The sequence below is a fragment of the Sminthopsis crassicaudata genome, chromosome 1 (assembly GCF_048593235.1).
Source record: "Sminthopsis crassicaudata isolate SCR6 chromosome 1, ASM4859323v1, whole genome shotgun sequence".
Lineage (NCBI taxonomy): Eukaryota > Metazoa > Chordata > Mammalia > Dasyuromorphia > Dasyuridae > Sminthopsis > Sminthopsis crassicaudata.
In genome coordinates this window covers 82,361,453-82,505,631 of record NC_133617.1, presented here as the reverse complement: position 1 = coordinate 82,505,631, position 144,179 = coordinate 82,361,453, and the positions used below count along the sequence as shown (strand labels likewise).

Genomic DNA, 144,179 nt, shown 5'->3' with positions numbered 1-144,179 from the left:
CCAAGAAGCAGGTGTAAGTGTCTGAGAATTTCTCTAGCATCGTCATGCAGGAGACAATCATGGGGAGCAAAAAGCATGCTGAGGCAATCCTTCAGAGCAGGGATCTCTCCTTCCCTGTTCTCTGACAGGCCAAACTTCTGCCAGAGATTCTCTTCAAACTCCTGGTCGGTCCAGTAGAACAGGACCTTGGCTCGCTTGGTGGCCACTAACATGCACTTCATCTTGAAGGGGGAAAGTTCCAAAAACTGTTTATACAGGCTGAGCACTCATCTCACTCGGGTGGTGAAGGCCAGATGTAGATGCTACAGGAACTCCCGTGGCCCAGCCAGGCCATCTTCCCATGTGTCTCTTTTCAAGCCAATTCCAAAAAACTTGTGATGGAGAGAGCCATCCAGAAAGAGGACTGGGGGACTGAATGTGGATCACAACATAGTATTTTCACCTTTTTTGTTATTGATTGGTTGCTTTTGTTTCATTTCTCATTTTTCTTTTTTAATCTTATTTTTCTTGTGCAGCATGATAAATGCAGAAATATGTATAGAAGAATTTCACATGTTTAAAATATATATTGGACTACTTGCTGTCCAGGGAGGTGAGGAGTGAAGGAAGGGAGAAAAATTTAGAACACAATAGTTTGCAAAAGTAAATGTCAAAAGTTATCTTTGCATATATTTTGAAAATAAAAAAACTATTATTTTATTAATTGAATGAAAAATAAATAAAATTACTGCACTACCTGAAAGCCATAATCAAAATGAGTCTAAATATCATTTTTCAAAAAAATTATCAAGGAAAGCTTCTCTAATATTCTAGAACTAGAGGGTAAAATATAATTTGAATGAATCTACTGATGACCTCTTGAAAGATACCCCAAAATGAAAACTTCTAGGAATATTATAGCCAAATTCTTGGAGCTCCCAGTTGAAGGAAACAATATTGAGTAGCCAGAAATAAATAATTCAAATATTGTGGAGCTACACTTAGGACAAAAAAAGGCAGCTTTTACCTTAAAGTATTGAAGATCTTGGGTCCTAACACAGCAGAGGGTAGAGAAACTTGAATTCCAAATGAGAATCACCCACCCAGCAAAAATTGATATAATCCTTCAGAAGAAAAGTGGTCATTCAATGAAATAGAGGACTTTCAAGCATGGAACTGTGTGTGTGTGTGTGTGTGTGTGTGTGTATTAATCTCATTATTAATGTGGACACAGACATTGCCAGAGTTAGATCAGTGTTTGGGAGGCTTTGAAGGAAAGTGTGGGAGAGGAGAGGTGTTAAACTGACTACTATACAGAAAGTCTACAGAGCAATTGTGCTGACTTCACTGTATTATGCCTGTGAAACCTGGACATTATACCAGTGTCAAGCCAGGAAACTGAATGTCTTTCATTTGAATTGTCTTGGGAAGATTCTGAAGATCACCTACCAGGATAAGAGACCAGACATTGAGTCCTTTCTCAAACTCAACTGCCTAGCATTCCAACTCTACTGCAGAGAGCTTAGCTCCATTGGGCTGGCCACATTGTTTGAATACCAAGATATACACTTGCCAACAAAAAGAAAAAAAATATTGTATGGAGAACTCACACAGGGCAAGTTTCTCACAAGTGGGTCAGAAAAAAAATTATACAAGGATATTCTCAAGATATCTCTTAAGAACTTATTATAGCATGGGATACACAGGCATAGGACTGACCAGTATGTCATGCTCTCATCAGAGGTGCTGTACTCTATGAGTAAAGCAGAATTGAATTAGCCCAAAAGAAACATGAGAAGAAGTTACCCCAAAAAGTTCATATGGATTATTTGTATACAACAGAGCACACTGAGCTCATATTGCAATAATCAGCCATAGCTAGACACACTGTAACTCTACTCTTTCACTGTGATGTTACTTTGGTCCTCCTTGAGTATGAAGGAAAATAACTCACAGGATTCTCAAGTAGTCTTGATGAAAGGACCATATATAAATAAAAATTTTTACTTTAAATGTAATATTTAAGTGAGGTATAGAAAAGTTAACAGGAACTAGAAATCACAAGGGACTTAATAAGATTAAACTGTTTACATTCCTATATGGGAAAATGATACTGTAACTCATAAAAAATTGTCATTATTAGGGCAGTTAAAAGGAGTATAGAAAGACGAAGGGAACACAGCTAGTTGAAATGAAGGGATGGTATCTAAATAAATAAAATTAAGAGTTTAGAGAGGAATATACTGGGAGAAAGAGAAAGAAAGAGGTAGAATGGAGAAAATTAGATCACATAAAAGAGACAACAAAAAGCTTTTACAATGGATGAGTAGAGCAAATTGAAACTATGCCTAAAGGACTATATAACCATGCATACTCTCTGATCTAGCAATAGTATTACTAGGCCTTTATTCCAAAAGGGATGGAAAAAAAAGGAATACTGTCCATATATACAAAAATATTTGTAGCATTTCTTTTCTGGTGATAAAGAATTGGAAATTAAGAAGATGCCCATTGTAGCGAGCTGTCGTCTCTAGAAGCTGCCGGATCGCTCTCTGGGAAGAGATCTGCTGTGTCTACTCAAATCTTTAAGACAGATTCTTCTTCCTGTAGTGAACCGTTGTCTCCAGGCAGTTGCTGTTAACTCTTGTCCTTAGAAGTGACTTCCCTTCCTGCAGAGAGCCCCATCAAGCCAGATGTAATGCAAAGTCTTCTCCTTGAATCTCCTCCAGCTCTTATCCTTCTCCATGTAGACTCACTTTCCAGGCCCACTGTTGCTTTTTATCCTCCCAGAGAATGGGCGTGGGATAATGCAAGGGCTTCTGGGAAGAACCACTTCAGCCAATGAGCTTGCTCCTTCTATCAAGTCAACCTGAGTTCTCACCTTGTAATTGTCCAGAAAACCTGAATTCTCACCTTGTCACTGTCCAGACAACCTGAGTTCTCACTTAGTAATCCTAACATCTCCCCCTTTCTTTTGATTTAGAACATAGGACAGTCATGACCTTGAAACATAAATCCATCAATATGGAAAGTATTACACATAATTACATAAATTACAAAAGCACATAGTAACATAGTAACATAATACATGCTAGAAGTATATGACAAATAACATAATCAAATAATCATAAATTGAAAATTTATAAATGTCCATAAGTCCATTGTCCATTAGTCTCATCTTGTGTGAGGAAGTCCAATGATTCCTGCTGGTTTTTAAAGTTCTTTAATAGTCTTCTTATTATCCATGCTCTTTCAGTGTCAGATGTTTCTTAGATCTTCTCCTTTATTTTGAGGTCTTTCTCAAGTTTTTCTGTCTCTCTCTGATGGACAAGGCGAATATGACTTGTTGGCACCCATCTGATTCCTTCTCCTGCTGAAGAAATACAAGCAAACTCTCTCTCCCAGGCAGTTAACCTATCTAATTTCCTTCTATTTACCACTTTCTAAATCTCTACTCATCATCTGACAATTACATTGGAGTTGTTTGCACTGGGCACAGCCCTGTTGGTTTAAAAGGCCTGTATTCTCCCCAAGTGTAATCCATTTTTGCAATCTGATTGCCTTTTGACTGACTTATCAGGTAATCCCTTTCTGCCATGTGATTGCTTCTCTGCTGATTGATTAAATCAGAGTCCTGGCCTTCTAAAGGCTCTTTAGGTGTAACATCAGCTGCCATCATGACCCAAGTATTTTTTGCCTGGGGCCCTGGACCTGGGCCCCTCATCCCATTTCCCTGAATTATTCTACACTCTGATGCCCAATGGAGTCCTCTGTTGCATTTTGGACATGGGGTTTTAGGTCTTCTCTCACCCTGTCTTCTCACTGTATCTCCATACCTACACTGAGCTCTTAGATGTCCAATTTTTCCACATTGAAAACATCGCCGAGTTTCTCTAGAAGGCCCTTGCCAGGAGGGACCCTGTCTTTCCACATTCATCATTGTCTGGGTGTAAAAAGCATTTGTTCCCACTGTAGCACAGCGTCTTATGATCTCCTCTAAAGGAGCATCTTTGTCTAATCCCCATATAATTCTTTTGCAAATCTCATTGGCATTTTCCTTAGCCAGATGTCTGGTCATTATTTCTGTAGCTGAATTTTCTCCAATAGTTCTTTTGACAGCAGTTTGCAAACGTCCCACAAAATCTGCAAAAGGTTCATTGGGACCTTGCTGTATTTTAGTGAAAGCCTCTCCACGATCTTTCTGTCCAGGAAGGACACCCCAAGCTTTTATTGCAGCCTTAGCAATTTGTTCATATATTGTTATGGTATAATCAGTCTGTTCTGAATTCTCTCCATACCGACCTTCACCAGCCAAGTGCTCAAAAGTGAATTGTGTGTTAACTCCTATTTCCAAATTGCATCTGACTTGAATTTTACATAATTCATGAAATTCCGCAAGCCATAATAAATTTTCTCCAGGTTCCAGGCATATCCTTGCTATGGATTTCCAATCATTCGGGGTTAGGACTTCATAAGACAAACCATCTAGTAACATTTTGAAATAAGCTGATGTAGCCCCATAAAGGGTACAACCTTTTTTCAAATCCTTAATTTTATTCAAATCTAAAGGTGAATATCTTCTCCTTTTTTTACCTACAGAGTCAATATTTTCAATCACAGGATATGCATGTATAAAATCACTTATATCCTGTCCTTCTCTCTTAGCTTTAACCAATGCTTTTTCTAATCTTGTCATAGGCTTAGGCTGCTTCACAGGCAATTCTGTTTGTGTTTCTGCCTCTTCCTCTCCTCCCTTCTTGCTCCACCCATGAAGGGTTATTGAGGGAGGAGATGGGAGGTGCTCCTGTTGGTGTTGCTCAGAATTTGTACTTAACTTCATTGTTATCTGATTCATCCTTTTCACCTAGTTTAGTTGACACTTCCCCATTTTGCTCCTTCATCTCTTCCTTTAGAATAACATTTTTTAAAGCCATTTGGATTAAATTGTAGGTATGAATTGTATCTTTGGAACTGAGTTTGGTCTGGAACCAAAGGGTAAAATGTCACAAAGGTAATTGTACTGTTCTACCTAATTGCTCACTCCTACTAATTTCCACTCATCTGGATCCAATTCTTCTTCCAGAGAAAAAGAAGGACATATGACCTTCACAGTTCTTAAAAGTCAGTAATCTCCTCTAAAATTATAATCAAGCCTTGGCTTTTCATAACCTTGATGATGCTCTCTAAACATTTTCCTTGAACAGAAGGTGTTTGCCCCATTTCACTATAAGAGATTGCTGGTTTAGCCCTTAACAAGTTAAGTTCCTTATTTATCTATTAGCACGCTCACTTAATCTTTAACAAAGTTTCCTTGTTGCTCACGGTTCTGGGTCAGAGAGACTGAGATCTGGATGGGAGGCTTTTCCACTGGAATCAGGTCCCTGTTCGGGCGCCAAATTGCGAAGGTCTGGTCTAGCTCCTCTTGTCAGGATAAGTAAAAGTCCTTGCCCCACGTGTGGACGCCAATTGTAGCGAGCTGTCGTCTCTAGAAGCTGCCGGATCGCTCTCTGGGAAGAGATCTGCTGTGTCTACTCAAATCTTTAAGACAGATTCTTCTTCCTGTAGTGAACCGTTGTCTCCAGGCAGTTGCTGTTAACTCTTGTCCTTAGAAGTGACTTCCCTTCCTGCAGAGAGCCCCGTCAAGCCAGATGTAATGCAAAGTCTTCTCCTTGAATCTCCTCCAGCTCTTATCCTTCTCCATGTAGACTCACTTTCCAGGCCCACTGTTGCTTTTTATCCTCCCAGAGAATGGGCGTGGGATAATGCAAGGGCTTCTGGGAAGAACCACTTCAGCCAATGAGCTTGCTCCTTCTATCAAGTCAACCTGAGTTCTCACCTTGTAATTGTCCAGAAAACCTGAATTCTCACCTTGTCACTGTCCAGACAACCTGAGTTCTCACTTAGTAATCCTAACAGCCCATCAACTGGGGAATGGCTGAACAATTTGTGCTATGAGAAATACCAAGCATTATGTGCTCAGAAAAACCTGTAAAAACTTATATGAGCCAATGGGAAGAGAAATGTACTATGTAGAAAGTAACAGTAATATTGTTAAAAATGATAATCTATGAATGACTTAACTATTCCCATTAATATAATGATCCAAGACATCTCCAAAGGGTTTCTAATTGAAAAAAAAATACGAGAGAAAGAACTGTTGATGTCTGAAAACATATTGAAGCCCCTCTCTCTCTCTAGATATCTCTCTAGATATCTCTCTATATCTATATCTATATCTATATCTATATCTATATCTATATCTAGAGAGAGAGTTTAGTTTATTATTTTAATTTATATTATAAAATATAGTTTATTTATTTATTTATTTATTTTTCTTTTTTTTTGAGGGTTTTTTTGGGGGGCTATGTTTTCTTTTACAATGTGGCTATTATGGAAATGATTTAAATGATTACAGATGTATAATGTATTGAATTGCTTGCTTTCTCAACAAGGAAGGGGGGAAGAGAAGAATAGACAACATTTGGAATTCAGTGTTTTAAAAGCGAAGGTTGAAAGTATTTTTTTACAGTTAGCTAAGGAAAACTTGAAAAAAATTACTAAAAAAGAAAGATGAAAAAGAGAAGGGGAAGGAAATTGGGTTCATGTGTTTGGTGAGAGTTCTCCATTTTAAGAACATGTGGGGCAATGCTGGCTCTAAACTTTGTTCTGACTCTGTGTAGGCATCTCAGTTGTTCCAATTGGAGAAACTATGTGAAAAAGCTGATTGTTGTTCTTGTGTGAATTGTGGAAAGGTGATGAAACTGAAGATGATTTTGATGCATCTCCCAGTCTCACTAATCACTTTATAAGTCCCACCATAATACTCATTTACTTAACAACAGGAAAGATAAACCACCATAGAATCAGGTCTGACATATTCACAAAAACATTTTGACTAAGTAGGAGATTGGGCTCACTACCATTTTTCCACCAGGTGGGTCATACAAGTGTCTCACTGGAATGCTGACAGGAAAGAGACTATATAATTTCCTCAAATTTTTTCTAAGTTCACTCAGCAGATAATTGAAAAAAGTCATTACTGCATAGTAGGACAACAAAAAGTATTCAGAAGATATATATATATATACACACATATATATATATATATATTTGTGTGTGTGCATTTATATATATATATACATATATATATGTATATATATATATATATACATATATATATATATATACATATATATATATATATATATATATATATATATATATATATATATATATATATATATATATATATATATGTTTTGTAATTAGGAACAAGTCTCTTCCATTATGCAAGCTTGGAAGCATATTCACCAAGTCTTCACATGTTGGATTGAACCTGGACATAAGGGAAAATTAAAAGGTGACTGGGCCTTCACACATTGCACATTTTTATTAATCAAAGCCTGAATAGTGACTTTTTTTTACAAAAAACCCAAGAAGTTGTTATAAAATATTCTTGAACTCACCCAAGAAAAGGCAGCTTTCTGGGTCCTGAAGTAATTGTTAACTTAATTTGTAAAGAAGCAGTTTGCATAATTTTAAGTTTGCCACATTGCAACTTCTAACCATCATTTTTAATTCTTCCCTTCATGCTCACATAAAACAACAGAAGAAGTCTAAGTTTAATCTTTTGTAACAATTTTCTAAATGCTTCAAAAATGCAAAATTCTTTCTCTAAGTCTTCTCTTCCATGTGAAAAATCTTGACAAACTTCAACCAAATTTCATATGACAAGAATCCACAAGAATCCATGGTCCTTCACCATACTCTTCCCTCTCCTTTAAACATTGCTCATCTTAACAAACACTTTCATTTTTGATTAATTTTATTTCTTTTCATTTTAATTCCTAATCCTTTTTTTCCATTCATCCCCTCTCATAGACACTGAGAAGGTAAGAAATATTACAACGATTATACATATGAAGTAAGGCAAAACATAATTCCACATTAGCCATGTTGCTAAAAAAAAAAAAATAAAGCAAGAAAAGCAAAAAATAAATAAATAAATATGCTTGAATCTGTACTCAGAGTTCATCAGTTCTCTCTATGGTGGTAGAAAGCTTTTTTCATCATGAGTCTTTTCCTTAATTTGATAATGGTAGCTAAACCTTTCAAGTTGTTTTGTTATGATATTGCTATTTTTGTTTACAGTGTTCTTCTGGTTCTGCACACTTCTTTTTTCATCAACTCATATATCTCTTCCCAGGTTTTTCCTGAAACTTTCTTTGTCATTTTTTATAGCGCTATAGTACTCCAACACACTGGACTGTGATTTACCATAATGTAACTATACTACATTTTTCAACTGTTTTTCCCAATTTCTAGTTCTTTACCACTACAAAAAACAACAATAACAAAAAAAAAAGCTGATGTAAATTTTTTATATATCCTAATCCTTTTCCTTTTCTTTTGGTCTCTTTGGGAAACAGACCTAGTAGTGGTATTGGCAGTTCAAAGGGTGTGCACAATTTTATAGTCTTTATACATAGTTTTGAATTGTTCTTCAGAATGAATGGACTAGTTAATATCTGCAACAACAGTTCATCTGTCCCCATTTTTCTTTTTGTCACATTTATTTAAATTTTAATTTGTGGAATAAACCAGTGATTTCTGTGACACAGTAAAATAAAAAAAAAAAGATGATTGCATATTGAAAATGCAATTTACTCCATATGACTTAGCATTACTTTTAAATATATAATAAAAATTATCATGTTGATTTTTTCCTGTTTTTCTTCCCTCCTTTCTTCTGTGGTCCTAGAGGCAGCTATTATTACACACAGATACACACACACACATGTCTATTATACATATATATCTTTCTCAGGATATAGATAACATCTTCATATGTCACTTATAGTTATTTTCCCCCCACCATCTATCTCTAGCATTTGCTATTTTTTTGTCATCTTTATTTTGTGTCATCTTATATTTTTGTCATCTTAGCCAAAATGATTTTCATTTTCAAAGAAAGAAAGAAGGAAAATAGAAAGAAAGAAGGAAAGAGTAAAGGAACAAAGGAAGGAAGGAAAAGTGGTGACTAATAACCAGCCTTTATAAAGTGCCCACTATGCTATATTATCTTCATTTTTTACAGTTGAGGAAACTTAGCCAAACATAGGCTAAATGATGACTTGTCTAGCATCAGACTATTTCAACTAAGAATTCCTAATGTCAGGCCCAGCATTCTATCCACTGTGCCATCTAGTTGTCTCTCTAGTATTGTTTTATTACATGCAAGAAAAAGGAAATATATAACAAGACTGGGGAACATATCAGAAGACTGACATTGAAGCAGAATATAGTAGTGAGAGGAACTTCAATTATCCAAACATCTATACATATTCAAGAATTTTCCCTCTGCCAAAAGTAGAGCAACTAATAATTTCTGTTTTGAATTAAGGATAATTTTATCCTTCAAAATATGGAGAAAACGATTAGGGGAATTGATATTTTGCATTTGGTTCCAACCAACTTGGAGGAAGAGGCTGCTGATGTAGAAATTACATGAAATATGGGGATAAAATATGGGGATGAAAGAATAGGAGACAAACAAGGCAGGCTTTGTACACATACTAGATTTGGGGAAAAACACTTCAGAACATTCAGTGACTGAATAAGTAATGTCAATCATTTAAAATTCTATGGAGAAAGTGATGCAAGAAAAAGGTCTCAAAGTGATATTCTGAAAATGCAAAAAACAAACAAACAAACACACAATTCTGATGAGATGAAAAAGAGGTAACTACGTAGATGCATAAGAAACTAATCAAATAACTTAGATTCTTAAAATGCACATTAAAATATGGAAACCAGATCATTGAGTAGAAGACAAATTAAAGTATGGACAGGTCCTGTAAAAAAAAAATTAGTTTCCCAAGTGATGAAATTTAGAATAAACTGGGACTGGAAAGGAATTTTAAGGACAATGAAAAAAAACTTTAAACATCTACTTAGATGAAAAAAAAAAAAAAAAGAGGATCAAAGAATTGTTGAGGCCACAGACAGAAGTGATTAAGACAATTATAAAGAGGGCAAACCTATTCAATTCATTCTGCATGTACTTTCTCTACCAAGGAGAATAATATTTTAACTGACAAGTACAGAGTAAAAATGTGTAATAGCTAGTTGAAAACCAAGGTAAAAAAAAGATAGAAATAGATTAACTTGCTTTCCTCAAATAATTCAATTATCAGATCTACATCAACTACATGCAGGATTAGAAAAAAGCCTGCAGATGAGATTGCTAAGACACTTATCAGCAAAATTTGAAATATTGTGGACAACTGGAGAATTACTGAAGGACTGGAAAAGTGAGAAGCAAATATATATTTTAAGATAAGTCATTATAGGCCATAGGCCTTGACTTGGATTCCTAGAAAAATTAAAGAGTGTATGACTAATGGGATAGTACGTGAACATCTAAAAATAGAAACTGAAATCACAGGGACAGCATGGCTTTATGAAGAACAAGTCATTCAAGATAAGCTTCTCTCTCTCTCTCCCTCCCTCTCTCTCTTTCTCTTTTTCTATCTTCCTCTCTCTCTATCTGTCCCTCTCCCTCTCTATCTCCTTCTCTCTCTCTCTCTCTCTCTCTCTCTCTCTCTCTCTCTCTCTCTCTCGCTCTCGCTCTCGCTCTCGCTCTCGCTCTCGCTCTCGCTCTTGCTCTCTTTCTCTTTCCCCATCAAGAGATATACACATATATATATATATTCTAATAAACAAAGTATTTGGTAAAATCCTCAAAATATCCTTGTAAATATGAAAGAGAAATATGTGATAGATGATAATATCCATATGTGAATCTATAACTTGTTGAACAACCAAATCCAAAGTATCATTAATACCTTGATGTGAACCAGAAAAATCAATCCATTCTAAATTTAATTTAGATAAGGGAATAAATGACACATCTATGATATGTGAAGATAACACAACACTGAGAGTGATAGCTATTATTGGAAGGCAGAGTCAAGATCCAGAATATCATAACTAGGTAGGAATAATTGTCTAGTGACAGACTAGGAAAATTACAACTTAATGGAAATGAATTTGATCTTATTCTTAGGTTTAAAATATCATTTTCAGAACTTCAAGATGGAAGATACATAGTAATTTATGTGAAAAATATTTTGGGATTTTTCTGGACCACAAATGCAATATGACTTTTAAAGTGACATAATAACACATAAAATTTCACATTAACACATTATTTCCCAGTAATATCAGGAGTGAAATAAGATTGCCCATTATTACCATTACTATTCAATATTGTATTAGAAATGCTAGCTTTGGCAATAAGAGTGGAGAAAGAGATTAAAGGAATTAGAGTAGGTGATGAGGAAACCAAATTATCACTTTGCTGATGATATGATGGTATACTTAGAGAACCCCAGAAATTCTACTAAAAAGTTATTAGAAATAATCCACAAAATTGCAGCATACAAAATAAATCCACATAAGTTATTAGCATTCTTATATCTCACTAACAAAGTCCAACAGTTAAAGTTACAAAGAGAAATTCCATTTAAAGTAACTACGGATATTATAAAATATTTAGGAATCTGTCTGCAAAGGGAAAATACAGAACTATATGATCAAAACTACAAAACACTTTCCACACAAATAAAGTCAGATCTAACCAATTGGAAAAACTATTAAATGCTCTTAGATAGGAAGAGTAAATATAATAAAGATGACATACTACCTAAACTAATCTATTTATTTAGCACTATACCAATCAGACTCCCCCAAAAACTATTTTAATAACCTAGAAAAAATAACAACAAAGTTTATATGGAAAAACAAATGGTCAAGAATTTCAAGAGAACTAATGAAAAAAAATGAAGGTGGCTTAGCTGTACCAGATCTAAAATTATATTATAAAGCAGTGGTTACCAGAACTATTTGGTATTGACTAAGAAATAGACCAGTTGATCATTGGAATAGGTTAGGTTCAAAGGACAAAATAATCAATAACTTTAATAATTTAGTGTTTGACAAACCCAAAGACCCCAGCTTTTGAGATAAGAATTCACTGTTTGACAAAAACTGCTGGGAAAATTGGGAATTAGTATGGCAGAAACTAGGCATTGATCCATATTTAACACCATACACCAAGATAAGGTCAAAATAGGTTTATGACCTAGGAATAAAGAATGAGATTATAAATAAATTAGAAGAACTTAAGATAGTTTACCTCTCAGACCTGTGGAAGAGGAAGGAATTTATGACCAAAGAAGAACTAGAGATCGTTATTGATCACAAAATAGAAAAATTTGATTATATCAAATTAAAAAGCTATTGTACAAATAAAATGAATGCAGACAAGTTTAGAAGGGAAGCAATAAACTTGGAAAATATTTTTACAGTCAAAGGTTCTGATAAAGGCCTCATTTCCAAAATATATAGAGAATTGATTCTAATTTATAAGAAATCAAGCCATTCTCCAACTGATAAATGGTCAAAGTTTATGAACAGATAATTTTCGGATGAAGAAATGGCTATTTCTAGCCATATGAAAAGATGCTCCAAGTCATTGTTAATCAGAGAAATGCAAATTAAGACAACTCTGAGATACCACTACACACCTGTAAGATTGGCTATTATGACAGGGAAAGATAATGAGGAATGTTTGAGGGGATGTGGGAAAACTGGAACACTGATACATTGTTGGTGGAATTGTGAATACATACAGCCATTCTGGAGAGCAATTTAGAGCTATGCTAAAAATGTTATCAAACTGTGCATACCCTTGATCCAGCAGTGTTACTACTGGGCTTATATCCCAAAGAGATTTTAAAGAAGGGAAAGGGACCTGTATGTGCAAGAATGTTTGTGGCAGCCCTCTTTGTAGTGGCCAGAAACTGGAAAATGAGTGGATGCCCATCAATTGGAGAATGGCTGAATAAATTGTGGTATGTGAATATTATGGAATATTATTGTTTTGTAGGAAATGATCAGCAGGAAGATTTCAGAAAGGTCTGGAGAGACTTACATGAACTGATGCTGAGTGAAATGAGCAGGACCAGGAGATCATTATATACTTCAACAACAATACTATATGATGATCAATTCTGATGGGTGTGGCTCTCTTCAACAATAAGATGAACCAAATCAGTTCCAATAGAGCAGTAATGAATTGAACTAGCTACACCTAGCAATAGAACTCTGGGAGATGAGTATGAACCACTACATAGAATTCCCAATCAGTCTATTTTTGTCCACCTGCATTTTTGATTTCCTTCCCAGGCTAATTGTACACTATTTCAAAGTCTGATTCTTTTTTGTACAGCAAAATAACTGTATGGACATGTATACATATATTATATTTAACTTATACTTTAACATATTTAACATGTATTGATCAACCTGCCATCTAGGGGAGGGGTTGGGGGGAAGGAGGGGAAAATTGGAACAAAAAGGTTTTGTAATTGTCAAAGCTGAAAAATTACCCATGCATATATCTTGTAAATAAAAAGTTATTATAAAAGAAAAGAAAAAAGAAAAAAAAAAAAAAGAAAAAGACCAGGATCATAGCAAGACTAGAGTGCATTTAATCCAAAGATTAGTTAAAGTAACTATGTATCATAAACCCACAGAAGAGAAGACTTAGTAGGCACACAATAGCTATTTTTCATATTATGAATACTCTAATATAGAAAAGATACTAGACATGTTCTGCTTAGCTTCTGAGGAAAGAATTAAGCTATCTCCTATTGTTATTGTTGTTCTTCCTCTAAGTTTGACCATCAGAGGGCATTCATAGAAGGAGGTAAACCACCAAGCTTTACACATCTTAGAACTACATGTGCTAATTTTCACACTAACCTCTTGTTCTATCCCCACTTTCCCACTCTTTTTGCCTTCTTTGAGAAATACAATCAAATCACTACTTCTGCTTCTTCTGGAAAGGGAATAATAATGTATCATTTGTTTTTTCCACTAACTTTGTGAATCCCCAGAATGTAACTCCTTTTCTTGGCCACCAACCCTTTATGTGTTGTCTCTTGCATTTTAATGTAAGTTCTTTGATGTCAAGCATTATTTTGCTTTCATATTTATACTTAAGAACAACACAGTCCTGGCCAGTGCTTAGAAAATTTTTTTCCATACTTTTAGATTGCATCAAAAATGTCTTAACTTCAACATTAGACAGAACTGTGTTAGCTACATTGTTTATCCTTGTGATGGCAAGGAAAATCAAGGAAGGTCACTAGGTTATAAATTAGCTATATTATGTCATTATTTGGGGGGATATGGACAAGAATTCACAGAATGGATAAATAAGGATGGGCTCTTACCTGCTTTCTCATGCATTCCTTCATTTCTCACTCATTTGCAATTATTTTATACTTCTTTGATCTTTCCAACTACAGACATTTTAGATTTCTTTGAGTTTTCCATGGTGTCCCTCCACTAGGTATCATTCTCCCCACTTCATTTTTCAGCTTTCTTTTGTGTATTGTGTTCCCCTATTGGATTGTCTGCTTCTGGAGGGCAAAGACTGCTTCCTGTTTATTATTTGCATTTTATACTTTTGTCCCCATCACTAAGAATAGTGCCTGGCACATAGTAAGCAATTAATAAATTAATTAATGTTATTGCCTATTTAACCTGTTGGAGGTATATCTACATAAATGAGATTCTTGATCCATTGAATTAATAGGATGATGCAAATGAGATGACTTGAGAGTTCTCTTTCAAAATGACATATAAGAAGGGGCCCTCTGATTGCTTGTCAGTAATCAGATATGATGAAGATTGTATGTGAATATACTTCTAGTTCTGAAATCATACGATTCTGTGATGTAGTCATTCCCTCTCTGGCTTCCCATTATTTCTGATTTATTTATCTCATAATTGGAAAAGTATTGCTACTCCACCTTTGCAAAAATTAGGAAGAATATCATGAGTTTCTCAGATGTTCTATTTTTGGAAGAATGGAGAATTTTTGGAGAAAAAAGAGTGAGGGAGAGAGAGAGAGAGAGAGAGAGAGAGAGAGAGAGAGAGAGAGAGAGAGAGAGAGAGAGAGAGAGAGAGAGGGAGAAAGAGGATTCATGATATGTCTGAATTATTTAGGGTTCCTATCATTGTTATATTATACCTTCATGTTAGATATATGATCTGTAGGAAGGATTTCTCAATTCATCTCCCCAAAGTTGCTTTGTTGGCCTCTATGGTGTAATTCAACTACACTATGGCTTGTTTTTGAACTATACTATGGCTTGTTTTTCCTCTCATTGAAAGAATTCTGGACTTGGAGTCAAGAAGGCTTGAGTTTAAAAGTTCCTCTGCCGCTTACTATATCTGTGTACAATGGGCAATTAATGTGATTTATGTAAATGTTAATTTTTTCATCTATGAGTTGAAAGGGTTGAATTATATCACTAAGGTCTCTTCCAACTCTAAATCTCTGATCTATGTCTTTATGCTTCCATTATTCTTCCTCTAACTAGTATGTGGATGTTTACAGAGGATGAATATCATTTCACTACACACTGTGACTTGGATTACCTGTCATCTAATTTGCTGAGCAGGATATATCTTTTATTTTCTGCATTATAATCATGATTTTGCCACTCAAAGCTTTAGCATTGAACCCTGTGAGGTAAGACCTGTTTATGTGAAAAGGTCAAGTTCCTTGAGTGGTCCACAAGTTTTGATTGTTAGTCTAGTTCCAATGCTTTTATACCAGACAGTTGTAGACCTTAGCTATGGTAGCACTGAAGTGTTTACACTACACTAGAATTATAGTAAGAAGGAAAAAATATTGTGAGAGACCTTCAAAAATGATACATGGAAGCAGAGGCTGCATTCATCAGGAAGACAGACTATAGCAGAGATATATGAGGTCCCTTCTTATTACTGATGTGGAACAACTGAAAAGAACCAAATCATACTTACCACTCTCCACAGGAAAAAATGGCTAAAATAATAATGAATTATATTCCTATAGTTCTTTGAGGCAGTTAAGTGGTACAGTTCACAGAGCTCCAAGCCTGGAGTCAGGAAGAACTGAGTTCAAATCTGGTCTAAGGTAAATAATCACTTGGTCCTGTTAGTCTCAGTTTTCTCAGCTGCAAAATAAGCTGGAAAAGGAAAGGGCAAATCACTCTATTAACTTTGCCAAGAAAACCTCAAATGGGGTCATAAAAGTTAGACATGGCTGAAATTACTTGACAATAAAAAATTAGTTTTTGAGAGTATCCAGTGAGCTTTCTTCATGACAAGACAATGAAGAAGGTATGCAAATGTGATTATCCCCATTTGCAGAAATTAATCATCAGGGAGGGAGCATGACTAAATTTTCTCTATCATGTTACAGCATTCTGCTTACTCAGTCACTCAAAAAGAAAGCATCCAACTACCTGTGACATAAAAAGAAGCAAAAACTAGCTTTTGCTCTCATAACACTCACAATCTAAGGGGAGATAGAGTAGACAAACAAATAGGTACAAACACTGTAAATAGGATAAATAAGAAATAATTAAGAGCTGGAAAGTACTAGAATGAAGAAGTATTGGGAAAGACTTCCTGTAAAACATAGAATTTTAGTTGAGAATTGAAACAATCTAGAGGAGGCCAGAAGAGCATCCCTGTTATGGGTTGGACAGCAGAAAAAAATGTCTGGAGTCAAAAGATGGAATGTCTTATTCTAGTAAATGAAAGGAGATCTGTATAGTTCTTTATTCTTATTTTTCAATTGCTCCTAGAACCTAAATTTTAAGAAAAACACCCAGGCTAGATATGTCTTTATTCCTTTCTAGGTTCCACTCCACTTCTTTTTTTTTTTTTTACTCTTTACTCTTTTTTTTTCCCCTTTCCCCTCTTCCTTTTTAGTCTTTTATGCATTGTCTTACACCATTAAAATTCATGCTTCTTGATAGCAGTGTCTTTCTGTCAATTTTTGTGTTACATGCACTTTATAGAGTGTATAATTTTTAAGAAAAGCATGTTGATTTAGTAGATGAAGAAACTGACAATCAAGGAGGTGAAATGATTTACCTATAATTGCACACCTAGAAAACATGGACATTAAAAAACGGACTTTCTGAACCCAGTGATTTATTCTTTATCTTCTCTCAAAGCCTCTCTAAATAATTACAGGTCACCTATTAATTGGAGGAAGGGAGTAGAATCCTTTGAAAGGAGAAATGTATATGCTAAAGGGAAATGATTTATTTAAAAATTATTATTGGGGCAGCTAGATGACTCAGTGGATAGAGCACTGGCCCTGGAGTCAGGTGAATATGAGTTCATATTCAGCCTCAGACACTTAACACTTTCTAATTATATGACCTTGGGAAAGAAACTTAATCCCATTGACTCTTAAAAATAAAAATTATATATATTTAACATAGTCTTCATATACAATTCAATTCAACAAATTTTAATACCTGTCATTCATACAGTGTCTTGAGGTTTATAAAGCTTTAATTTAGCTTCATGATAACCCTATTAAAGAGTTGCAATAGATCTGTATCATCTGTGTTCTGCAGATGAGCAGAGGTACATAGAAATCAAGTAACTTATCCGTAGTCACTCGGCAAGTAAGTATGATAATGGCATGGTACTGTGGAAGGCACATTGACTCTAGAGTCAGTGGAAATACATTCAAATCCTCCTTGTGAAATCATGTGTGGGACTTTAGTTAAAACAATCCCCTTAGACTTAAATACTTTTATCTGTAAAATTAGATATATCTTCTCCCAGTTCCAGAATATGTGTTTCTATAATTCTGTATTACTCATTTCAAATCCAACAATGTAATAGTGGAAGGAGTGAACCTGGAGTCCAAGAATATGAATGTTAATCTTTAACATTTGCTATTTATATGACTCTGGAGAAGTCAATGGACATCGTTTTTCTTCTTTGTAAAATGAAGTGGAATGCCCACCCTTAAGTGCTGAGGATCAAAGGTAAATGTAGACAGGCTGACTTTGGACAGGAGAGTAATATTCTCATTGAGCTGAATGGGAGAGGTGGACTGATGTTCTTAAAGAAGGATGAGATTTGAAACCAGGAATTTTGAATCATAAATAGAGAAGTAATGGATCCATGAGGCAGAATGGACATGGTCAATGTGGGAATGTTTGATCTGAACATGACTATTTGCTACAAAGCTCTTCCTAACTACTGCCAATGGTGATAAGGGAAGAAGTGAAAGGAAGAGAAAATGTAATCTAATTAATTGAAAAGTAACTAGACATTAAAAAAATATTATATTACTCACAATGTTTGTAACCTCAAGCATTTTATTCTATTTTCCAAGCCTCATCTTTCATCTCTGTGAAAAAAGGAGATTGAATTATATGGGAAGGCAGTATTTCACAATGGAAAAGACTAGTGGACTTGAATGCAAACACCACCTCTTATGCTTATTATATGTGTGACCTTAAACCAATCTCTTCCCTTGTCTGGGTCTCAGTTTCCTCATCTATAAAATAAGAAAATTGAACTAGATGATTTATGATATCATGTACAGCTCTACATTTGTAATATTATGATTTCAGCATTAAAATCTAAGAACTATGGATGTAGAAGACAAAGGAGAAAGGGGAGGTGAAGGATGATAATGGGAAAAGTTGAGATATATATGAATCTGAAAGTCAATGGAGTAAAAAGATAAAAACAAAACTTTTGTTTCATACGACCAATACTGGTACGTTTTTGATAAACAGAGGATCTGAAGAAGTACAGTCAGAGATTCCAGTCATTCTCTTTGTAATCATGTCTGTCACTACCTGTTCATTTCTCACATCTACTTTCCTCTGCCAAAATCATCATCATCATTAACTAACAAAAATGTTAAGAATCACAGGGTACTATAGATATGATTTTGTTTAACCCCTTTATGTCATTGAAAAGAAAATTGAAAACCAGAGAAATGAAGTGGTTTCATCAGGGCCATATAGTTAAAAAGAGGTAGAGCTCAAATTTGAACTCAGGCCTTTTACTGTGCCATTTCTTGATGAATTCATAAAAACGCCACTGGCACTGCTAAGTTCCTTAAATTTCTGGAACTTAAGTATTTGCAAATGCTCTCCAGATTTCATCTGACCATATCCTTCTTTCCTATGCGTCAGTATAAGTGGGTAGCATTGGTGGGTGGGTTTGATGGATCTTGGCAGCCTCAGCATTATAGCTTGGATACTATCTGTGCCCGGAAGACAGCTCACCTAACTCACAATTAGCCACACTTGATCTTTAGAGAAAGATTTTGAATCAAAGCTTTTAATTAGTAACTTGTGTAATTCAAGCCTTATTAAATTATAGGATCTCAGAGGTGGAAGTAACTTCAGAGGAAATATTAATGTCTGACCAACATAAAAACAAAACAACAACAACAAAAAACCAAAAACTTTTACATTATCTCAAATAGAGTGATCATCTTTTCTTGATATAAATGAGCATGGTCAACTGGTACCAATTTGTTATCAATCATTTATTTCTGCCTTAACAATATGCAGTGGAAGGAGTACAACCAAGATGGCAGAGAGCACATATGACTTTCCATGACCTTCTCTGACCTTTCTCTCAAAGCAACAGTAGATTAAGCCTTTAAACAGGTTTTGAAGTGATAAAACGCACAAATATTTGGAAAACAAAACATTTCTAGAAAAAGAAACCTTAGAAAAACTTCAGAACAACTCAATTTCAATCAGCAAAGAGACAGTGTGTTGAGCACAAAGCACAGCACAGAGAACCCCAGGGCAAGGAGCAGGGGTGAAGAGGCAGGGTATTGCTGAGTCCACAGACCAGGGAACCTTCTGTGAGTCTTAGGCTATGCTACCCTGGTTGCAGGTGGGTGGCTTATTAGATTTGCTGCAAGACACCCCAAAGCCAATATAAAAGACAAATTGTAAGCTATTTAGCCCCAGAAGAACTCAGTACCTGGCCGTGATTACCCAACACCAAAAGTCAGTCAGAAACACTGGGCGCCAGGGCAAACTAAAGAATCTGATTTTCTCTGCCATAAAAACAGATTTCAAACCTTTAAAATAACCAAAAAAAAAGGAAAAAAAGAAAAAGAAAAAGAACTCTGACCATAGACAGCTTTTATGAAAAGAGAGAGGGAACGGACCTCAAACCCTGAGGTTCTGAAAGGCAAATCAACTCCGGAGGAAGCCCCAAAAGGAGATATGAACTGCTCCCCATTTCACAAGGCCTTCTTGGAAGATCTCAGAAAGGATATTAAAAGAGAGTTAGAAAAAAAGTGGGGAAAGGAAATAAGGTCTTTGAAAGATGATATGGAAAAGGAAAAACAGAAATAATCTGAAGAAAACTCTTTAAAAATTGATTTGATGAAATGGGAAAAACATATAACTCCTCACAAAATAGATATTAAAAAGATACCAATTCATTGAAAAACAATTCATGAAATGGAAAAAAATGCAATGACTAAAAGAATTCAATTGGCCAAATGCAAAAGGAGCTAAAAAAAAAAAAAAAAAAAGGTAACTGAAGAAAATAATACTAAAAATTAGAATTGAACAAATGGAATCAAAGACTCAATAAGACTTCAAGAATCAATCAAACAGAATCAAAAAAATTAAGAAAGAAAAAGAAAATATGAAATGCCTCCTAGGAACAACTTACTTGGAAAATAGGTCTAGAAGAGGCAATCTAAGAACTACTAGATTTCCTGAAAGACATGATGAAAAAAAGAGCCTAGACATTATCCTTCAGCAAATCATCAAAAAAACTGCCCTGATAAAATCAGAAGACAAACTAGGCAATGAAAGGATTCATTATCACCTTTGGAAAGATACCCCAAATTAAAAAGCGCAAGGAATATCGTGAGTAAATTTCAGAACTATCAGACCAAGATAAAAATTTTGTAAGCATACAAAAAGAAGCAATTCAAATACTGAGTGGCCACAGTCAGAATTACCTAGGAGCTTGCAACTTCTACCTTAAAGTATTGAAAGACCTGGAATCATATATTCTGAAAGGCAAAGGAACTTAGACTATAGCCAAGAATAACCTGTCCAGTGAAAATGAGCATTATCTTTCAGGGAAGAAGATGGACATTCAATGATACAAATTAATTTCATCTATTTCTGATGAAAAGACCTGAGTAAAACAAAAAATTTGATCTCCAAATACAGAAATCAAGAAAAGCATAAAAAGGTAAAAAGGAAAGAACTTTTGGGAACTATATTTCTATTATGGGTATACTTAGAGTGCAAGTATAATTAGATGTTATTATGATAATATGAAAAAGTAACAAGAAGTAAAAGGGAGAATGTACTGGAAAAAGAAGAAAATGGAGGTAAAATGAGGGAATCTCATGAAGAGCAAAGAAGGTGTATAATTAAGGGAAAGAAGGGGGGGTGAGCATTGTGTGAATCTTATTCTCATCAGATTTGGCTCAAAGACAGACTATCAGACATACTTGGTTTTACAGAGAAACTTGTGTCACCTTATAGAAAGTGGGAGAGGAAAGGAGAAAGGAAAGGAGAGTCTAATAGAAGGGAAAACAGAAGCAGTAGGGGAAATGTGGAGGTGCTTTAAAAGGCGAGGGCTGTCTGAGGGGGGTGATTTTGGTCAGAAGCAAAATACTAGGGAGAATAGAAGGGATAAGGGAAAGAGTAAATAAGATGGCAGGTGTAAAGTTCTCTTATTCGGTTTCCTTGGGGTCTCTGGGAGCAGCCTTGGTTTTCAGTAATCATCACATGAGTAGCCAGGGGTTAGAGTCCAAACCCTTTATTATCTCTTTCAAAGTCCTGTCTTCTTTCCTGGATCCCAGTTAGCTTTCTTAGAGGTTTATCTCTCTCTTTGGTTCTGAGAGCTTGAGCTCCCACCTGTGTTCTCTACTCTCTAAATTTCTCCAAATGGATCCTGGCTAAGTCTCCTAGCTTATATGCTCTAAGCTGAATATAAACCAATCATTATATCACTAGGGAACCATTATTTGTAGTAAGATCAATCATACTGAATTATGCTAAACTAGATAACTAGATAACTATTGTCTCTATCAATTCCTCTACCAATTCCAACAAAGAATTCTTTGTTTCAAGTTCAGAGTTCTGGCCCATAACAGGCAGGAAATATAGAATTAGTTGTCATTTAAACTGTGAATGTGAATTAGATGAAATCTCCCATAAAATGGAAGCAGATAGCAGACTGGATTAAAAGCCAGAATCCCACAATATGTCATTTATAAGAAACACATTCAAAGCAGAGTGATACATATAGACTAAAGGTAAAAGACTGGAGTAGGATTTACTATGCTTCAGATGAATTAAAAACGCAGGGATAAAAATCCTGATCTCAGATCAAGCAAAAGTAAAAATAGATTAATTAAAATAAATAAGGAAGGAAACTATATCTTGTTAAAGGTATAATGAAGCAATATCAATACTAAACATATGCACCAAGTGGTATAACATCCAAATTCCTAGAAGAAAAGTTAAAGGAACTGCAAATAGAAATAGCAAAACTGTACTAGTGGGGGATCTCAATCTTGCTCTTTCAGAGCTAGATAAATCAAATCACAAAATAAATAAGAAAGATGCTAAGGGGATAAACAGAATTTTAGAAAAGTTAGGTATGATAGATCTTTGGAGAAAATTGAATAAAGATAGAAAGGAGTATACTATTTTCTTGGTGGTATGTGGAACCTATACAAAAACTGACCATGAATTAGAACATAAAAACCTCAAAATCAAATGCAGAAAGGCAGAAATAGTAAATGCATCTTTTTCAGATCACAATGCAACAAAATTACAGATCCTTTACTTATGTAGAAAGTGTTTTGTAATTATGTTCATATAATTCCTGACTTTCCCTTGGCAAGTAAACTCTCAAATATTTTGTATTATCTACAGTTATTTTTAATGGAATTTCTCTTTGTATTTCTTGCTGCTGGACTTTGTAGATAATATAAAATATAAACACAATATATGGAATTCTGTGGGTTTATTTTGCAGCCTGCAACTTTAATAAAATTGTGGATTGTTTCTAGTAGTTTTTAGTTGATTCTCTAGGGTTCTATAAGTATACCATCATATCATCAGCAAAGAGTGATAATTTGATTTCCTCATTACCAATTCTAATTCCTTTAATCTCTTTTTTCTTCTCTTATTTCCAAAGCCAACATTTCTAATACAATATTGAATAGTAATGGTGATAATGGGCAGTTTTTTCTTCCCTTTTTATTTTTTATGCTTTATGTGAGTTTTGTATTTGGAAAATCAAAATTTCTATTCACCTCTGGTCTTTTCACCAAAAATAAATGAAAATTCCCTATTTCATGGAATGTCCAACTTTTTTCCTGAAAGATAATGCTTAATTTTGCTGAACAGTTGATTCTTGATCAGTCCAAATTAATTTGCCCTCTGGAATATCATATTCCAGGACCTTTGATCCTTTAAAGTAGAAGTTGCTAGATCCGGGGCAATCCTGATTGTGGCTCATTGATATTTGAATTGTTTCTTTCTGGCTGCTTGCCTTATTTTCTCCTTCAACTGACAATGATGGAATTTAGCTATAATATTCCTGGTAGTTTTCATTTTTGGGTGTCTTTCAGGAGATGATCAGTAAATTCTTTCAATGCCTATTTTACCCTCTTGTTCTAAGACATCAAAGCAGTTTTCCTTAATGATTTTTGAAAAATGTTTCCTAGGCACTTTTTATATCTTTGTTTTCAGGTATTCCAGTAATTCTTAGATTGTCTCTCCAGAATCTATTTTCCAGATCAGTTTTTTTTTCAGTGAGGTGTTTTACATTTTCTTCTATTTTTTCTTTTCTTTTCTTTTCTTTTTTTGTTTTGTTTTGTTTTGTTTGACTGATTTTTGATGTCTTATTGAATTATCTGCTTCCATTTGTTCAGTTCAAATTTTTAGTGAATTATTTCCTTTAGTTAGCTTTTTATCTCCTTTTGCATTTAGCCAATTGAGCTATTAAATGCATTGTTTTGCTTATTGGATTTGTTTATCCATTTCAGAAATTCTGTTTTTCAAAAAAAATTCTTTTTCCAATTCAAAACTATTTTAAGGAGTGATTTTCTTCATACAATTTCTGTGTTTCCTTTTCAAGAACTTTCATTTCTTTTCCTCATTTTTCCAATTTTTTTAAGCTTTTTTTTTTGGGGATTCTTCTAAGAGAGCCTTGTGAGATGGAGATCAACTCATATCACCTCTTGAGTCTTCATCTGCTGATATTTTCCATTGAGTACCCTTAGGTTTTGAGGTGTGTTCTCCCTTGCCTCCATAAAATCTATCTATGATCAGTGTAATCCTAAAAATACAGTTCTCAAGAGTTTTTTTGCTTTTTTGTTCATCTTTTTAAAGGTTGAGGTCTCCTCTTAAGACAAAAGGGAGATTATCCCAAAGCTTCCTCTACAGGCAAGAGTGGGTTCAGTCTGCCCTAAGGCTGCTGCTTACACCTTCCTTCTCCCCAAATCCTGTGTCATGCTGGGGTTCAGTATTTGCCTGCTGCAGTTGTGTTGAATACTTCACAGTTAATCTGCTAATTCACTGGCTTCTGAATCAGATAGCAAACACTGCTATATTTTTGACTACAAGCCTCCTACTAAATACACACAATGAATGAAAACCTCTCCACCCTGGGGTCTCCCTGCACTGCACTGTACAGAACTGTACCTGTGCTTGTCTGCAACCCCTCCACTGTCTAATTGAGACAGACCTTTTCTGAAGTCATAAAATATCTTCTACTAGATATTAAAGAAGGGAAAGGAACTTGTATGTGCAAGAATGTTTGTGGCAGCCCTCTTTGTAGTGGCCAGAAACTGGAAACTGAGTTGGATGCCCATCAATTGGAGAATGGCTAAATAAATTGCTGTATATGAATATTATGGAATATTATTGTTCTGTAAGAAATGACCAGCAGGATGATTTCAGAAAGACCTGGAGTGATTTACATGAACTGATGCTGAGTGAAATGAGCAGGACCAGGAGATTATTATATACTTCAACAACAATACTATATGATGATCAATTCTGATGGATGAGGCCCTCTTCAACAATGAGATGAACCAAATCAGTTCCAATAAAGCAGTAATGAACTGAAGCAGCTGCATCCAGTGAAAGAATTCTGGGAGTTGACTATAAAACACTACATAGAATTCCCAATTTTGTTCACTTACATTTTTGATTTCCTTCACAGGCTAATTGTAAAATATTTCAAAGTCCCATTCTTTTTGTACAGCAAAATAACAGTTTGGACATGTATACATATATTGTATTTAACTTATAACTTGAACATATTTAACATGTATTGGTCAACTTGCCATCTGGGGGAGGGGGTGGGGGGAAGCAGGGGAAAAGTTGGAGCAAAAGGTTTTGCAATTGTCAATGCTGAAAAATTACCTATGCATAACATTTTTGTAAAAAAAAAATAATAATAATTAATTAATTTTTAAAAAGAAAGAAAGAAATGACAAGCAAGATGATTTCAGAAAGGTATGAACTTACATGAACTGATGCTGAGTGAAATGAACAGGATCAGGAGATCATCATATACTCCAACAACAGTACTATAGGATGATCAATTCTGATGGACGTGGCCCTCTTCAACAATGAGATGAAACAAATCAGTTCCAATTGAACAGTAATGAATTGAACCAGCTACACCCAGTGAAAGAACTCAGGGAAATGAGTGTGAACCAATACATAGAATTCCCAATCCCTCTATTTTTGTCCACCTGCATTTTTGATTTCCTTCACAGATTAATGGGACATTATTTCAAAGTCCAATTCTTCTTGTGCAGCAAAATTACTGTATGGACATGTATACATATATTGTATTTAACTTATACTTTAACATATTTAACATGTATTGATCTACCTGCCATCTGGGGGAGCGGTGGGGAGAAGGAAGGGAAAAATTGGAACAAAAGGTTTTGCAACTGTCAATGCTGAAAAATTACCCATGCATATATCTTGTAAATAAAAAGCTATAATAAAAAACACAATATGCGAAAAAATTTTAAAAAAAAGTATCTTCTACTGGAAATTTGTCACAATCCAAATATTCTGAAGTTCTGAAACTCCAAAACCTGTTCAGAGACCTGAAGGAATCCAGGAAGAACTCAGACAAAAACCTCTCTACTCTCTGCCAACTTAGTTCCTTCCCTTTTAATCTTATTTGTGTTGGTTTTCTTTTGAAAAACCTTAATTTAATGTTATCAAATTAACCTATTTTGTATTTTATAATGTTCTCTCTTTCTTGTCATAAATTCTTCCCTTCTCCAAAGATCTGATAGATAAGTTATCCTTTGCTCTCTGAATTTGCTTATGATATTATTGTGCCCAAATCATGAACCCATTTTTACCTTATTTTCTTTTGGGATGTAAGATGTAGGTCTATGCTAAGTTTCTTATATATTATTTTTCAGTTTTCTCCAAAATTTTTGTGAAATAATGAGTTTTTCTCCCAGAAGCTAGAATTTGTTTTTTTTTGGGGGGGATTATCAAATACTAGCTTACTATAGTCATTGATTCTTGTGTCATTTGTATCTAATCTATGCCACTGATCCACCACTCCATTTCTTATCCAGTGCCAAATGGTTTTGATAACTAATGCTTTATAATATATTTTCAGTTCTGTTACCTTCCTTTGTATTGTTTTCATTAATTCGCTTATTATCCTTGCCCTTTTATTCTTCCAATTAAATTATGTTTGTTTGGTTTTTTCCTAGTGCTATAAAATAATTTTTTTGCAGTTTGGTTTGTATGGCAATGAACAAGTGGATCATTTAAGCAGAATTGTCATTTTTATTATATTATATATTTTATATTAAATTATTATTTATTATATTAGCTTGCATTTCCCATGAACAACTGAGTTTTTCCAGTTGTTTAGATCTGACTTTATTTGTGAGAAGTGGTTTGTAATTGTATTCTTTTAGTTCCTGATTTTGTCTTGTCAAGTAGACACATTTTTTATTTTGTCTACAGTTATTTTTGGATTTCTCCATCTCTTGATGATGGGCTTTATCAGTAATATATAGAAATGCTCATGATTTGTATGAGTTTGTTTTCATTCATTCCAATTTTGAAAACCTTTATAAAAATGAGACCAAAAAACCTTTTACATATTATTGGAGGTGTACTTCTCCTTGTTTCCCTAGATACATTGTCTGCAAAGTACACTCAGGAAACATAAGGGGCAAAAGGCATAAAGTGACTGGCACTAGATGGAGATTCATTCTCTTCAGTATGGGGACCTCTGAGAGTCAAGAAGAGTTGTTCCCTATAAGTTCCTCAGAGAAACTCTTCCTTGTCAAGTAATTATCTATATGAAGAGTAGGTCATTTTCTATCTAGGGAAAAGTGCTTTATCATTCTTACTACGTGGGTCAGGCTTAAAGAAGTTTTTCTTCTTAAAATCATTAATATTTTATTTTCCCTAATAAGTAAAAATAATTCTATTTTTTTCAGATTTTGAATTCCAAATTTTTTCTCATTCTTTTTACCACTTATCATTTTAGAAAGCAAACAATTTGATATATGTTGTATATGTGTAGTCGTGCAAAACACATTTCCATGAAAATAATCCTATAAAACAAAACACAACCAAGGAAAAAAAGCTATAAAAGTGAAGTAAATAAAGTGAAGTGCTACCTTTCATCATACATTCTACAGAATTGTCTTAGATCACTGTATTGCTGAGAATAGTTAAATTACTCACAGATGATACTCATACAATATTGCTGTTACTGTATACAGTGTTTCCCTGGTTTTACTCATTTCACTTTGCATCTGTTCCTATCCTATAAGTCTTTCCAAGTTTTTCTGACAGTATTCTGTTTTTTTATTTCTTATAATACCATAGTATTCCATCAAAATCAAATACAACAACTTCTTCAACCGTTCCCCAATTGAGGGACATAGCCTTGATTTCAATTTTTTTAAGAATAGAAAGAGAACTGTTATAAATATTTTTATACATATGAGTTCTTTTTCATTTTTTATTATCTCTTTATGATACAGATCATAGTGGTTTTCAGATGAAAAAAAGTATTTATTGTTTTATAGCCCTTTGGGCATATTTCCATGTTGCTCTCCATAATGATTGAATCAGTATATAAGTTCATAAATAAGATATTAAGGTTTTAATTTTCCCACCTTCTCTCCAATATTTGTCTTTTTCTTTTTCTGTCATATTAATCATCTTTATGTGTGTGAGGTAGTAACTCAGAGATGTTTTAATTTGTATTTATCTCATAAAAATGATTTAGAACATTTTATATGACTATAGATAGCTTTGATTACTTTACCTAAAAACTGTGTGTTCATATTCTTTGATCATTTATCAATTGAGAAATGACTCTTATTTCTCTAAATTTGATTCAGTGTTCTGTGTTTGAGAAATGGAATATTTATCAGAGAAACTTATTGTATTTTTTCACAATAACAATTGTCCACTATATATTTCTTTCCATCCTATTTTTCCTTTGTTTATCCTACTCTTTCTCAAAAATGTTTTGCTTCTGCTTTTTAAGTCTCCTTAAGGCAGGGATCTGCCCTCCCCTCTTATCACCTTCTTCCCCTTCTCTTATACCCTTAGCTTCCTAGATGATAAGATAGATTTTTTACAGTCAACTGAGTATATATAACCTTCCCTCTTTGAGAGAATTGTCATGAGAGTAAGGTTCATGTGCTTCTTTCCTGATTCCCTTATTTCACCTTCTACTGTAAATTCTCTTTCAGACAAGTTTAAGTCAGACAAGTTTAACCCATTCTACCTCTTCCTTTCTACTTCTTCCAGTGCATTTTTCTTTCTCATCCTTTAATTTTTTCTTAGATAATTATGCAATCAAATTCAACTTATTTCTCTGCTTTCCATCTATACATATTTCTAACTGCCATAATGAAGAGAAAGTTTTTAGGAATTATAAATGTCATTTTACTATTTGTAGCAGCCCTTTTGTAGCCCCATTTACTATTTGTGGCAAAAAAAAAAAATGGAAACTGAGTGGATGCCCATCAGTTGATGAATGGCTGAATAACTTCTAGTATAGGAATGTAACAGAATATTGTTGCTCTAGAAGAATGAAATCAGGTGGGCGGAGCCAAGATGGCAAACAAGATACACACAAATTTGTAAGCTCCCTTCTTCCCTCAATACCAACTAGTTAAACCAGCCTCGAAAATAATGTTGGACTGATAAAACCACAAGGGTTAGAAGCACAACTTACCAGCCGAAGAGATTCTGGAATTTGGACAGAAAAGGTTGGTTCTGAGGGGAGGAAAAAAAAATCAGCACAGACAGTGTTGGATTGGGGCTAGCACACTGTGCCAAATGGGCTGGGGAGAACTTTGGGATCAGAGAAGCCACTGAGATAGAAGAATCTGGCATAGGCTGATAGCTCTACTCTCTTTTTAAAAATAGCAGATCAGAAGAGAAATCAAAGCCATGTTAAAGCAATAGCCAGATAATATAATCACCCCAAACTAGAAGCAACCTAACAGATCTCAGCAAGGCTGTGCAGCTGCCTTCTGCTGTCTGGGGCTTTTCCTTGGGGCAGTTAAGAACCTGAACAGAGCGGGGACACAGCTCAAGGCAGCCTCTAATCCATATAGTACAGGGCTCAGCCTGAGGCAGTGGAATTCTTCCTGCAGTGAAACTCCAGCAGCAGCAGAAGTCCCATAATAGCGGAACCTTCACATCAGGGACCATACATTCTGGGCAGATGCTTCTGGTTTGAGCACAGGGGCTTTTCACAACAGCTGCTAATATCCACATCCCCACGGGAGGCTTTGGCTGGGATTTGTGACACTTTTACTGTTCAGCCTCTAGTCTCAGGGAAGTCGCTAGGCCACACAGCAAGGGTCCTTCATTGGGCACTCCATGCAACACAGCCATGCTATCTCTAAGTCACTTCCAAGGGGGAGGGGTACTCTCTCCCAGAGCTCTCTCTTAGTCCAGATACAGGATAAGAGCAACCTATCCACATCTAGGAGGAAGCTGATAATTAAATTTCCTACCCAAAGGGCAGACCCCACAGATTTTTAACAATGAGTAAGAAGCTAAAGAGAACAAGTGACACCTTCTATACAGAGAAAGAGCAGGCATCCAACCCCGAGGAGGCTAACAGCAGACAATGTCCAGATAACACCCTAAAGGGGAATTATACCTGCCCCCCATCACATAACTCTCTCCTAGAAGAGACTATTAAAAAGTTAAGAGAATTTAAAGAAAAATGGGGAAAGGAAAGAGAAGCTATGATAGAGAATAACAACATCCTGAAATTTGAGTTGGAAAAAATAAAGAATTCACAGGAGGTGCAGGGAAACAAAATTTGTGAATTAGAAAATGTTAAAAAATCACAGGAAAGTAGGATTTCTGAATTGGAAAATTTAAAAAAATTCCCAAGAAAGTAGGAATTATGAATTGGAAAAAGAAAATAACTCACTAAAAAAAAATTAGTGAAATGGAAAAAAATTCAACAGTGCAAAATAATTTATTTAAAAACTCAATTGAGTATATACAAAAAGAACTAAAAAATGTGAAGGAAGAAAATAACTCATTAAAAATCAGGACTGAACAAATAGAAATGAATGATTCATTGAGAAACCAAGAATCAGTCAAACAAAACAAAACAAAACAAAAAACAAAAAAACAAAAAAAAGCTGGAGAATAATGTCAAATACTTACTGGGAAAATCTATAGACCTGGAAAATAGATCTAGGAGATATAATCTGGGGATCATTGGATTTCCTGAAAACTATGCTGAGAAAAAGTGCCTAGATTCTATTTTACAGGAAATAATCAAAGACAACTGTCCAGAGATAATAGAAACAGAAGGGAAAATAGGCGTTGAAAGAATTCATCAAACACCTTCTGAAAAAGACCCTAAAAAAAGAACTCCACGGAACACTGTGGCTAAGCTGCAGAATTACCAAACTAAGGAAAAAATACTGCAAGCAGCTAGGAAAAAACAATTCAAATACTAAGGTGCCACAATAAGGGTCACATTAGATCTGGCTGCCTCCACATTAAAGGATCAAAGGGCTTGGAACCTGATATTCTGAAAGGCAAAAGATCAAGGATTGCAACCAAGAATAAACTCAGCTAAGTTTAGCATCTTCTAGAAGATAGTCATTTAATGAAACAGAGGAATTCCATTTGTTTCTAAGAAAAAAAAAAAAACAGACTTAAAAATTTTGATCTACATACACAAGACTGAAGAGAAGGAGAAAAAGGTAAAAAGAACTCTTGAGAACTGTATCTCTGCTGTGGATATACAAAAAGTCCACATGGATAATTTGATATAATATAAAAAAGGGAAGTAGTAAAGGGAAGGGGATAGTATCAGAAAAAGGGAAAGGAGAGATTAAAAGAGGGTAACTACACTCCAGGAAGAGGCATAGAAAATCTACCACATCTGAGGGAATTTAGAGAGGGGGAGAAACATTGTGTGAATCTTACTCTCATCAGAGTAGGCTCAAAGAGTAAATAATTGACATATTTGTTTTTCAGAGAATTATCTCTCACCTCATTAAAAGGGGGGAGAGGAAAAGGGAAAAGGAAAAGGGGAATAAGGGAAGGGTACAAGGAAGGGGAAGGGACTTAAAAGGAGGGGGCAGTGATACTAAAAAGGGAGGGCTGTGCGTCACAAGTGAGGTCTATAAATTAAATACTAGGGAAGGGGTTCAGGGGGGATAAGGGGGAAAAAGCATAATCAGGGATGGTAGGAAATACAGAATTAGTCATTTTAACTATAAGTGGGAATGGGATGAACTCTCCCGTTAAATGGAGGTAGATAGTAAACTGGATCAAAAGTCAGAACCCTACAATATGTTGTTTACAGAAACACACTTAAAACAGGGAGATACATAAAGAGTAAAGGTAAAAGGTTGGAGCAGAATCTATTATGCTTCAGGTAAGGCAAAAAAAAAAACAAAAACAGGGGTTGCCATCATTATCTCAGATCAAGCAAAAGCAGAAATTGATCTAATTAAAAGAGATAAGGAAGGAAACTATATCCTGCTAAAAGGTAGCATAGACAATGAAGCCATATCAATACTAAAGCTATATGCACTAAGTGGTATAGCATCTAACTTCCTAAAGGAAAAGTAAAGAGAGTTGCAAGAAGAAATAGAAAGCAAAACTATAATAGTGGGAGATCTCAACCTTGCACTCTCAGAATTACATAAATGAAACCACAAAACAAATAAGAAAGAAATTAAAGAGGTAAATAGAACATTAGAAAAACTAGGTATGACAGATCTTTGGAGAAAAGTGAAAGGTGATAGAAAGGAGTATACTTTCTTCTCAGCAGTTCATGGAACCTATACAAAAATTGACCATATATTGGGACATAAAGATCTCAAAATTAAATGCAGGAAGGCAGAAATAGTAAATGCCTTCTTCTCAGATCACAATGCAATAAAAACTACATTCAATAAGAAGTTAGGGGTAAATAGACCAAAAAGTAAGTGGAAACTGAATAATATCATCTTAAAGAATTACAGGGTTTAACAGCAAATTATAGAAACAATTAATAATTTCACCCAAGATAAAGACAATGATGAGACATCATACCAAAATCTGTGGGATGCAGCTAAAGCGGTAATAAGGGGAATTTTTTTTATCTTTAGAGGCTTATTTGAACAAAATAGAGAAAGAGAAGATTAATGAATTGGGCCTGCAACTTAAAAAGCTAGAAAAAGACCAAATTAAAAACCCCCAACCAAAAACAAAACTTGAAATTCTAAAATTAAAAGGACAAATCAATAATATTCAAAGTAAAAAAAGAAAACTATTGAATTAATAAATAAAACCAAGAGTTGGTTTTATGAAAAAGCCAATAAAATAGATAAACCTTTGGTAAATTTGATCAGAAAAAGGAAAGAGGAAAATCAAATTGTTAGTCTTAAAAATAAAAAAGGGGATCTTTCCACCAATGAAGAGGAAATTAGAGAAATGATAAGGAGTTACTTTGCCCAACTTTATGACAATAAATTTGATAACTTAAGTGAAATGAATGACTCCTCCAAAAATATAGGCTTCCTAGATTAACAGAGGAGGAGGTAAACTGCTTAAATAGTCCCATTTAAGAAAAAGAAATAGAACAACCCATTAATCAACTCCCCAGGAAAAAATCCCTAGGACCAGATGGATTTACATGTGAATTCTACCAAACATTTAAAGAACAATTAGCCCTAATATTATATAAACTATTTGAAAAAATAGAGGATGAAGGAGTCCTACCAAACTCCTTTTATGACACAGACATGGTACTGATACATAAACCAGATAGATTGAAAATTGAGAAAAAAACTATATATCCTTAATAAATATTGATGCTAAGATCTTGAATAAGATATTAGCAAAAAGACTTCAGAAAATCATCTCCAGGATAATACACTATGATCTAGTAGGATTTATACCAGGAATGTAGGGCTGGTTTAATATTAGGAAAACTATTAGTATAATTGACCATATTAATAATCAAATTAATAAAAAACCATATGATTGTCTCAATAGATGCATAAAAACAATTTGATAAAATACAACATCCATTCCTACTAAAAATGCTTGAGAATATAGGAATAAATGGACTATTCCTTAAAATAGTCAGGAGCATATATTTAAGACCATCAGTAAGCATAATATGTAATGGAGATAAACTGGAACCTTTCCCAGTAATATCAGGAGTGAAACAAGGTTTCCCATTATCACCATTACTATTCAATATTGTATTAGAAATGCTAGCCTCAGCAATAAGAGTCAAGAAAGAGATTAAGGGAATAAGAGTAGGTAGTGAGGAAATCAAACTGTCACTCTTTGCAGATGATATGATGGTATACTTAGAGAACCCTAGAGATTTTAATAAAAAGTTATTAAAAATAATTCACAACTTTAACAAAGTTGCTGGATACAAAATAAATCCACATAAATCCCCAGCATTTTTATACATCACCAACAAAATGCAACTGCAAGAGGTACAAAGAGAAATTCCATTCAAAACAAATGTCGAGAGTATAAAATATTTGGGAATCCATCTACCAAAGAAAATTCAGGAATTATATGAGCAAACCATTTGGTATTGGCTAAGAAATAGATTAGTTGATCAGTGGAACAGATTAGGTACACAGGACAAAATAAGGCACAACTATAGCAATCTAGTGTTTGACAAACCCAAACATTTGGGATAATAATTCATTATTTGAAAAAAACTGTTGGGAAACCTGGAAATTAGTATGGCAGAAATTAGATATGGACCCACACTTAACACCATATACCAAGATAAGATCAAAATGGGTCCATGATTTAGGCATAAAGAATGAGATCATAAATAGACTAGAGGAACAGAGGATAGTCTACTTCTCAGACCTGTGGAGGAGGAAGTAATTTATGACCAGAGGAGAACTAGAGATCATTATTGATCACAAAATAGAAGATTTTGATTACATCAAATTTAAAATCTTCTGTAAAAACAAAACTAATGCAAACAAGATTAGAAGGGAAGTAACATATTGGGAAAATATTTTTACAGTTAAAGGTTCTGATAAAGGCCTCATTTCCAAAATATATAGAGAACCGAACCTAATTTATAAGAAAGCAAACCATTCTCCAATTGCTAAATGGTCAAAGGATAAGAACAGACAATTCTCAGATGATGAAATTGAAACTATATCCACTCATATGAAAGAGTGTTCCAAATCACTACTGATCAGAGAAATGCAAATTGAGACAACTCTGAGATACCACTACACACCTGTTAGATTGGCTAAGATGACAGGAAAAGACAATGATGAATGTTGGAGGGGATGTGGGAAAACTGGGACACTGATGCATTGTTGGTAGAGTTGCAAAAAAATCAAGCCTTTCTGGAGGACAATTTGTAACCATGCCCAAAAAGTTATCAAACTGTGCATACACTTTGATCCAGCAGTGCTACCACTAGGCCTATATCCCAAAGAAATACTAAAGAAGGGAAAGTGACCTGTATGTGCTAAAATGTTTGTGGCAGCTCTTTTTATAGTGGCTAGAAACTGGAAAATGAATGGATGTCCATTAATTAGAGAATGGTTGGGTAAATTATGGCATATAAATGTTAAGGAATATTATTGCTCTATAAGAAATGACCAGCAGGATGAATACAGAGAGGTTTGGAGAGACTTACATGAACTGATGCTGAGTGAAATGAGCAGAACCAGAAGATCACTATACACTTCAACAACAATAATGTATGAAAATATATTCTGATGGAAGTGGATATCTTCAACATAAAGAATATTTAATTCACTTCTAGTTGATCAAGGATGGACAGAAACAACTACACCCAGAGAAGGAACACTGGGAATTGAATGTAAAATGTTAGCACTACTGTCTTTCTACCCAGGTTACTTATGCCTTCGGAATCCAATTTTTAATGTGCAACAAGAAAATTGGATTTATACACATATATTGTATCTAGGTTATACTGTAACACATTTAATATGTATGGCATTGCCTGTCATCTAGGGAAGGGAGTAGAGGGAGGGAGGGGAAAATTTGGAAAAATGAATACAAGGGATAATGTTATAAAAAAATTTACTCATGTATATGTATTGTCAAAAAAAATTATAATTATAAAATTAAAAAAATAAAGAATGAAATCAGGCATTTCAGAGAAGCCTGAGAAGACTTACATGAACTGATGCTAAGTAAAATGATGAGAACCCAGAGATCATCATACACAGCAACAGCAAGATTATACAATGACCAATTCTGATGGATGTGGCTCTTTTCAACAAGGAAATGATTCAGCCCAGTCCTAATGATCTTGTGATGAAGAGAGCCATCTATTCGAGAGAGGACTGTGGGAACTAATTTATGGGTCACAACATAGTATTTTCTCTCTTTTTCTTGTTCTTTGCATTTTGTTTTCTTTCTTGTTTTTGTCCTTTTTGATCTGATTTTTCTTGTGCATCATGATAATTATGAAAATATGTATGAAAGAATTGCACATGTTTAACATATGTTGATATTACTTGTCACCTAGGAGATGGGGTGAAGAGAAGGAAAGGAAAAAAAATGTAGAACACATGATTTTGTAAAGGTGAATGCTGAAAATTATCCATGAATATTTTTTGAGAATTAAAACTTTAACTTTAAAAAAATGTCATTTTAATATATTGGAATATAAACAGTTTTATCTTATCAAGTTTCTTTTTTGTTCTCTTTCCTGCTTACTTTTTAATACTTCTTTTGTATTTGAATTTCAAATTTTCTGATTAGGTCTGGTGTTTTCTTTTGGAAGATTTGAAAGTCTATTTTGTCGAATACCCACTTTTTTGCTTGAAAGATTACATTCAATTTTGCTGAATAGGTGATTCTTGGTTGTAATTCTAGCTCTTTTGCCTTCCTGAATATCATATACTCAGCCATTTCTTCCTTAATGTAGAAGCAGCTAAATGTTGTGTTATCCTAATTATAGCTACATGATATTTTAATTGTTTCTTTTTGGCTATCTGCAGGATTTTCTCATTGATCTGGGAGGTTGGGAATTTGGCTATAATATTTCTAGGGATTTTAATTGTGTGATGTTTTTCAGGAGGTGATATATTTTTTTTAATTTTTATTTTACATCAGGTCAATTCTTGACAATTTCTTGAAAGATTATATTCATACTCTTTTTGGTCATGACTTTCAAGTAGTTCAATAATTCTTAAATTACCTCTCCTGGATTATCTTCCAGGCTACTTGTTTTTCCAATGATATATTTCATATTTTATTTGTTCATTCTTTTTATTTTATTGTCTTTTGAGGTCTCATAAAATCATTAGCTTTCATTTGCCCAATTGTAGTTTGTAAGGAATTATTTTCTTTAGTGAGCTTTGTATCTCCTTTATTTTTTTTAACATTTCACCAATTTTACTTTTTAAGTTCTTTTCTTCATTGAATTTTTGTATATATTTTTCCAATTTGGCCAATCCTGTTACTGTATGACCTAATTTATTTTTAATGAGTCTTTTTCTTCAATATTTCCATGTATCCTTACCCAGTTATTGACTTTGTTCATGTTTTGTTTTTAATCATTCATTTCTACCAATTTTTCATATATCACTTACTTGATTTTAAAAATAATTTTAGGCTCTTTCATTGCTTTTGATGAACTGATATTTTACTTTGACAGTTTGGGAGCAGGAATTTTGCCTTTGTCATCTTCTTCTGAGTATGTATTTTGATCTTCCTTGTGAACATAATAAGTTTCCATGGTCAGAATTTTTTTCTGTGTATGGTCATTTTTCAGCTTGTGACTATGGAGCTCTGCTTTCCAAGTGGAGGGGAAATTTTCTCAAGCTTAAGGTTTTTGTGTTTTCTAAAGTAATTTAGGAGATTTGTAAGCTTTTGTCTATTCCAAGATTTAAAATGATTTGTATTTACTACTCTCCTGTACTCTTTACTGGTTTTTGGGCAATCAAAAGTACTCTTTTCAACCTTCAAACTATGACCAGAATTCCTGCTTTCCTGTGACTGCAACCTCTTCTGTGCCAGTGCTCCTCTTAACATTGGGAATAAAAACCAGGACTGTGACCTAGGAAAAATATAGGCAATGCAACAGGGTCCTGTCCCTGGTACCATGGTCCCAAAAAAGAACCCCTATAAATTTCCTTCTGACATACTATCCAATTCCCTTACCATCTATGGGCTAAAATATCTAGAAACCAGTATTGCTGCCCTTTATTCAGTTATCCTAAAGCCTTCTTCTTTTGCAAGACTTTGCCTGCTCAGAACTGGGCTCCTCTCTCACTCTAGTGTAACAGATTTTTCCTGCTGATCTTATAAGTTGTCTTGGGCTGGAAAATTGTTCCACTCTATCTTTTCCAGGTTTCTATTGCTCTAGAATTTGTTTAGGATCATTAATTTAAAGGATTTGGTGGGATTTGTGAGAGGACTCAGGTGAGTCCCTGCCTTTGTTCTTCCATTTTTAATCCATCTCTCTCTTAAGGACATTAATTAAGTCAACTCCTTATTTCCCACAGAAGGCAAGGACTGGTGGCAGTAAGATCTCTTAGACTCAGATATTTTTGTATTAAATAAAACGCAACATTCTATTTAACAGTGTCTGCTAGTATTAATATCTTTTTCTTGATCCTACTGTTATATCTGCCTGCCTTTGCAAGGGAAAGAAGTATCTTACCAGTTTTAAAAATGAGTCCTAAGGTTCAAAAAGGTTAAGTCATATGTCCATAGACATACAAAGCATGTTATTAGGAGCCTGGGCCTCCTGTCCCCAAGTCAAAATTAATATCCTAAAATGTGAGCCATAGAGGAGAAAGTGTTACCTAAAGTGAGCTAAGTCAAACATCTCTCCTCCAAAGTAATTTCCTTGAAGATGCTTACTAGCCACTAGAGATGGAGAAAAAAGAAAAAAGTCCCCACTTAAAGACAATCCTCATTTATTGCTTTCTAGCTTTATAGCATCTGTGTGACTGAGGCCTCAGATTCATAAAGTTTCCGTCTCTGCCTTTCCCGTGAAGTGACAGTCTTCTTAATCCAGCATTGTCATAGCCTCCCCCAGAAATGGTACTGACAAGTTCATTAATTTCTACTCCCTTATTAAAAGGACAGAAGACAATACCCATTGGAGTCAAGTGATTCAGAAAAGAAAATATGTTCAATGATATACAGTTGAGCGAAGTTCAGCATGAGAGTAAGAAGCCTAGATGATACGGAATGTTATGCTAAATAGTGTCCTTGACACATTGCAAGGCCACTAAAGTCAGGGATGATATCTGAAAAGGTGTTTATACCTGGCATTCTAAAATTGCTTTCCATTTCTGCTCACCTTCCCCAGAATCAGGACAGGCTAAAGACTATTAGAACACAGAGATGCCTTGGTGTATAAATCACTGAAAGCCAGAACTAGAATGGATGCTATGGATGCCAAAGAAGAGGCAGATTGATATGTGCTACACATGTTAAATGCAAAGTCACCAAGCTTTGTTACTAACACAGCTCTGATATTACCTGTATGTCTCTGAGAAACAATTTCCTCATTTGTAGAAAAAATGATATAGGATTGGACTAAATAGCCTTTAAGATCCTTACAACTCTAGAGCTATGGTGTATTAATTATTAGTAATTTAATATCTCATATTTTTATAATGCCATAAGTCTTACCAAGCATTTTCCTCATAATTACTTTGTGGGGGGATGAGAATGAGGGGTTTTGTATAAGTATTATATTGCTTGTCATATACATGGAAAAATTAACACTATGTGAGACTGAATGAGCTAACCATTATTACATAAGGGCAGATAAATGGAGCCACAGTGCACAGAGTGCTGGTTCTGGAGTTGGGAAGATTCATCTTCCAGAGTTCAAATCTGGCCTCAAACACATAAGAGCCCTACAATCCTGGGAAAATCACTTAACACAGTTTGCCTCAGTTTCCTCACCTATAAAATGAGCTGGAAAAGAAAATGACAAACTAATCCAGTATGTTTGTCAAGAAAACATTCAAATTGATCCAAAAGTGTTAGACACAACAGTGTGAGATTAGAATCCTTAGAATTTTAAACATAGAGCATGAGAGAATAAACCTTCTCAGTCAGACAGTTAATGAAGAACTATTTATTATAAAGTTCTTGCTATGTGTCTGACACAATATCAAGCCCTAGAGATACAAAGAAAAGCAAAAATGGTCCCTGTCATCAAAGATCTTCCATTATAATGGATGGGGGAGACAACATGTAAATAAGTGTTTATTGTGAGCAGAACACTGTTTATACAAAGTTTATACAAAATATGGAGGAAATACGTTTGGTATAGCAGAAAAAAATGGATCTATAATCACAGAACGAGGTTTCTCTAGTCCTACTCTCTGAAGTTCAGATTAGTTGTATTTTATATCCTCTCAAGATTTTCTAATATTCTGAAAGGTTTCAAGGAATAGTCTCTATTTCTCAGTTAATGACTTTAAGTCCCACCAATTTTGTTCCTCCTATTTTAGAAGCCCAGATAATAGAAACCCAGTGTATAATATTAAGTAGCTACTTAATATTATATGATTTACACCAGAATATTTGCTTCCAAGCAAAAAACAAAAATGCAAACATTTTCCTCAACCACTGAAAGCGTAATTCAAACCATATCACATAGTTTCTGGGTAGCAAAAGGAGACTAAATTTACAGCTTAACTCATTTTCAATATAGCAAGTTCAAGTCCAAGCACTCACTTGGATAGCATTCCAGATCCTTACTCCTCAAGGTTCCCTACTGTACTGGCTACAATATTGAGTCTGGATTCCTGGCTCCTGAAACCTTCTGGCTTGAATTCCTATACTTGGAATTGAAAAGTACAAATGCAACAGGAAAAAAAGCCTGTGGCTCTTTCTCAGGGCCAAATGGAGAGTATATAAGGATATCAGGCCTTCCTTCTTTACCTTATACTGTTACTTGCGGTAACTGAAGGAGTCCTTCTAAGTCTTAAAAATAAATGTGTTTAAAAAAGTATACCATACTCATTCACTTAGTTTAATTTTTAGTTTGTTATTTAATCATTTTAATATTCCTTTAATGATTTTTTTTTTATTTTTGAACTCTCATCCTATGACTCCTCTACTCATTGAGAAGGGATTATATATTTTATCAATTTTACCTGTGAAATCATGCAAAATATTTTCATGTTATGCATGTTAACAAAAAAACAAGAACATTAAAGACACTGAAAAAATTATTCTTCAATCTTCACTCAGACATCATCAGTTCTTTTTTTTGAGGGTGTATAATATTTTTTATAAATCTTTCAGGAATATCTTAGAGCATTTCATTGATGAGAATAATTAAGTCATTCCCAGTTTATCATCCAATAATATTGCTGTTACTGTATACAATTTTATCTTTATTGTGATCACTTTAGTTTGCTTTAGTTAATATGTCTTCCCAGCTTTTTCTGAAACCTTGTTTATCACTTTTTATAACACAATTGTATTCCATCATAACCACATGCCATAGCCATTCCCTACATCAGCATCCCCTCAATTTCCAATTCTTTGACTACACAAAAAGAGCTATTATATTTTTGTACATATTTTTATTTTGTTTTCTTTGATCTCTTTGAAATACAGACACTATTGCTAAGTTAAAGGATATGAATAATTTTGTAGTTATTTGTGTATACTTTCGAATTGCTCTCTGGAAAGGTGAAATCAGTTTATAACTCCACAAAAAATCCCATCTTCTCCACATCTCAACCACCAATAGTTATTTTCCTTTTCTGTCACTTTAATTAATCTGTCAGGTATGAACTAGTACCTCAGACTTGTTTTAATTTATACTCTCTAAACAATAGTGATCTAGAATGTTTTTCATATGACTATAGATAGCTTTTATTTATCTTTCTGAAAACTGCCTGTTCATGTCTTTTGACCATTTATTATTTAGGGAATGAGTTGTATTTGTAGAAGTTTGACTGAATGCTCCATTTAATTTTAATAAAATGAGGCCTCTATTAGAGGATTTTGCTGTAATTGTCTTTCCCCTCATCCTCAGTTTTCTATTTTCCTTATAATCTTGGCTGTATTGATTTTGTACAAAGGTTTTTTTTTTTTAATTTCATATAATCAACATTCATTTTTCCTCATTGTCCTCTTAAAATTCTCTCTTTCTCTCTCTCTCTCTCTTTCTCTCTCTCTCTCCCTCCCTCCCTCCTTCTCTCCTTCCCTTCCTCCTCCCTCTTTCTTGTTTAGTTTCAATACTTTCCTTATCAATAAACTTAATAGGTAAAATTTTCCATGTTCCATCTTTATGTCTAAATAATATACCCATTTTGGCCTTGTCCCAAAGAAAGGGAGAGGTGTGATATGTTGGTCTATGCCTACTTTCTTACAAATTGCTTACTAGTCTTCTCAGAAATTTTTACCTCATAGTGAGTTCTTGTCCCAAAAGTTTGGATTTTTCACTTTATTAAATAGTAGACTATCATGGCTGTTTACTACTGGGCACTGTGTACTTCATCTATTCCATTGGTTCATCACTCTATTTCTTAACAAGTCCTAGATTGTTTTCATTACTGAAAATTTAAGATGGTTTCAAATATAGCTGTGCTAAGATACTTTCCTTTAGAATTGTTTTCATTGATTCCCTTGATATTCTTGACCTTTTTGTCCTTCAATACAAATTCTGTTATTAAAAAAATTAGCCCTCTAATTTTTTGATAGTTTAATTGGCATGGCACTAAAAAAGTAAATCAATTTAAGTAGAATTAGCATTTTTGTTATATTGATTCAAGCTATCCCTGAACAATTAATATTTCTCCAGTTATTTAGATGTCTTTATTTATGTGAAAAATAGCTTGTTCATAAAGTTTCTGGGTTTGTCTTGAGATATGTCTTAAGAAATCAGTCTGAGAGGGGAAGCCCTTCAAAGTTTTAGCCAAAACAGAAATAATTGTTATTTACATTAACTCTAAGTCAGTCTCCTCCTAAACTATGCCCAAGTGGTACTTGACCAGGGACCTATTGTTGGCCAATCAACTAGAGATTGAAAGTTTGGGGTTTTAGCATTTCTAGTACAATATCGAATACAATAGTATTGATAATTAGCATCATCATTTCATATCTTATCTTATTTAAAAAGCTTATAGATGCTTGCTGATATTTTTAGATAGATACTTCTTATCATTTTAAGGAAAACTCCATTTATTGCTATGCTTTCTGGTGTTTTTAATAGGAATCAATGCTGTATTTTGTCAAAACCTTTTTTACTGCCACTATTGCGATAATATATTTTTATTATTAAGATCAATTATGATGTTATAGATAAAAAATATTGTCAATTATGTTTATCATTTTCCTAATATTTAGCCAGATCTGCATACATAGCATAAATCTCAACTGGCCACAGTATAGAATCTTTATGAAATATTGCTATAATCAACTTGATAATATTTTATTCACAATTTTTGCATAAATATTCATTAGGAAAATTGGTTTATAGTTTTCATTTTTTTTTGCTCTTCCTGTTTTATGTATCAGCATCAAAATTCCAATGGAATCAATTGATCTTTAAATGTTTGGTAGAATTCACTTGTGAATCATTCTGGTCCTGGGAATTTTTTCTAGGGATTACAATTACAGCTTGTTAAATTACTTTTCCTAATAAAGGTTTATTTATGTATTCTATTTTTATCTACTATTAATCTGTTATAATTTATCAGGTTTATTGGAATATAATTGGGCAAAATAGCTTCTAATAATTGCTTTAATTTCATCTTCATTGGTGGTGCAGTCACTCTTCATTTTCTATACTAATTTGGTTGCTTTCTTACTTTTTTAAATAATCAAATTAACCAATGGCTTGTCTATTTGTTTTTTCTCATAAAAGTAGTCTTACATACCATTTATTATTTCATTTTTAACTTTCAATTTTATTAATCTCTTTTTTATTTGGGGTATTTTGAATTTAGTGTTTAATTGGGGATTTTTAATCTCTTCTTGTTCTCAATTTTTTAATTGCATGCCCAATTCATTAATCTGTTTCTTTTCTATTTGATTGTTGTAAGCATTTAGATATGTTGTTCCCAAGTACTGCTTTGGCTTCATCCCACAAATTTTGTTATGCTACTTCTTTATTTTCATTATCTTTAATGAGATTATTGATGGGTTTTATGATTTGTTCTTTGACCCATTCATTCTTTGGGATCAGATTATTTAGTTTCCAATGAGCTTTTAATTTACATTTCTATGACCCTTTATTGAATGTAATTTTTATTACATTATATCAGGATCAGATTATTTAGTTTTCAGTGAGCTTTTAATTTATATTTCTATGATCCTTTAATGAATATAATTTTTATTACATTATATTCTGGAAAAATTGAATTTAATATTTCTGCTTTTCTACATTTGTTTGTAAGATTTTTATGTCCTAATATACATTCAGTTTTTATGAAGGTGCCAGGTATAGTTGAGAAAAGGTGTAGTTATCTCTATTTTTATTAATTTCCCCCATAGATCTATCATAATCAACTTTTATAAAATTATATTCTTCTGTTAGCTTATTTATTATTTATTTTATGGTTCAATTTTACTTAGTATTAAGGGGAAATCTGAGGTCCCTTGCTAGTATATTTTGCTGTATATTTCCTTCTATAACTCACTTAACTTTTCTTTTAAGAATTTAGATGTTATGTGATTTGATATATTTGTATTTAGCAATGATATTACTTAATTGTCGATATCATTTAGCAAAATGTAGTTTCTCCACGTATCTCTTTTAATTGGGTTTATTTTTGTCTTTTGCTTTGTCTGGAATCATTGTTACTCTTATCCTTAAAAAAATCAAACAAACAAAAACAAACAAACAAACAAAAAATCTCACCTGAAAAATATTAGATTCTGTTCCAGCCCTTATTTTTTAACTCTCTGTGTATTTCTGTTTCAAGTGTGTTTCTGTTTCAAATATGTTTCTTGTAAACAATATATTGTTAAATTCTGGTTTCTAATCTATTCTGTAGTCTGCTTCTATTTTATGGGAGAGTTCCTCCCATTTCCATTCATAGTTATGATTTTTAATTGTACATTCCCTTCAGTATTATTTTTCTTATTTCTTCTCTCTATATTTTTATTCTGTCACTACTTTAAATGCTATTTTGTCCCTCACCACTGCTTCTCTTAATCTGCCCTAATGTCTTTCATTTCCCTTTCCTTATTTCCTTCTGCTACTATTTCCCAATTAAGATAGATTTTTAAATAATAATACTAATATTTTTTTTTTATTTTTGAAATGTATGCAAAGGCAGTTTTCAACAAACCTTGTGTTCCAAATTTTTCTCTCTCCTTTCTCTCACTCCTCCCCTAGACAGCAGGTAATTCCATATATGTTAAATGGGTGCAGTTTTTTATCAGTTGCATATAAAAAATTACATCAAAAAGGTAAAAAAAAAATGAGAAAGAAAACAAAACAAACAAACAAAAAAAACCCAAGTAAACAACAAAAAAGGGAAAATACTATGTTGTAATCCACATTCAATCTCCACAATCCTCTTCCTGGATACAAATGGCTTTCTCCATCACAAGTCTATTGGGATTGTCTTGAATCACCTCATTGTTGAAAAGAGCCAAGTCCATCAGAGTTCATCATCACATAATCTTGTTGTTGCTATGTATATTGTTCTTTTGGTTCTACTCACTTCACTTAGTATTAGTTCATGTAAGTTTCTCCAGGACTTTCTAAAATCATTATGCTGATCATTTCTAATATAACAATAATATTTCATAATATTCATATACCATAACTTATTCAGCCATCCCCCAATTAATGGGCATCCACTGAATTTCCAGTTCCTTCACACTACAAAAAGAGTTGCCACAAATATGTTTGCAATGTGGGTACTTTTCCTTTTTTATGATCTTTTTGTGATAAAAAAACCAGTAGGGACACTGTTGGATCAAACGATATGTGAAGTTTAATAGCCATTTGGGCATAGTTCCATATTGCTTTCCAGAATGGTTGAGTCAGTTCACAACTCCACCTACAATGTCTCAGTTTTCCCATATACCCTCCAACATTCATCATTATCTTTTTCTGTCAGCCAACCAATCTGAGAGATTGTAATAGTACTTACAGATTGTCTTAATGAGCATTTCTCTGATTTTTATATAAGTAGACATGGTTTTAATTTCTTCATCTGAAAATTGTCTGTTCATATTCTTTGACCATTTATCAATTGGAGAGTGGCTTGTATTCTTATAAATGTGAGTCATTTCTCCATATATTTTAGAAATGAGGCCTTTTTCAGAATTGTTTGATGTAAAATTTTCCCCCAGTTTTCTGCTTCCCTTTTAATCTTGTCCACATTGATTTTGTTTGTGCAAACTTCTTAAACTTAATCAAAATTATCCATTTTTCATTTCATAATGTCTTCTAGTTCTTCTTTGGCCATAAATTCCTCCCTTCTCCACAGATCTGAGAAGTAGATAATTCCTTGTTCTCCTAATTTGTTTATAGTATTACCCTTTATGTCTAAATCATTATCCCATTCCAACCCTAAGAAATACTTTTTAAAATCCAAATAAGAATGTATGTTATTCTCACTTTGAACCAATATAATAATGAAGTTCAAGAATTTCTTGCTACTTACATTGTAAAAGCTCTTGTTATATGTGTCTCTTTTGTATAAAATAATTTTTCTATCCTTCCTCTCCTTTCCATTTTTACCAGGATATCCCTCTTTCTCACCTCTTCATTTTTTGGGGACTATTCCATTATATTCAACTAATATTATTATTAATTTGCCTATGTATAGTCCTGCTAACCACTCTAATAATCATAAAATTATTAGTAGCTACAAGCATCATCTAATCACATCATTTTATGTAAAATGTTTAAGTTTAAAGAGTGACTTATAATTTATTTTTCATGTTTATTTTGAATTTCGTATTTTAAGGCTAAATTTTCAATTCAACTCTGGTCTTTTCAAATTTTCTATTCCATTAAATATCTCTCTCCTTTCTACCTTCAAAATATCATACTCAGTTTTCCCCTCCAAGTAAGTTATTTTTGGTTGCAAATGTAATTTTTTAATATCATATTCTAAGCTCTACCCTTCTTTAAGGTGAAAGCTGGCAAATCTTCTGTGATCCTTACTGTGGCTCCATGGTATTTTCCTCCTTCTTAGGAGCTCCGGATTTAACTACAGCTTTACCAAGGCTTTTAATTTTGGGATCATTTCAGGAATTGATCATTAGAGGCTTTCAATTTTTTCTTCACCCTCTGATACTACAACATCTAGGTGGTTGTCCTTGAGTGATTAACACCCATTACTCTATATTTGTCAATTGCTTCAGCTAGCAATCAACGGGTCTTTGTTAAATATTTATTAATTAGTAGCACTATATAAAGTGCTAGAGATAAAAAGTAAAAACAAACAAATAAAAAGCAGTCCTAAAGGAGCTTACATTTCAATGTAACAGACTATATATAACTACGTAGATGCATACAATATTTACAGAATATATGGAAGATACTTTCAGTGTGGGTGGAGGAGAGAAGACTAAGAAAAATATCATGCAGAAGGTGCATTAAGTGCTAAGTCCTAGCAGAAACCAAGGAAACTAAGAGGAAAAGGTAGCAGAGATAATTAAAAACAAGACCTGAAAGGGACCTCAAAAAATTCAGTACTATCATAATGATGCCCATTTTGATAACCCTTTCTAAAGCAAAATACTGTGGTATAGGGAGTACAATTTTTTTTCTTTTGATATTCATTTGATAGGTAAAGAAACTGAGGTTTGTGGAAGTTAAATTACCTGCCCATGGTTACACACAGTTAGCAAATGTCAGAACCAAGTTGTTAGAGGCAGAAGGGACCTTTAAAATATAACATAGAATGTCAGTAATAGAATAGAACTCATATAGGGAAAAGTGAGTTTGGAGATGATTAAGTGACTTCCTCAAAATCATACAATAAATAGTAGAAGAGATACAACTAGGATTTTTTTTTTTCTTCCTTTACCTGAAGGTGTAGGAAGACATACATTTAGAAGTATTGAGGTTAGTTGAGGATTGAGTGATCATGATAAGCAGATCACTGTTAATCAGTTGACAGTTTCTAATTTTTAATTAAATGGTGTTGCTAAGTAGGTGTTAGTTAGGTCACATAGGACTGATTAAGGTTATCAGGAGAATAAGCAGGGGTTGGGGGATAAGGTTGACACATCTCCATCTACTTTTATCTTTCTTTCTTTAACATTTTGTTGTTATTTAGTTGTTTTAATTGTAACCAACTCTTTGTTACTCTATGTTGAGGTTTTCTCCGTTAAGAAACAAAAGTGACTTGACATTACCTTCTCTAGCTCATTTTATAGATGAGAAAAGTGAGACAAACAGTTAAATGGTTTATCCAGGGTCATACTGCTGGTAAGTGAGACTGGATTTGAACTCAGACTTTCTTGTCGCCAGTATCTATGCTCTATTCACTGTGCCACTTAAACTGTCCAGAAGGTGAATGTGATCCCCAGACAATTATCTCTCCCCTTTTCAAACTAATGAGAGGATCAAGTTTTGCCCCAGGATAGCAAAGGATATATACCCTCTTGAGTCAGGAATTGATGAGAACTTAGAACATTTATGTACTTGAAGTCATTTTAGATGCCTTGTCCACTTCATCTTGTGGTGGTTAGGCATTTGAGTATTCCATTGACAGAATTTTTTATTTTTTATTTATTATATTTTTATTATAGCTTTTTATTTACAAGACATATGCATGGGTAAGTTTTCAGCTTTGATCCTTACAAAAACTTCTGTTCCAACTTTTCCTTCCTCCCATCCCCTCCCCTAGATGACAGGTTAGAACAATACATGTTAAATATGTTAAAGTATATTTTAAATACAACATATGTATACATAACCATACAGTTATTTTGCTGCAGAAGAAGAATCGGACTTAGAAATAAGGTAAAAATAACCTGAGAAGGAAATCAAAAATGCAAGCAGACAAAAACAGACGGAGCGGAAATGCTATGTTGTGATTCATATTCATTTCCCATCATTTCTTTTACTGGGTGTAACTGGTTCTCTTCATTATTAAACAAATGGAAGTGATTTGGTTCATCTCATTATTGAAGAAAGTCATGTTCATCAGAACTGACCATCATATAGCATTGTTGTTGAAGTATATAATGATCTCCTGGTCCTGCTCATTTCACACAGCATCCATTCATGTAAGTCTCTTCAGGCCTTTCTGAAATCATCCTGTTGGTCATTTCTTGCACAACAATGATATTCCATAATTAGTATGGCAGAAATTAGATATGGATCCACACTTAACACCATATACCAAGATAAGATCAAAATGGGTCCATGATTTAGGCATAAAGAATGAGATAATAAATAGATTAGAGAAACAGAAAATAGTCTACCTCTCAGACCTGTGGAGGAGGAAGGAATTTATGACCAGAGGAGAACTAGAAATCATTATTGATCACAAAATAGAAGGTTTTGATTACATCAAACTAAAAAGTTTCTGTACAAACAATATTAATGCAAACAAGATTAGAAGGGAAGTAACAAATTTGGAAAATATTTTTAAAGTTAAAGGTTCTGACAAAGGTCTCATTTCCAAAATATATAGAGAACTGACCCTAATTTATAAGAAATCAAACCATTCTCCAATTGATAAATGGTCAAAGGATATGAAGAGACAATTCTCAGATGATGAAATTGAAACTATATCCACTCATATGAAAGTGTTCCAAATCACTACTGATCAGAGAAATGCAAATTAAGACAACTCTGAGATACCTCTACACACCTGTCAGATTGGCTAAGATGACAGGAAAAGACAATGATGAATGTTGGAGGGGATGTGGGAAAACTGGGACACTGATACATTGTTGGTGGAGTTGTGAAAGAATCCAGCCATTCTGGAGAGCAATTTGGAACTATGCCCAAAAAGTTATCAAACTGTGCAAACCCTTTGACCCAGCATTGCTGCTATTGGGCTTATATCCCAAAGAAATACTAAAGAGCGGAAAAGGACCTGTATGTGCCAAAATGTTTGTGGCAGCTCTTTTTGTTGTAGCTAGAAACTGGAAGACGAATGGATGTCCATCAATTGGAGAATGGTTGGGTAAATTATGGTATATGAAGGTTATGGAATATTATTGCTCTGTAAGAAATGACCAGCAGGAGGAATACAGAGAGGCTTGGAGAGACTTACATCAACTGATGCTGAGTGAAATGAATAGAACCAGAAGATCGTTGTATACTTCAATGCTGTATGAAGATGTGTTCTGATAGAAGTGGATATCTTCAACATAAAGAAGATCCAACTCACTTCCAGTTGATCGATGATGGACAGAAATAACTACACCCAGAGAAGGAACACTGGGAAGTGAATGTAAATTGTTAGCACTATTGTCTATCTACCCATGTTACTTATACCTTCGGAATCTAATACTTAATGTGCAACAAGAAAATGTTATTTACACACATATATTATATCTAGGTTATATTGTAACACATGTAAAATGTATGGGATTGTGTGTCATCAAGGGGAGGGAGTGGAGGAAGGGGGAGATAATTTGGAAAAATTAATACAAGGGATAATATTATAAAAAATTACTCATGCATATATACTGTGGGAAAAATTCTAAATAAATAAAAAAAGAAAACTATCTTTGCATATAGTTTGAAAATAAAAAGCTATTATTATAAAAGAGAAAAAAAACACAATGATATTCCATAACATTCATATACTATAACTTATTCAGCCATTCTTCAATTGATGGGCATCCTCTAAATTTCCAGTTTCTAGCCACACAAAGAGGGCTACCACAAACATTCTTGCACATACAGGTCTCTTTCCCTTCTTTAATATCACTTTGGCATATAAGCCCAGTAGTAACACTGCTGGATCAAAGCGTATGCACAGTTTGATAACTTTTTGAGCATAGTTCCAAATTGCTTTCCAGAATGGTTGAATGCATTCACAATTCCACCAACAATGCAGCAGTGTCCCAGTTTTCCTACACCCCCTCCAACATTCAGCATTATCTTTTCCTGTCATTCTAGACAATCTGACAGGTGGGTAGTGATATCTCAAAGTTGTCTTAATTTGCATTTATCTGATCAATAGTGATTTGGAACACTCTTTCATATTAGTGGAAATAGTTTCAATTTCATCATCTGAAAATTGTCTATTCAAATCCTTTGACCATTTATCAATTGTAGAATGGCTTGATTTCTTATAAATTAGAGTCCGTTCTCTCCATATTTTGAAAATGAGGCCTTTATCAGAACCTTTGACTGTAAAAACATTTTCCCAGTTTATTGCTTCCTTTCTAAATGTGTCTGCATTAATTTTATTTGTACAATAGCTTTTTAATTTGATATAATCAAAATTTTCTATTTTGTGATCAATAATGATCTCTAGTTCTTCTTTGGTCACAAATTCCTTCCTCCTCCACAGGTCTGAGAGGTAAACTATCCTATGTTCTTCTAACTTATTTATAATTTTATTTGTGTAACTTCTCTGCTGATCTATTGCATTTCAACTAAAGTAGAGCAGCCAACCTGTGGTAGAATCCTCCCTGCAAATTCTCTGCACTCCACTCCTGGTCTGCTCAGCATGTGCTAGCCTCTGCATTCTGCCTCCTTGCCTGTACTGGCCTCTATTATGGGCCAGGACTTGAAACAAGGTACTAAGTGGAACTGAGGAGACAATGGTTAAATCTAGTTTAGCATTGATTTAATCCAACAGCAAATAATGGTTTCCTCGTGATATAATGATTGGTTTGTGCTCAGTGTGGATCATATAAGCTAGAAGCTCTCAGGGCCAGAAAAGACAAACACACTTGAAGCTCTCAGAAACTGAGACAGATTCATTCCATAGTCCACGTCTGTGGTGGCTGGAGGCTAAAGCACAAACCTTTGGATTTGGAGAGATTCAGAGGGCAGAGAAGGAGGCAGGAGCTCAAGTCTCAGAGATATAGGCCTCTAAGAAAGCTAACTGGGCTCCAGGAAAGGAGACAAGACTTTGAAAGAGATAATGAAGGATTTGGACTTTAACACCTGGCTGTACATGTGGTGATTACTGAACTGAAATGAAGGCTGTCTCCAGAGACCCTAAGAAAACCTCAACAGAGAACATTACATTTTGGAGAAAACATTAAATACCTCCTCTCACCCAATCAAGACAGACCTTTTCTGGTGATCTTTCAAGTTATCTTTGGCTGGCAATTTGTTGTACTCCCAATATTTGTGGATTCTACAGGTCAAGTACTATTTCTAGACTGAATTAGGTAATTAGTAAGTGAGGGTAGAAGTGAGCTCAGAATGAAGTGTGTGTCCTTTCTTCCATCTTGGCTCTGCTCATCCCTCCCACCTTCCAGAATCTTTCATTTTGGGTTCTCACTTCCATTTGTATTCTTCCACTAAACTTGGGAAGGTCCTCAGAGAGGATAGGACCAGAATGATGGATGTCCTGGTGTAGAAGTTTATAGATGACAGGCTAAGTTCCTTTAAGGTTTGGGATTGACTTCCATGCCTCCTTCCTGGCCTTAACATGGGTAAAAATGTCTTCAGAATATTAGAGCTATGGCAGATCAAAGGCAACTAGATTAGCATAGTGAATGGAATACAGGACTTCAAATCAGGAAGAACTTAATTCTTATCATGCCCCATATACTTAATAGTTATGTGATCCTAGGCAAGTTAACTTTCTATGCCTTAGTCTCCTCATCTATAAAATGGAAGTCATAATACTATCTATTTTCTAGATTTGTTGTGAGGATAAAATGAGATAATATTTGTAAGCACTCTGTGAATCTTAAAACACCATATAAATGCTAGTTACCATAATATAATATAACTAGTATTGAGCTTCCCAGTCCACGTTGGAGGAGAGACATTGTCCCTTAACAAAAAATGCTGACACAGAATTTAGAAGATGTATTAGTGACGTGTGTATATGCAGAATCAACAATGGAAGTTTTAATTTCTCTTGTCTCTTCCCAAATTATATAATTATAGGAGTTCCCTACCTTACATTCCCCTCAGGGGATTAGGTTTTTGGTATGAACTCTCTAAATGAGCCAAAATCCCTATTATTCTACCCCAATTACTTTTCTAGGTGATTGAATCAGGGCAAGTAATAAAATATTCTGAATCATAACCCAGGGTTTTTCAATGGTACTTACAATTTTTATGTTTCTGTCTTCTTCCCTTCTTCAAAGGCCTAAAAGTTACAACAAAATGATTTAATAACACAAATAGTGCATATTATCATAAGTTACTTATATTTCATTGTGCATCTTGATCTTAAAGCAATAGAGAGGAGAATTGGGAGGAGGCACCTTTGCAGGGAGAGTTTGGCAGAATATACAAAATAATGTACTTTTCAGAGTTACCCTTCAATGAATGAGCTTCTCTCAGTAAGTAGCAGGCTTCTCACCCCAAAAGATTTTTTAAAAGAGCATCTTCAAAACCCTTTGTCTACAAGATACTTTTTCTTAAAACAAAAACAAAACAAACAAGTATTAAGCACTTACTAAGTTCCAGGTATTTTACATAGGGTTGACTATAAAAAGAAAGAAAAAAGAACCAGGATTCCTGCCTTCAAGTAGTTCACATAATAATGGGGTAGAAAACATCATAAATAAAGGAATATTTTACATATATATATATATATAATGTATATATATATATATAATGTATGCATGTATGAATATGCATTGTTTTATATATGTATATAAATATTCATAGATTGTATATATATACAATGGAAATATAAAATGAAGATATATACATGGAAAATGAAATATATTCTTATTGGTAAGCAATCATAGGAGGAGGAACTAAAAAAAACCTTCAACAGAAGACGTCTGATCAGAAGTTATTGATTGGATTAGGAATAATATGGTTAGATGTGGATTTTTGAAAGATTACTTGAGCAGATGAATCAAAGATGGGATTGGAAACAATGAGACCTGGTAATAGATTAAATATATGAGGTGAGTATTAGGAATCCAAGATGATGTGGTTGTGAGTCTAGTTGACTGGTTATATGTTTGACAATAATAGAGAAATTTAGAAGATAAGAGGGAACTAGTGATGGTGGTGGTAGTGGTGTTCGTGTTTCAGGAACATGTAAGTAAATGTTTGCTAACTGATTTCTGAGAAAAAAATATGACACTTTTATGTTTAATCTGCATTATTAATATTTTATATATATCTCTTATCTTTTTAATTAAATTACTTTTATTTTCAAAACATATACAGAGGTAATTTCAATATTCACCCTTGCAAAACTTTGTGTTCCAAAATTTTTTCCTTCCCTTCTCCCTTCCCTAGACAACAATTAATCCAATATATGTTAAATATGTGTAATTCTTCCATACAAATGTCCATAATTATCATGCTGCTCAAGAAAAATAAAATCAAAAAGGAAAAAGTTGAGAAAGAAAATAAAATGCAAGCAAAAAACAACAAAAAGAGTGAAAATATTATGTTGTGATCCACACTCAGGCCCCACAGTCCACTCTCTGGGTGCAGATAGCTGTCTTCATCATAAGACCATTGAAACTGGCCTCAATCATCTCATTGTTGAAAAGAGACATGTGCATCAGAATTGATTATTGTATAATCTTACTGTTGCCATATATAATATTCTCTTCACTTAGCATCAGTTCATGCAAGTCTCTCCAGGCCTTTCTAAAATCATCCTGCTGGTCATTTCTTATAGAGCAATAATATTCTATAACATTTAACAAAACTTATTCAGCCATTCTCCAACTGATGGGCATCCACTCAGTTTCTGATTTCTTGCCACTTCAAAAAGGGCTGCCACAAACATTTTTGCACATGTGGGTCCCTTTCCCTCTTTTATGATCTCTTTGGGATACAGGCCCGGTAGAGACATTGTTGGATCAAAGGGTATGCATAGTTTGATAGCCCTCTGAGCATAGCTCCAAATTGCTCTCCAGAGTGGTTGAATCAATTTACAACTTCACCAACAATGTACTAGTGTCCCAGTTTAAGGACATTCCTCATTATCTTTTACTGTCATCTTAGCCAATCTAAGAGGTGTGTAGTGATACTTCTGAGTTGCCTTAATTTGCATTTCTTTGATCAATAGTGATTTAGAGCACCTTTTCATATGACTAGAAATGGTTTCAATTTCTTCATCTGAAAATTGTCTGTTCATATCCTTTGCCCATTTATGTAGATCACTTTCTTAAGTGTAGCCAATCAACAAAAAGAGATATCAATTCTTGTGATTAGATAAAAAAGTGTTTTTTGTTCATGAACATGGAAGTTGAGTACTTAAGGATAGTAGCAAGAATGCAAGTAATGGTAAGAAGGTATGACCATTTTTCTGCTGTGTAGATGAAATGGAGTGGAGGAGTAGGTCTTGGAAAATAAGGAAGTTGAAAAATTGGGAAAATAGGATGTTTAAGGGACTAACAATATGTATTTGTGAGGTCACGATTTAGGATGCCAAAAGAAATATCTGCATGAAATAACAAGCTGGACTAAAAACTATTGCGAATTTCCTCCTAATTTAGAGATTCTGAGATTTATTGTATTACACAAAGGCAAAAGAATAATCTTTAGAAAGGTCCTGTGAAAATATAACTCTGTTCTGGGGAAGGCTAAGAGTTATCCAGAAAGATGCTTCCAAATGCTTTCCATTGACACATTGATAGGTTTTATGACTTGAAACCATATTCATCAGTAGTAGTAGCAGCAGCTGCTTTTAAGATTTACAAACCAATCTATATATACTCTTTCATTTGAGTCTCACAACTACTTTGTGACATAGATATTATTCTTCTCATTTTATAATCAAGGAAATAGATGCTATTAGATGAAATGATTTGCCTAGAGTCACACAAGTAGTAAGTATCTGTTACAGGATTCAAACTCAATTCTAACTGTTTACACTGTCTACACTGTCACCTAATTTATTTCTGTCAAAATTATGTGGTTTAGAAGTAGAAGGGGACAGGAAAAACCAGCAAGTTCAACTTTCTTATTTTATGGGAAAATAAACTGAGGCACAATAGAGTAGGAGAAAGGGGCTTAATCAAGTTTATGTAATGAGTCAATGCTTAAATTTAAAAACAGGTCTCCTGACTATGTGACACATAGCTGCCTCTTTATAGGATAGGATCTCTGTATAATTTCTCCCTCCCTGTATGTCTTGTAGGAGACATTGTAGAAGAAGGTAGTTTCACCTGTGTGGGATGAGGGCATAGCCACCAACCAGCTATAAATGGAACATGCTGTGTAGGTGGTTCATTCTCAGGAGTAGTATATGGCCAGCAGTTCAGTCTAAAACTCATCCAAGGACCCTTATGTTCCTATACCTGGGATGGAGATGGAGACTTCTCAAGATACCAATCCCCAGATAATAACTTGTCAGAAAGCAAGAAGGAGGTTATTTTGCTGAAGGGGTATTAACAAGATTGATGAGAAATTCTTCATCCTTGGATGAGAGCTTTTGGAGAGAACCACTTAGGGCTGGCCTGGAAAGGCCACCCAATTACTTGACAAGAGTCAGTCTTCCTGATAAGTGGTCATCCAGATATTGAAGATTTCCAATGTAAGAAAGCACACTTCTTTCAGAGGAAGATCATTACATTTCAAATAAAAAAATGTTGAATGAAAATGCACTGTTTTATCATTTTTATGTGCCAAACTATCCAAATAATTCAAATAGGTGTGAGATATTTCCTTCTCTTAATGAGTTTATACTCTAATTGTAAGAGATAACAGATATCAGATAGATAATTTTCAGAATGGATGAAAAAGGCTTAGAAGCCGTAAGGTTGCTTACTATAAGATATTTGGCAATATCTGGAGATCCTTAGATTGCACTGACTTGACAGGTAACAAAAACAGTTGAAGGGCTTTGTGGTAGAACAGAGGTATTAGCATTGGTTTTTAGGGATTAGTTATAAGGTAGAGATCTATATCTATGTCTATATCTATAATTATAGTTATATCTATATTGAGAGAGATACATAGAGATAATAGAGGTACACAAGGAGAGAGAGAAAAAGGGAGGAAAGGAGAGAGAGAGAGAGAGAGAGAGAGAGAGAGAGAGAGAGAGAGAGAGAGAGAGAGAGAGAGAGAGAGAGAGGAAAGAGGGAGGGAGAAAACAACTCCCTATTGAAATGGGCATGCCTTCAGCATTTATGACATAAAGATTCTGGACAGAAATCCATAAGCAATTTTTTTACCCCAGGAACAAAGTTCTTGAGAGTAGATTTTGTTAGATCAGCACATGGTAGCAAATGCAATACTGATAGATTTCCAAAGAAGCACATTGCAGAGGCAAATCCCTAAGTTCCACCTTGACAAGAAATGTTAGGATAGGTAATATGCATGATCCCTAACTTCTAAGGAGAAGAAACAAGTATATTCTTTTTTTTTTTTTTTTTGAAACAAGTATATTCTTAATTCCCTGAGATTTATAATGTTAGAACTTCACCTTCTAGCCAAAGAAAGAAGATTTCTTTGGAATCATAAGCTTTGGGAGGTTTTCATGCATAACCTCAAGTTCAAATCTGGGAATTAGACATTCTCAATTTATAGCCTTGGAGGATTTCCTCAAGTATAGAATTCAGGGTCCTAGAAATAACTTATATGACAAAGGAAGAACCTGAAATAAAACGGCCAGATTTCTAAACATTTGCCAATTTACAAGGGGAATATATAATAATAACAACAAAAGAATAAATATATAAATAAAGTTGAATGAAAGAAGTAGATAGATCAGACGGAAGATAAATAACAAAATAAATTTGAGGTATTTTGGGAAGAATTTCAGAAATAGCTAGAGAAATAAGGAAAGATATTATGTAAAAAGTGGTGCTTGAAGTGACACTTGAAGGAAGACAGATTTTTCTGAAGCCAGGCTGGGCAAAAATTGAGATGTAAAATATAGCCAGTGCAAAGGCATAGATATAGATGATGTAGTGTTTTATATAAGGAATATATGTGTGCACGTATATATATATATATATATATATATATATATATAAAATCACTTAGCTTTCAGAGTATGGGAGGAAGAGTAATGGGCGATGAAGTAGGAGAGGAAGGATAATCTGAGAAGTGTTTTAAATGTGTTGTGTGTATATATATAAAATATTGTATATATTTTATATATTTATATATGTATTTTGTGTATATGCTTAAAATATATGTGCATACACATACATTTCCCTCTCCAGAGGCATAGGGCACCATTGTATTTCAGTAAATTTCCAGACTTACAAAATCTTTTCTGCACTGAAGGAAAATCACTTTGATTTCAAAGTGTAGGGAGAAGTGGAATGTGAAGGCACTTAAAATGGAAAGACCATTTGGGTGGCTGTTGAAATACTACAGGTAGGGAGTGAGGAGATTTCGAATAGTTGTGGTTGTTATGTGAATATGAGAAAAGATCAAATTTAGAAGTGTAAGTTAGGTCAACAGGACAATATTTGGCAAGTGATTGACTGGTAGAAAAGAGATGGAGGAATTGAGGATAAGACCAATATTTTGCACATGGGAAAATGGAAGAACAGCAGTGTCTTTTATGAAATTAGAAGTTTGGGAAGTGAGTAAGTTTGGAGGGGGAAAAAGTTCAGTTTTAGAAATGATGAATTGTGATGTTTTTGAGATATCTAGTTAGGTACACATTTATTTGGTAACTGGAGATGCAGAATTGACATATAGAACTGAAGTCATCTGCATAGTGATAATAATTAAATCAATTAGAGATGAGGTTACCAAAAAAAGACATAGAGTTGTAGAAAATAATGAAGAGAGAAATGAGAAGAATCAACATTGTATATAGTGATAGCAATTTTGTTTCAAGAGCAACTTTGAGTGAATTAGTCATTTTGACTATTATAAATGCCCAAATTAGCTAAAAAGGACATATGAAGGAAAATGTTATCTGCATTCAGAGAAAGAACTGATAAATAGAAATATGTATAGAATGGTTTTGCATGTGTGTGTTTGTGTGAATGGTTCTACATCTATATATGTAGAGGAATATAAATGTATGTATATATATATACATATATCTATATGTGTGTATACATATATTTATATATATATATATATATACATAAACATAAAGTTAGAAAGTTATATGATAACTTTATTATATATTGAAGAGGAATAGCAAGCTGTATAAAATAGATTTCAGTTTTATGTGCAATCATCTTTTTATTATATTATGTTATGGAAATGCTTGTTCTATTCCATAAATAAGAGAGAGAGAGAAAGAGAGAAAGAAAGAGAGAGAGAGAGAGAGAGAGAGAGAGAGAGAGAGAGAGAGAGACAGAGAGACAGAGAGAGAGAGAGAGAGACAGAGAGACAGAGACAGAGACAGAGAGAGAAAGAGAAAGAGAGAGAGAGAAGACAGACAGAGAGAGAGAGAAGATAGACAGAGAGAGAGAAGACAGACAGAGAGAGAGAGAGAGAAAGAGAGAGAGAGAAGACAGACAGAGAGAGAGAGAGAAGACAGAGAGAGAGAGAGAGAGAGAGAGAGAGAGAGAGAGAGAGAGAGAGAGAGAGAGAGAGAAGAGAGCCCTAGGATAGAGCTCTAGAAAACAACATAAGACCAAATATAATGAATCATTGGAAGAACTGAGGATGTTTAGTCAAGATAATAGACGAAGATGAAGTATCTGAAGTCCTATCATGCAGAAAAATAATTAGACTTATTACACAGATCTCATAAGACAGAACCAAGATCAATGGGTAAAAGATAAGAGACAGGCAGATTGAGCCTTCATGTCAGGAAATAAACTTTGCAATTTTAGAGTTATCTACAATTTTAATGATTTCCCTCAGAAGACAAAGAGTTTGCCTTCATTGGAGGTCTTCAAACAGAGGTTTGATGGCAATTTGTTGGGCATGTTAGAGTTGGCATTTTTTTCCATTATGGATGGTATTATATATGTAACCTGGTATACAGCATGGTCACTCAATCTGTAATAGCTCACACATCCCCTTTGGTGCATGCAAACACCTGATGACTCTCTGAAATGTCTTAGTCATTAAAACCACTCTCATAAAAGCAAATATAGATTCCCAGAGGTTTGTTTACAACTGATTACACTCAGACTCTCTGAAAGCTCTATGGTAGACTGTAAACTAGTATTCTCTTTCTGTTTTGCAGTTGTTTATAAAAGTTTCTGGATAAACTTAATTCCTGGGTTGAACAGATGTTTTCACTGCTAAACTTGACATTTTGATTGACAAGACATCTCAACCAAACTAGTCAATTTACTAGGTGACTTCTCTTATTCTATGCTTGCAAACTGTTTCTTTGTTCAGTTGGATTTACTTGTCACCAACAATTGTAGCATTCATCACTTTCAGCTTCAAACTTAGCTAAGACATTTCTGAAATCTGTTTTTTCACCTCTTCCTTATCTTTCTGTGTCCACACTATGGGTTATTTTCAGAATGACTTTCCTCAGTTTATGGTTAATAAAAAAAATCTTACCTTTGGCCTATAATCAGAGAAATTGCATGTCTCTTATTTATAAAACTGTTCTGATATTCATATTATCACATTCAAAACAAACCATTCTCAGAATGCTGCATCAGAGTAACTGCTTTTCTTAAACCTCTGGAAAAAATAAACAACTCAGCAACAAATTCATATAAAAAGAGCAATGACTTCAAAGGAGCAATGTATTAAATAAGACTGTTGCAGTTCCTCCTAGTTCTAAAAAACATATTAAATACATAGTTTTTTGGGATTGAGTCATGAGGTCTTAGTTCCCTCAACGTCATGCCAATTTCTGAGAATTTGTATCAAGATCAGAAGGATTCAAGCACAACTGTAATTGGGTGTGAGGTTAGTATGTATGCTCCTAGAGGGACATGTTGCAGAATTGCTCATCCTCAAAGTGATGGCTGCCAAGGGATAGATTTTTCAGTTATGATAACACACAAAAGCTGTTTATTAATACATGGAGAAGCTAGTATATGTGTCAGCAGATGCATGTGTAATACAATGGACATCATGTATGCTTCAATATTGAATTATTTAAATAAGCTTGAATCTGAATAAGTAGAATTTCTATATGACTTTTTGTAAAGGAAAGGTGAGTATCATCAATATCTGAAGCTCTTCTTTCTCCCCTTATCTTCTTTTTTTCTTATTCTTTGAATGACCAGGTTTTCTCAAGAATCCAAAGTTATTCTTAGTTCAAGTGACTCCATGCAACACTTTTCAAAGCTTCTTTCCAAGAGCAGGAGGAAGAACAACAAAGAAAAAAATGCTGCTTATTTTGCATGATTCAGTCAGTTATTCCCCATACCCTAAGCTATTAAAATGATCCAGATCCTGTTTGGTATTTCTCAGGAACCAGAAATTAATGAGATACTGTCCTGCACTCTAGGAATTCATTGTAATAGCTGGGGAGACCGATGAAGAAATAAATATGACACATGGAAGAAAATGATAAGAGTCATAAGATATCCCACAAACAGTGCTGTGGAAGTTCAGAGAAAGAATTGGCTCCGAGTGCAAGAGATAGGGATAATTTTTGGGAAAGACTTCTGTAATGATTTGCAACTGAGTTGTCCTAAAAATGAAGACTTGGGAGGATATGATAACTATCTTCATGTAGTCAAAGGGTTGTCCTGGGGAAAAGAAATGAGGTTGTTTCGTTTAGTCTCAGAAATCAGAGCTAGTAGCAATTGGTGGATTTTGCAGAGAGATAAATTATGGCTTAGTGTAAGGAATAACTTCCTAACCATCAGAGTTGTCTAAAAATGCAATAAGCTGCTTTGTAAAATAGTTAACATCCAGTCTCATAAAATCTTCAGGGAGAGCACTGGTAACCACATAATTTACAATGAATGAGCTTTTATTTAGTATTTATTTGTGCCAGGAACTGTGCTAGTAATGGGGATACAAAGGAAAAATAATGGAATAGACTCAACTCCCAAGGAGCTTATATTAGGTCTACTATTTTGGGGGGAGATTGAATTTTTTTTTTTCCTGCAATGGTATAGATTAGTCTTGACCTCTTATGACCCTTCTAGACAATGGATTTATGAATCTCTGGTTTTGTAGATAGGACATTAACAGGCAGCGATGGGAATGGGAAGATAGGGAATTACATGCAAAGGGAACTAAATGAACAAAAAATCTGCTATAAGAGTTTCTATTTCTATAATATTTTAGCTTCCCAAGGCACGTCTGATACCAATAATGTGAGTTAGGTAGTATCCCCCTTTCACGGATAGGAAATTTGAGGCTCAAGTGAAGCAACATAGATTCATGAGCATAGAAGTATTTCCCAAGCAAGTGTTCTTTCTATCCTACCTTACTCCTTCCTCAATCTATGATGCGTCACCTGATATCCTCATGATAAGTCATTAAGTCCCACATTTGTTGATTTATGAAAAGAAGCAGATAGCATCTGTTGCTAATAATCTAAATGAGGATACCAATCTCTCTCCATTTCTGAAGGAGGAAAGGTAGAAGGAAATTAGATTCAGACAGACAGAGGAAGAGAGAGATGAATATATATACATATATATATATATATATATATTCGTATATAGAGACAAACAGATAGACAGATAGATGGAGACAGAGAAACAGAGACATAGATAGAGATGCAAAGGCAGAGAGAGGCAGACACACAGAGAGAGAAAGAGAGAGACATAGATACAGAAACAGGGAGACAAGAAAGACAGAGACACAGAGACAGACAGAGAAGCAGAGAGAGAGACAGAGAGAGAGGAAAAGATACAGGATGGAGACAGATGGAGAGAGATAGCAAGAAAAGGAGAAAACAAGAAAAAAAGAAAAAAGGGAGGAAAAGAAGATTATAGAGGAGTGGAGAAAGCAGAAAATAAGCATATTTGACAGAGAAATGTGGTTCTGGGGCAAATATTCTAATGTGCATTTTACTGTTATGCTTATCTATGAAAAAGTCCCAGGCTTCAGTCTGAACTATAAATTACCTGAGATCTTGATTACAGGAAATTCCAAAAATTCCAAAAGCCAACTCTAAATCAAATTTACCTGCCTACACTATCTTACTATCTTGTATGGATTTCTTTTCCAAGAAGTTATATGTCACAGTTCATGGATTCCCAATAGCATTACCCACATCATAGAGATATCTTCCAACTTTACCCATCTCCATTTGCCTTCTTTTTTTCTAGAGGACTTAGATGAGTTTCTGGAGTTGTATAGTGTGATCTTTTGACTTCGTACCCAGTAGGAGATTCCTACTCAGATGGCCCTAGAATCTCTATACATGCATCTGGCTCTGTTGGTGCTGCTGCATTAGTAGTCCATTCAGAATCCATCTCTAGTCTATTGTGTTTGTTTATAGAAACATGATATTGTAGATTTAGAGTGTGAAGTAATCTAAGAAATAACTTAGTCCAACGCTCCCCCACACCCATTTAAGTGATCTGGAACCTTAGAACCAAAGAGATTAAGTCATTTGATCCAAAATCACACAGCTAAGTAATACTCCAATTCTAATTTAAACTCTATGATTCTGAGTGGAAAGAAATGAGAAGTCTGAGAGGAAGCTAAACATAATTGTTGCCTATAGAGGCAGAAAAAGATGAAGGTAAGACCCCATGGCAGAAAAGAGTAAAGTTTCCAGAAGGAAAATTATATCAGACATTCATTTTTTACTAATACCTTTGATAATGTAACTCCTTATTTCTCTGCTGAATTATAAAAATAAAACTGAAGGATCAAGAGCAGAAAGATAGTTGCATGAGGAAAAGAATGACTTGATAGGTAAAATGACTTCCTCTGAAGTGACTTCCCTCAATGGAACCTAAGTGATAAGTAGTAAATCTTTAAATCTAAATCAGTTGCTCTGACTTGAACCCATTTCACTCTCTGTCTTTATTTTTTATTTCACCCTCAGACTTCTGATTTTCACAAGCAACTTTAATTCCTGAAGTAATTTGGCTTCTTGTGTTTTTTTTTTCTCACCAGGACCATGTCTTAGATACAATCATTGGCCCTCAACAGAGCTTTCTCCTTATATTTAATGACCATGTTAATCACTGATCATGACAGGGCATCTAAGAGACAAATGTCAGATTTGTCTGATTCTAACTTCTTTCTTCAAACACTCCTCTCACCCAATTGTTCTTTAAATCACAAAAAGTATGTGTATGGCATCTCCAAAAGGATCTGCTATAGTAAGTTTCTTCTTTGGACAATTTTGCCCGCTTATGTACCAAAAAAGCTATTGAGGGAGTTATAAATATTAGAAATGACACATTTTCCTTCCTCCTTCTCAATGTGTTATCAATAGACCAATTCGTTTTTAATCAGTACCATGAATGTATTCTCTGGAACCATTAGCCTCTATTCAGAAGTCTAGGTGGTTATACTAGGGCCAATTTCCTCTAATGATTTAGGTTCCCAGGCAGTTCCAACCTTTACCATTCAACCAAAATACAACCTGAAACACTGTCCAACCAGGGCAATAGATGATGATGTCATCTCTGGGGGATCTATGACCTGCCACTTCCTTTGCAAACAATTTGAAATGAAAATATTGCTCTTCTTGCATTGATACCATATATCTTTCCCTGCTTGGCTGTGAGTGGCCTTCCCAGAGATAATGACCCTGGCCTTCAAGAGCTGCATTATTCAGCCCAAGTCCTGGCGAGTGCTGCCTTCTTGAGCTGCTGTCTGCCCGGCTTCCGAGGCCTAAATTACTAGTAAACAGAGATGGATGGCCAAGGGTTCTTCAGTGTAAATTGATTCTCCGCCTGGCACTGTTTTTTTTAACCCCCCTTTATCCCCAGTGATCATTGAAAAACACTCTTTCCTCCACATAATAGCACAATTCACTACCTGCCTGATGGGAAGCAAAGATGTATATCTAATCATAGATTAATGGTGCCCAAAAGTGAATAGTCTTCCAGCTGATCTGGCCCCAGCTGGCCAAGTAAATAAAGGGAGGAGGGATGTCAAGGAAATATGAAAACTCCATCCACAGCTCTCTATCCTTTCCGCCTCCACTGCACAGATGATGGCTGGAGGCAAGCAAGGGAGAGCAGGTATTTATAGCTCCACTCTATTTGGAGCTTGGTCCCTTGTTAACTTGGAGTCAGAAAATTTTAGAATCATCTATTCATAGACTCTTTAGATCCCTGAATTAAAACCTCAGAATCTTAGAGTCATAAATTCTTGGAACCAGAGGAATTGTGGAATACTCATAGAATCTTAGAATTGGGGACTCTTGAAATCCTAGAATCTGTCAATGTGCAATATTTATTCCAGGGAGGTCCAAGAGGAAGAAAGAACAGACTTTGGGGAAAGTCTGGTAGTAAATCTTACTCCAAAGAGGGAGATAATTATCCAGAAAGGGGCTATATCTATAAACAAATTTATATTGTTTTACTTAGTAAAAGAGTTAGTTTGGCAATGTGCTAAAAAATTGGACTTAAGGTTATGGAGACCTGGATTCAAATCCTGCCTCTGACACATACTGACTGTGTAACCCCAAGAAAATCATTTAAAGGTCAAGGCAAGTTCTTAGGTTATCCATGGCAGAACAAGTAAGTGGTGGTAGTGCTTTGGTAAATTGAATTATTTATACCAATGGAATCACAGATAAGACCCTATCTTTATTTCTGTTTATTCAGATAAGATTCTAGCTGCATCAGATTTCTAATGACTTGAAAACTGTCACTACCACCAACCCCAAAGCCATCTTTTCCATTCCCATTTTGATCATTCAGTTACAGAGATGAGAATAAGCAGTTTGATTATGCATGAGATTCAAGGCTATCAATCCAGAGAGCCCCCAAGGAGTCTTTCAGCTTTGACATGCCTGAAGCATCTTGGTGGTACAATCTGCCCAGAGAGAGTGTTTCCTCTTTGTGTTTCCTGGGAAGCGTAGTATCCATGAATGTCATGTAATCAATCAAGAATTTTTAACATGATTACTATATGATAGACATTGGGCTGATCATTGAAGAAACAGGCAAAAAAAAAATGGAGAAAGCCCCAGTCCCTACCCTCCCTTCTTCTTACCTTTGACAAAGCTGCTATGTATGCCTAAACTTTAAAAATCACACATGCAAAGACTATGGGAGGACAATCCTCTCAGAAAAGAAGCAGTAAAAGGAAAAATTAAAATTTCTTGCCTAAAGTACACTTCTGGAAAATACCATTGCCAGCATTTGAACTCATGTGCTCAGATACTAAACCTGAGGCCCTTTTTACTTCATTCTTTGGTCTTCTTTGGATGTTGCATTCTGACTCATTTTTATTTCTCATTTAACACTCCATCCTTATGGCACATCTATCATGAAAACTTCCCTAACTCTTAGTCAGAAATGACTTTCCCTATCATCTCATATAGGATTTTATTTCTCTCCAAAGCACTTACCAAATTGTACTAATAATTATTTGTTGATGGCCTACATTCTAAGCTCTGAGGGCCATGAAAAGAAGCCCTATGCCCTTTTTAATGTTTTCTTCTTCCTCAGTACCTAAGGTCTTGCTCATTGTAGGTGACTAATTAATAATTGTTGTGCAGATAAGGGAATGAATGGTGTCCCATCAAGTTTGCAACTGATCAATATAGAAGCAGATCAGTGTAGTCACTAAGATATAGGAAGGTCCATAGGAATTAACTATTTCCTGAGGATAACTTGTATACCATATGCCTAATATATCTAATTGAAACTTTTTTATCTTACCTAAACTTTATGTCAAAGCAAAAGTCATTGATTCAATTGGAAAATTTTTAACTGCTAGAGATGAAGAGAATAATAGATTTTCTAATCCAATCATCTAACTCATGTTGCTATCTTTTATGTTGCCTTTTTTTTTCCTGAAGCAATTGGGGTTAAGTGACTTGCCCAGGGTCACACAGCTAGGAAGTGTTAAGTGTCTGAGGTCAGATTTGAACTCAGGCCCTCCTCACTTCACAGCTGGTGCTCTATCCACTGCATCATCTAGCTGCCCCTATGCTGCCTTTTGAATAGGTTAATATTTAGCCTTTGCTTCAACATTTGAACAGTGGGAAGCTCACAAAGCTACTATTCCATTCATGAGTGCAACCTCTGATAATACATATTCTTGGCCTTTGATGAGTGACAGCTACAGAAAAGCACATTTTAAGTCAATGTTTGGAGTTTGGGGCAGGGATAAGGTTGGGTGATGCTCTCTGTGGTGACTTGTATCTCTAGAATTCTATTGTTCATGTTCAACTCTTACCTGGACTATTGAAATACTTTTTATTAGTCTGCCAGGAATGAGTCTCTCTGGCCCACTCTGTCATTTCCCTTTACTATCAAAATGATCTTCCAAAAGCACAGACCTAACCATGTCACACACATACTCTCATTCAATAAAGTCTGGGGCTCCCTTTTATCTCTTGGACTAAACTTGCCCCAAATCACTCATCTAGTAAGTGATTGAGGAGAAACTTGAATTTAAGCTTTCCACCCTAAGTTCACTCTTTCTGCCATATTTTTAGCTTTCCCTTTATGATGTGGATACTGTATTATCCAACTCTTTCATGTGGTAGATGACAAAATAGTGGCCCAGAGAGGAGAAGGTATTTGTCCTGGCTTGTACAACCAATAAGTAGCAGAGCTGGAACAAAAGCCCCTGTCTCATAGCTCCCTTTCCACCACTATACCATAAGGTTTATATCCCAAAGCAGTCTCAAGTTTCCCTTTAGAATCTAGAGTCAATCCATTAACCAGTTCTTGTTTGAGAGCCTACTGCTCATCTTAATGGTGAAGTTGTGCGTCTGCATGTATTCCCTGGCAGCCAAAGCAATACATCTTCTAATTATGTCTTCTATTGTCTCATTCCATGTTAAATATTGTCAGCTCCAAGCATCAGACAACTTCTCTTTCATCATGAATTTGCCATAAATTTTGGCATCATTCATTCATTCATTCCCTTCCCCAGGGCCTCCCCAAAGTCTTAGAAGTCTGGAACCACTTCTAGATATGAAGGCCCCCAGAGTCATAATAAAATGAAATAAAACATCAGACACACACACACACACACACACACACGCACACACACACACACACACACATGCATGCACACACACATGCACATGCACACAAGACAGCTGGGATGGGTTGAAAGGGTACAGAATTTGAAAATTTGAATGTATTTATTTAAGATGTTTTCTAGTATTTTTTGTGTGTATGTTTAACTCAATGCCATGGAAAATTTTAGATGAAGTCAAAAGGGTTTTAATCCTGCCACTGAAGAAGTCCCATGGATACCTGAGAACCATGGAAAATACAATTCTAGCAATTACATTACTGTCCTCCCAGTATGCTGATGCTGCAGTAGCTGAGAATTTAAAAGAGAAGGAAGGGACAGGTACTGCTTGCTGGTAGATAATTAAGCTGGTCAACACTGAGGTCTTTCTGTGCTGTAGATCTGTAGATCCTTTCAGTAAAGATTTAGCTTCATTATTGTGTAGTAAAGGAAGTATTTCTTTGAAGAGTAAGTCTCTGCTTCTCTTCCCAGGTGCCCTAGCTGACTTCAAGAGGCAATCAAGGAATAACAGGGTTCTTTGGTCTTTTGATCTTTTCCAGTCAGCTTATGTCCTATGGCAGGATTGAACAACTCTTCTAGTGGTAGGGGTCAATTTTCTGATAAGGCCACTCTGGGGCCATTTAAAAAATCATCTCTGCATCTCAGATAAGCTGTCTGTCCATTACCCTCAGGACATCTTTAAGAATCAATGAATGAGTCAATTAACAAAGTGATAAAAATCTTAGATTAAATCCTCATATGTACTAGGCACTATGTTTAGAAGTACAAATACAAATACAAATCACAAGACAGTCCCTGCCATCCTGGAGTTTACAATCACATAAGTGGTGTGATGGCCTGAGAAAAGCATTTTGAATTGGGGAATCATAGCAATAGTGAATGAAGTCATAGGACAATTGATTGACATTTTTTTGAGAATGGTAAGGTTGGAGCTAGGAGCCACAGTAGATATAGAATTAGGGCCTGAAGTCAGGAAGAAACTCATATTCCTGAATTCAAACTAGGTGTCTGAACCTGGGTAATTCTTAATCTTAATCCTTTTTGCCTTGGTTTCCTAATATGTAAAATGATTTGAAGAAGGAAATGGAAAATCACTTCATTTTCTTTGCTAAGAAAATCCCAAAAGAAATTATGAAGAGCTAGACATATTGAATCAATTCCTGAGAGATCCTGGAATAAAACTGAGTCTGAGTCAAAACTCTGCTCCTGCCTCTGTATATATAATCTTAGATAATGTTGTTCAATCAAATCAGTGCAATTCAACTTGATTTAATTCAGTACACCTTTTTTTAAGCAGCAACTAGATGATTTGGCCAATGCTAGCAATATGTGTGTGTGTGTGTGTGTGTGTGTGTGTGTGTGTGTGTGTGTGTGTGTGTGTGTGTGTTGTGGAATAACATCATGTATATGATGGTTATTCTGTATTTATCAAGTATTATATTGTATGCAGAGCCCTGTGATCAATGTTGAGACATAGACAATTGAGAAAATATATGGCTGTGTAAAGTGAAAAAAGAAGTAGAATTAGAGTCATAGGGTTCAAGTTTACCATGTTCATAACTTGGAAAAATCATTTCACTCAGTCAATAGGCATTCATTGAATGCTTGTTATGTATTTAATATGGATCACCAAAGGGAATCAAGGAAAACACCATGTAAGTTGGCCATGAATAGGGATTAAATGAGTGCAAATCACCATGGGAGCAAAGACAGAGAAAACAATGAAGATTTGATGGGTCACAGAGTGTGAGCAAGGAAGTAAAATGAAATAACACTGCAATTATTGGGTGACTTCAGATGTTTCAGAGCTTTGAATTCGAGGGAAGGGTGTAATAGAAGTTACTGTATAGGTGATAGGGACATTGAATATTTAAGATTCAGGGGCAGCTAGGTGGCCCAATGGATAGAGAACCAGACCTGAAGTCAGGAAGACCTGCGTTCAAATCTGGCCTCAGACACTTAACACTTCCAAGCTGTGTGACCTTGGGCAAGTCACTTAACACCATTGCCTTAGTTTAAAAATATATATATATATATATTTAAGATTCAAAAGTGAGAAAAGAAGGACAGAAATTAGCGTTTATAAAGTATTTATTATGTGACTAATTGTGTCAGGCATTTTGCAAATATTATTTCATTCTATCCTCACAACAACTCTGGTATGTAGATGATATTATTATTTTCATTTTATATTTGAGTAAACTAAAACCAAAAAAGTTAAATGATTATATAATTAGTGTGAATTTTTCTGACACTGGATTTAATCTCAGGTCTTCTTGAACAAAGCTAGAGTTGGAACAATTGGATGATGCCATGTATAGAGCACTGAATTTGGAATCAAGAATACTCATATTTATGAGTTCAAATCTGACCTCAAATATTTATAAGCTGGGTGATGTTATGCAAGTCATTTTACCCTGTTTGCCTCAGTTTCCTCATTTGTAAAATGAGCTGTAAAAGGAAATGACAAACTACTCCAGTATCTTTGCCAAGAGAATTCCAAATGGGATCATGAAGAGTTGTATATGATAGAAAAAAAAATGACTATATGATTGAAAAACAACAAATTCCTGACTCCAAGTCATCTATTCACTCCAAGACCTAGTTCCCTTTATAGGTAACTAAAAAGGTATAGACATATTGGATAGGGTAGAATTGAAATGAGATGTCATTTTAGGAAACTTCACTAGGCTGTTAATGAAGATAATAGAAAAGCAAAAATAATGTGAGATATTTTGCAGAGTTGGTAATTGATGAGTTATGAGGGGCGATCCAGAGGGAAATTAAATCCTAAAGATAACCCCACTGTTTCTAAACCAGGAGAAGCAGCCTCTGAAGTTCCTTAGTCTCTCAGAGGGATCTCCCTCATGGGAATGAAGTGAGTTGTGGTCCCTTTAAGAAACTGCATTTGTGATTCCTTTCAGATTCCCTCCTGGCTCAGGTATTATCAGTCCAGGATGCCAGGATCTTTGATTCACAAATCCTGGTCAAAAGCACCTCTTTGAATTCCAATAGGAGATCTGGGCCTGTCCCAGACCCCATCGGATCTGAGTCAACTTGGGACTCTACCCATTGGCCCCCTTTAGCTAAATATCTCTTTATAAAAAGAGCCAAACTAAAATCCTCTCTTTGCAGAGGTTCCAAGCATGGTATACCATGCTTGGCATCCCAAGGAGCCTCTGCCCACTGGAACACTCTTTTCCAGTGCCATACTCTCTTTATCCTCAATTATTTCCCTAACCAGACTTTATACTTCCAATCACCCTAATAAACCTTTTTTTTTTTTTTTTTTTTTTTTTTTTTTTTTTTTTTTAATCAATCTAGGTTTTCAGGTCTGCGAATTCCTTTACAGGGAACTTCTTGTACCACCAAAACTTCCTATCTTTGCTCTGAATCCCAAGGGGTTGCAGGGGAGCCAAACCTACCCTGAATCCCAAACCTGCCATTAGAACCTCATTTAACTCCCTGACCACCAGAAACCTTAATTTCATTTGGGTTCCCCAAATCAAAACCTTATCAGGAAGGAATATTATTTCTACCTCTGATATGCTACATTCTATCTAAAATTCTGTATTTCTATGAAATTAAGATAGCCCATCAGCAAAACAGTAGTTCACATTTGTATCATATTTTAAAAGTTTTTTTCTCTGTATATACCTTTTAAAAAAATATTTCAACTATTCTGCTAAGTAGCTACTGCTAGGTGGTATAATGAGTAAGGAGTCATGAAGGCTTGAATTAAAATCTGGCCTCAAACCTTTACCAGCTGTGTGACTCTAGGCAAGTCAATTTCCTTAACTATATAATGGAGATAATCCCAGGATTGTTGTGAGGATTAGATAAGGTGATATATAGAGCCCCCTATATAAACCTTAAAGCACTATGTAAATGTTAATTATTATTGTGTTTGTTTTTCTCATCTGTAAAACAGAAATGAATATTACTCTCTTGACTACCTGAAAGGATTATTGTGAAGATTAATTGAGAGAAGGAAAAGGAAAGTGTTTCAGTATTTATAATTCCTTATTGAATAAAACCTTATATTTCCAAGTCACAGCTATCTTTTCAAATGCTAATGTCCTTGGGAGCAGCCACAGAGGATTTTCAGATATCATAGACAATCAGTGATGAAGAGCAAGGCATTCATAACAGGATTTGGGCATTAGAATATGTTTTCAAGGATTGCACTCAGGACTGAAGGAAAGAGGAAAAGGAAACATTTATTTATCACACATTTCTAGAATACTAGAGGCAATGGAGTCCTTAGAGATCCTCCTCTTCAGGGAATCTTAATTTGTGGTCCACAGACCTTCAAAGAAACTATGTATTTCAGGAGACCCATGAATTTAGATATTAAGAAATACATTTTTATTTTCAATAACTTTTGATTTTCTTTTAAATTTATGTATTTTATTTTATGTACATCTGTATTTAATCTTAATTGGTTACCAACAAGATACATGACACAAAGCTCAAGAATCCCTGTTTTACTCTGAGATACCACTACACACCTCTCAGATTGGCTAAAATGATAGGGAAAGATAATGCAGAATGTTGTAGGGGATGTGGGAAAACTGGGACACTGATACATTGTTGGTGGAATTGTGAATACATCCAGCCATTCTGGAGACTGATTTGGAACTATGCTTAAAAAGTTATCAAACTGTGCACATCTTTTGGTCCAGCAGCATTACTACTGGGCTTATGTTAGGATAACTAGGTGAGAACTCAGGTTGTCTGGACAGTGACAAGGTGAGAATTCAGGTTGTCTGGACAATTACAAGGTGAGAACTCAGGATGACTTGATAGAAGGAGCAAGCTCATTGGCTGAAGTGGTTCTTCCCAGAAGCCCTTGCATTATCCCACGCCCATTCTCTGGGAGGATAAAAGAGACAGCATTGGGCCCAGAGAGCAGATTGGCCTGGAGAAGGATAAGAGCTGGAGGAGATTCAAGAAGAAGACTCTGCATTGCATCAGGCTTGACGCAGCTCTCTGCAGGAAGGGAAGTCACTTCTCTGGACAAGAATTAACAGCAACTGCCTGGAGACAACGGTTCCTTACAGGAAGAAGAATCTGTCAGAGAGATTTGAGTAGAAGACACAGCAGATCTCTTCCCAGAGAGTGATCCGGCAGCTTCTGGAGACGACAGCTTGCTACAGGCTTACATCCCAAAGAGATTTTAAAGAAGGGAAAGGGACCTGTATGTGCAAGAATGTTTGTGGCAGCACTCTTTGTAGTGGCCAGAAACTGGAAACTAAGTGGATGCTCATCAATTTGAGAATGGCTGAATAAATTGTGGTTTATGAATATTATAGAATATTATTGTTATGTAAGAAATGACCAACAAGATGATTTCAGAAAGGCCTCGAGAGACTTACATGAACTGATGTGAGTGAAATGAGCAGGACCAGGAGATCATTGTATACTTCAACAACAATACTATATGATGATCAATTCTGATGGAAGTAGCTCTCTTCAACAATGAGATGAACCAAATCAGTTCCAATAGAGCAGTAATGAACTGAACCAGCTACACCCAATGAAAGAACTCTGGGAGATGACTATGAACCACTACATAGAATTCCCAATCCCCCTATTTTTGTCCGTCTACATTTTGGATTTCCTTCACAGGCTAATTGTACACTATTTCAAAGTCCGATTCTTTTTGTACAGCAAAATAACTGTATGGACATGTGTGTGTGTGTGTGTGTGTGTGTATATATATATATATATATATATATATATATATATATATATATATATATATATATATATTGTACTTAACTTATACTTTAACATATTTAACATGTATTGGTCAACATGCCATTTGGGGGAAAGGGTGAGGGGAAGGAGGGGAAAAGTTGGAACAAAAGGTTTTGCAACTGTCAATGCTGAAAAATTATCCATACATATATCTTGTAAATAAAAAGCTATAATAAAAAAAGAAAATAAAAAAGGAAAAATAAATAAACAAAAGAACAAGAGAGAATCCCTATTTTAGTTCAAATTCTATTTTTTTTTAAGATGAGGAAATAAAAACCTAGAAGGAAGAAGTGACTTAAGCAAGGAGATATGACAACTCAGTGGTGGATTGGAAACATGGTCAGATTTCACCTTTCATATCACCATGATTTATTTGAGGATTAATGGTGAGTGAAATGTAAGTGACATTTTCATTTTATAGACTACCTGATCAGAAGGAAGAAGTGGATGATGAATTACGTAAAGATATAACCATGGCACTAAGGACCGATACAGTAGTGAGATCTTCTCTTCCCCAAACCTACTTTCTCTCTCTTGATAATATCATTTTGTCTTCAAAAATAAACTGTGGTTTTCAAAAATTTAGTCTCAGGACTCTTACATTCTTAAAAGTTATTGAGTACTCAATGAAGAACTTTTATTTATATGTGTTATTGATATAAACAGTCCCCTTGAGCTTGTGGGGGGAAAGGTGGTCCTCGTTAGAAATCTAATGATGTAAATACTGTTCCCCTGATCTTGGCAGATAGGGAAGGGTGGTCCTGGGTTAGAAATCTCAACCCCTTTTAGAAGGGCTTCACCCTCCTGTTTATAGGAGGAAACTCCCAGATAAGTAATCTTCTCCTATGATTCAATTGGAGATCCTGGTCTGGGACATAGTCACCATCCTCTATTGGAAGGTCCCCAGCTCAGGACTAAGAAGAACCAACATAATCGAACTGTTTGCCCAAATCTTTGCAAAAGGCCTAACAGGATTTTGCCCACTAAGAAAGCTATTTTCTTAGTGTAATAAACTGATTCTTTCCATAAACCTAGCCTGTATTCATTTCGGTTTGTGAATTCTTTTGCAAAGCCTGCAGCCAGCCAAAGGATCCCATTGCTTTCAGGGGATCTCTCAACCCTCATTTCTCACATCTCAACATTATATCTATCAATATTTGTCATTTTAAAAATTGAAAAATCTTAATTTTATTGTGAAAATAATTTTTACTTCATGGGCTTACTGAAATGGTTTTAGGAACCCCAAGATCCTCCCAGATCACACTTTGAGAACTATTTAGTTACTGGAACAGCAAAAGATCTGATTATAATCTATAAGAAAAATCTTACTCCTAAAATATAAATGATAGGAACCTTAGAAGTTAGTGGCCATTCTATCTTAGACTTCAGGGTACAGAAGGAGTAGAAATCTAGGAAAAGTCTACAATACACAGTATAGTTTTGGAGAGGAGTTATAGCATTCAGAAAAAAAGACAGGTAGGATGTAATGGCCTAAAATCCAATAGATCAATTCAATAAAAAATAATGGAAAACTCTCAAAATAAAAATTCTGAAAATGCAATGTAAACAATTCCAATAAGGGAGAAAAATGAGAGCTGCTTAAAGAGATCTATGTTCTGTCAAAAACTACTCATTAAACAACTTATAATGAATAAAGGCATAAGTGAAAAAATATTGAATGACAAATTATTTACTACCTACAGTTTACTCAGCATTGTACCAGGTAGAAGATTTACCACCAGGGTTGATAAAGTGAAAGACTCCTTATCTTAAGGAGCCCATAATTTAATAGGGAAAGATAGCACATATTCTGGTGATGGCCAAAGAAGAAATAATGCCCATCATTGTTTTTTTATTATTTTTATTTTTCTTTTTCTGGTGAGTCACAGGAAAGGTAAAAGGACCCTGGTTTGTCATCATGCCATTTCTAAAGGTAAATAGTTATATTGATTTGATTAGTGTCCTGAGAATAAAAGAAGTAGAAAACAGTTTTAAAGGGAAATGTGAGCCTTAGCAAGATAGATGATTAGATGATATAAATACACACAACTCCAAAATGAGAAGTTGTAGCTGTCTGGTTAATGTGAAAAAGACCAAGGGGATCTCATGGACCAACTGTAGAATGTGATGCCAGTCATTTTAAAAATAAGGATACTAAAGTACAAAGAAACACAATCCCATGATCAGTCACATAGCAGGTAAGTGACTAAAACAGAATTAATAGGTACCATATCTTATGTTCTTTCCTAAGCCAAGCTATATAAGATAATACAGTGGATATTCAATAAACATTATTTTGGATACTGGGAGAGAGAGAAGCATTAAGGAATAGTGGATAGAGTAAAGGACTTGTAATTAGCAATACAAAGATTTAAATTTTACCCTGGACGCTTGAAAATTATATGACTATAGGAAAGTTGCTTAATTTCTACCTATTTCAGGTAATTGTCTCAGACTTATTAAGCTAAGACTTCAGTTTGGCTGCAACCTGAATTGATAGAGGGATTTACTATGCTAGGAAGTTCCCCAAATGGTAAAATCATAGATCCTTTGTGTCTTACTCAATATGATTAATTAGACAGGGCAATAAAAGAAGCAAATATAATCTTAAGGATGTATTTAAACATGAAATTCTGAAAAAAAACACAGGGGATTAGTCTTGTAGAAAAGTGTCAAGCATACAGATTAAAATACTATTGGGAAATATTTAACAAAATAAATAAAAATTCAACAGAACAGAGATAATGTTAATATGTGGTTTTCTAAGTCATTATATGACCAGCCTGGATCCTTATATATGATTTAGTTACCCCCATTTCTATTTGAGTTTGACACCCCCATTGTGTATTAGCCATAGTAAACCTGATACATTTTGCAGCTTTCTGAAAGCAACATTTTACGATGGACCTTGACAAGCTTGAGTGAGACAGGGATAATGAAGAGACTGTAGATGATGCATAACAAACATTTCTTGGATTGGTGTTGGGGATAGTGGATGCTTAGACAAAATTTTAGGAGAACATCACATCCATCTTCTTGTATCTGAAGGCCTTTCATGTATAAAAGGGTTTAGATTTGCTCTGCTTGGATTCTAAGGACACAAAGTTAAAAGTTTAGTGGATACAAATTGAAGATACACATAATAAAGAAGGAGGATTCCAACAATTATACATGGCCAAAGGTGAAATTGGAGGCAGCTAAATGTCTCAGTAGCACTGAGACTGGAGTGCAGAAGATCTGAGCTAAAATCCAGCCTCACATATTTACTTGCTGTGTGAGCCTGGACAAATCACTTAATGCTATTTGTCTCAGTATTTTCTTCTATAAAATAATCTGGAGAAAGAAATGGAAAACCACTCCAATATCTCTGCCAAGAAAACTCAAAATGGGGTCACAAATAGTTGACATAACCAAAACAACCAAAAGAGAAATCTAGACAACAAAGTTGAAATCTTAGGAGACAATTAATTCTCTTTTACCAAGATTGTGTCAAGGATGGTATGGATTTCACCCCTAAAAAAAGCCTGAAATAAGTGGTTATCACCTAGGATTTTGATGATGCTTCCATTGTTCATCTCTATAAAGATAAAGGGAATTGATTGGGAAAATAACAGGCGATTCTTGTCAGAGTTTTCCTTACTAGGCTGATCATTCACCTGAAAGAAGGTATTCTTCCTGAGAGCCAATGTGGCTTCAGGAGGGGCCAAAAAACACTCAATATGGTGTTTGCTGCCCAACAAACTCCAGGAGAAATGCCAGGAGTTAAACCAGAGGTATATATACAATGCTCATTGATCTGACAAGGTCTTTGATACTGTCAGTTATGAGGGCTTCTGAGGAATTATGTCAAGTTCATCAATATTGTATGTCAGTTTCATAATGGCATACTTGCTTGGGTTCTGGATAATGAAAGATGCCCTTGCACTTTTTCACTCACAAATAGATTGAAAAAAGGTTGTGTGTTTGCTCTTATATTTTTAGCATGATGTGTTCAGCCATATTGTCAAACACCTTCAATGAGGATGAACATGGCATCAAAATCAGCTAACACATTAATAGTAAATTCTTCAACATGAGGGTACAAACCAAAAGTAACATGGAGGGAGTATCGGTGCATTTTTTTATTTGCAGATTATTGCTCAAAAATCCAAAACATCCAAAACTGAGATGCAACAAAGTATGGATGGATTCTCTGCTGCTTGTGCTAATTTTAGCCTAACAATTAATACCAAGAAAACACCGATACTCCATCTCCCATAATCTATATTGGTTACAGCAAATTTAAAAGTTTTGAATGCTGGTGATGTTTTCTTACCTTGGCAATATACTTTCCAGATATGTACACACTGATAATAAGGTTGGCACATGCATTGCCAGTAGTAGCTCAGTATTTGGGAGCCTCTGAAGAAAAGTTAGAGAGAAGAGACAAATTGAAGGTCTAGAGAGCCATTTGTGCGGACTTCATTTTTGTATACCATGGACAGTCTACCAGCAGCATACCAAGTAACTGAATCACTTCCATTTGAATTGTCTTATAAAGATTCTGAAGATCACCTGGCAGGGTAAGATATCAGACACTGAGGTCCTTTCTCAATCTAAACATCCAAACATTCACAACTTCATTGTGCTGGCCATATTATCTGAATTTTAAATGCTTGCTTGTCAAAAAATATATATTTTATGGACAAATCAGATAGGGCCAGTGCTCACATGGTGGTCAAAACATGATACAAAACACTTTCAAAGTCAATTTTAGAATTGATTTCAAGACATGGTAGACACTGACACAGGACCACTCTCTTCAGAGGTGTGTCATCATTAGAAAAAGTGCTGTGTTCTGTGAGCAATGAAGATTTAAAGTAGCTGAAAAGAAGAATAAGATTCACAAAGTTAGAGAGTCCATCCCAAAAGTTCATAGGAACTTCTGTAGTAAAGCCTTCTGAGCTCATTTTGGTCTGATCAACACAGACATAGCATAACTTGACTCTAACATATAGATGTCATTTTGGTTCTCTTTGAGAATTAAGGATAACCAAGAATGTCATCCTTGAGGCAAAGTTCTAGGGATCAGGGACTTCCGCCCAAGATGGCGGCGTGGAGGCAGACAGCTGCTTGAGCTCTGCATTTACTCTCAGAACTTACTTCATGACAAGCCTCAGAGTTAATGCTGGACCAGAAAAGAAACCCACAAATAATCACCAAGAGAAGACATCCTTGAAATTTGCAAGAGAAGGTCTGTGTTTGTTCTGGGGAGGGTCAATCAGACTGGGCGTAGACTGAGGGCAGGCAAGCCAGAGCAAAACAGACAGCTCACACAGCTCAGACCCAAGGGAGAGGGGTACGATCTCTGCTGTTTCTGGGAAAAGGCTTTTACCCCACTGTGGATACTCCATCTTGGCAGCAAGCCAGGAGCAGCAGAGAGGGTGTAAACACCGGAGGTGAGGATTAAAACCTGGGAAAGCTAGCCTTTCTCAGAACCAGCCACCCTCAACCCCCACCTGGAGTGACTCAGCATGTTCTCAGAGCCTCAGAGCACAGACTCAGCACAGCCATCGCTGTTCTGTTAGTGGCTCTCTGCTGCCCTATCTCTAGTCTGTAGAGGAAGCCCATTAACACCATCCAGCTCCATCCCCTCCCCCCCCCCCGCAAAAGAGACCAATTGTTTCTCTTGTCAGTTTGCTTTCTTCCATTCCGCTCCTGACAAAATGAACAAAAAATTCAAAAGGGCTCTAACCATTGACAGCATCTGTGTGGAGAGAGAGCAGACTTCAAATACTGAGGAGACTAAAAACAGACTGTCCCCAGAGGAATCCCCTAAGGGGGATATGATCTGCTCCTCAATACAAAAGAATCTCATAGAAGATATCAAAAAGGCTCTCACAAGAGAGCTAGAAGAGAAATGGGAAAAGAAAAGGGAAGCTTGGCAAGAGAGCCTAGAGAAGTCATTCCACGCATTTAAAGACAGAGTGGATAAAGAAAACAAATCATTGAGAAATAAAAACAGTGAATTAAAAAAGGCAAACAACTCCAAGGAAAACAGGATTAGTGAGCTGGATAAAGAAATCAGCTCTCTAAAAAGTAAAATGGATAAAATGGAAAAAAACTCCATAGAAGATAAAAACACAATTGGACAATTACAAAAAGATATAAAAAAAGTGAGTGAAGAAAATACATCATTGAAAATTAGACTCAAACAAGTAGAAATGAATGACTCAAGGAGAAACCAAGAAGTAGTCAAGCAAAACCACAGAAATGAAACAATTGAAAAGAATGTCAAGTACCTTATTAGAAAGACAACAGACTTAGAAAACAGATCCAGGAGAGACAATCTGAGAATAATTGGACTCCCTGAAAAATATGAGGAAAAAAAGAGCCTGGACACTATTTTCCAGGAAATTATCAAAGAGAACTGCCCAGACATTTTGGAAACAGAGGGTAACATAGACATTGAAAAACTTCATCGATCACCTACTGAAAGGGACCCTAAAATCAAAACACCAAGAAATATATTGGCCAAGTTCAAGAACCATCAGACGAAGGAAAAAATACTGGAAGCTGCTAGAAAAAATCAATTCAGATATGAAGGAGCCACAATAAGGATAAGCCAGGATCTAGCAGCATCCACATTAAAAGAACGAAGGGCCTGGAATATGATATTCCAAAAGGCTAAGGAACTTGGTATGCAACCAAGAATAACTTACCCAGCAAGAATGAGCATCGTTTTCCAGGGAAGAAGATGGACATTTAACGAAATAAATGAATTCCATCTATTCTTGATGAAAAAAACCAGACCTACACAAAATGTTTGATCTTCAAATACAGAACTCAAGAGATTTCTAAAAAGGCAAAAAGAAATCTTGAGAACTATATTTCTGCCATAAAGATATGTAAAGAAAACATGTATAATTTGTCCTAGAAAGTAGAGGTGGAAAGGAAATTATATCATAAAAAAGTGTAAAGTGGTGGTACTACATCTCATGAAGAGGCAAAGGTAACCTATTATATCTGAGAGAAAGAAAGGAGGGAGATGAACATAGTGTGTATCAATAGACATATTCGATTTATGGTGAAACTTCTTCCACTTCATTGAAAAATGAAAGGGAAGGAGTAAGCTAAGGGGAAGGGAATACAGAAAAGAGGAAAATAAGGAGAGGAACTTTAAGGTGGGGGAGGGTTACTGAAAAGGGAGGGCTGTGAAAAGCAAGTGGTGTTCACAAGTTTAATACTGGGTAGGGGGGTAAGAGGGAATGAAATGGGAAAAGCATAAGCAGGGGTTAATAGGATGGCAAGCAATATAGAATTAGTCATTCTAACCATAAATGTGAATGGGGCAAACTGCCTAATAAAGAGGAAGCAGTTAGCAGACTGGATTAAAAGTCAGAATCCTACTATATGTTGTTTACAGGAAACACACCTGAAACAGGGGGATACATTCAAACTAAGAGTAAAAGGGTGGAGCAGAATCTACTATGCTTCAGGTAAAGCCAAAAAAGCAGGGGTAGCCATCCTCATCTCAGATCAAGCAAAAACAAAATTTGATCTAACTAAAAGAGATAAGGAAGGGCATTATATCCTGCTAAAGGGTAGCATCAATAATGAAGCAGTATCAATATTTAACATATACACACCAAGTGGTGCAGCATCTAAATTCTTAAGAGAGAAATTAAGAGAGTGGCAAGAAGAAATAGATAGCCAAACTATAATAGTGGGAGATCTCAACCTTGCACTCCCAGAATTAGATAAATCAAACCACAGAATAAATAAGAAGTCAAAGAGGTAAATAAAATACTAGAAAAGTTTGACATGATAGATCTTTGGCAAAAGCTAAATGGAGACAGAAAGGACTATACTTTCTTCTCAGCAGTTCATGGAACCTATACAAAAATTGATCATATACTAGGGCATAAAAACCTCAAAATCAAATGCAGGAAGGCAGAAACAGTAAATGCATCCTTTTCAGACCACAATGCAATTAAAATTACATTTAATAAAAAGCCATGGGAAAATAGACCAAAAAATAATTGGAAACTAAATAATCTTATACTAAAGAATGATTGGGTAAAACAGCAAATCATAGACATAATTAATAACTTCACCCAAGAAAATGACAATAAGGAGACATCATACCAAAATGTGTGGGATACAGCCAAAGCAGTAATAAGGGGAAGTTTTATATCTCTACAGGCCTACTTGCATAAAATAGAGAAAGAGAGGGTCAACGAATTGGGCTTACAACTAAAATTGCTAGAAAAGGAATAAATGAAAAACCCCCAGACAAACACAAAACTTGAAATTCACAAAATAAAAGCTGAGATTAATAAAATTGAAAGTAAAAAAAAAAAACTATTGAATTAATTAATAAAACCAAGAGTTGGCTCTATGAAAAAACCAACAAAATAGACAAACCCTTAGTAAACCTGATTAAAAAAAGGAAAGAGAAAAAGCAAATTGTTAGTCTTGAAAATGAAAAGGGAGAACTCACCACTAATGAAGAGGAAATTAGAACAATAGTTAGGAGCTACTTTGCTCAACTTTTTGCCAATCAATTTGATAATTTAAATGAAATAGAAGAGTACCTTCAAAAATATAGCTTGCCCAGATTAACAGAGGGAGAAATAAGTAGTCTAAATAGTTCCATCTCAGAAAAAGAAATAGAATAAGCTATTAACCAACTCCCTAAGAAAAAATCCCCAGGACCAGATGGATTTACATGTGAATTTTACCAAACATTTAAAGAACAACTAACTCCAATGCTATGTAAACTATTTGAAAAAATAGGGATTGAAGGAGTCCTACCAAATTCCTTTTATGACACAGACATGGTACTGATACCTAAACCAGGTAGATTGCAAACTGAGAAAGAAAACTATAGACCAATCTCCTTAATGAATATTGATGCTAAAATCTTAAATAAGATATTAGCAAAAAGACTTCAGAAAATCATCCCCAGGATAATACACTATGACCAAGTGGGATTTATACCAGTAATGTAGGGCAGGTTTAATATTAGGAAAACTATTAGTATAATAGACTATATTAATAATCAAATTAATAAAAAACATATGATCATCTCAATAGATGTAAAAAAAATCATTTGATAAAATCCAACATCCATTCCTACTAAAAACGCTTGAGAGTATAGGAATAAATTGACTATTCCTTAAAATAGTAACGAGCATATATTTAAAACCGTCAGTAAACATCATATGTACTAAGATAAATTGGAACATTTCCCTATAAGATCAGGAGTGAAACAAGGTTGCCCACTATCACCATTACTATTCAATATAGTACTAGAAACGCTAGCCTCGGCAATAAGAGCTGAGAAAGAGATTCAAGGAATTAGAGTAGGAAATGAGGAAATCAAACTATCACTCTTTGCAGATGACATGATGATATACTTAGAGAACCCCAAAGACTCTGCTAAAAAGCTATTAGAAATAATTCAGAACTTTAGCAAAGTTGCAGGATACAAAATAAATCCACATAAATCCTCAGCATTTTTATACATTACCAACACAATCCAACAGCAAGAGATACAAAGAGAAAATCCATTCAAAATAACTGTCGATAGTATAAAATATTTGGGAATATATCTACCAAAGGAAAGTCAGGAATTATATGAGCAAAATTACGAAACACTTGCCACAAAAATAAAGTCAGATTTAAATAATTGGAAAGACATTGAGTGCTCTTGGATAGGCCGAGCAAATATAATTAAGATGACAATACTCCCTAAACTAATCTATTTATTTAGTGCTATACCAATCAGACTCCCAAGAAACTATTTTAATGACCTAGAAAAAATAACAACAGAATTCATATGGAACAACAAAAGGTCGAGAATTTCAAGGGATTTAATGAAAAAAAAAATAAATGAAGGTAGTCTAGCTGTACCTGATCTAGAACTATATTATAACACAACAGTCACCAAAACCATTTAGTATTGGCTAAGAAATAGAGTAGTTGATCAGTGGCATAGGTTAGGTTCACAGGGCAAGATAGTGAATAAAAATAGCAATCTAGTGTTTGACAAACCCAAAGATCCCAACTTTTGGGGTAAGAATTCATTATTTGACAAAAACTGCTGGGAAAACTGGAAATTAGTATGGCAGAAACTTGGCATGGACCCACATTTAACACCACGTACTAAGATAAGATCAAAATGGGTCCAAGATTTAGGTATAAAGAATGAAATCATAAATAAATTGTAGGAACCTGGGATGGTTTACCTCTTAGACTTGTGGAGGAGGAAGGAGTTTGTGGCCAAAGGAGAACTAGAGACCATTATTGATCACAAAATACAATATTTTGATTACACCTAATTAAAAAGTTTCTGCACAAACAAAACTAATGCAAATAAGATTAGAAGGGAAGCAACAAATTGGGAAAACATTTTTACAGTTAAAGGTTCTGATAAAGGCCTCATCTCCAAAATATACAGAGAACTGACTTTAATCTATAAGAAATCAAGCCATACTCCAATTGATAAATGGTCAAAGGATATGAACAGACAATTTTCAGATGATGAAATTAAAACTATTTCCACTCATATGAAAGAGTGTTCCAAATCACTATTGATCAGAGAAATGCAAATTAAAACTACTCTGAGATATCATTACACACCTGTCAGATTGGCTAAGATGACAGGAACAAATAACGATGAATGTTGGAGGGGCTGTGGGAAAACTGGGACACTGATGCATTGTTGGTGGAGTTGTGAAAGAATCTAACCATTCTGGAGAGAATTCTGGAATTATGCCCAAAAAGTTTCAAAATGTGCATACCCTTTGACTCATCAATGCTACTACTGGGCCTATATCCCAAGGAAATACTAAAGAAGGGAAAGGGACCTGTATGTTCCAAAATGTTTGTGGCAGCCCTTTTTGTAGTGGCTAGAAACTGGAAAATGAATGGATGTCCATCAATTGGAGAATGGTTGGGTAAATTATGGTATATGAATGTTATGGAATATTATTGTTCTGTCAGAAATGACCAACAGGAGGAATACAGAGAGGCTTGGAGAGACTTACATCAACTGATGCTGAGTGAAACGAGCAGAACTAAGAGATCATTATACACTTCAAAAATGATACTGTATGAGGATGTATTCTGATGGAAGTGGATATCTTCAACATAGGGAAGAGCTAATCCAATTCCAATTGATCAATGATGGACAGAATCAGCTACATCCAGAAAAGGAACACTGGGAAATGAGTGTAAACTGTGAGCATTTTTATTATTTTTTTTGTTTTTGTTTTTCTTCCCAGATTATTTTTACCTTCCGAATACAATTTTTCCTTTTGCAACAATAACCCCAACAAAATTTGGTTCTGCACATATATATTGTACCCAGGATATACTATAAGATATTTAATATGTATGGGAATGCTTGCCATCTAGGGGAGGGGGTGGAGGGAAGGAGGGGAAAAATTCAGAACAGAAGGGAGTACAAGGGATAATGTTGTAAAAAAAATTACCTATGCATATGTACTGTCAAAAATGTTATAATTATAAAAAATTAATTTTAAAAATTGGAAAAAAATGCAGGCAGACAAAAACAGAGGGACTGGAAATTCTATGTAGAGGTTCATAGTCATTTCCCAGAGTTCTTCCCCTGGGTGTAGCTGGTTCAATTCATTAGTGCTCTGTTGGAACTGATTTGGTTCATCTCATTATTGTAGAGAGCCATGTTCATCAGAACTGATCATCTTATAGTATTGTTGTTGAAATGTATAATGATCTCCTGGTCCTGCTCATTTCCCTCACATGAGTTCATGTAAGTCTCTCCAGGCCTTTCTGAAATCATCCTGCTGGTCATTTCTTACAGAACAATAATATTCCATAATATTCATATACCACAATTTATTCAGCCATTCTCCAATTGATGGGCATCTTCTCAATTTCCAGTTTCTGGCCACTACAAAGAGGGCTGCCACAAACATTCTTGCTATACAGGTCCCTTTCCCTTTTTTAAAGATCTCTTTGGGATGTAAGTCCAGTAGTAACACTGCTGGATCAAAGGGTATGCACAGTTTGATAACTTTTTGAGCATAGTTCCAAATTGCTCTCCAGAATGGCTGGATGTATTCACAATTCCACCCACAATGTATCAGTGTCCCAGTTTTCCCACATCCCCTACAATATTCAGCATTATCTTTTCCTGACATCTTAGCCAATCTGACAGGTGTGTAGTAGTATCTCAGAATTGTCTTAATTTACATTTCTCTGATTAATAATGACTTGAACTCCCAGGAATATTACAGCTAGATTCTGTAACTCCCAGGTCAAGGAGAAAATATTGAAAGCATCCAGAAAGAAATAATTCTAGTATAGTGGAGCCACAGTCAGTATAACACATGATTTAGCAGCTTCTAAATTAAAGGAGTGGAATACTTGTAATATGATATTCTAGAGAACAATGGGCAAAAATTACAACCAAGGATCACCTGTCCAGAAAAAATTGAGTTTGATCCTTCAGGAGAAAGAGTAGCACTAACTTCTTCAATCCCTCATTTCTTCAATTCATCCTAAATTTATCAGTTAAAGCTATTTTCCTTAAATACACATCCAACCATATCAAACCTCCCTTTCCATGCTCTCAGTTCAATAAACTCTAGAGCCTTTTTATTGCCTCAAAGAATAAATACAAAATGCTCTCTTTGGCAGTTAAATTTCTTACTCAGTCCCTTCCAGTGTTCTTATACTTTACTCCTTAAATGTACTCTTAAATGCAATGATATTGGCTGTTCCACAAACAAGATACTCTACTTCTTGATTCTGGCCATTTTCTCTAGATATCCTCCATGCTTGGAATGCTGTCTCTTCTCTACTGCATCTAATAATCTTCCCTGGCTTCTTTTAAAATCCAACTCAAGTAATATCTTCTGCAGGAAGCTACCCCTAACTTCTCTTAATTCCAATTCCTTCCCTCTGTTAATTATTTTCTATTTATTCACTGTATTGCTTGTATGTTGTTCCCTCCCATTAGATTGTTAAGTTCTTTGAGAGTAAAGATCATCTCAGGAGGATGATTTTAGAAAGGCCTGGAGAGATTTACATGAAATGATGCTAAGTGAAATGAGCAGACCCAGCAGATCATTGTACATGACAACATCAACATTATATGACGATCAATTCTGATGAACATGAATTTCCAACAATGAGAGGAATGATTCCAGTTCCAATGATCTTATGATGAAGAGAGCTATCCACACCTAGAGAGATGACTGTAGGAACTTAATGTATATCACAACACAACATTCTCACTATGTTGTTATTAGCTTGCATTTTGTTTTCTTATTCATTTATTTTCTATTTTTGATCTGTTTTTTCTTGTGCAGCAAAAGAATTGTATAAATATGTTTATACATATTGGATTTAACATATATTTTAACATGTTTAACATATATTGAATTGCTTGCCATGTAGGGAAGGGGGTAGGGGGAAGGAGGAGAAAATCTGAAAGTCAAGGCTATTCAAGAATCAATGTTGTCAAATTATCCATGCATATGTTTTGAAAATAAAAAGCTTTATATAAAAAAGAGAGCAAAGAATCTCTTCTCCCTGTGAAACCAGAATATCAATCTTAGGCTTTTTTCAATCTTTCTTTCTCTAGAAAAAGGGGACCACATAGAAGATTCACCCTTTTTTGAAGAAGGTAGGGTATGTGTGTGGGCAGGAGAAGGAAGAGAGAGGGCATTTCTCTGGCAGATCTCAATTCCAAGCTGCCTAGGAAAGGTTGAAAACAGCTGGTAGGGAGGGGGAATACATATAAGAAATTTCTTGACAAGGTGTCTTTTTTATTCACTCAAGATGATGGTGAAACTGAAAACAACAGCCGGAAGCTTTTCAGACATCAGCCAAGCAGTCTTGTAACTCTGCCAAACATAAGAACCGGGAAAATGACAAGCTTGTTTGCCTGCCAGGCTAAGATCTCCTTAGAGCCAGGGGCTGGCCATGGACTGAGACTTCTCTAGATACCTTAAAGTCTCAGTTAAAGTCTTCTCAATTTTGCTCACATGAATTTGATTCTCTTTCGTTCATTCCTTGTCAACCATGTAACATGGAAATTCCTCCTTCTTCTTCCCTATGAAAATAATGTGATCTAAAGATGCATTAAGATAATGATGATGTCTGGAAGAAGGAACTTAATATTTTTGCTATGCTTTGCTCCTGTCAGACCTCACTTGGAGTTTTGTGCTCAGGTCTGGGTTCAGATTCATAAGTACCTTGATGAGGTTAGAAATTCTCAGGGTGTTTAGAGAATTGTGAAGTAGTTCTTAAGTTGACCAGTTAAAAGAACTAGAGACGTTATATAAAGTTTCAGAAGTACATCTTCACAGACATCAAAAATGTAACCTACTCAACCTCTTTTTGAGGGCAATGAGTTCAATTCTCTTGTTGAACAAGAAAAATTAGATCAAAAAGGAAAGAAAATGAATAAGAAAACAAAATGCAAGTGAACAACATCAAAAAAGTGGGAATGTTATGTTGTAATCCACACTCAATTCCCACAATCCTCTCTCTGGATGTAGATGGCTATTTTCATCACAAGATCATTGGAACTGGCCTGAATCATCTCATTGTTGGAAAGAGTAACGTTCACCAGCATTGATCATTGTATAATATTGATGTTGCCATGTATAGTGATCTCCTGGTTCTGCACATTTCTCTTCACATCAATTCATATAATTCTCTCCAGGCCTCTCTAAAGTCATTCTCCTGATCATTTCTTATAGGAAAATGATACTCCATAACATTCATATAGCATAACTTATTCAGCCATTCTCCAACTGATGGGCATCACTGTTTCCAGTTTCTTGCCACTATGAAAAAGGCTGCCACCAACATTTTTACACATATGCTGACTCCCCTTTTATAAGCATCAGGAAAGATATGTTGCCATGCAGGTGTATACTTCCTCTCTTTCAATCCTTGCCCAGAACACACACAAACACACACACACACACACACACACACACACACACACACACACATACACACACACAAATTTTTTTAACTCTTGCTCAAGGGTGGATAATGGAATTAATAGTGCCACTGATAGCACAAAAGGTATGACAACCAACTCTAATAAGTCTCCATTTATAATTCTTGTGTTTCAGTCAGAATCTGGCTAAGTCAACATCCCCTCGTTTCTCATATCCATTCATATCAGCCTTTTTCTTCCTTTATTCCTGGTTACTCTAACCTCCTCTTCTCTTGTGCCATAGACATTGACTCTTCTATTAGTAAAAAGCTGCCCTTCATATTAAATTTATTTCTTCCTTCTCTATCCTTGCAAGCATAAAACTCTTCCCTACCCATCCAAATGATCATGCATCCTTGGCCAACTCCAACACTGTATGTACCCTTACTCATACACCCCAACATAAGAGCTATGTGGAGCAATTACATGTATTAATTTTCATCACAACTTCCCACTTCTTCCCCTATTAAAACTTTTCCTGTTTTGAAGTTTAATTAATTCAGTTACTTCCTTATCCAGACTTTGGTGATTACTTTTTACCTGCTACTTAGGTCTCCTTGGTTCACAGCCTTCCTCTTCTTTCTGACATCTATCCTTAAACTAGAAGACATTATTTCACATGTGAATGAGCCCTTAAATATCATTATTTCCTAGTCTATCAAACTCACTTCCACTAATCTTTACCTCTACCCCAATCCAGCCACACACAAGAATGGCCATCAAATCCAGAACCTTAAACTTAATATCACCTATAATTGTCTCACCTCCACAAACTTTTGAAATTCCTCTAACTATAGTCTCCTGCTTTCCTCTTTCTTTCTATGAATCATACCTCACAAACTTAGTTATTTCTTCACTGCCACCTATAGTCATTTCCCCTCCCTAATTTCCCAGACTGTAAGCTCTCCTCTTGACTAACATTCTATTTTATTAAATGGTGATCCAATATTTTACTAGTTAAACCTGACTCTGTCTTCTAGGCTTCAGTCCCTTTCCCTCCCTTCCTCTTGTATTATCACTATTCATATTTTACCAAAATCCAACTCTGGATTATTTTGGTCATCTATTCATTCTCTGCTCATTTTAGGTACTTATGAGTGCTGTTGAGGAAAAAAATATTATAGAGCCATGCTGATTAGATCTACTAAAAGTTTATTTTATACAATATTAATTGAACTCTCATCACTAAACATAAACCAGTTTTCTCCTCTCTGTTTGACTCTGATTCCCCATAATATCTTTTCTAAGCCTTTTTCTCCTCATCCCCAGTATCATCCTTCTCCCCATCTCCCACAGAGGGACTGACCTTACATAACTCTGAAGACTCAGGCCATCTTTAACTTATTCCCTCTTTACTTTATTTTTACTTTTCATGTGGTCTCAATAACAACTCTCTCATGTGTCCTTTTCTCTAATCTCAGAAAAAGAAGTGCTTTTTTGTCAAAACCAACTTTGCAATTTAAAACCTTTGGCTTCATTAGGTTACATCTCTTCCAGGAGTGTGTTCTTTTGAATATCCCCTCTATCTCTCTAATTTTCTTTTTTTATAAGTCTTTTGTTTGAACATCATTTTCATTTATGATTTTTTTTCTATCGCCCCTACCCTTTCCTACCTAGAGAACCCAATGTAATAGGATTTTTTAAAAGAGGGAGAAAATTTAGTTTAGCCAAACCAACCATATGGAATTTACAGTGTTTCATTTTCTCTCATTCCTTAAATCCACACAGGACACACACAGACACACACACACACACACACACACACACACACACACACACACACACACACTTCTGCCAAGAAGAGAAACTTGTTCATTTTCTTTGTTTTGTTTCTATCTGAAGATTCTTGGTCATTGGAGTTACAAATTATTCAATACTTCTTTTATTGTTGCTGTTTAAAATGACACACTGCAATACTTGGGTGCATTGTTTTCCTGGTTCTGCTTATTTTGCTTTGGGCTAGTTCATATGGCTTCCTATGCTTCTCAGAATTCATATTTATCATTTCTTGCAGTAATATAATGAATAAATGAAAGAAAATGGCATTAAGTATTTACTATATGCAAAGCACTGTGCTAAATCCTGGCATTGCAAATATCAAAGAAGATAGTCCCTGATCTCATGAAGCTCACATTTTTATAGAAGAGACAATATTTGTCCAAGATTTCAGCTGTAAGACAGATAGTCCTTAGGGTGTAGCAGCAAAACAGATAGTAATGGCTCTTCTTATATGTCACTTCCAGTGATAAAATCTTATCTCTTTCTGATTTTAAACTACTTAACAAAGACAAAGTCTTGAGTGACAAGAACTTTCTTTTCTGGGTCTTCAGTAAATGTGACTATAGTACTTTGCAGGAATAACTGTCAAACCCCATATCCACAGGAGACACTGGCTAGATTGATGACTGAGACCACAAGTCTTGTCTCAGAGTTCTTGTATTCAGGGTCTTAGGAAGTCTCCATTAAGATCTGAGGAAAGATGGCCATCAAGTGGTGTTGGTAATACAATAATCTAATTGGCATAATCTGCCTATATTTCTTCCTTAGAATTCTTCTCCAGCCTTCACTACCAACTCATCTCCTCAGGTCTATTTTGATCATGCCATTGAAATCTCTTCACCATATAAGCTTACTCTATCGCTAAACCATTTCACACATTCTCACATTTTCATTCTTTGCCTCTGAGACTTCACCTTCTCCTGGATGCTTCTTCCCAGAATCTCTACTTTAAGGAAGCAACAATAACATCTTAAGGCATTTTTCCATTTAAAGGCATTGCTAATTATTAGATTTTTCTGACATTTTTCTGTCAAATTCATGTATTTTGTATTTTTGCTCTGCTTCTGCTTTCTGGGACAAAACAGAACATTTCCATATGACAGCCTTTCAAATACTCGACCATATCCATCATCTGAGGCCTGGTACTCCCTTTGTCTTCTTTTTTTAGGTTAAGAATGCTCAATTTCATCATGTGATATGGATTAAAAGCTCATCATTATCTTGGTTGTCACTCTTTAGATGTTATTTGCTTTATTCTTGTCATTTGGTTTATTATTTGTCTAATTTATTGTTATCCTTAAACTGAGACCCTTGGAATTTAATACAATATTTATGATAGTCAAATGAGGGAAGAAGAAAGTGAGTCAATCATTACTCTTGCCTTAGAAAGTTATGTCCTTAAAATAACACAAGATCACATTCATTATTTGCTTTGGCTGTCACATCACCTTGTTGATTCATATGAAGTTTGCCATCCAATCAACTCCCAGATGCTTTTTTTTTTCAGAATGACTGCTATCTAGCTACTACATTTCTCTATCTTATGCTTATGAAGTTATTTTTGAACCAAAGTGCAAAGCTGTTCTTTTTTAATAATTGAATTTTAATTTATTACATTCAGAGCAGGATAGATAAGAAGTACAGTGTCTAGGTCTAGAGTCAGGAAGATAGCTTCCTAAACTGAAATCTGGTCTCAGACACTTATTAGTTCGGTGATCCTGGAAAAATCACTTAAACACAGTTTGCTTCAGTTTCCTCATCTGAATGATGAGCTTGAGAAGGAAATGGAAAGCCATTCCAATATCTTTGCCTAGAAAACTCCAAAAGGGGATCATGAGGAATTGGACATGATGGGAACAATTTTTATGTCATACACACACACACACACACACACACACACATACACACACACACATGTGCACATGCACAATGTTCAGATATTCTAGCCAAAGGATCCACAAATATGTCCTGGAATCAAATCCAGCCCATAAGCCATTCTTAGCTTATAGGATATATTAAAAACAGGTGATGGGCCAGATTTGACTCTCGGAACAAGTAGTTTAATCACCTCTGAATCTAGCCTGTAAAAATCTTTTGGGATCCTGACTCTGCCATTGTGCTAGCTATGACTCTTAGTTTGATATCATCTTCAAATGTAATAAGCATCATATATGTGCCTTTATTCAAGTCACTGATAAGAATGTAAAACAATCCAAGTCCAAATACAGACAATGACTCCTTTCATCAGAGATATCCTACTACATTTACACTAAATAATTTACAACTACTCTTCCCTTCAGTCCAGACATTCAACTAGTTCAGAATTTGATTTTATTTTCATTTGATCTATATCTTTCCATCTTCTCTAAAAGAATAGTGGGAAACACTTTATTAAAACTTTCCTGAAATCTAAGCAAATATATATCCAAAATATTCTTCTTATCCAGTAGATTACTAATTCTGTCCAAAAGAAAAAGAAATGAGGCTAGTATGAACTGATTTGTTCTTGATAAATCCAAGCTGGCTCTTTGTGATTATTTCTTCTCATTCTAGATATTCAGTAACATTTATTTAATGATCCCATCAAGCATTTTCCCAGGAATCCAAGTCAATGTCACTGGCATATTGTTTGCAAGTTCTGATCTTTCACTTTTACTAAAATATTATGATGGCATTTGCCTATCTGCAATCATATTGTACTTTAATAATATTTTGTAACTTATGACATTGCTTCGGTTGCTTATCAATTTTTTCAGAATCTTAGGATATAGTTCACATGAGTCAAATTACTTGAATTTTTAAGAGTGGATAAATGTTTCCTTACTATCTCTACTTATTTTGAGTATTGACTCACTGTTAGTCATTTCTCTTTTGTCATTTTCAGTGTAAAGATCATTTTCCTTTGCAGAGAAAAGAGATACAAAATAAGTCACACGTCTCTATCAATTCATTATTAGTTATTATCATCTGAATCACCATAAACCAAGCATATACCCTTTCATAATTTCATTGATCCTTTTTTTTGTTCCAGCTGAACAAAAACAAAACAAAGCAAAGTAAAGCAAATAAAAAACAAAATTAATTCAAAACAAAACAAAACAAAATCCTTCTCTTCCTTCAGCAGACTTAGTTCATTCTAGCCTTCAGCAGATTTCAAAATAAGTTTTTCATGGTTGTTCTTATTCTTTTGCTCATTTTTCTGTTTCAATATCTTCTTTTTGGCTTACAAATATAATCAGATTGCTCTCATTCTTTTTTTTAAAGTAAGTTTAATTTTATTTAGTCTTTCATTTTACCATTTGTTTTCTAATATCCACTTCTGTTTTGGTTAGTGAGTTGTCATTTACAATAAGGATTAAAAAGGAAAGAAGGAGGGAAAACAGATTAGCAAAACTAACAAATACATCAACTGTATTTGATATCTGATTGTGCTGATAGTCCTTATCATATTAACTATATCTATAATGAAGAGTGGGCAATGAATTTTCTCAACTCCCTTCATAGTGAATTTTCATCTGTTTTATGTTTTCATAAAATTTTTAGGGGGAATGGCAATTATTACTGTACTTTCAATTTACATCATTGTGATATGTTATTTTCCTGGTTCTAAATATTTCTAACTGTGTGATCATTTAAATATTTTCCAACTAGATGGACAGTAAAGTCCATTCCACTTGTACCATTCTGACCCTATGATTCTATTTCACTTTTTTGTCTCTCTGAATTACTTTTATTTACTTTCCCACACACAATGATTCAATAACATTACATTACATTCATATGTAACCTTTATTCAAGTAACTCAATCAACATGAAATTTGTTTGGTTCTAATTTGTTACAAGAGGGGAGGAAATATTTCCTATAACTATATATATTTTAGGACATAGATGTAGGAACTATTTTTCCTGGGCTTCTTCTAGCAATAACAAAATATCTTCACTTAAGGTTATTATATCCTCAAACTATTGAAATGAAATTCTCTTCCTTTTAACAGCAAAAACTCTAGAGTAGGGGTGGGGTGACACTTTCTATCTTTTAATCTTTCTCACTTCCCACTCACTTTTCAATTTCTTGAGATCTGTCTTCTGACCTTGTTAATCAACAAAAACTGCTTTATCTAAAGTTACTAATGATCTCTTAAAATTGGCAAGTGTGATTTCCTTTTCTTAATCCACAATTTTCTTACCCTTATGCTTAGTTTTATAATATTGGCAAAACTCTTTTACTAGACATTCTATCCTTTTGTAGCTTCTCTTCTTACTTCTCTGGTAGCTGCTTCTTAGTCTTTTTGCTGAATTGTTACCCATTCCCTATTTTCTATGAGTGGATGTAACTCTGTGAACTCTTCTTTCCATACTTTCTCTATTGATGTTATGAACTCAAATGGTTCAATTTTAATCTCTGGCATATGACTCTTAAGATTATATATACTCTGTCTCAATTTTTCCTCCTGAATTAAAAGTCCTGCATCACTACTTGCCTAATATATACATATACATACATATATATATATGAAGCAGATCTAATTATTCCTTTCTCCAAAGACAAACTAAAACAAATAAACAAAACAATATTCTCTTCCTAAATCCAATATTTCAATTACAGGTATCACCATTATTCCAATCACCCAAACTTACAACAGCAGAATTGACCTCAAACCTGGCCTTTTCTTCATCCTCATATCTAATTAGTTGCCTGGTCAAATTCTATATCGATAATATAGTTCATATATATAACCCATTTTCTCCTCTTCCAAAGCAATTATCCTAATTCAGGCCCTTATTACATCTTACTTAAACTATTGACATTGTCTCCTCTTGCCCTTTTGAGTTCTGTCTCTTCCGCTTTATATTTCATCTTTCATAGACTGCCAATTTGATATTCCTAGACCATATTTTCCCCTTGAACATGAGATTCAGAAATGAAGTAGAAACATCCATTGTAGATGGCCTTCAGAAAGAGAGCATCCACAAAATGAAAGAGAAATATAAAATGAGATAGGAATCCAGAAGATGGACATGAGGAGGAAGCACTTTCCCAGCACAAAGGAAAGCCACTGAAAAATCCCATGCCAGAGGGACAAATGTCATGTCAGAAACAGAAAGAAGGCCTTTGGGTTAAGGAAGCTAGCAGAGACCTGTGGATTAACTGAAGCTTTTTCAACTCTTTCTTTCTTTCTTTCTTTCTTTCTTTCTTTCTTTCTTTCTTTCTTTCTTTCTTTCTTTCTTTCTTTCTTTCTTTCTTTCTTTCTTTCTTTCTTTCTTTCTTTCTTTCTTTCTTTCTTTCTTAGAATGGAAGAGACATGAATATATTTGTAGGCAATTGGGAAACACCTAGTAGACAATGATTGTTGAAGATTAGCTAGAGACTAAGTAGATTTGCAACAGAGGGCAACAGAGGGCAAATCCACTGGCAAAAAGAGGATGAAATGAGATCATCTATGTGAATGGTGGAGCTTTCCTTTGCAAAAAAGATGGGATACCTCATTATCTGTGACATGAATGAGGAGAAAGTAGTAGCAATAAGAATTTGATTGATGTGATATAAGGAAAAAAGAAAAGGGAGCTCATGATGTATTGCTTCAGTCTTTTTTTTTTTTTCCAATGAAATGTGAGTCAAGATTCTAAGCTAAGTTGTTGGGTGGATCAGTCACTATGGGAGATCTGAGAAAAAATAAAGTTTTTGAAAAAGTCACTCAAAGGTAAGTTGGATTGTAAAATGATTAAGAAGGTATACAAGTATTGTTTTTTCCAGAGTGATGGCTCCCCTGAAATTATATAATATGGAATTATAGTGGTAAATCCACTTTATCCCTTCTCAGAACTCCCATAGCTTCTCATTCACATCATTCAGTAGCAAGTGAAAAAGAGTAAGGGCAATGGGTAGTGGGAATAATTTAAAACTGGCGTTTGTAAAGGCAAATTATTCTAGAGAATAAAGGAACAAGGCACTCAAGAGAAGAGGCCATTAAATTGAATTGGTTCAGCAAGAGGTCAAATTGGGGAAGGGAAAATAATGCAGCTACTGTAGAAGTAATGACATGGCAAAGAACTGAAGGATAGATGAATTGGAAATTGTGGTGGGAATTAAGATAAGGATTTTGTGTTATAAGGCAGGAAGAGAAGTAGAATGACAACAAATTATGATCAGATAAATGAATTATTTTTATGTACATGAATTTGGAACATTTGTGGGTTTTGTCAAAATCAAGGATATAACCATATATGTGTATCTATAGTATTTTAGAGAAGTAGGTCAACGGAAATTAATAAATTGAGTATGTAGGAGGTTGAAATATTTGAGGTAGCAATGATATGTAAAATACAAGTTAAAACCTCTTAATATGAGGGGAACAGTTGAAAAGGAGAGAAAGACTGTGCTCCAGTTGCTGAACTCATTGAGGAAAAGAATGCACGTAGAATAATTGCATGTAGCAGAATTTTGATTGGGTGATAAATATGGGTTGAATGAACTTCAGAGCAGAAATGGTTTCTAAGTGATTACGGTAGAGTTTGAAAGTAGTAGTGGTATGGAGTAATTTAATTCTTCCACTATCATAAATATATCAGTACTAGTCTGGAAAAGGTAGCCTAAGAAGCTGTCATCAGGAGCAAAACAGGTGTCAGTGAGGTATGGTATTGGGAGGCCAGGCATAGGGATTCTAGCAGGAGACTCTTTTAAAAGTACAAAAGCGTTGGGCATTTTGTCCTGGTTCAAAAATCCAGTAGATCAGCTGTGAATTCTCTAACACAACTACAAAAAGCAAATTGTGAGCCCCTAACACCCAGCAAAACTGGTAGGAGTTGGCCAGGCCCACCCAGCACAGAGGGAAAGCCTGCAGCTTCTCTAGCCCTAGCACAGTCAGTGAAAAGCTGATTTGTCCATCAGAAGAAAAAGAATGGGACAATCTCCCCTGTGTTTTAGGAGCAGATTCCAACTTTTAAAAATGAGTGAAATATCAAAAATAGCTTAAACATAGAAAGCTACTATAGAGATAGGAAAGATAAGAATGCAAACCCGGAAGAGGACAGCAAAAGCAAAATGCATTCAGATGAAGCCTGAAAGGGGGATAAGAACTGATCTCCAGCTCAAAAGGATCTCTTGGAAGAATTCAAAAAGGATTTTTAAAACGAGATAGAAGAAAAACGGGGAAAAGAAATTAAAACAATGCAGAAGAGATATGAAAGGTTTTTTTGGGGACGAAGCCAACAACTTAGAAAAGAAAGCACCAAAATTGATGGAAGAAAACAACTCCTTAAAAATGGAATTTGCAAAATGGAAAAAAATGAACAAATACCAACACACACACACACACACACACACACACACACACACACACACACACACACACATATTTACTAAAGAAAACAACTCCTTAAAAAACAGAATTAGTGAAACAGAAAAAAAAAAAAAATTCTTTGAATAAAACACCTTCTTAAAAAGTACAATTGGGGGCAGCTAGGTGGCGCAGTGGATAGAGCACCAGCCTTGAATTCAGGAGGACCGGAGTTCAAATCTGATCTCAGACACTTAACACTTCCTAGCTGTGTGACCCTGGGCAAGTCACTTAACCCCAGCCTCAGGAAAAAAAAAAAAAAAAAAAAAAAAAAAAGTATAATTGGCCAGTGCAAAAGGAGGTTAGAAAAGCTAACAGAAGAAAATAATTTACTAAAAATTAGAATTGGAGAAATGAAACTAAAAGACTCAATGAGAAATCAAGAATCAGTTAAAAAAAGAAAAGAATAAATTGAAGAAAATGTAAAATACTTCATTGGAAAAACAACTGACTTAAAAAACAGATACAAGAAAGAATTATTGGAACACATGAAATCCATGATGACAAAAGAACATGGGAAATATGATTCAAGAAATCATCAAAGAAAACTAACCTGATATTCTAGAACCAGAGGGTAAAATAATGATTGAAAAAATACACCCATCACCACCTGAAAGAGATCCCAAAATGTCCACAAGGCTTTAAAACTGTGCATACCCTTTGAGCCAGCAGTGTCTCTACTGTTTGTATCATTAAGAGATCAAAAAAGAGAAAAAAGGACCCACATGTGCAACAATGTTTGTAGCAGTCATTTTTGTAGTGGGCAAGAAATTGGAAATTGAATGGATGCCCATGAATTGGGGAATGGCTGAGTAAATTATGGTATATGAATATAATGGAATATTATAAGAAGTGATGAACATAAGTGATGAACAGATTGATTTTATTTATTTTAATTTTTAATACAGCACTCTAACATTTTATTTTTTTTTATTTTTTATTTTCAAAACATATGCAGGGATAATTTTTCAACATTGACCCCTGCAAAACCTTGTGTTTCAAATTTTCCCTTCCTTCCCCCGTACAGTGATTTCCTGGTTCTACTCACTTCATTTAGCATTAATTCATCTAAATCTCCGTAGGCCTCTCTGAAATCATCCTGCTGATCATTTCTTATAGAACTGCTGGTTAGATGGAAAATTTCCGTGATAGCTAAATGGTTGTGGAGAAGATGATATATCCCATTTGATGTGAGAAAGACACATGGAGTTCAAAAAAAAAAAAAAAAAAAACATAGAATCTGCAAGTAATGGGCTAGTCAAAAGCCATTTATTAAGCACTTGTTAGTTGCCAATAAGAAACAGCTTGATGATTCAATAGATAGAAAGAGCCCTGGGCCTGGAGTCAAAAAGACTCAATTCAAATTTTGCCACAGATATTTACAAGCTATATAAGCCTGGGCAAGATCCATTAGAGAAATAAATGACTCTGTCCTTGTTCCCATGATTGAAAAGGCTACAAGCCAAGAGTAATGTGAAGGGAGAGTTGGTGCATGCGTTTTTGTTCACAAAAAAGCCTCCAAAACTGAGATGCAACAAAGAATAGATCAATTATCTACTGCTTGTGTTAACTTTGGCCAAGAAAATAAAGTTTTCTACACCAGTAAGCAACATACTACTCTTATATGGAATCATCAATTATGGTATATAGAGAAATATTGAATGCTGTGGATAAGTTTATTTACCTTAGTTATACACTTTCCAGTAATGTACTCATTCATGAAGAGGTTAACACATACACCAGAAGTAATATCATGTTTGGGAGACTGAAGAAAAGTATGAATGAAAGAGAAAGAGATTATCTACCCAACAGACAGTCTACAAAATCATCGTGCTGACCTCATTTCCATATGTGTGTTAACTTGAACATTATACTAGCTCCAGGGCAGAAAACTGAATCACTTGCATCTGAATTATCTTAGGAAGATTTTGAAGATCACCTGGCAGGATAAGGAACTGGACTCTTAGGACTTTTCTTGAGCTAGATTTCCAAGCATTCAAACTTGACTGCAGAAAGGGCAATCCCAATAGGCTGGTCATATTATTTGAATGCCAAACTTATGTTTGCCTAAAAGATATTTTACAAAGAATTCACTCAAATTAAGTGCTTACACAGAGGTCAGAAGAAGCGATACAAGGACACCCTCAAGGTCTCACGGAAGAGCTTGGAATCTATGGTATGTATAGGAAACATTGAAAAAGGACTGCCCAGCATGGTATGTCCACATCTGCTCCTGGTAGTACTCTCTGAGGCCAAAAAAAAGGAGAAATATCATCCCTTCTCCATGTACAAGTCCTTCATATTTCACAAAAAAGTGTTTATTATCTAGAAGGAGATTTTCAGGGCTCACCAGAAGAATTATATAACCATTTCAATATATATTTAATGAATAAACACAGATAATAATGACTTGAGCTTACACAGCAGTTTAAGCTTAACAAAGCACTTTCCTCCTGATAATATATTATATAGCACAAGTCTATATCCATTGTAGAGATGAAGAAAGTAAAACAGAAAGCTTTCTGATCTGTTTCTAGTCAAATAGCATATGTGCATACCCACATATATACACACACACATAACATATGAATGCATATATAAATTCATATATAATAGACATACATACAAACATATACATCTAAAATAAAGTATATTTACATATATGTTTTGTATATATATATGTGTATGTGTGTGTGTGTGTGTGTGTGTATAAATATAGATATAGTGGGATTTTGACTTAGATCTCTTGACTCCAAATGCAGAACTATTTTCTGTAAGCCCATCTGAATATTGATTAATAGTGGCTTGAAATTGACTGGGAAGTCTCTAGTATTTGTGTCTCAAGGATCTGTCCTTGATTCCAACTTATTCAGAGTTACCTATTCACAATGACATGGATGCATGAAGACATAGATAGAATGCTCATTACATTTCCAGATGATGCAATGTTAGAGGGAAGGGGTAAATAATACTCTTTCTCTTCAAGCATGGAGAATAGGCCTGCTTCATCAATGCTGTCTTATACCTGAGCCCTCTCTAAGCTCTCAGAATAAAAGGTCTTCACAAAGCAATGGAAATTCAAGAAAGGACTATTAGACTTCAGAGACTTTTAAAGCCTGAGGAAATTACCTTCTTAAACACAAAATCTTGACACCGCTAAAGACGTGCCCATAGGCAGATGTAGAAAGGATCAGCGTGTCAGGGGAGAGAAGCTGTTGAGTGCAGGGCTGAGCACCTGGAACAGATGAACTCTTAGAAATAAAGTGGTCATTTCCAGTAAAGTGTCTGAAAACATCAGCAGGGACAATAGACTGCTTTTGTTTTGTTATATTTTTTTCTATCTTCCTTTCTTTATTCTTCAGACATTTTCCAACTAACTTTCCTCTAGGCCCAATAAACTCTTTCAACTATTTGAATCAATTCATTGGCCATGGATTAAATTTCAAATCAAAGAAAACAACAAGAACTGGGAATATAAAGAAAAATAAAAGAGATAGTCTAACTTCAATGAGCTCACAAGTCACACTATCAGGAATAGAATATAGAAATATATACAAACTGAGATGAAAATAAGGTAATTTTTTTTAAAGTGATGAGACCAGCATTTAGAATGTGAAATTTGAGCTGTGCTTTGAAGGAATTCTAAAGGCAGAGGTAAAGAAAGAGTAAATCCCAAGCAAAGGGGATTGTTCTGTGCAAAAGCATGAAGATGAGAGATTTGGACGTTCCATATGAGTAGTAGCAAGAAGGCTATTGGATTGAACAGAACAGTTTATGAAGGGAATTAATGAATACAAAGACCAGAACAACCTGCATTGTGCCGTCATTATAAGTATGTAATCTATGCCTTTGTTCAAGTCATTGATATGGAGTTTTAAGATGCATTCCCGGATGATAGTACAACATTAACAGAACACAGGGACTATGCAACTAAACAAATTAATCATTTTGACTGGAGTGTAAAGTGTATGGTGAAGACTAAATTGAGATAAGGCTGTCAAAATAGGGTAGAGTAGCTTATAGAAATCCATGGAAACCAAGCAAAGGCATATGAGTTTCACTTAGTAGATAAGATAAAATTTTTCAGCATAGAAAGACAAACTCTGGGGATTGGGGTCAAGAGAAAATAAATGGATTCTCCTACCCACTGAGTGATCATTCACTTTGCCCTATGGAAAGATAAAATATGCATAAAGATAAATATAATAGAAATTAAAATGTAAGTGCACATAGAGAACAAGTTGATATAATTGAGGATGTCTGACCTAGGAAAAAGAAGACTTGTAGAATGAGTCATGATCCCTGTCTTCAAATATTTGGAGTCTTGTCATGACACAGAGCTTTAGACTTATTTTCTTGGACAAAGAGAATAGAACTAGAAGTACTGGGGAAAATTGCAGAGGCAGACTCTAGCTTAATATTAGAGGATGAAATTGTAACAATTAAATAAGGACAGGGACAGAAGCTATGATTCTACTGCTACAGGGAACTCCATAATAAGAAAACTATTGATAATAAAAAAATAATAATATCTAGTATTTATATAGCACTTCTTAAAATTCACAAAGTGCTTTCTCAATATTTTCATTATAATCTTAACAACAACCCTGAGAAGTAAGTGCTCTTGTTGTTCCTATTTTCTAAATGAGGAAATTCAGGCAAATGGATTAAGTGATTTATCCAGAGACACACAGCTTAGTGTCTGAGTCTGGGTTTGAACTAGGTCTTCCTCACTTAGGGCCAGATCTCTAACCACTGAAGCACCTAAGGACTTAAAAAAGTATAAAATTCTTTATCTTAGAGAGTTGTCTAGAATACTGAGAGGTTAAATGATTTCTCTAGAGTAAAATGGCTATTATGTCAAAGAGGCAATGCTTTTACCCAAGTCTTCCTGGCTCTGAGGCCACCGTTCTATCCCCTAGAAGCATCCTGGCTTTCTAACAATAAGGACCAGGCAAAGAGAGAATGGAACACATGGAGAGGTACTATTTTTCTCTTCACTGAAGGCAGGGTAATCTTTACTGATGATGCAGTAGAGAGGGGTCATAGTCATGTATCCAAAATAATCCAACAAATATACATCAGGTGCTTAATGTGTTCATGGAGAACAAAGATTAAAAAGAAAAAGGAAAAATACTGATTTCTCCCTCTTGGTCCCTTCTATTTCTGAAATTGTGTGATTCTGTAAAGAATACAAAATTCTATAACATCAAATAAGAGAGGAAAGATTCAGTACCACCCTGGAGAGATCAGGGTGAACTCTCCATAGGAATTGTCATTAGTTCATGAAAAGAATAGCAACAGCAAAAAAAAAACAAACAAACAAAAAAAAAAAAAGTTGGGGGATGGGGAAGTAATTTGGGCATGGGGAAGGAATGACATAACCGAATGTGCATCAGCAGAAATGTATAGATGAGACTTGAGAGATTGAGAGTCAATTAATACTGCCTTCTGACTCAGTCCCTAGAGAATCCCATCCCATAATAAACAGAAGGAGCTATACATATGGATGGAACAGATCGTCACCAGGGGAGGGTCATTCTTTACCTTCTGTCTGCTTGAATGTGAACACTTGAACATTGCATAATTAGACACTCAAGCTCTGAAATGTCCTTGTTATGACAGTATTTAAATAGTATTAGTTTGAGGGCCACAGTAATTTAAAATCTTCCTGGACACCTTAAATGTTGCAAGTGCTATGGTTTCAGAGACATAGAATCTCAAAGATAAAATGGATCTTGGAGACCTTCATCTAAACTTCCAGTTCTGTTCTCCCTTCTGTATTATATAAACAAGGAGATAGACCCAGACATGTTTGATTATTGTTCAGTCATATAACAAATCACAGAAAAGTTGGTGTTTGAAGTCAGGACTCCTGTCTCACCACCAGCACTCTTTTCATCAAGCCATAGTGGATTTAGGGATTTTTTTGATAGATAGGATGGCATCCAAGACCAGTCGGAGAAAACCAAGATTCTGGTGTTTTTCGGAAGAAGGCAATGGAAGAGTAATGGCTATTGCCCAGGAGACAGTGGATAATTTGTGTACTCTCAATATAATCTATTCAACCTAGGAGGCATTTGCTAAGACTATACTAAAGGTTACATGGCATAATAGGTAGAAAGAAGGACTACCTTGAAATCAGGAAAATCTAACATTCTGGAAGTTAGATACTGAAGAAGTCACTTAAAGTCAACTCCCCAGGCAACATTCTAAGATTGTAAATTGTTTCAGAAGCAGCCAGTAAACATTGCTGGAGGATTCTATTTTCACTAGAAGTTTTTCTGTACTATAAAATCTTGATGAATTCAGAAAAATAAAATGAAAAGAAAAGTAACTATAGTCGTTTGCTATTTCCTGGGGATACAAACAAACAAACAAACAAACAAAAAAAAAAAAAAAAAAAAAAGAAATAGTCTCAGCCCTCAAAAGAGCAGTCTATATTTTTTTTTTTATGTGGGAGACAGTGTGGATGTAAACAAATAAGCATATGCATATTATTATGAGGAAGCCAACAGTACTAATAATCCGGGGGTCAAGAAAATGTTCCTTTTGGATATGACATATGAAGTTATTCTTAAATGAAGATTCTAAGAGATAAAATGTAAAGCATACACCAAAAATAGTAGATAGCCCATGAAAAGATTTGGAATGATGACTTCTAGGATAGTTAGTATGCCAGTGTGGCTGGAACAGAATGTTCAAAAGAGAAAAATATGAAATAAACCTGGAAAAATAGAATATACTCAAGTTGTAAAATATTTCATGTGCCACACTGAAGAATATGTATATTTTTTCCCACAGTCCATAGGGAGATGTTGGAAATTTATGAAGAGTTCAGTGACATCTTAATTCTTGTACTTCAGATAGATAACTTTTGGCAGCTGTGTGAAGTTTGTAGAATGGAAAACCTGGATATTAAAATCCAATTGGATAAATCCAACATGGATAAATGATAATGGAGGCCTAAAGTAGGATGCTGGTCATATGAATGGGAAAAAAAGATAGATTCAAAATGCATTGTGGAGATAAAATTGATAAAATTTAGCAACTGATTGGATTTGGAGGATGAAGAATAATGAAGAAATGAGGATGAGACTGAAGTTGTAAACCTTATTCACTGACAATTTAGTGATACCTTCAAAAGAAATAGAATATTTGGATGTGCGATAGGTATAGGGAGAAAGATCACACATTATAGTTTGGGCATGTTAAGTTTGAAATGCTTACAATGCTTTCAGTTGGAGATATAAAGTAGGGAGTTGGTGATGCAAACCTGGAGTTCAGGTCCACACAATCCAAAGTGTAGCAAAAAATGAGAAAAGACTCCAGGGCAGAACCTTCAAGGACATACATGTTTAGAGAATGAGACATCAGTTATGACGTGACAAAGGAATCTAAGATGGAATTATAGCCTTACATGTAATTGAACTTACATCTCCTGACTCTCAAACCAGAACTCTTTTTAAATTTTATTTTATTATCAAGCCATGCTGCACTTAGGACTTTCCTTGATAGATGAAAAGATAACTCGGATCATCCAGAAAATGTCAAGGTTCCGGTAAATTTGTCTAAGTTGAGGAAAAACAAAAAAAGAACTAGGAGAGAGAATTGTCATTAAAATCTAGGGAAGTGAAAGTATCCAGAAAGTGGGTGTGGTAAATGGTGTTAAGTGATATTAAAATTTCAAGAAAGTTGAAGACAGAAAAGGCCTAACCATGAAAATTTTATATTGAAAGATGCTTCTATAACAACCTGTGATGGGTAGCAAGGTTTTGAAGCTATATAAGGATATAATTTAGAATGCCAGATCTGGAAGAGGTCTTAGAACAAAAACAATTACATCAAAGAATTGTAGTTAATAATATTCTGGGCTTAGGGAGTCTGAAAGATTTGAGTTCAATTACTGTCTCAATCACTGAGTAATTTGAGTAAGTCATTTGGCTTTAGTTACCTTATCTATAAAATGGGGATAATTTTCCCCCATCATGACCACTTCCTCTTGTCATCTAGCTTTTATGTGTTCTTTCCCCATTAGAATGTAAGCTTATACAAAGTAGAGTTGTCTTTGAGGCAGCTAAGTAACTCATGAATATCACAATGTGATTGGATTCAGGAAATCCTGAATTCAAATCTTGCCTTATTTATTTGCTATGTGAGGTGTCATTTAACCTCTCCTTGTCTCAGTTTCTTCATCTACAAAAAAAAGAATAATAATAGCATCTATCTTCCAGAGTTGTTGTGAGGATAAAATAAAATATAAAGTCCTTTGAAAATCTTAAAGCATGATATAAATGAGAACTATTATTATTATTATTTTTTAAAAATTATATTTGTAACATCAGTACCTGGCACATAATAAGAACTCAATAAATGATTTTAAATTTAATTCTTTATAGGATTTTTATGAGAGTCAAATGAGGTAATACAGTCTGTCCTAGAAGTCTTAGTGCAGCCTTAATATTTAATGGCTATTTAATAATCTTTAATAGCTTTAAATGCATTAAAACATCTGGTACATCCTGTATACATAAAGCGTTTTTGCAAACTAGAACACTATATAAATATTGGCTAGTAATAATAACAATGACATAGAAAGTTAAAACTGGAAGAAAAGAGAAGATAAAACATTACATGTCAGACTTGGATGGATCCTTAGAAAATGGAAAGTTAGAGCTAAAAAGGACCTTAGAACATAGAACTGAAGAGATGGAAAGGACCCCAGAAAAGATGACATTAGATAAAGGAAGAAATGTGTTTGCAATTGTGCATTAGGAAGATATATCTGGCAAGGTAAGAAGGATTGGTTAAAATGGGAAGATATTGGAGGCTAAAATACGAGTTAGGAGGAATTATTGGAGAGGAAATGGGAACCTGCATAAGGCAAGACAGAACAGATATAAAATATATGAAGGAAATGGAGTTAACTGAGCTAGGTGGCTGATTGGATGTAGGGTTGAGAGAGAAGAAGAGTCAAATATTTGTGTTATTTATAATATGTAATTGTATATTATAAAATGTTATATAAAGTTCTTATATTATTATTTTAAATTATTAACATATATTACATATTAAAATCCTGAGACTTTTGATGTAGAGCAAACTCAGCAAAAAAAAAAAAAAAATGAGAACACTGATGGCCACAAAAATACGTAGTATTAGAATATATTTTCTAAACATAATATATGTATATGTAAATACATATATATATGCATGTATCACATACATCTGCATATATCTATGTGTGTATGTATATGTATATTTGTGTTTATATTTACATCTATATATTATCAAACTTCTCTCTTTTGATATCCTTTTATGTTTCCTTGACTAGCTGTTGTGCATCTTCCCCTGCTAACAATCAATCAACAATCAACATATATTTATTAAGTTTTATTATGGGACATACTAGCACAGTACTGCTTAGCATGCTGTAACCTATCAGAAAAGGTGTTATGGGGTATAAGCAAAGGAAAATTGAACTAGCTCAGAAATAATGTGAAATGCACAAACTTAGAGAATGTACCACAAATGTTCATAGAGATTATTTGTGTTCAACTTGTGGCAAAGCATTTCAAACTCATATTGGTGTGCTCAGAATAGTCAAACACACTAACTTGTCTTTAGCATAGTGATGTAAATTTGGTTCCCCTCAAGAATGAAAGACAGTTCTCTTGTTGCACAAGAAAAATTGGATTCAGAAGATAAAATTAACAGTTTACACTCATTTTCAGTGTTCCTTTTCTGGATGTAGCTGATTCTGTCCATGATTGATCAATTGGAATTGGATTAGCTCTTCTCTATGTTGAAGATATCCACTTCCATCAGAATACATCCTCATACAGTATCATTGTTGAAGTGTATAATGATCTTCTGGTTCTGCTCGTTTCACTTAGCATCAGTTGATGTAAGTCTCTCCAAGCCTCTCTGTATTCCTCCTGTTGGTCATTTCTGACAGAACAATAATATTCCATAACAGTCATATACCATAATTTACCCAACCATTCTCCAATTGATGGACATCCATTCATCTTCCAGCTTCTAGCCACTACAAAAAGGGCTGCCACAAACATTTTGGCACATACAGGTCCCTTTCCCTTCTTTAGTATTTCCTTTGGATGTAAGCCCAGTAGTATCATTGCTGGGTCAAAGGGTATGCACATTTTGATAAGTTTTTGGGCATAATTCCAGATTGCTCTCCAGAATGGTTGGATTCTTTCACAACTCCACCAACAATGCATCAGTGTCCCAGTTCTCCCACAGCCCCTCCAACATTCATCGTTGTTTGTTCCTGTCATCTTAGCCAATCTGACAGGTGTGTAATGATATCCCAGAGTAGTCTTAATTTGCATTTCTCTGATCAATAGTGATATGGAACACTTTCATATAGTGCAAATAGTTTAATTTCATCATCTGAAAATTGTCTGTTCATATCCTTTGACCATTTATCAATTGGAGAATGGCTTGATTTCTTATAAATTAAAGTCAATTTTCTGTATATTTTGGAGATGAGGCCTTTATCAGAACCTTTAACTGTAAAAATGTTTTCCCAATTTGTTACTTCCCTTCTAATCTTGTTTGCATTAGTTTTGTTTGGGCAGAAACTTTTTAATTTGGTGTAATCAAAATGTTGTATTTCGTGATCAATAATGGTCTCTAGTTCTCCCTTGGACACAAACTCCTTCTTCCTCCACAAGTCTAAGAGGTAAACCATCCCAGGTTCCTCCAATTTATTTATGATTTCATTCTTTATGCCTAAATGTTGGACCCATTTTGATCTTATCTTAGTATGTGGTGTTAAATGTGGGTCCATGCCTAGTCTCTGCCATACTAATTTCCAGTTTTCCCAGCAGTTTTTGTCAAATAATGAATTCTTATCCCAAAAGTTGGGATCTTTGGGTTTGTCAAACACTATATTGCTATTTTTATTCACTATCTTGCCCTGTGAACCTAACCTATGCCACTGATCAACTACTCTATTTCTTAGCCAATACCAAATGGTTTTGGTGACTGTTGCTTTATAATACAGTTCTAGATCAGGTACAGCTAGACCACCTCCACTTAATTTTTTTTTCCATTACTTCCCTTGAAATTCTCGACCTTTTGTTGTTCCATATGAATTCTGTTGTTATTTTTTCTAGGTTATTAAAATAGTTTCTTGGAAGACTAATTGGTATAGCACTAAATAAATAGATTAGTTTAGGGAGTATTGTCATCTTAATTATATTCGCTCAGCCTATCCAAGAGCACTGAATGCCTTTCCAATTATTTAAATCTGACTTTATTTTTGTGGCAAGTGTTTTGTAATTTTGCTCATATAATTCCTGACTCTCCTTTGGTAGATATATTCCCAAATATTTTATACTATCGACCATTATTTTGAATGGAATTTCTCTTTGTATCTCTTGCTGTTGGATTGTGTTGGTAATGTATAAAAATGCTGAGGATTTATGTGGATTTATTTTGTATCCTGCAACTTTGCTAAAGTTCTGAATTATTTCTAATAGCTTTTTAGCAGAGTCTTTGGCGTTCTCTAAGTATACCATCATGTCATCTGCAAAGAGTGATAATTTGATTTCCTCATTTCCTACTCAATTCCTTGAATCTCTTTCTCGGCTCTTATTGCTGAGGCTGGAGTTTCTAGTACTATACTCAATAGTAATGGTGATAGTGGGCAACCTTGTTTCACTCCTGATCTTACAGGGAAAGGTTCTAGTTTATCGCCATTACATATGATTATTTTAAGGAATAGTCCATTTATTCTTATACTCTCAAGCTTTTAGTAGGAATGGATGTTGGATTTTATCAAATGCTTTTTCTGCATCTATTGAGATGATCATATGGTTTTTTATTAATTTGATTATTAATATGGTCAATTATACTAATAGTTTTCCTAATATTAAACCAGCCCTGCATTCCTGGTACAAATCCCACTTGGTCATCGTGTATTATCCTGGGGATGATTTTCTGAAGTCTATTTGCTAATATCTTATTTAAGATTTTAGCATCAATATTCATTAAGGAAATTGGTCTATAGTTTTCTTTCTCAGTTTTCGATCTACCTGGTTTAGGTATCAGTACCATGTCTGTGTCATAGAAGGAATTTGGTAGGACTCCTTCAATCCCTATTTTTTCAAATAGTTTATGTAGCATTGGAATTAGTTGTTCTTTAAATGTTTGGTAGAATTCACATGTAAATCCATCTGGTCCTGGGGACTTTTTCTTAGGAAGTTGGTTAATAGCTTGTTCTATTTCTTTTTTTGAGATGGAACTATTTAGACTACTTACTTCTTCCTCTGTTAATCTGGGCAAGCTATATTTTCGAAGGTATTCTTCCATTTCATTTAAGTTATCGAATTTAGTGGCATAAAGTTGAGCAAATAGCTCCTAACGATTGTTCTAATTTCCTCTTCATTAGTGGTGAGTTCACCCTTTTCATTTTCAAGACTAACAATTTGCTTTTTCTCTTTCCTTTTTTTAATCAGGTTTACTAAGAGTTTGTCTATTTTGTTGGTTTTTTCATAGAACCAACTATTAGGTTTATTAATTAATTCAATAGTTTTTTTTTTTTTTTTACTTTCAATTTTATTAATCTCAGCTTTTATTTTTTGAATTTCAAGTTTTGTGTTTGTCTGGGGGTTTTTCATTTATTCCTTTTCTAACAATTTTAGTTGTAAGCCCAATTCGTTGACCCTCTCTTTCTCTATTTTATGCAAGTAGGCCTGTAGAGATATAAAACTTCCCCTTATTACTGCTTTGGCTATATCCCACACATTTTGGTATGATGTCTCCTTATTGTCATTTTCTTGGGTGAAGTTATTAATTATGTCTATGATTTGCTGTTTTACCCAATCATTCTTTAGTATAAGATTATTTAGTTTCCAATTATTTTTTGGTCTATTTTCCCCTGGCTTTTTATTAAATGTAATTTTGATTCCATTGTGGTCTGAAAAGGATGCATTTACTATTTCTGCCTTCCTGCATTTGATTTTGAGGTTTTTATGCCCTAGTATATGATCAATTTTTGTATAGGTTCCATGAACTGCTGAGAAGAAAGTATACTCCTTTCTGTCTCCATTTAGCTTTTGCCAAAGATCTATCATATCAAACTTTTCTAGTATTCTATTTACCTCTTTGACTTCTTTCTTATTTATTCTGTGGTTTGATTTATCTAATTCTGGGAGTGCAAGGTTGAGATCTCCCACTATTATAGTTTGGCTATCGATTTCCTCTTGCAGCTCTCTTATTTTCTTTTTTAAGAATTTAGATGCTGCACCACTTGGTGCATATACGTTTAATATTGATACTGTTTCATTATTGATGCTTCCCTTTAGCAGGATATAATGTCCTTCCTTATCTCTTTTAATTTGTTTTTGCTTGATCCTAGATGAGGATGGCTACTCCTGCTTTTTTGGTTTTGCCTGAAGCATAGTAGATTCTGCTCCACCCTTTTACTCTTAGTTTGAATGTATCACCCTGTTTCAGGTGTGTTTCCTGTAAACAACATATAGAAGGATTCTGACTTTTAATCCAGTCTGCTAACTGCTTCCTCTTTATGAGGCAGTTTGCCCCATTCACATTTATGGTTAGAAGGACTAATTCTATATTGCTTGCCATCCTATTAACCCCTGCTTATGCTTTTCCCCTTTCCTTCCCTCTTACCCCCCTACCCAATATTAACCTTGTGAACACCACTTGCTTTTCACAGCCCTCCCTTTTTAGGATCCTTCCCCCACCTTAAAGTTCCTCCCCTTATTTTACCCCTTTTCCTGGAAATTTCTGTATTCCCTTCCCCTTAGCTTACTCCTTCCCTTTCATTTTCCAATGAAGTGGAAGAAGTTTCATCATAAATTGAATATGTCTATTGATACACACTATGTTCATCTCCCTCCTTTCTTTCTCTCAGATATAATAGGTTACCTTTGCCTCTTTATGAGATGTAGTACCACCACTTTACACTTTTTTATGATATAATTTCCTTTCTACCTCTAGTTTCTAAGACAAATTATACATATGTTCTTTACATATTTTTATAACAGAAGTATAGTTCTCAAGATTTCTTTTTACCTTTTTAGAAATCTCTTGAGTTCTGTATTTGAAGATCAAACCTTTTATGTTGGTCTAGTTTTTTCATCAAGAATAGATGGAATTCATTTATTTCGTTAAATGTCCATCTTCTTCCCTGGAAAACGATAATCATTCTTGCTGGGTAAGTTATTCTTGGTTGCATACCAAGTTCCTTAGCCTTTTGGAATATCATATTCCAGGCCCTTCGTTCTTTTAATGTGGATGCTGCTAGATCCTGGCTTATCCTTATTGTGGCTCCTTCATATCTGAATTGATTTTTTCTAGCAGCTTCCAGTATTTTTTCCTTTGTCTGATGGTTCTTGAACTTGGCCACTATATTTCTTGGCGTTTTAATTTTAGGGTCCCTTTCAGTAGGTGATCGATGAAGTTTTTCAATGTCTATTTTACCCTCTGTTTCCAGAACATCTGGGCAGTTCTCTTTGATAATTTCCTCAAAAATAGTGTCCAAGCTCCTTTTTTCCTCAAATTTTTCAGGTAGTCCAATTATTCTCAAATTGTCTCTCCTGGATCTATTTTCTAGGTCTGTTGTCTTTGTGATAAGGTACTTGACATTCTTTTCAATTGTTTCATTTCTGTGGTTTTGCTTGACTACCTCTTGGTTTCTCCTTGAGTCATTCATTTCTACTTGTTCAAGTCTAATTTTCAATGATGTATTTTCTTCACTCACTTTTTTTATATCTTTTTGTAATTGTCCAATTGTGTTTTTATCTTCTATGGAGTTTTTTTCCATTTTATCCATTTTATTTTTTAGAAAGCTGTTTTCTTTATCCAGCTCACTAATCCTGTTTTCCTTGGAGTTGTTTGCCTTTTTTAATTCACTGATTTTATTTCTCAATGATTTGTTTTCTTTATCCACTCTGTCTTTAAATGCGTGGAATGACTTCTCCAGGATCTCTTGCCAAGCTTCCCTTTCCTTTTCCCATTTCTCTTCTAGCTCTCTTTTGATAGCCTTTTTGATATCTTCTATGAGATTCTTTTGTATTGAGGAGCAGATCATATCCCCCTTAGGGGATTCCTCTGGGGACAGTCTGTTTTTAGTCTCCTCAGTATTTGAAGTCTGCTCTCTCTCCATACAGAAGCTGTCAATGGTTAGAGCCCTTTTGAATTTTTTGTTCATTTTGTCAAGAGCAGAATGGAAGAAAACAAACTGACAAGAGAAACAATTGGTCTCTTTTTTTGGGGGTGGGGGATGGAGCTGGATGGTGTTAATGGGATTCCTCTACAGACTCGGGGTAGGGCAGCAGAGAGCCACTAACAGAACAGCGATGGTTGTGCTGAGTCTGTGCTCTGAGGCTCTGAGAACATGCTGAGTCACTCCAGGTAGGGGTTGGGGGTGGCCAGTTCTGAAAGAGGCTAGCTTCCCGGGTTTTAATCCTCATCTCTGGTGTTTACACCCTCTCTGCTGTTCCTGGCTTGCTGCCAAGACTAAGTATCCACAGTGGGGTAAAAGCCTTTTCCCAGAAACGTCAGAGATCATACCCCTCCCCATTGGGTCTGAGCTGTGTGAGCTGTCTTTCTTGCTCTGGCTTGCCTGCCCTCAGTCTGTGCCCAATCTGATTGACCCTCCCGCAAGCAAACACAGACCTTTTCTGTTGAATTTCAACAATGTCTTCTCTTGGTGATTATTTGTGGGTTTCTTTTCTGGTCAAGCATTAACTTTGAGGTTTGTCATGAAGTAAGTTCTGAGAGTAAATGCGGAGCTCAAGCAGCTGTCTGCCTCCACGCTGCCATCTTGGCCGGAAGTCTCTCTCATCACTTATCTTTTGGACTGTGTCAGTGGTTTCCCAATTGATCTCATTGTCTCCATCTTCTCCCTTCACTAATCAATCTTCCACACAACTACCAAAAGTGCTTTTTTTTTTTTTTTTTTTTTTTTTTTTCTCTAATCGAAAGTCTGAGTATGTCACATTTCTGCTCAAATTCTATGAAATAAAATCCAAACTATTAGTCTGGCATTTAAGGTCCTCATTATCAGACTAACATCTCAATGATTCATATTAACATCATGAATTCTTTTCATGCACTTATTTTATTCTAATCTAGTGAGATAATACATCCCGACTTTCTCTTCTCTTCTCCAACTTTTCTTTTTCTATGCTTGCATATTTATACAAACTGCCATTGTGCCTAGTACCTAATGGTACTCATAATACAAATAGACAATATTTATATAACTCTTTAAGGGTATCATATTACTGTTCAAATGTTATCTCATTTTATCTTCACAACAACTCATAGAGTAAGATACTATTATTATTCCCATTTTACAAATGAGAAACATGAGGCAGACAAAGATTATAAGACTTTCTCAGATCACACAACTAGCAACTGTTCAAGGCCAACTTTGAACTCAGGTCTTCTCGATTTCAGGATCAATTTTTATTTCTCTATTACCACTTTTTTCTTTTAATCCAAGCCTCATTCTTAGGTTTTCTTGCCTTCTTGACACCTCTCCATGTCCCCCCAAATGAAAGTGGCATCTTCCTTCTTGTGTTTTCTTACACTATTTTTTTTTCTGGATCTCTCTTTCCCTGATCATAGTCTTCTCACATCACATTTATAGATGTACAAGTCATATTTCCCCTACTGAGAGACTGTAAGTTTTTTGAATGAAGGGGATATTTTGTTTTCCCCCAACACATTCATATCCCCAAGACTGTATATATAGTTACTTCATAAATTGTCAATAAATTTGTATATTGACTTTCATAATGTCTAGAAGGGGAAAGATAACTCTCTTACTGCACAGGTCCAGGTTGACTCCATTGGCAGTATTTTATCCATTTCTGAATATCATATATTAAGGATGAGAGTGACAAAGAGAAGTGAACAAAGGAAGGATATTCAAAATAGTGAGAGTGCTGGATTCAATTCCATATGATAATTGATAAAAATGGACATAGTGAGTCTATGCAAAAAAAAATACTTAAGGGAGTTTTGATAGTTATTTTCTAGTGTTCTAATGCTGTCACACAGAAGACAGAGTAAATTTCTTCTTTTTGCAAAGGGTAGAACTATAGATTTCAATAATGACAGTGAATTGTTGATATGACTTAAGCTCCATAGTTTTAAAAATAGTTTTTTTGAAAGCAAAAGAAAACGAAAACTTGTTTTGGGAGGCTCTTGTGAAATGCATATTACAGTCCCTTTCCATCAGCTTGGACTCTTATCAAATGAGATAAAATGAAATAACATGTTAAGTGCTTTGTAAACCCTAAAGCACTAAATAAGTTCTATGTACTAGACACTGTACTAAGCATTGGGGATACAAGACAGTTCCTACCTCAAGGATCTCATAATTTAATGGGGGAAATAGCATGTAGAAAGAAGTTGTATAGTTGGTGGGGGCCATTACACATTGGAGGGGCTTTATGATGCCATGCACCTGGGGTGGGAATTATTTTAAAAGGTTTAAGTATCCGAATTTATTCCAGTTTGCTAAATGATGAAATTGTGGATATAATAAACAGGAAAGAATCCATGTAAGAAATGATGAAGACAATTCCCTGGGAGCCATTCTTAAATGGATGATGATCGTTCCCAGAATTTTACCATCCACCCTCTCCAATCAGAGAGAAAAGGGGATTCCAGAGACAGGGACTGCTAAAAATATGAGTTTGGACTCGTGCCTTAAGAAACTCACTTTGGAAGCAAAGATACACAGTCATATTAAAAGTTCATATTAAAAGTTTAACGATTGTCATTGGTAAAGCTGACTGAGCTGACTCTAGCATACATATCCGTCTACAAACTCATTGGGGTGGATTGGGGTGGGTGGAGCACCTCTGATGTGAAGGCTACTGAGCCCTCTTCAGGACTGCTTATCCAATTTTGATGTTCACCTGGCACTCACCTGTGACTCCAAGAAGCTGAAGCACATGCAAGGGCCATACCCTAGTAAACTCTCTCAGCATATGGTCTAAACCATATAGAGGGAAACTAATGGTCTCACCCCCTCAGTTTATTGGAGGGTATTATACCCCAAGCATATGAAAATTTCCCTCAGTAGAATAAATGATGAAAATGATTTGTACTAATGGACTGAAGCAAATGTTGCAGGGTGCTTAGAGCTTGATCAGACATCAAAGATGCCAAAGTATTCCACTGCATTCTGAGCCATCACCAGTCATCTTGACATATGTCTTGTCACTGGATTTTGATGACTCTGGAAAAGAGCAAAAGTTTGATGACTGAACAACTCTGCCTCACTTAAATCCAATACATGTACAAGTCAAAACATCACCCTGTAATGTCATTTGTCCTTTTCAAAAATGAAGGACAAACTAATAGCACTTAAATTCCATGCATCTAAGTTTTCTCATCTTCAAAATAAAGAGATTTGATTATTTGGTATCTGAGGTCCCTTTTAGCTCTTGATCTTATGAAATGATATACATTGCACAGAGATACACAAATGTACAAACAGACAGATGCATAGACAAACCAACATAGAGGAAAATCCAAATATTTCAATAAATATCTCACAGAGACATGAATGCAAATTCCACTTCTCTATTTTTATCATAGTGATTGAGTCAGGGACGTGGTAAGACAAGAGAGCAATTTCAAAGCCTTTGAAGTGACACAAGTGAATATCATCAGTGGCTAATGGGATCAATAGCTCCCTAGGGAAGATGGAAGAGGAATGCTCTCTGGAGAAATTTATCTACAAAATCTTTGAGAGATGGCAGCCTGGTCACTTAGCAAAGGGCACAGCTTGCTGTCCCTAACATCAGGTTTCTGAGGTTAGCACCCAGCTGAGTTATTTCTCCTTGGGATGTTATTAAGACCAAATTCTTGTAGTGACTTATGTGAAATCTAGCCCCCAAACTGGGGGCCATCTCTAACCATCTGCTGTCTTAATTCCTTCCTGACCCAGGTCCTAAGATTGACACTATTCACACTATTCCTAAGAATACACAGCCTACCTGCAGTGATTCAAGTTAATATTGGTAGTGTAGTAGATTGGGAATTAGAAACCCTCAGGGCAGACCTGCTACTTGAGATTAGATGACTTAAAATTGAAAGTGACCTAAGAGCTTTTTTCAGGCAATTATCTTATTTTATAAATGAGGAAAGCAATGAATAGAGTGCCAAGCTTGGAGTAAGGAAGACCTGAGTTCAAATCTGGTCTCAGACACTTCCTAGCTGGGTTGCCCTGTTATTTAACCCTGTTCACCTCAATTCCTCATCTATCAAATGAGCCAGAGAAGGAAATGGTAAACCAATCTTTGTAAAGTCCAAATGAAGTCACAAATGGTCAAGACACTACTGAAAATGACTAAATAACAATAAACCAATAGCAGAATTGGGTTTTGCATCCAGGTCATTTGATTTCAGATTCAGGGGTGTTTGTAAGGATATATGTCTTCTTCTTATTACCTGTGTCTCATCTTGAGCAGTTGATAAGAGGAGAAGGCAGGGAGAAAGGTCTCATCTACACCATTAAAACATATATTAAAGTATTTCCTGTGCTGGCAAAGCATGAGAAACAAAGTATATGATCAACTATTGGGGAATGTCTGAACATACTGTGGCAAATGAACATAATAGAATAATTTTATTATGATTTAAAAAATAGAGAAATATGTGGAAACACTTATGAGTCAATACAAAATAAAATAAGTAGGCCTGGGAAAACATTAAATAACTCCAATAATGTAAAATGGAAAGGACACCCTAATGGGTAAGTAAGAGGAAGAATAGTGAAATGGATAGGGCACTGTACTTGGGCTCAGAAAAAAGATGACTTCAAATCTTACCTCATATACTTTCTAGCTGTGTGACCCTGGTAAGTTTGCTCTTCTGTTGAATGAGGTCTTCTAATTCTGAATTTATGATCCTATGGATGCTATAAATTTGGCCCTGTAGATTTAAAAAATGCTGTTGTTTGTTCAGTTGTTTTGGTCCTCTAACAATCCCTTCCTGTTTTTTTTTTTTTTTTTTGCTTGTTTGTTTGTTTTTTGGCAGAGATACTGGAGTGATTTGCAATTTTCTTCTCCAGCTCATTTAACAGATGCGGAACCTAAGACAAACAGGGTTAAGTGGCTTGTCCAGGGTCACACATCTAAGAAGTAACTAAGGTTATAATTGAACTCAAATCTCCTGATCCCAGGTCTGGTATTCTATCCATTGCATCCTGCTGCCTCTTCAAATATCCTACCATCCCCCCCAAAGGTAATTCCCTGATTTTGTAGAAGTGGGTAGTACATAGCAAGGGGGAACATTGGAACTACTGACAAACTCAGCTTCTAGGTTGATTTCTTTTGCTGAATTATAGTTTGTTTGTTGTTGTTTTTTTTTTACACCACTCTGTTTTAAAGATAATAATGCATATATTTGAAAAAATAAATTGATGTAAAAAATAAAAGATACCATATTGTTTTAAAGGGGAAAAAAGAGTGCAATCACATTATTTTGAAGGTTTCTTCTAACTTTAAATCATAATCTTTTTTAATAAGCCTCTTTGCTACTCTACCTTATCTTCTATCTGCCCCATGCAGTATTTTCAGGATCAAAGTTCTATTACCAGATGACCACATCTAAAGAAACTCCCCAAAGCTGATTATCTGCCTGCCTGGACCTCTGCTCACTGAAATGTGCTATCTTAGATTCTCACACCATGAAGGACTCTCAGAGGACACCTAGGCTACTCTGTCTTAAGAATCACACTACAAGCTTCTGTGATCAGTGGTCCTACTTTGGAATCTCCCCGTTGAAAATGAACTCTTACCCAGGCTGTCTGTGATCTGCCTTCTTTGCTCCATCTCTTACTGGAATTTTGTAAGGCAGTGCATACATTTTTGGCTACCTTGTGGCTTGCTGCTGGGAACTTAATTAGCTCATAAGACTTACAGCTGGAAGAAATTTTAGGAATCAGCTCTAATCAAGGCTCTTGGTGAAGATCATGCACAAAATCAATGGAAAAATGCCCTTTGATCTTAAGGTGCCATTGTTAGATCTGTATTTCAAAGAAATCATAAAAAATGGGAAAGGATATACTTATACAAAAATATTGATAACAGCTCTTTGTGCTAAAGAATTGAAAATTGAGGACATCTCCACCAATTGGGGAATGATTGAACAAGTTATGTTGCATCGGATGTAATATAATACTATTTTGCATCAGAAATGATAAGCACACAGATTTTAGAAAAACTTGGAAAGTCTTATATGAACTGATGTTGAGTGAAGTGAGCAGAACCAGGAGGATGTTGCATACAGTAAGAACAACATTGTGAGATGATCAACTATAATAAATTTAGCTCTTCTCAGCAATATAATGAACCAAGACAATCCCAAGGGACCCATGTGGGAAAATTATGACTACCTCCAGAAAAAGAACTATGGAGTCTGAATTCATATTGAAGTAGATTATTTTCTCTTTTCTTTTTTTAATGTGTTTTCCTTGTGTTTGATTCTTTTCACAATATGACTAATATGAATATGTGTTTAATATGATTGTATATGTATAACATATTAGATTGCTTGCTGTCTTTGATAGGAGGGAGGGAAAGGAGAGAGGAAAGGAAATTTGTTTTTTCCCCATATATGTATTTTATTTTATATATTTAAATGTACATTAACTCTTTGAATACACATTTTTGTGAATCATGTTGAGAGAGAAAAATCAGAACAAAAGAGCAAAACCATGACAGAAAAAAAAAAAAAAAACAGAAAAAATTGAACAAAGCAGGTGTCAACTTACATTCAATCTCATAATTGATTGAATGTAAATCTTTCGGGCTGCAGATAACATTTTCTATTCAAAGTTTAGTAGGATTGCCTTGGATCATTGAATTGCTGAGAAGAACCAAGTCTTTCATAATTGATTATGGCACAATCTTGCTGTTACTATACAATGTATACAAAGTTCTTCTTGTTTCTCTCACCATCAGTTCATCTAAACCATTTCAATTCTTTCTATGATCATCTTGTTCATCATTTTTATAGAACAACAATATTCCATTATCTTAATATGACACAACTCATTCAGCCATTCCCAATTAATGAGCATCTTCTCATTTCCCAAGCCTTTGCTACCATAAAGAGTTGCTGCAAACATTTTTGTATTTGTGGGTTCTTTTCTATATGATTTCCTTGGGACATAGACCCAGTAATGGTATTGCTGGGACATAGGATATGCACAGATTTATAGCCATTTGGGCATTCTTCAAAATTGTTCTTCATAATGGTGGAATCACATTCCATTCTGGAGAGCAATTTGGAGCTATACTCAAAAAGTTATCAAACTTGTGCATACCCTTTGATCCAGCAGTGTTACTATTGGGCTTATATCTCAAAGAGATCTTAAATAAGGGAAAGGGACCTCTATGTGCAAAAATGTTTGTGACAGCCCTCTTTGTAGTGGCTAGAAACTGGAAACTGAATGGATGCCCATCAATGGAGAATAGCTGAATAAATTGTGGTATATGAATGTTACGGAATATTATTGCTCTATAAGAAATGACCAGCAGGATGAATACAGAGAGGCCTGGAGAGACATACATGAACTGATGCTAAGTGAAATGAGCAGGACCAGGAGATCACTATACACTTCAACAACAATATTATATGATGATCATTTCTAATGGACGTGGCCCTCTTCAACAATGAGAGGATCCAAATCAATTCCAATCGATCTGTAATGAACACAACCAGCTATACCCAGAGAAAGGACACTGGGAAATGAGTATGGACCACAATATAACATTTCCACTCTTTCTCTTAATGTTTGCTTGCATTTTTGTTTTGTTTTGTTTTGTTTTCTTCTCAGGTTATTTTTACCTTCTTTCTAAATCCTATTTTTCCTGTACAACAAGATAACTGTATAAATATGTAGACGTATATTTTATTTAACATATACTTTAACGTATTTAACATGAATGGGACTATCTGCCATTTAAGGGACGAGGAGGGGGGAAGGAGGGGAAAAGCTGGAATAGAAGGTTTTGCAAGGGTCAGTGTTGAAAAATTACCTGTGCATATGTTTTGTATATAAAAAGCTATAATAAAAATAAAATTTAATATAAAAAACAAAACAAAAAGAATAGTTGGATCATTTCACAACTGCACCAACAATGCATTAGTGTCCCAGATTTTCCACATGCCCCTCCAATATTATTATTATCTTTTCCTGTCATCTTAGCCAATCTGAAAGATGTGAGGTTGTACATCAGAGTTGTTTTAATTTGCAATTCTCTCAGCAAGAGTGTTTTTGGAGCATTTTTCCATGTGACTATAGATAGCTTTAATTTCATCTTCTGAAAATTGTTCATATCATTTGACGATTTATCCATTGGGGAATGACTTGTATTCTTATAAATTTTACATAGTAAGGGCATTATATTCTGCTAAAGGGTAGCATCAATAATGAAGCAGTATCAATATTAAACATATGCACCAAGTGGTGCAGCATCTAAATTCTTAAAAGAGAAATTAAGAGAGCTGCAAGAAGAAATAGACAGCAAAACTATAATAGTGGGAGATCTCAACCTTGCACTCTCAAAATTAGATAACTCAAACCACAAAATAAATAAGAAAGAAATCAAAGAGGTAAATAGAATACTAGAAAAGTTTGATATGATAGATCTTTGGCAAAAGCTAAATGGAGACAGAAAGGAGTATACTTTCTTCTCAGCAGTTCATAGAACCTATACAAAAATTGATCATATACTAGGGCATAAATACCTCAAAATCAAATGCAGGAAGGCAGAAATAGTAAATGCATCCTTTTCAGACCACAATGGAATCAAAATTACATTTAATAAAAAGCCAGGGGGAAATAGACCAAAAAATAATTGGAAACTAAATAATCTTATACTAAAGAATGATTGGGTAAAACAGCAAATCATAGACATAATTAATAACTTCACCCAAGAAAATGACAATAAGGAGACATCATACCAAAATGTGTGGGATACAGCCAAAGCAGTAATAAGGGGAAGTTTTATATCTCTACAGGCCTACTTGCATAAAATAGAGAAAGAGAGGGTCAACGAATTGGGCTTACAACTAAAATTGCTAGAAAAGGAACAAATTAAAGACCCCCAGACAAACACAAAACTTGAAATTCAAAAAAATAAAAGGTGATATTAATAAAATTGAAAGTAAAAAACTATTGAATTAATTAATAAAACCAAGAGTTGGTTGTATGAAAAAACCAACAAAATAAACAAACCTTTAGTAAACCTGATTAAAAAAAGGAAAGAGAAAAAGCAATAGTCTTGAAAATGAAAAGGGAGAACTCACCACTAATGAAGAGGAAATTAGAACAATAGTTAGGAGCTACTTTGCTCAACTTTATGCCACTAAATTCGATAACTTAAATGAAATGGAAGAATATCTTCAAAAATATAGCTTGCCCAGATTAACAGAGGAAGAAGTAAGTAGTCTAAATAGTCCCATCTCAAAAAAAGAAATAGAACAAGCTATTAACCAACTTCCTAAGAAAAAAAATTCCCAGGACCAAATGGATTTACATGTGAATTCTACCAAACATTTAAAGAACAACTAATTCCAATGCTACATAAACTATTTGAAAAAATAGGGATTGAAGGAGTCCTACCAAACTCCTTTTATGACACAGATGTGGTACTAATGCCTAAACCAGGTAGATCGAAAACTGAGAAAGAAATCTATAGACCAATTTCCTTAATGAATATTGATGCTAAAATCTTAAATAAGATATAAGCAAAAAGACTTCAGAAAATCATCCCCAGGATAATACAATATGACCAAGTGGGATTTGTACCAGGAATGCAGGGCTGGTTTAATATTAGGAAAACTATTAGTATAATTGACCATATTAATAATCAAATTAATAAAAACCATATGATCATCTCAATAGATGCAGAAAAAGCATTTGTTAAATCCAACATCCATTCCTACTAAAAACGCTTGAGAGTATAAGAATAAATGGACTATTCCTTAAAATAATAAGGAGCATATATTTAAAACCTTCAGTAAACATCATATGTAATGGCAATAAACTAGAACCTTTGCCTGTAAGATCAGGAGTGAAACAAGGTTGCCCACTATCACCATTACTATTCAGTATAGTACTAGAAACGCTAGCCTCAGCAATAAGAGCCGAGAAAGAGATTCAAGGAATTGAGTAGGAAATGAGGAAATCAAATTATCACTCTTTGCAGATGACATGATGGTATACTTAGAGAACCCCAAAGACTCTGCTAAAAAGCTATTAGAAATAATTCAGAACTTTAGCAAAGTTGCAGGATACAAAATAAATCCACATAAATTCTCAGCATTTTTATACATTACCAACACAATCCAACAACAAGAGATACAAAGAGAAATTCCATTCAAAATAATGGTCGATAGTATAAAATATTTGGGAATATATCTACCAAAGGAGAGTCAGGAATTATATGAGCAAAATTACAAAACACTTGCCACAAAATTAAAGTCAGATTTAAATAATTGGAAAGGCATTCAGTGCTGTTGGATAGGCCGAGCGAATATAATTAAGATGACAATACTCCCTAAACTAATCTATTTATTTAGTACTATACCAATCAGACTCCCAAGAAGCTATTTTAATGACCTAGAAAAAATAACCACAGAATTCATATGGAACAACAAAAGGTCGATAATTTCAAGGGAAGTAATGAAAAAAACATTAAATGAAGGTGGTCTAGCTATACCTGATCTAGAACTATATTATAAAGCAACAGTCACCAAAACCATTTGGTATTGGCTAAGAAATAGAGTAGTTGATCAGTGGCATAGGTTAGGTTCACAGGGCAAGATAGTGAATAAAAATAGCAATCTAGTGTTTGACAAACCCAAAGATCCCAACTTTTGGGATAAGAATTCATTATTTGACAAAAACTGCTGGGAAAACTGGAAATTAGTATGGCAGAAACTAGGCATGGACCCACATTTAACACCACATACTAAGATAAGATCAAAATGGGTCCAAGATTTAGGCATAAAGAACGAAATCATAAATAAATTGTAGGAACCTGGGATGGTTTACCTCTCAGACTTGTGGAGGAGGAAGGAGTTTGTGGCCAAAGGAAAACTAGAGACCATTATTGATCACAAAATAGAAAAGTTTGATTACACCAAATTAAAAAGTTTCTGCACAAACAAAACTAATGCAAATAAGATTAGAAGGGAAGCAACAAATTGGGAAAACATTTTTACAAGTAAAAATTCTGATAAAGGCCTCATCTCCAAAATATACAGAGAATCGACATTAATCTATAAGAAATCAAGCCATTCTCCAATTGATAAATGGTCAAAGGATATGAACAGACAATTTTCAGATGATGAAATTAAAACTATTTCTACTCATATAAAAGAGTGTTCCAAATCACTGTTGATCAGAGAAATGCCAATTAAGACTACTCTGAGATATCATTACACACTTGTCAGATTGGCTAATATGACAGGAACAAACAACGATGAATGTTGGAGGGGCTGTGGGAAAACTGGGACACTGATGCATTGTTGGTGGAGTTGTGAAAGAATCCAACCATTCTGGAGAGCAATCTGGAATTATGCCCAAAAAGTTATCAAAATGTGCATACCCTTTGACCCAGTAATGATACTACTGGGCTTATATCCAAAGGAAATACTAAAGAAAGGAAAGGGACCTGTATGTGCCAAAATGTTGGTGGCAGCCCTTTTTGTAGTGGCTAGAAACTGGAAAATGAATGGATGTCCATCAATTGGAGAATGGTTGGGTAAATTATGGTATATGAATGTTATGGAATATTATTGTTCTGTAAGAAATGACCAACAGGAGGAATACAGAGAGGCTTGGAGAGACATCAACTGATGCTGAATGAAATGAGCAGAACTAGAGGATCATTATACACTTCAAAAATGATACTGTATGAGGATGTATTCTGATGGAAATGGATATCTTCAACATAGAGAAGAGCTAATCCTCCAATTGATTAATGATGGACAGAATCAGCTACATCCATAAAATGAATACTGGGAAATGAGTGTTAACTGTGAGCATTGTTTTTTGTTTGTTTGTTTGTTTGTTTTGTTTTGTTTTGTTTTGTTTTCTCTTCTGAGATTATTTTAACCTTCCGAATACAATCCTTCCTTTGCAACAACAACAACAACAAAATTTGGTTCTGCACATATATATTGTACCTAGGATATACTATAAGATATGTAATATGTATGGGAATGCCTGCCATGTAGGGGAGGGGATGGAGGGAAGGAGGGGAAAAACTCGGAACAGCAGGGAGTACAAGGGATAATGTTGTTTTAAAAATTACCTATGCATATGTACTGTCAAAGAAAATGTTATAAATATAAAAATTAATAAGAAACAAAATAAAATAATAAATAAATAAATAAATAAATAAATAAATAAATGTACATTTGACATAGTTTTTTATATATTTTAGAAATGAGATTTTTATCAGATACACTGGCTATATATTTCCCCCCAGATTTGTACTTTCTGTTTCTGTTGGTTTTGTGCAAAAAAAAATTTTTTAATCTAATGTGATCAAAGTTGTACATATTGTATTTCATAATGTTCTCTAGTTCTTATTTGGTCATAAATTCCTTCCTTCTACAAAGATATGATAGGAAAACTATCTTGCTCTTCTTCCACTCCTAATTTGCTTGTGACATCACTCTTTACACTTGGAGTATCATGAACCCATTTTGACCTTAGTTTGATAAGAGGCTGAGTTTCTCACATCTTATTTAACAATTTTCCTAGCAATTTTTGTAAAATAGTTCTTATCCCAGAAGCTGAAATTGGGACTTTATTAAATATTATATTCCAATACTCATTGATTATTGCACCATGTGTATTTTACCTATTCCACTGATCTATCCCTCTATTTGTTAGTCAATGCCAAAACGTGTTGATGACTGGTGCTTTATAATAGAGTTTTAGCTTCAGAGCTGCTAGGCTACCATTTTTTCTGCTTTTTTCCCCATTAATTCCCTTGATAGTTTAACCTTTTATTTTGCTAGATGAATTTCGTTCTTATTTTTTCTAACTCTTTAAAATATTTTTGGCAGTTTTATTGCTATGGTGTGAACAAGGCCAATTTAGGTATAATTGTCATTTTTATTATGTTATCTTAGCCTACCCATGAACAACTGATATTTTTCCAGTTGTTTAAATCTGACTTTATTTGTGTGAGAAGTCTTTTCTAATTGTGTTCATATAGTTTGTCTTGTCAGGTAGATACCCAAATATTTTATTTTTGCCTACAGTTATTTAAAATGGGATTTCTCTTTCTATATGTTTCTACCAAGCTTTGTCAGTAATAGATAAAGATGCTGATTATCTGTGTGGATTTATTTTATATTCTACAAATTTCCTACAAATCCTACAGAATTTTGGAAGTTTTCTAGGATTATTTAAGTATATAATCAAAGAGGGTATCAATGACTTTGGCATGCAACTAAACAAGGTAGAAAAAGATAAAATATTATTAAATTAAATACCAAATTAGAAATTTCTGAAACTCAAAGGAGAGATAAATAAAATTGAAACTAAAAAAAAAAACAAACAAAAAACAAACAAAAAAAATTACTGAACTAATAAAGCCAAGTGCTGATTTTATAAAAAACAAACAAACAAATAAATAAATAAAATAGATAAACTTTCAGTTAATTTTATTAGAAAAAAGTCAGCAAGATCTAAAGCTATATTATATAGCAGCAGTCACCAAAACCATTTGGTACTGGCTAAGAAATAGAACGGTAGATCAGTGGAACAGATTAGATACAAAGGACAAAAAAGGGTACATGTATAGCAATCTAATCTTTGACAAACCCAAAGATACCAACATTAGGGACAAAAATTCATTATTCGGAAGAAACTGCTGGGAAAACTGGAAATTAGTATGGCAGAAATTAGATATGGACCCACACTTAACACCATATACCAAGATAAGATCAAAATGGGTCCATGATTTAGGCATAAAGAATGAGATCATAAATAGATTAGAGGAACAGAGAATAGTCTACCTCTCAGACCTGTGGAGGAGGAAGGAATTTATGACCAGAGGAGAATTAGAGATCATTATTGATCACAAAATAGAAGATTTTGATTACATCAAACTAAAAAGTTTCTGTACAAACAATACTAATGCAAACAAGATTAGAAGGGAAGTAACAAATTGGGAAAATATTTTTAAAAGGAAAGGTTCTGACAAAGGTCCCATTTCCAAAATATATAGAGAACTGACCCTGATTTATAGGAAACCAAACCATTCTCCAATTGATAAATGGTCAAGGGATATGAACAGACAATTCTCAGATGATGAAATTGAAACTATTTCCACTCATATGAAAGAGTGTTCCAAATCACTACTGATCAGAGAAATGCAAATTAAGACAACTCTGAGATACCACTACACACCTGTCAGATTGGCTAAAATGACAGGAACAAATAATGATGAATGTTGGAGGGGCTGTGGGAAAACTGGGACACTGATACTTTGTTGGTGGAGTTGTGAAAGAATCCAGCCATTCTGGAGAGCAATTTGGAACTATGCCCCAAAAGTTGTCAAACTGTGCATACCCTTTGACCCAGCATTGCTGTTATTGGGATTATATCCCAAAGAAATACTAAAGAGTGGAAAGGGATTTGTATGTGCCAAAATGTTTGTGGCAGCTCTTTTTGTTGTAGCTAGAAACTGGAAGTTGAATGGATGTCCATCAATTGGAGAATGGTTGGGTAAATTGTGGTATATGAAGGTTATGGAATATTATTGCTCTGTAAGAAATGATCAGCAGGAGGAATTCAGAAAGGCTTGGAGAGACTTGCATGAACTGATGTTGAGTGAAATGAGCAGAACCAGAAGATCTCTATACACTTCAACAACAATACTGTATTCGGATGTATTCTGATGGAAGTGGAAATCTTCAACATAAAGAAGATCCAACTCACTTCCAGTTGATCAATGATGGACAGAAATAATAATACCCAGAGAAGGAACACTGGGAATTGAATGTAAATTGTTAGCACTACTGTCTATCTACCCAGGTTACTTATACCTTCGGAAGCTAATAATTAATGTGCAACAAGAAAATGGTATTTACACACATATATTGTTTCTAGGTTATATTGTAACACATGTAAAATGTATGGGATTACCTGCCATCGGGGGGAGGGAGTGGAGGGAGGGAGGGGATAATTTGGAAAAATGAATAAAAAAAAAAAAAAGAAAAAAAAAGAAAAAAGTCAGCAAGTCTGACAATCTAACTGAAATGATGAACATGTACAAAAATATAAATTGCCCAGATTAACAGAAGATGAAATAAAATAGTTATATTTTAGAAAAATAAATGAAACAAGCTATTGATGAATTCTTTATGAAAAAAATCTTTAGAGCAAGATGGATTCACAAGTGAATTCCATCAAACATTTAAAGAGCAATTAATTTCCATACTATGTAAACTATTGGGGGAAAAAAAGGTAAAGGACAAGCCTGGCCAAATTTCTTCTAGGACACAGATATGGTACTGGTACTTAAAGCAGGAAGGGCCAATACAGAGAAAGAAAATTACTGACTAATTTCCCTAATGAATATTGATACAAAAATCTTAAATAAAATATTAGCAAAAAGATTACAGCAACTTATTAGCCGGAACATACATTATGACCAAATGGGATTTATATCAGGAATGCAGAGCTGGTTAAATATCAGGAAAACTATTACCACAATCAAGCATATCAATAACAAAACCAACAGAAATCACTTAATAATCTCAATAGATGCAGAAAAAGCTTCCGAAATACAGCACTCATTCCTATTAAAAACACTAGAGAGCATAAGTATAAAGAGAGCTTTTCTTTTTTTCTTTCTTTTTTTTTTTTTTTTTTTTTTTTGGAGTTGTTCATTTATTTATTTATTTATTTTATAATTATAAATTTTTTTGACAGTTTATATGTATGAGTAATTTTTATAACATTATCCCTTGTATTCATTTTTCCAAATTTTCCCCTCCCTCCCTTTACTCCCTCCCCTAGATGACAGGCAATCCCATACATTTTACATGTGTTACAGTATAACCTAGATACAATATATGTGTGTAAATCCAATTTTCTTGTTGCACATTAAGTATTAGATTCCAAAGGTATAAGTAACCTCGGTAGATAGACAGTAGTGCTAACAATTTACATTCATTTCCCAGTGTTCCTTCTCTGGGTGTAGTTGTTTTTGTCCATCATTGATCAACTGGTAGTGATTTGGATCTTCTTTATGTTGAAGATATCCACTTTAAAGGGAGCTTTTCTTAAAATGATAAGCAGTATCTATCTAAAACTAATAGCAAGCATTATTTGTAATGGAAAAAAGCAGGATATATTCTCAATAAGATCAGAGGTGAAACAAGGATGCCCATCATCATCACTATTATTCAACATTGTGCTAATAATGTAGACTTTTGTAATAAGAAAAGAAAAGGAAATTAAAGGAATTAGAATAGGCAATGAGGAAATAAAGGTATCATTCTTTGCAAATGATATCATGATTTACTTAGTCAATCTTAAAAAAAAATATCCAATCTAAGATCTAAACAATTTTGAAAATACCAATTGCTCATGGGTAGGCTGAGCTAATATAATAAAATTGACTATTCAATTTTATTGAATAATTCCTCAATCCACTTGTTTAGACCATATCAAAAAACTGCCAAAATTATTTAATAGAACTAGAGAAATATTTTTAAAATCATCTGGAAGAACAAAACATGAGGAATACCAAGGGCATTTATGGGGGGAAATTGCAAAAGATCATGATTAGCAATATCAAAGCTAAAATTATACTATAAAGCAACATTCCTCCAAACTATTTGATACTGGCTAAGAAACAGAGTGGTGGATCAGTGGAATAGATTAGATATACACACAAAACAATAATCAAGACCTACAGTAATCTAGAATTTGATAAACTCTCAAACAACAGCTTTTGGAATAAGAACTCACTATTTGACAAAAATTGCTGGGAAAACTGGAAAATACTATGGCAGAAACTCAGCATAGACTTCAATCTCACACCATATACTAGAATAAGATCAAAATGGGTATGTGATTTGGACATAAAGGATGATACTGATGAAGGTTCAGGTCTCTTTAAGATTCCTTTCTAATTGCCCAACCCATGGCTGACCTTGATTCATAAATCCTGGTCAAAGGCACCCTTTTGAATATCCAGGCCCAGCCCCCCCACTCTCAGCTCAGCTTCCCCCAGCCCTCACCTGATGTGACCTAACTGAAAACCCCGCCAGAACTTGGAACTGCCCACAATCTTTTGGGTATAAAAGAGGTGAGCCGGAACTCCCTAGTTGCAGGACCCCTCCCAGCCAACACATGGTATCTTTCCAGCCATGTAGGGGTTCCTGCTGGCCCAGCAGCCATCTTTGGCCCTGGTGTCTTTATAACTGAACTTTACTTCCAAATTTCTACAATAAACCTTTTATTTATCAATCTAGGTTTTCGGGCCTGTAAATTCATTTTACAGGGAACACTGTGCCTCATGGGATTATCTATGCACTGAGAAATGGGGTTCCCCCTTTTTTTTCCCTTATTAATACCTTAAACAAATTAGGATATCAAGGGATTATTTACCTATCAGATCTTTGGAGAAGGAACGCATTTATGACCAAGAAGAACTAGAGAACATTATGAAATGCAAAATGAACAATTTTAATTACATTAATTTTTTAAAAAAGTTTTGCACAAACCAAAACAAAACAAACAAGATTAAAAGGGAATTACAAAGCTAGGAAAAACATTTTATAGCCAATCTTTCTGATAAAGGTCTAATTTCTAAAATATATAAAGAACTTTGTTAAATTTATAAGAATACAAGTCATTTTCCAATTGACAAATTTCAAAGGATATGAATAGATAATTTTCAGTTGACAAAATTAAGGCTATCTATAGTTGACATGAAAGATGCTTTAAATCACTATTGATTAGAAAAATGCAAATTAAAACAACTCTGAGGTACTACCTCACACCTCTCAGATTAGCTACAATGACAGGAAAATATAATGATAAATGTTGGAGGGGTGTGAGAAAACTGGGTCACTGATGTATTGTTGGTAGAACTGTGAAATAATCCAACCATTCTGGAGGACAATTTGGAATTATGCCCAATGGGTATAAAACTGCATATCTTTGACCTAGAGGTGCCATTAAAGGGTCTGTATCCCAAGGAAATCTTAAAGGAGGGAAAAGGATCCATATTTGCAAAAAAAAAAAAAAAAAAAAATTTGTAGTGATTCTTTTTGTGGTTGCAAAGAATTGGGGAATGGCTGAACAAGTTGTGGTATAAAGGTAGTTGAATATTATTGTTCCATAAAAATTTATGAACAAATTGATTTTTTAAAAAGCTTGGAAATATTTGCATGAACTGATACTGAGCAAAATAAGCAGAACCAGGAATAGATTGATTGTACACAATAATAGCAAGAATGTGCAATGATCCACTATGAAAGACTTGGTCCTTCTCAGAGTTTCAGTGATCCAAACAATCCCAATAGACTTGGCAGAAAATGCCATCTGCATCCAGAAACAGAACTAAGAGACTAAATGTAAATGAGCACATGCTATGTTCACTTCTTTTTTCTGTTTTTTTTTATCTGTTCCATGTTTTTTTTTTCCCTTTTGCTCTAATTTTTCTCTCCCAATATGATTTATAAAGTAATGTGTATTAAAAATAAATAAATTTACTACCAAAAAAGAAAGAAAGAAATTTACCACAATGGAAAGAATTCTTTGCTTAGAAGAATTTTCTTGGAGGGTTGTATGATTGTTTTTTGTCACCCAATCTTTTGTTAGTCTGGTGAAGCTTATTGATTCCTTTCTCAAAATAGTGTGTTTAAATGCTTATGTATATATGTGTGTGTGCACATGTGTGTGTGTGTGCATGTGCATGTGTATATGTATATTTATGTCCATGTGCACGCAAAAGAAACCAATTGTATTGGAATTATTTTTAAAATTAAAAAAAAAAAAAGAAGCCAGGAGATAGAGGTAAGGAGTGAGAGCATTTCAGGCATGGGTGGATAGTAAAGGAACACAGAGTAAGAAGATCAAGTCTAGAATTACAAGAAGGCCAGAATCATTGAATTAGTACACTGAAGGATTATAATATAAGAATGGAAAGTTGATAGTTTTAACCTCTGACAATGATGATGCAAACATATCACTTAAATGTCCCTGAACCTCAGAAAACTTTCTAAAACTCTGCTTTCCTGTTGTGGTATTCCCTGGCTTTTCAGAGTAAATTTTCCACATTTGGACTTTCTACCCTGAAGAAAGTATGTTTTTGAGGTATTTACTTATCTAGTCTGATGAAATAGACATTGAAGAGAGTTTTAGTGGGAATTATTGTTTTTACTCATGGCATTTCTAGTCTAAGATCAAATGTACTATTGCTTGTAAAGAAATGCTATAAATCTCAAAGTCAGCTATTAGTGGTAGTAGTGGAGGGATGTGGCACTAACAGAGATAACTAAAATATATATTATTAAGTGATATGTGCAATAGAGAGCACAAGCACTATCAGATAGCAAAGTGCTATCTGAGATCTGAGGGAGGATACTGTAGTTTGATTCCCAAATTGATGCCAAACTTCCTGAGGTGGGAGAGACTTAAATAACTTTATATCATTTTCAGAGTTTTGAAAAAAAATAAGCTTTCCTGGAGTTCTAGACTTTTCAAGCTAAAAGAAACACCAGAGGACAGCTAGACCCACCCCTTCCCAAATCACAAATCTCCTTTAAACCTTCCCTGATCACTCATAATAATGTATTTCTAAAATAAAGCCATTCAGCATTTTTCTCTTTTTTTAGATGTTTATGTCTCTCTTATCTCTCCCATGTTTCCAATGAATTCTTTTTAATATTTTGTTGATATAATTTGTTTTTATATAACTTTCATTTCTTTTTTATTTGTTTGTTTTATTCCCCTCCTCTCCTCCAGGGTGAGTTTATATTGATTTCTCCCTGGATTTGACCACCATGCTTCAGCTGCCTTCTCTTTTAGATGATATTATTGTAAAGCATTTAACACAGTGCCTGGTACATAGTAAGCACTATTTAAACATGAAATATATTATTATCATTATTATTATCTCTTTTTTTCTATACTGCCCTTATCCTTCTGTTGAGTTTCCCCCTTTTTCTTTTTGCTTGCATTAGGACACCCAGAACTTTGCACAATGTCTAGCACAAATTAAATAAATAACAAAATAATGTTTGATAATGATTTGATTTCATTTTTATTGTATTTTAAAATGATTTTTAAAGAATTAGCAATACTTGTTCATTTTCTCTTTCACTCATGAATTTGAGTAAGGAGAAGTAAAATAAAAACACACATTTTCTGAGTCAGAAAAACTTTATGTTTCATTTTGTATCTTGACTTTGTAAAATGGATTCTCTTTTTTCCTGCCCAGGAAGTTAATACATTTTTTTTTCTGTGAAAATTAGGAAAAGGGCAGCCTAAGTGGTGCAGTGGATAAAGCACCATCCCTGAAGTCAGGAGGATCTGAGTTCAAATTTGAACTCAGATACTTAATACTTCCTAGCTGTATGACTCTGGACAAGTCATTTAACCCCAATTGCTTCAGGAAAGAAAGAAAGAAAGAAAGAAAGAAAGAAAGAAAGAAAGAAAGAAAGAAAGAAAGAAAGAAAGAAAGAAAGAAAGAAAGAAAGAAAGAAAGAAAGAAAGAAAGAAAAGAAAGAAAGAAAGAAAGAAAGAAAGAAAGAAAGAAAGAAAGAAAGAAAGAAAGAAGAAGAAAGGAGGAAGGAAGGAAGGAAGGAAGGAAGGAAGGAAGGAAGGAAGGAAGGAAGGAAGGAAGGAAGGAAGGAAGGAAGGAAGGAAGGAAGGAAGGAAGGAAGGAAGGAAGGAAGGAAGAAAGAAAGGAAAGAAAGAAAGAAAGAAAGAAAGAAAGAAAGAAAGAAAGAAAGAAAGAAAGAAAGAAAGAAAGAAAGAAAGAAAGAAAGAAAGAAAGAAAGAAAGAAAGAAAGAAAGAAAGAAAGAAAGAAAGAAAGAAAGAAAGAAAGAAAGAAAAGAAAGATTAGGGAAAAAAAGATGCGGGAAGTAGAAGATAGTTTAGCAAAGGCTACCAACACACTGGATGAATCCACAGTTCTCCACCACTTTCAAGAAAAAAAGAGGGAATAATAATAATAATAATAATAATAATAATAATAATAATAATAATAATAATAATTATAATTATAACAACAACAATAAAAACTTGCATTCATATAATGCTTACTGTGTGCCAGCTACTGTAAGGATGATTCAATCCTTACAACAACTATATGAGGTAGATACTATTACTATACTCATTTTACAGCTGAGGAAATTGAGGTAAATTAAAAGTATTTGCTCAAGATCACACAGCTAGTAGGTGTCTGAGATTGACGTTAAACTGAAGTTTTCCTGATGTGAAGTCTGGTGCTTTCTTTACTATACCACAGAGCTGCCTCACCTAATTTCCAAGATACATATCCTTTCTCTTTTCTTTGTGGTCAAGCATGATCATTATAATTTCATTTGTTGTTCTTTCTTATTTGCTTTGTTATAGTCATTTTGTATATTGGCTTCCTGGTTCTATTTATTTTGTTTCATAGAAGTGCATGTCTTTTTCATATTTCTCTGTATTTATTTATTGCTTTTTGTAGCACAATAATATTCCATTACATTCATGTATCACACTGTGTTTATTTTTTCTTCAATTGAAGGATCTTTCTTTTTTTAAATAAATGCTTCATTGATGGCTTTTTTCCATCTTTTATGTAGTCATCACTCCCCAGTGAGCCATGACCTGACACCATGTAACAATGAATAGTTAAGCAAGACATATCAATATATTGGCCATTTCTGGCAACTTATGTCTCAAATCTATACCTATAGTTCACCTTCTAGGCTAAGGAGAGAAATACTAATTAGATTTCAGATATATTCTTGATTAAGATACATTTTGAAAATATATAGATATAGATATAGATATATAGATATATCTATATATCTATATCTATAGATATAGATATATCTATAGATATAGATATATAGATATATCTATATCTATATCTATCTATATATATCTATAGATATAGATATAGATATAGATATATACATATCAGTTTAAAACCTGCACTGAACTTTCTTTGCCATGTGTATGTATACCTGAACTAGCAAAGCCTTTGCTTTTAGGGGACACATGCCACAATCTTGTACCAAATTGATTAAATGTCATCACTGTAATCCTTTTGATAGTTTGGGTGTCTATTGTCTATGAACTGTATGAGTAAAAGATTCATGACTTGATATTTGTGGGGTTTTGGCTGTTGTAGTTTTGTTGTTGTTGTTTGTTTTGATTTATTTTGCTTGGGTTTTTATTTTAGTTCACAGAAATTCATAAAGAATCATGTACTTCATCATGCAGATTGAGATCTATATTGGTGGGAAGAGGACTACTAAAATGAGATTTCAGGGTCCTGGAGCAATTATACAAGAGCATGATACCACCCCTCAAAAAAAAAACAGATAAAAATTGAAAGGCACCAAAAAAAACTAACAAACTAAAAATCCATACACATAAACACATATACACAACAGACCCAACAGGGAGATGAATTATTTACATAGCTTGCTCTAGCCTGTACTTACACTTGTTAGAGGAGAGGGCACTTTATTTAAGAAAACTCTACTTGTCTAATCATAAAAATATTAGCTAGTTAAAGTGTCTTTCCCGAAGGGGGGAATATTCCTCAGAGTAAGACCCAGCACTTGTAAAGAATACAAATGACTCTTGTCTGGTGTTAATTAGGACTCCAGCAAACAGCCTACACAGTGAGACAGGAAGAGCGATGGGCATCTTGGCCCATTATAGTAGACCTCATAACACTCTTACCAAGAAAATGAGCTTTGAGTAACCCACAGAGGGATTATTTGAACAGCCTCTTCTGATTGTTAACATCTTCTCTCATTGCAGCTACTTGGAAATACTGAGGGTCACTACCATTTTAATTTAGCACAATGGGTATCTCTATTATACCTGACAGCAGGACCCACTCTCAGGTTGCTAGCCACCTGGGTTCCTCCAAAAGTCAAATGCTTTTTATCTCACAATTCAAGCTCTCTTTCAAATGTCAGTCTTTTCTGCATGAGGCAAAGATTACCTATCTATAAAGAGTCTACTTCCAGCCACCAAAATGGAGGCATCAAATACAATATTATAAATTAAAAGAAAAATTGAATATCTAGTTTGATGGATTCATATAGTCTTTCAGCCAAATAATTTGGGGTTCAAAAATCAGAATAGTCTAAAAGATCTTGTTTAAAGGTCTTCAGATATATAATAAACTGAAATATTACCCAACTTCTTTCTCATCCAATGTCTAATTTGATGGATGTAGATGGATTTTTATATTAGGAGTCCAAAAAAAAAAAAAAAAACTAAAGTCTAGACATGGCTCAGTCAATTAATCAGTGTATGACTTTGAACTGGCCATTCCCTTTTCCTAGGTCTCAGTTTCTTAATCTATGAAGGGATAGGGTCAGAATAAAATTGAAACAAGTATTAAGAATATTATATGTAGACTAAGTAGGGGAACAAATGGTTGGCAAGGTTCCTTATAACTCTAATATTCTATGTTCTCATATTCTGCATTCCAATGTCATATCAGCACAAGTCTTTTTTGATTCAAAATTCTAAGTGTCATTACAACTGCAATGATCCTTTTTTGTTTTAAGGACCCTTCTAGTTTTAATATCTCATGTTTTATATGTAGAGGGAAAGACCCCTTACCCCAGATGATATAACAATAGAAAATAAGGAGTAGATGATAGAAGTAAACAAGTATCAGTGTGTAAATGATGTGCAGATTTGTGTAGATGGCCTGTTACTCATTTAAGAAATGTGAAAACTATCTTATTAAATTTGAGGAGAAACTTAGCAGTGGCTAGCTAAAGATTGTCCAAATTCTGGAGGTTTTTAAAAAACTAAACTTGTCAAAGAGTTGAACATTTGCAGAATAAAGAACGCTTATGAGAAGTATAACCCCTTTGTTTATATTAGAAAACAGGGGGTGGGGGCAGCTAGGTAGTGAAGTGGATAGAGTACCACCTCTGAAATCAGGAGAACCTGATTTCAAGTGTCTGGTCTCAGACACTTAACATTTCCTAGCTGTGTGACCCTGCAAAGTCATTGAACCCCAATTGCCTCAGCAAAATAAATAAATAAAATAAAACAGGGGGTGGCAAAAGGAGAGATAGTTTTTCTTTCCCACACCATATGCCATGATATATTACATTATAATGGTCAAAATGTTTGAAATTTCCATCAATGAAGAGCAAAAACTGTGTCTACCTCCCTTTTTTGCAGAGGTAAGGGACTATGGTTCTGAAAGATAACATATATTGACAGACTTGATTGATGGATAGGTTTATTTCTCCGAACTCTCTCTTTGTGTGTGTATGTGTATTTGTGTGTGTGTGTTTCTGTCTATCTCTCATTTGACTTCTGTCTTTATCTCTCATTGTCTCTTTTTATCTCTCTTACAAACTTTGTGCATAGAGGAAAATCAATATATTTGAATATGAAGGTGATATAAAAACAGAATATGTCAGCATCTTTTAAAAACAAAGAATATAAAATTCAAAGAATCACTGATGTAGGTGTTAAAAATAAAATGAAAATAGACAGTGTCTATAAAGGCTTTCAAGAGGAATTAGGACTAGAATTGAGCCTTAAAGGTTGCTGAAGATTTAGAGAAGGGGAGGAATAGAAAGGAAGGTATTGCAGACAGTTGAAAAGATTATAAATAAAGATATTGTGCTGGTTGCTTAACTCTGTGGTTTGAGGAAAAGAATAAAAGAATCAGCCTAAGAGAATTATCCAGAAGAGATAAAGGAAACAATATGTTAAAACCAAATTATATAGGTCTTGAATGCCAGGCTGATGAATTTTAGTCAATATGATAGATGCAGGGAAAAAAATATATTGTACAATAAACTTTATAAGGAATAAATAAATACTTGTTGATTATTTTTGCATTATAGAAATAATCTATACTGATTGTCATCTATAAATCTCCAAACAGGTGGTTATCAAGTATCTACTTGAAGACATCCAGTAATGGTGAGTTCATTATTTTTTGAAGCAGCCCATTTGACTTTTTATAGATTTAATTGTTAGGCACTTTTCCCTTACATCAAGTTGAAATCTGCCTTTCAGCAGCTTCAACCCATTGCTCCTAATTCTGCCTGTGAAGGCCAAAAAGAACAACTCAACTCCCTCTGCACCATGACAGTCCTTCAAAAAACTTAAGGCAGCAGTCTTGTTTCCCCAAAGTCCTCTATTCTTTAGCTTAAATATCTCCTTTTCTTTCAACTAATTCTGTTTTTATAGTTCCCAGCTCTGTCACCAATCTATTCATTCTCCTTTAGAAGAAACATTACTTTTCTTAAAAGCACAGAATTTTCTTGTTGGAAGGAACTTTGGATGGAGGCCCTTTAGTCCAGCATGTCCATCTGCTCAGCTATTTTTTAAAACCTCCATCTATATAAATTCTGTTTCGACTTATTAACCCTCATCATCTAACTATAGTCTCTCAGCCTAGGCTCTTTGCACATATCATTAATCTTTGTTTTATATTCTTGCTTAGATGTCCTATTTATTATTTTCCGTACATGATTTTCCATATCCTATCTCAAGGATTTTGCAGATATTGTCAGCCATATTTGGGACACTCTACTTCCTCAATTCAGCCTCTTGGAAAATGTATTTTCAATATTTTGTCAAAGTGTCATCTCCTTCAAAATATTTTTTTTAGTTTCTTTACTTGTTAGCATAACCCTTTCCTAATAACTATGCATTAATCCTGTATATATCTTTTATTTCCTTAAAAGTAAAGTTGTTTAGTTGTTTCAGTTATATCCAACTCTTTGTGATCCCTTTTTGGGATTTACTTGGCAAGATACTGTAATTATTTGTCATTTACTTTTTTGGTTCATTTTATAGATGAAACTGAGGCAACCAAGAATAATTTGAATTCAAGAATATGCTTCCTGACTTCAGACCTGGCACTCTCTCCACTACACTACATAATTGCCTAAATCATTTTAGTATAATTGGAGCTCCTTGAGTTTGCCATCCATCTCAGTTTAGTATTTGTATTCCTAGCTTTTGATAGGTGTATAATGGTATATAGTGACTTATATAGAAGATCTGGTTTCCAATCCAAGCTCTGGCATATGTTGGCAGTGTAATACTAGGCACACCACACAACTCAGTTCTCTAAACAACTAAGACTATATATTAGGCTGACCTGAATCTTTAAATAGAGTTTTCTCACCTGAAATGTTCTTATAATAAGGGAATCACAGGACATATCACTATCTTCAATGCCTGGCACATAGATGCCTGTTGGATTGCTTTATCAATAAGAAAAGGTCATCAGTACCCCAGTTTGAAGAGCTGAAATGAAGAAAATTTTGCTATTTTATTACTGAATATGTTGAAATGTTGATATACTAGTTCCCATCCAGGGAGGCCCCAAGGAGGAAGTGCTGGAGGAGACTAGAGGTAGAATGTAGGGAAAAAAGGAAAGCCAGATAGAATTGAAATATGAGCTTTGTCCTAGAAACTTTTGGGATGGAACCATTCTGAGCTCCCAAAAGCAAGTGACTAACAGGGGCCTCATAAAGGTGATGGAGTGAGGCTAGAATATTTTGCTGTGTTCAAGGAAAGAAAAGAAGAATGTGAATAAACTCTTTTCATTACAGAATGGGATAGATATGGACTTTCCTGATGACCCTTGGACACCTAACAAAAGTAAGTTTTCTGAACATTTATAGAATCATGGAATTTTATAATGTCTTAACTGAAGGAGACCTGGATAGGATGTGCTCAAATTGACATCCAAGAGCTGATTGTTAAATTTTCAGCATGTGTAACTACATTTTAAAAATAGATAAATGCCACAAACTAGGGGATTTACTGTTCTGTTGATTTTTAACCTTTATAAAGAGATGGAAAAATATTATCCATAAAAATTAAGCTTAAAAATATGCCATGCATTTGGATATAGATATATAGCTAGTAAATTAAATCCTTAATTTGTGTATTTGCTAATTTTGGGAGGGATAAGTATTCACACTGAAAATTTAATAATTGGCTCCAATAGATCTGGCTCCAAAAAAAGTCTTATATTTTTGGCTATAAGTCACAAAACATGAGTCTACATAGACTAGACAATGAATATCTCATTCAACAACTAATGTAAAAGTATATAAAAAATTTAAATGACTCCACTTCATGCATTCTGTATTCTAGCTAAAGTGGCCTATTTGAAATCTTCTATATAAAAATCATCATTTCCATGTATTTACAAAAGTGGACCCTCATCCCTGGAATTTTCTGCCCATTGATCTCCATTTCATAGAATCTGTAGCTCCCTATAAGATTCTAGTGCTAAAGACAGAGACAAGATAGTGAAGAGAAATGAAGTTGTCTAATATCTCTTCAGTCTTTGTCATAAATAATGGCAAATCAAGCCTCTAAAGATGCTAAAGTGACAGAATCTACCAAAAGATGGAGTATAACAATTTTCCATCTTAAGTTAATTTAGAAGACCTTTTAGAAATGTCTATCTCACTTGAGTAAAAAGAGAGTTCGGCCCAGTTCAGATGGTGTCTAGGCAAGCCAGCAGGAAGCTCTTAGCCAAGATACAGAGCAAAAACAAAGGCACCTTAGTACTGACTCAGCAGGCAAGTTGCATAACAAACCAGTGATGGAGATGGCAGCTTCAGTACAGAAAGCAACTTGCCAGCCCTTAAGACAAGTCAACAATAATCATAATTAGACAAGGCTGCCCCAGAACAGTGAGCAAGCCACCAGTACCTGAAAATACAGTGCTCAAAACCAGGGATAAAGTTCTTGGCCCTCAGCCCAATAAGGTTGGGACTGTGTCCTTGTATTCCAGAAACTTTAAAAGACTCCATATAGACTTCCACAAAAAACAGCAAGCAAAAAGAAAAAAATAATAATAATAATAATAATAACCTTGAGTATAGATAACTACTATGGTAACAGAGAAGATCAGAATACCAAATCGGAAAAGGACAAAATGCCTACATGTGAAACGTCAAAGGGGATATGAATTGGTCTCAAGCCCCAAAAGCCTTAATGGAAGAGCTCAAAAAGAATTTTAAAAGTCAAATAAGAGAAAGTAGAAAATTTGATATCTCAATCTCTATCAGAACTGGATAAATCTAACCACAAAATAAACAAGAAAGAAATTAAGGCAGCGAAGAGAATTTTAGAAAAGTTAGATATAGTAGATGTCTGAGAAAAATTGAATGGGGACAAAAGGAAATACACCTTCTTACCAGCAGTACATGGCACCTACACAAAAATTGATCATATATTAGCATGTAAAAACCTCAAAATCAACTGTAGAAAGGCAAAATATTAAATGTATCCTTTTCAAATCATGATTTAATAAAACATTGCATATAACAAAGAGCCATGGAAATACAGACTAAAATCAGACTGTAAAGTAAATAATTTACTCTTAAAGAATAAGTGGATTAAATGACAAATTATGGAAACAATTATTTCATCCAAGAGAAAAACAATAATGAGAAAGCATGCCAAAATTTATGAGATGCAGCCAAAGGGTTCTTAGAGGAAATTTAATATCGTTGGATCCTTACATAAATAAAATAGAGAAAGAAATCAATGAATTAAACATGCAATTAAAATAACTAGAAAAAAGAACAATTAAAATTCCCAATAAAATGCCAAGTAAAAGTTCTGAAAATCAAAGTAGAGATTAATAAAATAGAAAACAAGAAAAGATTGATCTAATAAAGAAAACTAAGAGCTTATTTTGATAAAGTAAAACTAGTTAAACCTTTGATTAATTCAATTATAAACAAAAGAAAAAAATTACTGCTATCAAAAATGAAAAGGCTGAATTAATAATTAATAAAGATGAAATTAAAACAGTATTTAGGAGCTATTTTGTCTTACTGCATGCTAATTAATTTCACAGTTTAAGTGAAATGGATGAATATTTACAAAACTATAAATTGACCAGATTAACAGAAGAGAAAATAAAATACATAAATAAACCCATTTTAGAAAAAGAAATAGAAAAAAATCATCAACAAACTCCCTACTATATATATATATATATATATATATATATATATATATATATATATATATATATATATATATATATATATATAAACAAAATTACAAAGCACTTTGCACATGAATAAAATCAGATAAAAACAATTGGAAAAAATGTCAATAGCTCATCAGTAGGCCAAGTTAATACAATAATATATTAATAGTTAATAAAGTTTAAAAATGACAATTCTAACTAAATTAATTTATTCAGTGGTATGACAATCTCAAACTACTAAATATTATTTTTAGCTAGAAATAATAATAGCAAAATTCACTTGAGATAATGAAGGGTAAAAAATAGCAAGGGAATTGATTTTAAAATATCCTTATATATAGCTATACCAGAACTAAAACCATAGTGCATAGTGACAATCTCCAAAACTAGTTGGTACTAGTCAAGAAATAGAGTAGCTAATCAATGGAATAGGTTAGGTACACAAGACATAATAGTCAATAACTACAGTAATCTAATGGAGTGTTTGATAAAATCAAAGATTCTAGTTCTTGGAATGAGATCTCAGTATTTGACAAAAAAATGCTGGGGAAACTAAAAAATGGTATGGCAGAAGCTAAACATAGACTAATATCATATACTGTACAGCAATATAAGATCTAAATGGTTCCAAGGTTTAGACATGAAGAATTATATCAGAAGCAAATTAGAAGGGCAAAGAATAATTTATCTGTCAGATATATGGAGAAAGGAAGAATTTGAACCAAAAAATAGAGAATATTATGAAATTCAAAATATATACTTCTGATTACATTATATTAAAAAGGTTTTGCTCAAACAAAACCAAAGAAAACATAAGAGAAAAGCAGAAAAATGAAGTGAGTAGAACCAGGAGAACACTGTACACAACAGTAAGATTATATGATGATCAATTTTGATTGACATAGTTCTTTTCAACAGTGAGGTGATTCTTGCCAGTTCTAATACTTTTGTGATAGAGAAAGTCATCTACAACCAGAAAGAGAACTGTGGGGACTGAGTAAGGATTACAACATAGTATTTTCACTCTTTTTCTGTTGTTTGCTTGCATTTTGTTTTCTTTTTTGTTTTTTTTTTTCCTTTTTGATCTGATTTTTCTTGTGCAGCATGATAATTGTGGAAATATGTATAGAAAAATTTCCTGCGTTTAATATATTGGATTACCTACTGTCTAGATAGTGGAAGGGATGGAGGGAAAAATTGTTATGCCAGGTTTTGCAAGGGTGAATGTTGAAAATTATCCATGCATAGCTTTTGAAAATAAAAAGCTTTAATAAAAAGTAAAAAATGGAAATCAGAAACCCAGGAAACAATTTTATTGTTAGTGTTTCTGATAAAAGATTCATTTCTATAGAAAACTGAGTCTAATTTATAAGAATACAAGTCGTTTCTCATTGATAAATGATCAGAGGATATGAATAATTCTCAAATGAAGAAATTAGATCTATTATCATTTGAAAAATGCATTAAGTCACTAATGGTTAGATAAATGCAAACTAAAACAATTCTGAGGTATCACTTTGCACCTATGAGATTGGCTAAAATGGTAGAAAAGGAAAATGATAAATGACGAAGAGGATGTGAGAAAAGTGGAACAGTAATGCATTTTTGGCGTATTTGTGAACATTGAGAGCATGTTGGAACTAAGCCCAAAGATCTAATTGTGCATTCCTTTTGATCCAGAAATGCTACTACTGGGTCTGTATCCCAAAGATATCATAAAAAAGGGTAAAGGATCCATATGTAAAAAAATATTCATAGCAACTCTTTCTATGGCAGTATTGGAAATTAAGGGGATGACCTTCATTTGGGGAATGGCTGAACAAATTGTATTATATGAATGTAATAAAGTATTATTGTACTATAAGAAATGATGAGCAGGTACATGTCAGAATAAATTGAAAACATTTTTGAAAAATTGAAAACCCTGATACTGAGTGAAGTAAGCAGAACCAGAACATTGCATAAAGTAACTACAATATTCTATAATGAATAACTTTGACAGACTTAACTCTTCTTAGTAATACAATAATCTAAGACAATTCCAAAAGTCTCATGATGGAAAATGAAATCTACATTCAGAGAAAGAATTATGGAGTCTGGATACACACTTTTTTCTTCCTCAATTTTTAAAAATTTGTTTTGATTTTTATTTTACAACATTACTGTGTTTACAATGCTATAATATTACAATATGGAAATATGCTCAATATAATTGTATATTTATAATCAATATCAGATTTCTTGATGTCTTGGAGAGGGGGAAATTGACAGAAAGAGAGAGGGAGAAAAATGGGAGCTTAAATCTTATGAAAGTGAATGTTGAAAATTATTTTTATATGTAATTGGAAAAAATACAATGTCATTAAGTGGGAAAAACATATAATAAAGGCAAATAAGATATGGTTTTTTTAAAAGCAAGATTCAAATGCTACTTTTTACAACATATCTTTTCTGATGTCCTCAGAAATTATGACTTTCTACCCTTGCAATTATTTTGCATTTATTTTTCATATATATACATGGAAATGTTACCTTGCTCAGTAGAAGTCAAGCTCCTTAAAGGTACCAACAGCTTCAAA

At 34.5% G+C, this 144,179-nt stretch overlaps 1 long non-coding RNA gene and 1 pseudogene across 1 annotated transcript; one reads left to right on the top strand and one right to left on the bottom strand.

Annotated features, from left to right (window-relative positions):
• LOC141548169 (BLOC-3 complex member HPS1 pseudogene) overlaps positions 1-221 on the bottom strand; it is a 1,642-nt pseudogene extending 1,421 nt beyond the window's left edge.
• Positions 222-37,082: 36,861 nt separating this feature from the next.
• Positions 37,083-118,257, top strand: LOC141552534 (uncharacterized). Its single transcript, XR_012485230.1, has 3 exons — positions 37,083-37,119; positions 117,385-117,591; positions 117,918-118,257. It is a non-coding gene; the product is annotated as an uncharacterized LOC141552534 (long non-coding RNA).
• The last annotated feature ends 25,922 nt before the right edge of the window (positions 118,258-144,179 follow it).